The sequence below is a fragment of the Alligator sinensis genome, unplaced genomic scaffold (genome assembly GCF_000455745.1).
Source record: "Alligator sinensis unplaced genomic scaffold, ASM45574v1 scaffold413_1, whole genome shotgun sequence".
Taxonomy (NCBI): Eukaryota; Metazoa; Chordata; order Crocodylia; family Alligatoridae; genus Alligator; species Alligator sinensis.
Genome location: NW_005842308.1, coordinates 431,366 through 560,896, shown reverse-complemented (window position 1 = coordinate 560,896; position 129,531 = coordinate 431,366). Strand labels below are relative to the sequence as shown.

Genomic DNA, 129,531 nt, shown 5'->3' with positions numbered 1-129,531 from the left:
CTGCTAAGCACAGTAATGGAGAATGAAGGCCTTAATTTATACCACATGGAGACATGACTCTCATCTTATTATTTGGAATGAAATTCCCCACTATTTTTATGAAGCTGTGTGGTGCCAGAGGAATGGAAAAGGGCCAATGTGGTTCCCATTTTCAAAAAAGGGAGGAAGGAGGACCCAGGAAACTATAGGCCAGTTAGTCTTACCTCGATCCTGGGTAAGCGTTTTGAGAGAATTATCATAATGCATGCCTATGAGGGGCCAGCAGGGGAGATTATGCTTAGGGGCAACAAACATGGGTTTGTTTACATTTCTGAAAGTTTTACATTTGATCTTTTGCAGATAGTTTTCCCATTGACACTTCTCTTTGATGTTTCAACTGCTTTATTTTGGCTTCTACCACAGAAGTCCTAAAAAGGCTACGTGTAAACACAAATACATGTATAATAGTAAAGACTAGATAAAATTACAAGTAAATTAATTCTGGTGAAAAACATTTTTCTCTTTAACAAATGTCAACTTTTCAGAGGAAAAAAACATGAAAAATAAAACATTTCTCCTGAAAACCAAAACTTTTAAATTTGGACATCCCCAAACAGAATTTTGATCTGCATGCCTGTACCCCCAGCAGATACCTGGCATCCTTGACTACAAGACACTTATGGCAATAATGACCTAAGGAGATACCATTCTCCATACAGAGCTTTTTAATCTCAGTTCTGCTTTCTGTGGGCATGTCTATGCAAGATACTTTACTGAGCAGCAGAGCTAAATACTGCACCTTAAGCATTCATGTCTACAGTGCAGAATCTTACTGAGTACAGTAATTGGCTCTAATCATGAGTAAACTTGCTACAGTAAAAGCTCTGATATCTGGCATCCCCTGGGAATGGGGGATGCTGGATAATAAAATATGCCAGTTAATTGAGCGGCCTGGGCCGTCGCTTCTCTGCCCATGTCTGGGGCATCCCTCCGCCCCTCCCTCCACATCACTGCCCCTCCCACGGGCCCCATGGGCCCCATGGGACAGGGAGGTGGACCCCACACAGCCCTGTGCAGCCTGTTATGCCCCTGGACCATGGGGGCTCAGCAGTGCAGACTGCTTTGCCCTGGGCCGTGGGGGCCTGGAGAAACCAGAAGTGCCACAGTGGGCACTTCTGGTTTCACTTTTCCTTACAAACTGGCATACCAGTTAACAGAGCATGCCAGCTTGTAAGGTGCTGATTACCAGAGAGTTTACTGTGCTTGCAAATGCAAGTAGCAAATTTACCTGTGACTGTGTAATAGCACACGTGTAGATGCCTAACTGGGAGCAAATGTGCTCTCGGTCAGCCAGGCAGCAGGGGGTAGGAGATTGCTCCCTGCCCCTGAGAGCTTCCTGCTGCTGTGGTGGGCTCTGCCACTGAAGCCCAGACAGGGGCTATGTCCCCCTGCCCTGGCAGCAGGGAGCTCCCAGGCCCCATTCCACAATTGTAAGGCCAGGCCTGAGACATCCTCATCTCCCAGCACAAATCCTGTGGTCATGGGGCCGTGGCTGGGAGATCCTTATCTCCCTCCCAGCAAAAGCTCCATGGTTGTGGACTTGGGCCCTGAGATAAGGATCTCCCAGCCCCAGCCCCATGATTGCAGAGTGGAGACTGGGATCTCCATGGTGTTGTGGCAGGGAGACATTGTCCCCACCCGGGCTCCAGTTGCTGAGCCCACCACAGCAGCAGGCAACTCCTTGGGGCAGGGAGCAATATCCCAAGCTCCACCAGGACAAAGCATCTCCTGGCCCCTGGGATAGCACTCAGGGGATGCTTAGAGCTGCCCTTGGTTGATGCAGGGGCTGGGTGTAGGGCCTCATGGAACAGGAGCAGTCTGCTGCTAGGAGCAGAAAATCTGCTCCTGTGTACATGCATGTGTAGACATATGCCCAGGAGAGTTTACTCTTGAGAAGTTTACTTGACAATAAACTGCTTTCAGATTATTTGCATGTGTAGACACGCCCTGTGGGATTTATTTTTCTCTGTATTCTACTGATTGTGAAAGCAGCCCTGGGGCGCATCAGGCTTTGCTCATTTTTCAGGAGAAAAAAAAAACAATTCAATGTAATGGGCAATTCTAAGAGGGTGACAAACTACAGGACCAGAACTGTTTCAGGCTTCATGAACTTCTACAGAAGCCATATGTTGTTTCATTACTATCACTGTCCTTGAAGGTCTTATTTACAGTTGGCTTCTTCATTAAGTCACATAAAGAAACTCTGCCAAAATTAGATGAAATACTGGAAGTTTATTACCCTATTTACAATTTGTAATTAGAAGTAAGTAACCTCTTTTAACCTTAAAATTATGTTTAGATAGTATAATCCACATAAAATTTTGCCATCTACCACAAATGTAATGACTGTACTATATGTGGTTTTCATAGGAAAATGATAAGGTATTACCTTGAAATGGACTGTCCTGGTTTGTGACTCATTTAACCAGACATCACATTGTGCATTGCAAAATTATACCGAAGCCAGTAAATTTTAAAAGGATGTGGTTACAGAACAGATAAGATAAAACACTAAAAAAAAGACCTATAAAAAATAAAAATCAGATCAAAGGCAAGACATCATTTCATTAATGCTAAAAAAATAGACTGACATTAAGTGGTCTGTGTCTTAGAGCCACTGTTTAGCTCTTGTCCAGGAAATAAAATTCACTGGGAATAAGGAGAATACTTAAGAAAAAGGAAGTAACAAGGCTAGCTGTGGTGAATTGTGTATAATAAACCTCTCAAACTGCCTTTCCATGACCCTTTCTAAGTGTAATAATTAGGGGCATTTATACACATACTTTTGTCTGCTTCAACACTCCAGAAATCCAGCACATCAGAGCAGACTCAATTAATATAGTCTGTGGAGCACGTGAGCTGATGCACCCAGCACTGTGTTGCACACATTTGTATAAATGGAGAAATGCATGTTAGCACTAAGAAAATGGTGGTGGCGCACTTTTGAACTACAACACCTGCAATGTGTTTTAGTTCTAAAGCGCACTGCCACCATTTTCTCAGTGCTGATGTGCATTTCACCATTTTAAAAAATGTATGTGATGTAGCGCCAAGTACTTATAAAAGCTCCTGGTGTTGCATTGCATGCATGTGTACAAATGCCCTAGAGGACCAGTTCTCCTGCCCTGGCCAATTCCACTGGTGAAATGAACTTTTCTTCCCTGATAGGTAAAAATGGTGACAGCCTAATTGTGTTGGAAGTGAAATCTAAATATTAAAGTTTGATTCTGACATTAGATACCTTAAAAGATTCAGTGGGCACATGTACGCTAGGGCTGTGCAAAATATCATTGTTCCGCTTTGACTTCCATTTCGACATTTTGATGGAACAGTGTCTCGTTTCAGGTTTCATTTAATTTCAAAAGCACTGTTCCATTTCATTTCATTGAAACTCTTTCACTGTTTTGATGCTGTTTTGACATTTTGCCTATAGGCTGCAGCCAGCACTGGGAAGATTCATAGATTCAAAGAAGAAGGGTCAGAAGGGACCTTGTAGATCATCAAGTCTGACCCCCTGCCCTGGGCAGGAGAGAAAACTAGGCTCAAATGACCCCAGCTAGGTAGACATCGAGCCTCCTCTTAAAGACCCCCACGGTAGAAGCCATCACCACTTCCCTTGGAAGTTGGTTCCAGATCCTAGTCGCCCTGACTGTGAAGTGGTGCCTTCGGATGTCTAATCTAAACCTACTCTCTAACAATTTGTGGCCGTTATTCCTTGTTATCCCGGGGGGCACTAGGGGAAACAGGTTCTCTCCCAAACCCTGCTGGTCCTCCCTGGTGAGTTTATAGACAGCCACCAGTCCCCCCCTCAGCTTCTCTTGCGAAGGCTGAACAGGTCCAGGTCCCTTAGCCTCTCTTCGTAGAGTCTGCCCTGCTGTCCCCAGATCATGTGGGTGGCCCTCCTCTGGATGCTCTTAATTCTGTCCACATCCCTCCTGAAGTGCAGCGCCCAGAACTGAACACAGTATTCTAGCTGCAGCCTGACCAGTGTCATATAGAGGGGGAGGATCACCTCCTTTGCCCTGCTTGTGATGCATCTGTGGATGCACGACAAGGCACGGTTACTCCTACTGACCGTGACCTCGCATTGTTGGCCCATCTTCATCTTGGAGTCAATAATGACTCCAAGAACTCTTTCTGCAACTGTGCTCTCAGGAAGGGAGTTTCCCAGCTTATAAGTGTGCTGCTGGTTCCCACTGCCCAAGTGCAGCACCCTGCTTTTGTCAGTATTGAAACCCATCCTATTTTCGTTAGCCCACCCTGTAACCTGTCCAGGTCCTGCTGTAATCTGTTCTTCCCTACTAGGGTGCCCACCTCACCCCAAATCTTGGTATCATCAGCAAATTTAAATGGGCTGCTTTTTACCCCGTCATCCAAGTCACTAATAAAGAAATTGAACAGTGTGGGGCCAAGGACCGAGCCCTGGGGGACTCCACTGCCCAATTCCCTACAGGTCAAAAAAGACCCATCCACCACTACCCTCTGAGTACCACCCTTAAGCCAATTTGCAATCCATCCGACTGTGTAGGCATCAATGCCACAGTCACAGAGTTTTTTTTATGAGAATGGGGTGGGAGACAGTGTCAAAGGCCTTCCTGAAGTCCAGAAAGACTACATCCACCACGATACCTGCGTCCAATGCTTTTGTGACCTGATCGTAGAAGGCAATCAGGTTGGTCTGACAGGACCTGCTCCTAATGAAACTGTGCTGGTTGCCCTTGAGCATCATCTCTGCTGCTGGCTCATCACAGTTGTGCTCCTTGATGATCTTCTCAAAGAGTTTCCCCAGGATTGAAGTAAGACTAATGGGCCTATAGTTGCCCGGGTCCTCCCTCTTCCCTTTTTTGAAGATGGGGACCACGTTTGCTTTCTTCCAGTCATCTGGCACCTGGCCAGAGCACCATGAGTGCTAGTAAAGCCGTGCCATGGGCCCTGCAATAACCCCTGCCAATTTCCTTAACACCCTGGGGTGGAGAGCATCTGGACCTGCTGATCTGAACATGTCCAGCCCCTCCAGAAGCTCTGTAACCCAGTCCTCCCTGACCTTAGGCCTGGCGGCATTTCTCCCAAGTCCATCTGGAATCCTGGTCGGGGAGTCCCGGTCCCTGCACAGGAAAATGGAGGCAAAGAATTTGTTAAAGACGTCTGCCTTCTCCTCTGGTGCAACCACCGGATTGCCAATCATATCCTGCAGGGGCCCCACATTACCTTCTTCATTCTCCCTATATATTTAAAAAAGGACTTTTTATTATCTTTGATCCTTGACACTAGCTCTAGGTCCGTATCTGCCTTAGCTTTTCTAACAGATCAGTACTGCCGCTGGCCCCAGCCAGCAGCACCAGCCTCCTGTCATGCAACAGGCAGGTTCAGGGCCCACACCCCCAGGAGCAGTCCAGAACAGCTCCCACAACCCTCCTGGGGGTGCGGGCAAGCCCCCAATCTGCCTGCTGGATGACAGGAGGCTGGTGCTGCTGGCTGGGGCCAGCAGCAGCACTGACCTTCCTGACATGAGCTGCATCCAGCTGGCAGCACCAGCCTCCTGTCATCTGGCGGGCAGATTGGGGGCATGCTTGCATTCCTGGGAGGACTGTAGGGGATGTGCCAGACTGCTCCTAGGGGTGTGGGCCCCCAATCTGCCCCCCGGATGACAGGAGGCTGGGGCTGCCACTGGCCCCAGCTGGCAGCACCAGCCTCCTATCATCTGGCAGGCAGATTGGGGGCCTGCACCCCTGGAAGCAGTCCAGCACAGCTCCTGCAGTCCTCCCAGGGGTGCAAGTGAGGCCCTGATTTGGCTTCCAGAGGACAGGAGGCTGGTGCTTCCAGCAGGGGTCAGCAGCAGCACCGATCTTCCCGGTGTGGGCTGCATCCAGATGGCAGCACCAGCCCCCTGTCATTAGGGCCCTGCACCCTCCTTGGGTTGATTCAGGGGTGGGTCCCCACATGAGCTGATTTGCTACAGGCCCTGCACCTCCTCAGATCATCTCCAGTGTGGGGTCCAGGGAAAATCAGCTCCCAGTGGCTTGCTGCCCCATGGAATGGAGAGTAATGCCAGGACTGCGCTCTGCCTCCCTCCACTGGGCTCAACTCCCAGTGGCTCACAGCACTGTGGAACTGAGGCCAGTGTGGGGAATTGAAGAGCAGTGCTGGGGCTGTGCTCTGCCTTCCTCCAATGGGCTCAGCTCCCAGTGGTTCGCAGCCACATGGAGCTCAGCCTGGTGGCGAGAGGCAGAGTGCAGCACTGGCTCTGCCTGCCTCCTGCCATCAGGCTGGGCTCCATAGGGATGGCAGAGCCAATTGGAGTGCAGCCTGGCAGCAGGAGGTGGACAGAGCTGGCGCTGCACTCCCTCCAATCAGCTTTGCCAGCCCCATGGAGTGCATCCTGGCAGTGAAATGCGGGGAGAGCAAGGGCTGCACTCCCTGCTGGGCTGAGCCACATGGGGCTGTGGAGCCACCGAGAGCACAGCCTTGGCTCTCCTGTGCCTCCCACCATCTGTCTGCTTCAAAATTCAAAACATTTTGAAACTTTCAAAATGTTTCAATTGGCCACATTTCATTTCAAGGCTGTTTTGAAGCCCTTCACTTCATTTTGATTTCACTGTTTTCATGTTGAAATGAAACAGGCAGTGAAGTTTCACACAGTCCTAATCTACACATGCACCAGACTACACAGTTGTTACTTAAGCAAATACTAAATGACTGTGCAGTAACCAGCATTACTGGACAGTCCCGATGCCACGTAGGTCATTTTGCATGTTACTGTGCAGTAGCAACAAGTTACTGTGCAATATTTTGTTGTTACTGAGCAGTAGAGTTGGCATCACTGTTCATGCCCACTGATGCTATGTCACCATAGCAAAAAGCTACAGCAATGTAGCTCGACACTACGGCTACATAGCATCTCGTATAGACATGCGTAGTGGGCACATCTATATGTGAAAATGCTCCTGGGTGAATTACTCTTGAGTAAACCCACCCTGGGCAGGCATCTACACATTTGGGAACACATTTGCTGCTCCTGACACCAATCTACTTCCACCCCTTTCAGCCATGCACCAGCCCCCTGCAACACCCAAGGGGAGCTCTAGGCTCCCCCTGGGTGTTAGCCTAGGGGCTAGCAGGGAGCACAAGGGCAGGAGACAGCTGTCTCCTGGTGTGGGCTGGGAGATCGCTTCCTGCTCTTGGGAGCTATCTGCTGCTGTGGCAGACTCTGGTGGTGGATGTCCCTCCTCCCCAGCACCAGGGAGCTCCTGGCCCCAATTCCAAAACCCTTGCCCAACTAGGGGCTCACTGCTAGATGCTCCACTGACAGATCAGGACAGGGGACTGGGACCTGCCCCTCCCCTGCAGCTCTTCCAAGCCCTCATCCCCTGATCAGGGAGCCAGGGTGGGAAGTTCCCTGTTGCTGGGACAGGAGGTCATGTTCCCTGCCTGAGCTTCACCAGCAGAGCCTGCCTTGGCAGCCGGCAGCTCCTGAGGGCAGGGAGCAATCTCCTAGCTCCCACCAGGAGACAGCTATCCCTGGTCCATGCTCCTGGCCAGCCCCTGGCTAGCACTCAGGGGGAGCCTATCAGTGCACCAGATCACAGTTCTCTTGATCCTGAATTTCTCTTGATATTCAGGAAAAGTTGTGATCTGAAAACTTCTGGCTGCTTTGGAAATCCCTGCTTTGAAATGCAAGCTGCTAATATCCTCCTATACTCTGTGGGTCCATCTACACATGTATATGATCTGAGATCAGTTTACTTGCAAGTAAACTGCTTGTGAGTAAATGCTCCAGGCAGGTATCTACATGTGCAGGGACATAGGAAGAGATCTGCTGCTTTTAGCAGCAAACAGCTGCCACTTTCTGTGGCCCTGCAGTGGGCTCCTGCCACCTCTGGGGGGAGCTCAAGGCTCTGGCTGCAGCTGCTAGCAGCTGGCAGCCATCTTGAAAAGCCAGCCCCACTCTCTGCTTCCTGGCCAGCCACTTCCCTGGTCAGAAGCAGTGTGCACAGCACGGGGGCAGCACTCACCACCTTCTCTTCTCACCACCTGTGGTGAGTCAGTAGGGGGCACTTCTGTGCTGAGTAACCCATCACACTGAGCCCGACCAAAACCTATCTTTGGATGCCTTCCCAGGGGCACCAACTTCTGGTCACCCCCCCTTCCTGGAGCATACCCGCAAGTGTGGGATAACTGCTGCCACCACCCAGAGCTAATATTTGTTCAGGCTTTGTGCCCCCCAGGGAACACAGACCTTGTAGATCTCGAAGGTGCTTAACCCATCATGAGATTCTGTGCTGCTTCCTTTAGCATTCACAGTAGCATCACTTAGTCAGCTGAGTGGAGGGGACTAAAAGGCATACCTAATCCCTCTCAAGCAAATCCAGCAAGGCTTGGTATAAGGAACAGCTTTATTGCTTGGAGACGGTAGGGATGGGGAGGGGGTACAAGTCAGAGAAGTATCATAAGAAAATCATAAAGCAAACAGAAATGGCTTGGTAGCCTTTTGAGACATTTCTAGATCACTTCATCCTACGTTATTAGCTAAAATTCAGGTAAGTTACTCACAAGTATCATCCAGAGGCTGATTGAGCTTCCTCTAGAGGGAGGCACATCTTTTTGTGTGAATGAGTTCCAAGATGTCTCCTGCCTCTCCTCAAAGAGGAGGGACCCTTAAATAACCTTTCTGACCTCATTCCTTGGACTTAATCATAAACTAGTATCCTCAGACCACGGCTGATGCTGGTTGGTCAGTTAAAAAAACATCAGTACCCTCAGGTGAGAGTTTAGGGTTACACAGGACAGAGGAGGAACAGGGTGCCCCCCCCCCCCCCTTCCTCAGGAATTTACAACCCTGTTACCTAGGAGACCAGGTGCATCCAGCAGCCAGAGTTTGTACCTGGAGTGGGGGACATTTGGGCTGAAGCCCTACATCAGTAAGACCAGGCAGAGAAGTTTATTCCTCCGCACCACCTCTGCCTTCCCATGCCATGGCTGCTCCAGCTTCTTCCCTGACAGCAATGACCAGTGACCCAGGATCCTGCTGGCCACAGTACTGGCCCTGCTGGCCCACCATGCTGACTTCCTGCTGCAACCAACTGTCCAGCCACACCACACCATCCCATGGGTGCTGTCACTGCACTGCCTGAACCCTGTCCAGATGGTCATACTCTGGCAGGGATGCTGACAATGGACTACTAGATGCCACTGCTGGGGTCAGCCTCATCCTCCTCAGCCTACAGCCCTGCCACCTCTGGGGCCAGCCAGGACTGGTGGCTTCATATTGCCCAGCACACCTGGGACAATAAGCAGTGGCTGGAGCAGGGTTGGGCAAAATATGAGCACACCTGGGACAATAAGCAGTGGCTGGAGCAGGGTTGGGCAAAATATGAGCACACCTGGGACAATATGCAGTGGCTGGAGCAGGGTTGGGCAAAATATGAGCACACCTGGGACAATAAGCAGTGGCTGGAGCAGGGTTGGGCAAAATATGGCCTACAGGCTGGATCTGACCCACCAGGCAATTTTGTCTGGCCTGTAGGTGTCCACCAACTAAGTGTACCCTTCTCAGCCTACACCTCACTCCCACCCTGGTATATGGAAGGGCCTGCCCAGCCAGCATGCAGCTTCTGGGAAGGGCTGCTGCTGCCACTGCTGCAGCCACTGGTGGCCTTCTTGGCTTCTCTGGTGTTCTGCTCACTCCAGGCATCAGGTAGGGAAGTGATGGAGGATGTGGGGGGGAGGAGCTGTGGCTGGGTGGGACTACAGATCATGGGTCTGGGATTAGTGGGAGCATGGAGCTTGGGTAGGCATAGGTAGGGTGGTGGAGTGCGGGGGTATGGGGGGCTGTGAGGGTGTGTAGTTGTGTTTGGGGACAATAGGGAATGTTGTGGGGATGTATATATGGGGGATTCTGGGGAGGAGTGGGGGCCCCCCCCACACACACTCCCCTACATGGCACATGGCCCCTGCTGCTGACAGCAGCAACAGCAGCAGGCAGTGGGCACTTGGGGTGCTCATGGCCTGTGCAGGCGCTGCCACCCAGTGGTGCATGGCTCCAGAAAGTGCTGCATGTGGTGGTAAGGAGCACAGCCCAGTCAGCCTACTTCTATCATATTGGGCTCTGTTCAACACACATGCAGCTCACAGCACCATTTGCCACTGAGGGAAGCCCTGCACAATGGAGCTGGCTGCCTTTGCTTCTCCCTGTCATGCAGGTCCCTGGGACTTCACTGAAAGTGGAGGGGAGCCATGGGGGGGAGTGTATGGGAGGGTCCCCACACGCTCCCCCCCCCAAACTCTCCCCCATATATATACCCCGCAACATACCCTAATGTCCTCACACACCCACGCCCCCTCACAGGCCCCTCACACCTACCACACCCACTATACACATACACCAACCCCAAATGCCCCCACACCCTCCACACACAATATACTAGAGTAAGACTTTATTTTTGAGCTATTATGAGATCACCTCTATACAGTATGCAAAAACAAATTAGGACAAAAATATTTTTTGTAATAAAATTAAAATATGTTAGGGTAGGTGTTGGACTTTTAGCATATGAGCTTTTTATGGTTCCAATATGGCAACCCTCCCCTCCCAAAAGGAGTACTTCCAAGGGGCAAGGGAGGAACTTCCAGTGGTAAAGATCAGGGGCATTTGGTGACCGGGGGTGGGTCTACCCTTGTGGTTCTTGACAGCTCACCAAAACTCTTTAAGTGGCCCTCCAGCCAAAATAATTGCCTTCCCCTGGGCTGGATGCATTTTCAATGACCCAAGCCACATTCCGGAACCTCCTGGAGCAGTTCCACCTGCACCTGGAGTGGCAGGACACCAACATGAGGCCACTGGCCCACCCCCCGTGGACACCTAGCTGGTTCTCACCCTGTTCAAGCTGGCCACGCCCACCAGCCTCTGATCTATGGGCTATCTCTTTGGTGCGGGAAAGGCCACTTCCAGAGAGACCATCCTGGTAGTATGTGGTGTCCTCCAGGATGTCTAGGGCACACGATACATGCATGAACCCCTGGTGGTGGTGGTGGGGTTCCATGACCTGGGATTCCTCCAGTGTATTGGGGCCCTAGATGAAACCCACATCCCTGCCACCTGACAGCCCCACAGTGGCCACCCCTAATACAGCTGGAGGAACTTTCACTCTGTTGTGCTCCAAGCTGTCGTTGACCACTGCGGTGAGTTCACCAATGTCAGTGCTGGCTGGACAGGCAGTGCCCATGATGCCCACATTTTGCAACTCCACGCTGCCAGCCCTGGTGCAGAGTGGCCGCTTTGTGCCGGAGGTGCTGGACCTGCAGCTGGGCACTATGGTGGTCCTGCTTCTCCTCATCAAAGACCCTGCCTAACCCCTCCTGCCCTGGCTCATGTGGCCCCACACTGGCCATTTGGACCCCTGCCAGGCCCACTTTAAACAGTGCCTGGGCCAGACCCATGCCATGGTGGAGTACACCTTTGGCAGCCTCAAGGGATGCTAGTGCACTTTCACTGCCCACCTTGAGTTTGTCGAGGACAACATCCTCCAGGACATCCTCACAGCTTTCATGATGCATAATATCTGTGAAGCCTGGGGGGAGTTGTTTTGCAAGACCTGGGGGGGATGAGACATGACAGATGGAGGACACCTGGCAGTGGGAGTACCACCTACAGTGGCAGCAACAGTGATTGGCCCCCTGTGCTGCGGGGCCAGGTGAGTCACTCCCCTCCCCCTTTTCCAGGGGCCAGGGGACCAGGCGTGAGAGGCACTGGCTGACCACCTCCTCTAGCAGTCCCCACTGTAGCCTACCTGGACAGCTGCCCATGGACCACCCCCTCCCAATCCCACTACCAGCACCATTCTCACTGCAGACATTTCTGAGAACAAAGTTTTTATTCCCCTCACATCAAACCTCCACTCCTCCCTCCCTCCCCAACAAACAGAACCCACTCTCCCCATACAACAGAGCCCCTCTTCCACCCACCCCACCCAAAAACAATTAAACACACTCTTCCCCTTGCAGACTATTTACAGTGTGGTTTGTGTGCCATCCCAGGTGGGGGACTGTGGGGTGGGAGCACCTGGGGGTCAGAACCTGGGGACAGGAAGCCAGCACCTTGGCTGTTCCCTCACAGTGCATACGCCATGGTGATACTGGCAGAAGGAAGCCTTGCCCAGGGACAACAGCAGCCAGTGGTCCCCCAGGATGGGCATCTTCCCCTCTGGCAGATGGTGTCCAGGGCCAGGGCCAGGGCCAGGGCCAGGGCCAGGGTGTGGAGAGCCCTGCCCCCATTCAGAGCTTACCACATGGCTGGGGCTGGCATGGCTGTTGGCTCTACTCAGTCCCGGCTGGAGGCTTGAGGCTCCGTGCAGACTCTTCACACAGCGGGCGCAGCATGCAGGCACCTGGGCAGCGCCCACCCCCAACCCCCCAGCCCCCGGCTGGCCAGGGGTGACATGGTTGGTCACACCTCAAGGCTGAGGATGAGGCTGTGGAGCTGTTAGGGAAGGTGCTGGCCCTAACTCCCCAAGCTGCCAGTGGAAGCTGTGGCCGGGTTGCTAGGCAGGATGGGCTGCTATCACCCCAAGGGGCTGTCACCCAGCGACACACCACTGCGGGTTCAAGGCCAGGGAGACTGGGCCAGGCCAGCTCAGGAAGGCTGCCTATGCTGCTGTACACAGCACAGCTGTGGCCTGGGTCCCAGGGCAAAAATATCTGTCAGCTACTGCATAAAGGGCATAAAGAGCATGGTCTTGTGGGCACTTCCCAACCAATAATCAAAGTCAGTGATAGTGACCTATTGTGCCCACAAGGCCTTGACCTTTATGTGGCAGGGCTGTCATGTGGTCTTGGCCCCACTGCAGGCATCTCTGGCTCTGCACCTGCGTGGAGCCAGGGTGAGCAGCAGGGCTGTGCCCAGGAAAGGGCGGGGCGGGGGCTGGTACAGGGGCTCTTGGCTGTTGGAAGCAGTGCTAAACCTCCACCCAGGCCATGGTGGGCCTGCTGCTGTCTGGTGAGTAGTTGCCAGGGTGCAGGCAGGGCTAGGGTCATTGGCTAGGCAGCGGCTGGTCCTCTCTCCTCCCCTTCTTGAAGATGAGCACAACATTGAACCTCTTCCAGTCTTCAGGAACCTCCCCCGAGTGCCATTAATTTTTAGAAGAGTTTTGCCAGAGGTCCCTTGATGACTTCAGCCAGCTCCTTCCGCACTCTTGGATGAAGTTCATCTGGTCCTGCTGACTTTTAAATGTCTAACTTTTCTAACTGATCATGCACCAGCTCAATGTCTACAGTAGGAAGGCAGTCATTCCCACCGTGCCCATTCTGAACCTTATCTAGTATGTTTTTCCCCTTAGTTCCATGAAATACCAAAGCAAAGTAGTCATTCAGGAGTTCAGTTTTCTCCTGAGTGTTGGTAACTTCCTGAGTGTCCTGAGTTGTTAAGCAATGGCCCCACACTTCCATTTGTTTTTCTCCTGTTTTGGACATACATAAAGAAGGACTTCTTATTGTCCTTGATTTCTGTTGCTAGTTTAAATTCAGTCACTGCCTTAGCCTTTTTAATCTGCTCCCTACAGATGAGGGCCATTGTTGTATAGTCCTCCTTGGGGATGGACTATACAACATCCCCAAGGATGTTGTATAGTCATACAAGCTTCCATTGTATGACTATACAATGGAAGTCCATTGTATAGGAGTATGACTCCATTGTCATACATTGTATGACAATGGAGTCATACAAGCTTCCATTGTTTGTATGCCTCTTTCTTTTTTTCCCCTATTAAGCAAAGAGGACTTACCAGCCCTTCTGCTCCCTTTCCTCTATGTTGAATGGACTTCTTTTGTGCTTCAAGGATCGTGTCCTTAAGGGTGACATGGCTGCCTGAGGATGAGGTTGTGAAACTGTTAGGGTAGGTGCTGGCCACAACTCGCCAGGCTGCTGGTGGAGGCAGTGGCTGGGGTGCTAGGAAGATGGGCTGCTGGCACCCCAAGGGACCCTCACCCAGCAACACATCACTGTGGGTGCCAGGCCAGGGCTAGAGCTTGGGAAGGCAGACCATGCGACTATACATAGCACAGCTGTGGCCTGGGTCCCAGGGCATGAGGATCTCTATCAGCCAATACATAAAGAACATGGTCTTGTGGGCATTCCCTAACCAATGACTGTGGTTGGTGATGGTGAGCCATTGTGCCTGCAAGGCACTGCCACACTGACCAGTCATGCCTGCATTCATGCATCCAGCCTGACAGCCCCCCTGGTGAATAGTTGTTCACCAAGCCCTTGATGTATTCCTCTGATATAGTGGTAAGCTGCTACCAAGTCCCCTTTCAGCCTTTTCTTTTTTAGGCTGAAGAGACCAAGTCCCTCAGCCTTTCCTTGCATGGCTTGCCTTGTAAGCCTCTGATCATACTGGTGGCAACATGGGTGTTGAAGCATCCACCCTGCGCAAACTGGCACTGCACCTCTCCTTCACTCCACAGTGGCAGGAGTTCACAAGTCTCCTCTATGGACCAGTTGGGGCCCTGGGTGGCAGGCACTGGCATCGGCAATGACAAGACCATTTGGGCTCCTGTGCCAGCTCTTGAGGCCTCTTCATGGCTGTCCATGTGCTGTGTGGCCTGAGCAACTGCCTGCAATGTCCAGCACAGCGACACAGCATGGGACTGGCAGCTGTGCAGCAAGGCAATGCCCTACAGCACCTGCAGGCTCTGGGAAGGCTGCTGGGGGTGGGCTGTGGGCAGATGGAATTGGATCCAGTGGCCAGGAGCTGTCTGAAGCTGGACTTGGGTACTGGCAGGCTTGGCAGAAGCCTGGAGCAGCCTGCAGGCCTGAATGGCATGGGCCTTGCAGCTGCACGACACTGCAGTGCCAGGCAGTGGCACCAGGGTGCAGGCAGGGTGGTGCAGCTAGCCTGCAGCCTGTGCTGGGGTACACAGGGGCCTGGAGTGGCCTCAGGCTTCCCACATGTGCCCAGGGCTCAAACTGTCTCCAGGTTTTTAAGGGACTGAGGCTGAGGGAGGCATAGAGGTGACCCAGCCCTGGGCCACCTCTATGGGAGTTGCAGGAGGGACTCCCAGACAGGAGCCCTGGGGCTAGCCTCAGGCTGGTCTCCTAGTGGTGGAGCTGACCAGGAGCAAACTTGCTCCTTGGTGGTGTCTACATGAGTGTTACTGCACAGTCAGTACTCATGAGTAAATTTGCTACTTGCATTTGCAGGTAGCAATTTACTCACTAGTATCATCATTTACTGCACAGTAAGTGTGTACATATGTAGACACATGTGCTTACTGTGCAGTAAACTATACTACTGCACAGTAAAGCATCTTGTATAGATGTGTCCTGTAACTTCAACTTCCACCTGAATATTTTTTTTTCCCTCCAGGTATAAAATAAGCTTTTATATAGCCATGCTCCAGTCACATGTTAGCATTTTCTTCTTAATAGAAGCAGCACTTAGATTCCATTTATGCTTGCCTGGAGGTTCTGCCGTAACAACATTTTCTATTTACAGATGGGATTTTTTATCATTTCATTTTAACAAGTAACCATGGACATTATTTTCAGCTTATCTTTCCTACAAGAAATGAGTGAGCCAAACCTGATGCATAGCTTTGTCGGTTGTGTGTGTAACATGTATGTAATCTACAAACCTTTCCCTGTACAGGCCACATTTAAATGAGGTGATGAATGTCTTCTGAGTACTCTTAATGAAAGGACTCTGGCTAGAAATTCTATTTACTTTTAGTTTACCAATTCTGTATGGTGTATTCTCTGACTGTCCTTATTTCATGTCATTTCAGATTATGGACTCCCTTTCAAAAATTCTCATCCCTGTTAGTTAAAAATGGAGGCAGCCTGTGTGTTGGAAGTAAAATCTAAATACTACAGTTTGATTCTGACATTGGATACCTTAAAAGACTCTAATGATGACAGCTAAACATTGCTCACCCTGTACAAGCGACTTATATTTATCACAACATCTCTTCCTTTTTTGGGTGAAGAAGAATTAGTAAATCTTGGTGAGACAAAGCAACTTCCCAATTTAGAAACATGAAATACCTTTTAAATAAGTCAAGTGTGTTCCTTGTTATTTGGAAAGAAGACTGAACTCTGTATGAAGCCTCACATCCGCTCAGGCTGGCAGACAGCAGTGGCCTTATTTTTAAAGGTTATGACGCAAAGGGTTTCTTGTTGACCAGTCTGTCTGAGATTGTAGGCAGAATACAGTGTACTCCATGTGATTACATTAACATCTGCATTTCTGGATTTTTAGAAGTAGTCAGAAAGTGAAGTATTACATATGAATGCATTGAACCTATGATTACCTGCTTATTCCTAAACTTCTGTTAAAATCAGTGTAGCCAGCCAACATATAGTAATGCATTTCCAATAGAGACAGACTTGTTACATTTTTTCTACAGCTTCCAAAAACATGAAATGTGTATTAAATATAAGAGACTAAACAAAGATAATGACAGAAATTATACCAGTCACCTTGTACCTGGGCTGGATACATGGTTATCCTCTCTGTGACCTGAATGCATCTCCCCTCCACCTGACCCCTGCTCCCTGCAAGTTGTTTTTCTTAGGCTACACATCTTTTTCCAGTAGCATAACTAGGAGTAGGGGGGGAACTGAGGCAGCAGTCTCAGTTGTTGATTTAGTAGGGGACAAAAAAATAACAGCTGTCACCTTTGCTGGCCAGCTGGGCTGCTGTTGCCCTGTGCGCTGCTGGTGCCCAGGGCACAGAGCTGCCTTGTTACACCTCTGCCTTTCTTTCTCTTAGGATAAAAGCACATGATTCACTCTCATAGGGCATGCACTGGGGTTCAGGACCTTAACTATCCCCTTGGTTATTCAGTGCTTCGCATTGGGTTCCCAAGAACATTGAGATACCCCAGGGGACTAACTGAGTTTAGGTCACGCAGTTCTTCTCTTTGGGACTCTGTGGGCACCCCTACACATCACCATACGGCAATGTTCTACAGTGCTTTAGTACTTCCTTTTGGAAGTACTAAAGCATGGTGCAAAATGAGCAGTTACTGCCCTATGCACATGATGCACGGGTAAATTTCACCACTATGTCTTAATAGCAGTGCGCTATACCCGAGGAGTGCACCACTATGGAGATGTAGCTGGTGATCATGTGTAGACACACGTGATTGCTACATTATTATCGCGCACTGTACGGCTACATAGCATGTCACTACATCCCTGTAAGGTGACATGTAGATGTGCCCTGTGACCAGTGGTGAATAAAGTGGTCAGACAGCCTCATAAACCAAACTTTTATTTTTAACAGTAGAAATAAAGCATGCTACAGAATGTGGAGTTTAGAACAGACTACTAAGGTCTATTGTGCCTAAAACTTTACCATCCAGAAATGTTTGGTTAGGCAGAACTAGTTTTTTCAGACAACTCACATAGTTTTGAATTTTAACTATAGAGCTACTTGGGACCAACTGCATCATGCCTGCAGAGAGACTGACTTTCTCATCAAGTCTAAAGGCCTTCTTACATGTTGCACTTTACACTTCTCAAATGTTGATCAATGTTAGTGTTAGTTCAAGTATACAGTAGGTACACTTTCAGGCCAAAAACATTCTCTGACTAGCCCCAAGGTGCACAGCTGTGACTTGCCACTAGAGGTCTGGTGATTGGGGGCTTGTAAGTTGTTCACAAACAACAGAAGTGTCGGGGGAGAGGAAACTACATCCTGAGATGCTGGAAGACTGCAACTTGGGTTACTTATCTCTGGGGAGTGGCCGGATATTCATTGAACATGAGCAAGGTAACATGAATCAGAGATAAACCTGCTCTGAAGTGCTGTAATTTTAAGACACCTAAAGGGTGCTTAAAACTATTTTACACCTCTTAATGTGTGAACAGTCCAAGGGTTAAGAGCTCCCTAAGCTGCCTAAAATTAATATGTAACAAAGCCCTGACTTTCTTTTTTTCTCACTGTTCAGCCTCCTTGGCCAGGTGTTATGGGCAGTTAGCTATTCCATGCAGAGTCAATGACACTTCCATTGTCCTCTAAAAACTCTCATTCACTCACTCACTGAAGGGAATCCTTTCTCAAGCCATTTATTTGTCTTCCTACTTATTTCCCAATAACACTGTTGATTTCACTCTGTATAGCCCTGCAGTAACATGCCAGTGACCAGATCATAATAGTCATAAAAAATTGCAGGGCAGGTCCATGTTTATTACATATGGTATCGCTATGAGATCAAACCTTTACCAAAAATGATAGCTGTCGCACTGCCAACAATTGGCAATAAGAATATTTGATTTGATTAAAATAGTGATGCCATTTGGGGAGGGGAATGTAACAGTCCATTTTCTGGGCCAGTTTCACTGAATTTAGAATACAGCTGTGAAAAGATGCATACAATGGGGTGATTTTTTTTCCCCTTCACAAATGACATAAATAGATTTCCTAGGTGTGCTATGAAACATGGGCCTTGTGAAGCCAGTTGAGCATTCATGATATACATGAAGTGATACATATCCAACTGTTTACAATTAGACTTTGTATTAGGCCACATCCCAAATGTCCTTATTCTTATACTTTGAGGCAAAAGCCTGTCCTATCTCTCTTGTGTCCTCATGTGATGGTCATAACTGCAAAACTGTAGGTGCTCTGGAGGTAGCCCTATAGCAAAAGACTTAGAATCTGAAAACAGCCACAAGGGTACCCTTCCCTCTCCAAGCAGCCTCACCCCTACACTGTTTATTTGGAGCAGGAATACATAAACAGGGGACACATCTACATGTGTGCTTTAAGGTGCAGTAGCCTAATTTGCTACAGCAAAAACTGTGCTAATATGCTAATGTACAGTAAAATTAGGCTGCTGTGCAGTAAACATCACTAAAAAAGTGTACACTTTTGCTACTGTGCATTAGGGCAGCCTAATACACATTTAGTTAGTACCTCACATTAGAGGTACTAAACTTAATGTGCAGTAGCAAAAGCACATTAATGAACATGTAGACACACTCATGGCGTATTTATTCGAGAGTGGCTGCTCCAAGGAGCACCAGGTATGTCCTAGAGACATACTCCATATTGCTGTTATCCTCAGGAACATTAACAACTTCAAAAGAGATGGGTAGGGGCAGAAAACAGATAGGTCCCTGGTTCGCCCTGCCTTTCCCCTGCCCACTTTGGCTGAATTTGGCAGAGAGAGCCTGCTCCAACCACTGGGGGATGACACAAGAGGAAGACTGCCTTTTAAACAGAGGTGATGGGATTTCTTTTTTGCCCTGTGGCAATTTCAATGAAAAAAAATATTTTAGTCAAACATGCCTATGTTAATTGCCAACTTTTTGGTGGAAAATATAATATCCTCAAGACAGAGAATATCTGCCTGTGTATATCCCTGTGTATTTGCCCATGGCACATAGACTAATTTTAGTTGTGACCTCTATTACTGCCATTACAGTAATGTCTGCTAAGAGACAGCTAGTATGGCATTTGCAACTCTGTGTTGTCATAGCCCTTTAAAAAGCTACTACACATTTTATATACTCTGAAGAACACTAGTATAGATTTTGCCTAACAGCATGTTTAGTGGGATACTTTAATCAGTCTTGCTTTCTTCTTTAGCTAGATAATGAACCAGAATTAGAGAGAGAACCTAGAGAGAAAAACATCTGAGTTAAATATAATGAAGAAAAGACATAACGTGAACATGAAAAATAAATATTATGGTGAAATCTTGCCCCAAATGGATACTGGAAAGCAAAGTCCAAAAGTGTCCATGTAAAAGTTCACTCATGTTTCTGTTTGCAGTAGGTAACAGCAACAAGGCAAATTATGGCTGTGTTTGCCAGATCTTCAGGTACATTTTTAAAATCTATAATCACTAATTCTTTGTGAGTATAGAAATCTTCTGTTTGGAGCTTGGGCTTCATCACATTGCCTAGTTCTTTCAAAGCTCACACTCCAGAAGGGCATAAGTACTAAGGACCTCTAGTGATTTTATGCTACACTTTTTTTTCCTTCAGTGTAGGTGACTAGAATGGATATTCAGATATTACCATAGGTATTTCTATCTCTATTCTATTATGTCTGCTCATAAGAAAGGCTCTGTAAACATGGAGGGAGTGGTTGGGGATAATGTGTTATTAGGTGAAATTTATAACAGTGATTCTATTTCCTATTATTATTTCTTAATTCTCCAGTATAATATCTTCTACACTGACCCATGCAAAAAAAATTTAGTATTACGTCCACAGAGGAAAATATATCAACAGCATAACTAGAGAGGGTCAGAAACCTCCCAATAAAATAGAAAATTCCAGTTCACTGAATCAGAAATGTGCTCAGTTTTAATGGACTGTGAATATGTCTACACATGCATTTGATCTGGGAGCAGTTTAGTCATGAATAAACACTCCTGGGCAAATGTATACATGTGTAGGATATTGGGAACAGATTTGCTGCTCATGGCAGCAATCTTCTCCTGCCCCTGCTGGCCCTGCACCGGCTCCCTGCAGCAGCCAGGGTGAGCTCTAGGCTGCCCCTGGGTATTAAACAAGGGCTGGCAGGGAGTACAGGGCCTGGACACAGCTGTCTCCTGGTGGGGGCTAGGACATTGCTCCCTGCCCCCAGGGGACTGCCTGCCTCTTGGGCAGGGTCAAAGTCCTCCTGCCCTGGAAGCAAGGAGCTCCTGGTCCTCAGTCCCATCCCGCTGCCCCATCCACCAGTGGGGCAGCTAACACTAAGGCCCCTGGTGGGTGGGGAGCCTCACTGCTAGCTGTCCCATTGGTAAATGGGGCAGGGGGCTGGGACATGCCCCTCCCCTGCAGCTTTTTCCAATCCCCATGCCTCAATCACCTGACTGGGGCATGGAGATGGGACCTGCCTCTGACTGGGGCAGTTCTCAGCCCCAACTCTATGTTCATGGGGTGGGGGCTGGACAGACTGTTCCCTGCCCAGCTCTGCAATCATGGAGCTGGGAGGGAAACATGCTGGAGAGCCTATTCCCTACCCAGATCTGTAATTCATAGATTCATAGATGCTAGGGTCAGAAGGGACCTCAACAGATCATCAAATCCAACCCCCTGCCTAGACAGGAAAGAGTCTGGGGTCAGATGACCCCAGTCAGATGCCTATTCAGCCTTCTCTTAAAGATCCCAAGGTAGGGGAGAGCACCACCTCCCTTAGAAGCCCATTCCAAATTTTGGCCACTCTTACTATTTTTCCTGATATCTAGCCTAAATGTGCTCTCTGTCAGTTTATGATCATTGTTCCTTATTACCCCAAGAGGTGCCCTGGTAAACAGAGCATCTCCGATCCCTTGCTGTGTCCCCCTAATGAATTTGTAGGTGGCCACAAGATCACCTCTCAGCCTTCTCTTGCAGAAGCTGAAAAGGTCCAGGTCCCTCAGTCTCTCCTCATAGGGCTTGTCCTGTAAGCCCCTGACCACATGAGTGGCTCTCCTCTGGACTGTCTCGAGCCTATCAACATCCTTCTTGAAGTACAGCACCCAAACTGGATGCAGTACTCCAACTGCGGTCTGACCAATGCCACATAGAGGGGAAGTATCACCTCCTTGGTTCTATTTCTCATGTATCTGCTGATGCACGATAAAGCACAGTTAGCTTTGCTGATGATTTCATCACACTGATGACTCATGTTCATTTTGGAGTCCACTATGACTCCAAGATCCCTTTCTGCTTCTGTGCTGCTGAGAGGGTCACTTCCCAGCCAGTAAATGTGCTGGATATTTTTGTGCCTTTCTTTGTTGTACTGCATCCTATTGTGTACTGCCCACTTTTCTAACCTGTCCAGGTCTGCCTGCAATTATTCCCTACCATCTGGAGTGAGCACTTCACCCCACAATTTAGTATCGTCCACAAACTTGGACAGAGTACACTTTACACCCACATCCAATCACTGATAAAGGTATTGAAGAATACAGGTGCAAGAACCGAATTCTGAGGAACCCCACTACCCACATCCTTCCAGGTCGATACCAACCCATCTACTACCACTCTCTGGGTGCAACCACTAAGCCTATTTGCCACCCACCAGATCATGTAAACATCTATTTCACAGCCTCTTAACTTATTTATGAGAATGGGATACGATACCATGTCGAAGGCCTTGCTAAAATCTAAGAAAAAGACATCCACCTCTACTCCTCCATCTAAGCATCTAAGCTTTTTGTGACCCTGTCATAAAATGAAATCAGATTGGTCAGGCATGATCTATGTGCTATGAATCCATGCTGGTTTTTCTGCTGTATTATTTTTCCCACTGGACTCCCACAGATATGATCCTTCATAATCTTTTCAAAGACCTTTCCAAGGATGGAGGTGAGACGGACTGGCCTATAATTATTTGGATCCTCCTTCCTCTCCTTCTTGAAAATAGAGACCACATTGACCCTTTTCCAGTCCTCTGGGACCTGACCTGGCCCCCACGGGCCCTAAACCAGCCGTGTCAGTGGTTCTGCTATGACACTGACCAATTCCTTCAGTACTCTTGGATGAAGCTTATCCAGGCCTGCTGACTTAAACACATCCAGGCCATCCAAGTGACTCTGCACAAAGTCAGTGTTGACAGTTGGTGGGCTGGTGTGCCTCTGATGCCCGTCTAAGAGCCCATTGGGAGACTTATCTTGACCCCTGTTCCAGAACACTGAGGCAAAAAAATAACTGAATAGCTCAGCCTTGTCCCTGCTGTCTGTCACTACTTGCTCCTTCTTGTTTAGTAGGGGTCCTATGCTGCCCTGCGCCTTCCTCTTACTCCCTACATACTTAAAAAAAGACTTTTTGTTATCTTTAATTTGTGTTGCTAGCCTCAGCTCTGTAGTTGCTTTTGCCTTTCTAACTGCCTCCCTGCAAGTGTGGGCCAAGTAGGTATACTCCTCCTTCATAGTTTCATAGTTGGTAGGGTCGGAAGGGACCTGAGCAGATCATCAAGTCCGACCTCCTGCCATGGGCAGGAAAGAATGCTGGGGTCAAACGACCCCAGCAAGGTGTCTATCTAGCCTCCTTTTAAAAACCCTCAGGGTAGGAGTGAGCACCACTTCCCTTGGAAGTTGGTTCCAGTCCTAGCTGCCCTGACAGTGAAGTAGTGCTTCCTGGTATCTAGCCTGAATCTACTCTCCGTCAACTCACGGCCATTATTCCTTGTTACTCCCAGTAGTGCTCGGGGGAACAGGGACTTTCCCATTGCCTGCTGGTCCCCCTTGGCCAGTTTATAGACGGCCACCAGATCCCCTCTCAGCCTTCTCTTGTGGAGGCTGAACAGGTTCAGGTCTCGTAGCCTCTGCTCATAGGGCCTGCCCTGCTGCCCCCCTGATCGTGTGAGTGGCCCTCCTCTGGACCCTCTCAATGTTGTCCAAATCCCTCCTGAAGTGTGGCGCCCAGAACTGGACACAGTACTCCAACTACAGCCTGACATGTGTTGCATACAGGGGGAGGATCACCTCCTTGGACCTGCTCATGATACATCTGTGGATGCAAAGTGTGGTTAGCCTTCCTGACTGCATTCCCGCATTGTCGACCCATGTTCATCTTGGAATCTATAATGACTCCAAGATACTTTTCTGCCTCTGTGCTGACAAGAAGGGAGTTCCCCAGCCTGTAGGTATGCTGCTGGTTCTTTCTCCCTAGGTGCAGTACCCTGCACTTGTCAGTATTGAATCCCATCTTAATCTCATCTACCCACCCCTGTAATCTGTCCAGATCCAATTGCAGCCTGTCCCTCCCTTCTAGTGTGCCCATTTCTCCTCACATCTTCGTGTCATCTGTGAATTTAACAAGGTGCTTTTCACCCCCTCGTCCAAGTCACCGATGAAGATGTTGAACAATGTGGGCCCAAGGACCGAGCCTTGGGGGACCCCACTGCCCACTTCCCTCCAGGTCAAAAATGATCCATCCACTACCACTCTCTGGGTGTGGCCCTCCAGCCAATTGGCGACCCATCTGACTGTGTAGGCATAAACACCACAATCTTCTAACTTTTTAATTTGAATGGGGTGAGAGACAGTGTCGAAGGCCTTCCTAAAGTCCAGAAAGACTATGTCCACCGCGACACCTTGGTAGCTTCCTCCTGCTTCCACCACCTGCATGCCTTCTTTTTTGTCCTTAGGCTCCCCTGGATTTCCCTGTTTAGCCAAGGAAGTGTTTTGGCTATTTTTCCCCTTTTTCCCTTGTACTGGGATAGTCTCCCTGTGTGCCCAAAGGATTGCCTCCTTTAGGAACGGCCACCCTTCCTGGACTCCCATCTCGTCAATACTTCTATCCTGCAGTGCATCATTGACTACACTCCTGATCACACTGAATTTAACCTTCCTAAAGTCAAGCACTTCTACCCTACTAGTTATCTTACCCACCCTACACTGGATGGTGAATTCGATTGATTGGTGGTCACTGTCCCCAATGTGAACACAAATCTGCAGCTCCCCTACCAGGTCCTCCCCTGTTGCCAACACCAAGTCCAGTTAGGCATTTCCCCTAGTGGGACCGTATACCTCCTACATTAGGTGAAGGTCCTGCACGCAGGTTAAGAACCTATGTGAACAGTTGGATTTGGCTGACTGCTCCTCCCAGCAGATGTCAGGGTAGTTTAGGTCCCTCATGACAACCATGTCCCTAGACTGTACGGCCTCTGAGAGCTGCCTCAAGAATTCCAAGTCTAGCTTTTTCTCTTGCCATGGTGGTCTGTAGCAGACCCCCACCACCAAGTTCCTTTCCCCTAGACTTCCATGTATCCTAACCCACAATGCCTCAAATTTTTCCTCCTCTGATCCCATCTTGATTAGGGTGGATGTATAGTGCTTCTTTACATAGAGAGCAATCATGGAACTGGGCAGGGAACAGGCTCTTCAGCCCACACCAGTGCGACCTCCTAACCCCCACTCCACTATCATGGAGCAGGGGCTGGGAGATCCAATTCTGGGGCTTGGGCTGGGAGATAAGGATCCCCCAGTACTTGCCCTGCAATCATAGAGCTGGTGCTGGGAGATAAGGATCAAGAAGCCCTGTGACTGTGGAGTGGGGGCTGGGAGCTCCCTGCTGCCGGGGAAGGAGAACGATGGCAGTCCCAGGGGCAGGGGCAATCTCCCACCCTCTGCTGCCAGGTGACTGGGAGCACATTTGCTCCCAATCAGGGGTCTACACATACACTGCTGCGCAGTTACTAAAATTGGGTAAATTTGCTACTTACATTTTCAGGTAGCAAATTTACTTATGATTAGAGCCAATTACTGTGCAGGAAGTGTCTGCACGTGTAGACCCAGAAGCTTACTGTGCAATATAGTTATCTCTACTGCAGAGTAAAGGGCGCTGTGTAGATTCACCTTGTATCAACTTGGGCTGTTAGGGATTCCAAGCTTCTTGGATCTACAATTGTGGAACACCTGACTGTGAAAACTATTCTGGGGCTGGGGACACCAGACCTCCATGGTTTGTGCATCTAGGGCACCCCTTCCATGCCAAGAAGGTCACCACAATCACCATGTACTTTAGGATCCCTGTTGTGGGAGCTCTAGCTCTAACTGAGGATTGACTCTGCAGCTTGGGAGTTGGAGGCTCTGGGAGCTTTGCCACAAACCAGAGCTCCCAGGTCTTAGGGAAATGGGATTGGAAGGGATATAATAGAATAACAACTCCATCCTTCTGCAGTCATAGTTTCATGGTTGGAAGGGACCTGAGCAGATCATCATGCCCGACCCCCTGCTGTGGCAGGAAAAAATACTGGGGTCAAATGACCCCGGCCAGGTTATCATCCAGCCTCCTTTTAAAACCCCCCAGGGTAAGAGCCAGCAACACTTCTCTTGGAAGTTGGTTCCAGATCCTATCTACCCTGACAGTGAAGTGGCGCCTCCTGATGTCTAGTCTGAATCTACCCTCTGCCGGCTTGTCACTGTTATTTCTTGTCACTCCTTGGAGTGCTCAGGGGAACAGGGACTCTCCCAAAGCCTGCTGGTCCCCCCTGACTAGTTTGTAAATGGCTACTAGATCCCCCCTCAGCCTTCTCTTGTGGAGGCTGAACAGATTCAGGTCCCCTTAGCCTCTTCTTGTAGGGCCTGCCCTGCTGCCCCCTGATCATGCGGGTGGCCCTCCTCTGGATCCTCTCCATGCTGTCCACATCCCTCCTGAAGTGCAGCACCCAGAACTGGACACAGTACTCCAACTGTGGCCTAACCAGTGTCGCATAGAAAGGGAGGATCACCTCCTTGGACCTGCTTGAGATGCATCTGTGGATGCATGACAAGGTATGGTTGGTCTTCCTGACCACATCCTCACACTGTAAGCCCATGTTCATATTGGATTCAATAATGACTCCAAGATCCTTTTCTGCCTCTGCACTGACAAGAAAGGAGTTCCCCAGCATGTAGGTATGCTGTTGGTTCTTCCTCCCCAGGTGTAGTACCCTGCACTCGTCAGTGTTGAAACCCATCCTTTTCTCTTCCACCCACCCCTGTAACCTGTCCAGATCTGATTCCAGCCTATTCCTTTCTTCTAACGTGCCCACTTCTCCCCACATCTTAGTGTCATCTGCAAATCTGAACAGTCATAGTCAACCTCTTCATATCATCTCTTTCATAAACCAATTAATATCCATCTTAGGAGTAATTAGGTTTTAGCCCAAACTGCTCCTACTGGAAGGCCCCAAGGGTTAGAAACCTTATCCTAATTCATAGCCTAAAGGAATTAAGGTCCAGTTTTTACCTATTTATTCTTCAATAAAGTCATTTAGCTTAATTATTTCTCTTCCTGTTCTCTCACTTGTGTATTTATAGACAACAATTGTATCCTCTTTCAGCCTTTCTTTTTTTGGTGTAATAAGCTAAGCTGTTTCAATCTTCTCTTGAATGACAGGATTTCCATTCCCCTGATCATCCCAATAGCTCTCTCTCTACCTGTTCCAGTGTGAATTAAACTTTCTTGAAAAACTAGGGAAGTGATTCTTCCACTCTACTTGGCATTGGTGAGACCGCAGTGGAGTATTGTGTCCAGCACTGGGTGCTGCACTTCAACAAGGATGTGATAAAGCTCAAGAGAGTCCAAAGAAGGGCCACCCATACGATCAGAGACTTGCACAGCAAACCATACAAGGAAAGGCTGAGGGACCTGGGACTCTTCAACCTGAAAAAGAGAAGGCTGAGAGGGGACTTGATAGTGGCTTATTGCTATATCAGGGGTGTACATCAAGGGCTCAATGAACAACTGTTCACCAGGGCGCCCTTGGAGATAGCCAGGAGTAATGGCCATAAACTCAGGGAAGACCATTTCAGATTCAACATTAGGAAAAACTTCTTCACAGCCAGGGTGCCCAAACTGTGGAATAGGCTCCCTCTCGAGGTGGTGCAATCGCCTACCCTGGAAATCTTCAAGAGGAGACTTGACAATCATCTTGCTGGGGTCATCTGACCCCAGTTGTCTTTCCTGCTTGGTGCAGGGGGCTGGACCTGATGATCTTCCAAGATCCCTTCCAGCCTTGCAATCTGTGAATGAATCTATGAAAATGGATGCCCAAACTTGTATGTGGTATTCTAGATGAAGTTTCATCAGTGTCTTGTACAACATATTAATACTTCCCTTCCTTAGCTGGAAATACTTTATTTGGGGGTCATACTTGTAGCTCAATCTGTGACATGTTTCAACATGTCCCTGCCCTCTGTTATTTCCAGCTGATGAGCTTCTACCATACAGCAGAAAATCTGGCCAGTAAACCAGGATCCTGGAAATGATAGGGGTTCTCAGGCCTTCTTAATGATCTCAAGATGGGCTCTTAGAGTCCGCGTCTGTGGGATAGCACATCATGACAAGGACTCTGGGGTTTGCAGCTCCAGGGTTTCCAAATTCCCAAATGCCTGGTTCTCCAGGCTTCCAGACTTCATCAGTGAAACTGACACAAATGTTTAATTTATTAGTGAGCAACTGCTATGGTCCAGGACAACATCTTTCATTTTGCTGCTTGCAGAACATTTTTAGGAGTGTTTTTAGTTCAAGATAAATTTCTAAACATCTAACTTGATTCAATTTGAACTTACACAAATTTTTGAATGATCAATTTTTTTTCAGAAATTGGAAACAAGGGTTTTTTCAGCCTCTATGTAGGGTGGCACCATTTCAATGCTAAGAGGGAGACTGCTAATCTCTGCCAGTCTGACATAAACTAAATCAAAGTCTACCAGCCATGCAATACATCCAGGTGCCACAAATTCTCAAATATCTTACTTTCTGATAACAGTAGAAAGGTCTAGGAATATTTCCCATATATGATGGTGAAGCCTAGACACAAAATGGATTTGGGGGAATATAAGCAAGGACATCAATGAATTTAAAAGGGTTTCCATTTCAATAATGTCTATAATATCTTTCTACTATTTCCATCTATCTTATATTAAAAGTCTGGTATGTGAATTTATGTTCATATATACTACCTGTCAGACAAGGAAATACTGGCCAACAAAGGGAAGCAAACTATATGGAATTGGTCATGGACAGAATTGGAGATATTGGCCATAGAAACATTTTACTAGGCTGGCCAAAAGAGAACTTCACATTCAGCAGGGAATAAACTTTCATTGGCTAAGAAGTCTAATAGGACTTTTCCATCTGTAATGCCACTGATTCTTTGATTCACAGCTGCAAAAATAATAAATACAGACACGTGTTTTTGTGCCTGCATTCCAAACCTGTGCAAAGAGGGATGGTTCAGTCCTTGCCAAAAATGAACCTATGAAAATGATTCCACATATAAAAGGATCAGCCTCCTTTCTTTGATTAAAATTTAATTCATTACTGTGATCTCTGTCACTTAGTGGGTGTGTCTACATGTACATTATATCCGTGAGCAGTTTACTCATCAGTAAACTACTCATGAGTAAATGCCCCCAAGAAGGAGTCTGCAAGTGCAGGGAAGGGGGAGCAGATTCCTTGCTAAAGGCAGCAAACTGCTCCCAGTTCTGGGGACCTGCAATGGGCCCCTGCTGTCATCAGGGGGAGCTCAAGGCTCCCCCTGGGTGCTAGCCCAGGGGCTAGCAGGAAGCACCAGGCCAGGAGACAGCTGTCTTTTGGCTGGGGTGAGGATATTGCACCCCATCCTGGGGACTGCCTGCCACCAGAGTGGAGACAGTGTTCCTGTGCCCCAGCAGCAGGGCAGCAGACTTTCAAAGAGCTTCAGGGGAGGGGCAGGTCCTAGCTCACTGCCTCAATCCACTGGTGGGGCAGCTAGCAGCTAGCTTGCTGCTAGCTGCCCCACCTATGAATCAGGGCAGGGGACTGGGACCTACCTCACCCCTTCAGGTTTTTCCAAGCCCCATTCCTCAATCAACTGATGAGGTACAGGACTGGGACCTGCCCCTAACTGAGACAGTTCCCAGCCCCCACTCCCTGAATGTGGGGTGGAGGCTGGGGAGTTTGTTCCCTGCTTAGCTCTATGAGCATTGACTTGGTTGGGGAGCAGGCTGGGGAAGCTCTTCAGCCTCTTCCCCACCCACAATCATGGAACTGGGCAGGGAATAGACTGGTGCTAGCAGACTGGGTACCCAGACCAGCCCCCACCAGCAGAGAGTTCCCAGTGCCAGCTCCATGATCATGGGGCTGGCTCTGGGAGAGGCATTATGCTGTTTGACTTCAGAGTTCATAGAATCTTAGGAACATAGGAAAGTAAGGATGGAAGAGACCTCACAAAGTGATCTTGTCCAGCCACCTGCTCAAGGCAAGATCATCAATGAATACATCATCCCAGCCAAGTGTCTGTCTGAGATGCACTGTTTAACTTCCAAGGATGAAGATTCCACAACTTCTCTAGGCAGCCTGACCACAACCTTGTCTAGGTTCAACAACCTTCATAATCCAGAAGTTCCTCCTAATATCCAATCTATTTTTTCCCAGTGCAGCTTGAAGCTATTGCTCCTACTCCTATGCCCTAAAACCACATTTAAAAGCCATCTCCATCCTTTCCATAACGACCTTACAATATCTGAAGGTTTTTGAAGTTTTCTAGGTGCTTAGAGATCTCTCTCTGGACATGGCCAGAACTATTTCATGTTGAGTAGCTCGATTCCTGTTTCCTAACTTGGCCTAACTAAATTCATCAATGATCATATAAGTCCCTGAGGGGTCAGCTGTGTTACACCTCACAGTAGGTTTCAGCTCCTTACACAACACTGCTCTGGACATTTTCTTTTGAAGAAAAGAAACTGGAAGAGAAATTGGTGGTGGTGGTGGTCTAATTTTATATATTAAGCTTATGGTTAGCACAACTGGCCAGGAGGTATGAAGAGTGACCTTAGCCAATGAAACCTATAGCCTAGCAGCTAGAGCACTTTCTGGAAAGTAGGGAGATAAGGATTTGAATCTCTCCTGGCTGAGGACAGTCTAGACCCATGCCTCCCATTTCTGCGGGAACATCTTAATCAGTGGGCTCTGGCATAAAAGGTGAACATTACCACAATGCTTACTCTAAGAAGAAAGTTCCAAACACTGGAACCAAAATGGAAAGAGTCATCTCTTTGCAGCCCTAATGCATGCACCTAAACTCCAGAAGAGGCTGGGGGTTCAGGCACACCTCTGTGCTTAGCACTTCCTGTTGGTCAACTCAAGGTGGCTTCCTACTGAACACAGTTTTGGGGGTTTTCTGATCTCCCTTCTTTAAATAAGTTAACTAACTCTCCACAGGAATTCTATATGGTTCTCAGTTTCTAAGACTGAGGGTTCTGATTTCTTTTTAGATGATCAGGATCCTAAGTGTTAAGCAGGCACCTAAATCTTTTATTAGATTTATGGGCATTTACTAGGTGTCATACTCACCCTGTGCTCCAGGCTGAATCCACAGGGCTGCTTGTGGGATGGATCCTGCCTTGGCTGTGGGGCAGATATGGCTTGGGTGGCAGATGGTCTGACACATGTCATGGAGTGGTGGAGGTGGGAACAGTGATCTGGTACAGCGGGGAGGTGGATCCAGCCCAGGGCATCAGTAGCGGTGCTATAGGGCAAATACCCAGAGGCCAAGCAGTGATTTGCTGGACCAGTGACAATAAGCCAAGTGACTGTTGGGTGAGTAGGGCTGTGGTAGCACAGTGCTTGTGCTTGCTCCTGCTCCCAAGGGTCATGTACAGTACTGCCTGGGGGGGCCTGAGTTCTGTCAAACCATGTCCTTTGGATTTGCCCCAATTTCCCTATGCTAAATCCAGTGGCTCTTCAGGCCAAACTCAGCCCACAAGCCAGGTTTGATCTCTCTGCTTAATTGGATTTAGTGTGGGTTCCTTTTGGGGAGCCTGGCAACCCTTAAGACTTCCAAGGCATTCAAGCTACTTGTCACAGAGCTGGGAGACTGGAGGTCTTGGGGCAAGCTTCCAGGGTCTGCCTCTGTGGGGCAGCTCAACTGCATTTGAACTGCAACATGTGAAGTTTTTGTACTATTGTCTTTACCTTACTTTAATGAACACATGTAGAGGCATCATGTTGGTAATTAAGGTGTCTTGCTACAGCTCCAGAGGTGTGAGTGTGACCCTTACTGCAGACTCATGCTGAAGGCCATTCCTAGTTAATCCAACTATAACAGTGTGGGTACCCAGTCTGCTAGCCCCATCACCCTTTGTGTTCTATTGGCTAGAGAAACAGGGGTGTCTTAAACATGATAGTAAAATGGGCCACTTGGCTTGAGAGGAACACTGACCATTTTTAAATGGTCAATTTAATTTTTGTTAATGTTTAAAAATTCCATTTTACACTAAATTTACTCCATCTGGCTGAAATATATTCCAGATTCTGAGTTGATCTCACTGTTGGCATACTCAGCTGATGAAAAAGCTGTCAAACTTTTCATTAAGAAAATAAAAGGGAATTGGATTAGCAATTAGAGGACTATTTGGCCAAAAATCAATCCAGACAGGACTCAGATAATTCTTAGAGAACAGAGCATATAAGCAGAAAGAATGGTGGAATGCATACATAAAATGTGATTACCCACTTAATAAAGAGTATTTGTCACAACCATCCTGGGATCTGAATTGTCTTCCATTTTATTTTAATCTAAAGATCTCTACATATTTTGCTTTTTGTTTGCTTCTTCATTTGTGTGTGGTACTACCCTAGTAATCATCATCAGAGGTACTCAGACTAATTTACATGAAAGAAGACTGTTGGTGGAAGGTGAGGGAAAGTGTCTTAGATTTGAATTGTTTCTTCCTTTGGTTTATGAATAACTGGATTTGGTGATGACTTGGCCATAACCTAAGATGTATCCCTTTTCCCCGAGTTTTTTTTTTCTGCATGGGTGTGCAAGAGGGAAGATCTGAGGTGAGGGACAAACATCTGAATTACATTTGGTAATTCAGATTGAATTACATCTTTTGGTTTAATCATTTTTTTGGCTTGTTTGCTTGTGTTCATTTGTCAGTTGTGCTTGTACCAAATGATCAATAATGGCCTCAAATCTGAATTAATAGCAAATGATAAATCTATGTCAAAACTATGCAAATGATGCTGTAATAGCAAACAGATTATATTGTTGTGTTATTAATTCAAGAAAGGGTTCAGATAGAGCTTTTCTTGTATTTGGTACCAGTAAAAAGAGCTGGATTAGGGAAAAGATAGCTATAAACTGATCATTCCTACATCTGAGTTCCTCTGTGAATATTACCTATGGTAATACACACAGATAAAATAATCATGCTAATAATAATCTCTTCTGGCATCTTCAGTATTACTAAAAAGGCAGATGCTCCATAAGAAAGTAAAATACTAATTAACTGTGATCATTAAATGGTATTATAGAACAAAACATTTCTTTATGATTATAGCTATCATGACCAGTGTATACAACAAGCCTGAGGACTGATGGCCTTTATAATCTGCAGTGTTATGAATTCCTTTGTAAAGGTTACTTTTGTTTAATAAGATAGATATCCATAATGTGAAGTTTTAGCTCTGTGTTATTTAGTGAATACCAGATAAAGTAAACAGAAAAGAAATATTTAAATGTATTATAATCTTTGGAATGAATGATCTTGCCTACAAAGGAATCAGTATAACAAAATGTAAAACATACCACTGATTTTGCATCATTACTGAACTGGGTCCTTGGTATCTTAGCCTGACATGTTTTTGTGACTCTCTGTGCCTTAAGAAGTCATTCTTTTCTTCCTTATTTAGAATCTGTCATATTTACTTTTCTGCTGAGGTAGAGTTGAAGGTCTATGCATAATTTAATTAATATTTCATAGAATCATAGAGAAATAGTGATGGAAGAGACCTCCAGAGGTCATCTAGTCCTACCTGAGGCAGGATCATCCCTACTTAAACCATCCCATACAAACCATAACCTGAACTCTACATTTAACTCCTTTAAAATGATATAACAATATTTTTTTAATAAAAAAGTGATATCTTTTGCAACAAAAATCCTTGATGCAACAAAAAAGCTTGAAAAATTGTTTTCCTTCTACTTCATTAAGATTTCCTGGTGTGAAAAAATGAATTAAACACAATCTGAAGAAGAAACATTTTGAGTCAATAGGGACTATTGATTTAAGCACTAGTGATCCGAGCAGAGGGGACAGAAGGCAGGTCTTTTTCTTTCCTGTTGTAATTTTCTTATGGAATCATGTGCATGAGTCAGTTCTACTAGCCATTACAAACAAGGGTGTCTGGAAATAACTGCACAAGACAGCATGGGTGGACCTAAAATTTCAAAAAGAGGGGTGCAGATGGCATGGTGAATCACCAAATACACAACAATTTTTTAGCCAGTTAAAGAGAAACTAGAAGCATTACTAATATGCTAGGGCCCTAGTACTATACTATTTAGTTTACGTTCAAAACAAAAACAAATCAAATTTTATTGGAATGTAACTAATTTGCTAGATTAAATATTAAGTTTAAAAACACATGAGAAACTAGACAAAATAGTCAAAATCATCAAAAAATATTGTTATTCAAATTTGTAAACCAAAATCTAGTTTTCTTGGTGCCTTGGCAGTGCCTCCAAAATGGACCCTTCACCATCAGTCATTTCTAAACCTGAGTGAATATTACTATAATATTAGTACGTTAGTTAAGGTTCTTATATAACTATTCAATTTCATGGCTGTGAAATAGAAGAGAGACACTAATAGGAATGATTAACAGAGCAAAATTGCAGAAAAAAGGATAAATTGAATAGTGGAGTATCAAGACCATTAAAAAGGAGTGGGTCATTAACACCTGTGGAATGAAGAGTAGGGCTGTCAGTTAATCGCAGTTAGTTTACATGATTAACGCAAAAACAAATTAACGCATTAATTTTTTAATGAACATTTATTGCAAACACCATGCTGCCACTGGCCTTAACTCTGTGATACTGGTGGGGACCCATGTGCAGAGCCCTGACCCCAGCCTGCCCCACACCTGCTTTGAACTCAGCCTGGCAGAGCAGACCAGCTCTGGACCAGCCAGAACTCGTGCACACAGCCCTGACCCCGACCCACTCTGTGCCTGAAGTAGACTGCCTGACCATTGAGCAGCAGCAGTGGCAGCAGCCAGGCAGAAGCTGCTTCTCAGCACAGGGGAAAAATGGCCCCTCCCTCTTACCGCTGCCAGGCCCTTGTTGCTGCAGCCACTTGGAGCCCAAGCCTGGGCTACTTTGAGGCTCCTCTCTGCCACTGTCATTGCTGCCTCCAGCAGGGCAGCAGTGGCAGTGCAGAGGGGCCACAGGGTAGCCAGGTGCAGGCTTCAAGCAGCTGCACCAGGAAGGGACCAGCAGTGGTAAAGGGGAGAGGCAGCCTTTCCCTCGTGCCAAGCAAAAACTTCTGCCCAGCTACTGACACTGCTGCTCAGCATGGGTGGGTGAGTCTGGAGCAGGCACAGGGTGACTGGGTTCAGGACTGTTCAAATGGGTTCTGCCTGGTCTGCTCTGGCCAGCTTGAATTCAAAGTGGGCACAAGGCAGGCTGGGATTGGGGTGGGGCTGTGTGCCATTAGTGGTGGTGGGGAGGATCTGTAGGGTGCACAAGCTCCGAGCTGTTGGGTGAGGGGGAGGAGGATGCTGACTTGTTTAACTGTGTGATCAAAATTGCAATTAATTGCAACAATTTTTTTAAATCTTACAATGAATTGCAATTTTAAAAAATAGTTTGTTAAGCCCTAATGAAGAGACATTAGCAGGAAACAGGTAGATTATAATGAGACATGCAGTCAGTTGACTCAGTGCTGCCTGAATAGAAATGCCACTACCCCTCCCAAGTAGTTGATTTAAAAGTTTGGGTGGAGCAGAAATCAAAGAAGACAGGGTGCAACTGTACCACTGAATACCCCCAGATGTGCCCCTGCAAGACAGTGACCCTGCAAATTGATGCATGAAGGGAAACCTCTGTGGATACACACAAATACATGGGATTCAAAAGAACTCTTTATGGGTACTGGTACCTAAATATCTTGGCTGGACTGTTACCTAAATATCTAATGACATCAGTAAGAATGGTAACTTTACTATTCCTGAAGAAATCAGGGTTCTTTTTTATTTAGGAAGCTAAAAATGGACATTGGGGCCAATATTCTGGCTCTCACCCTGGTAAATACTGACATTTGATATCTCCATGCCTAGAACAGAGCTTACCTATCTCATGTGGTCATTGCATGCCTTAATTCATCTAAATTAACAGATTCAGGAGTGGCATCAGTTATTATGATGTAACTGTTGTGTTTGCATGATCCTGTAGAGATTCAAGTTAGCTAAATTGGTAAAACTTAAATCATGAATGAAACACAGTTAAGGTTGCAACAGTTTTGCTATACTTGTATCACAGCAGGCACATACAGACACAGCAGTTACATCATAATAGTTTATACTGGTGTCATTTGCCAGTGATATCCTTGTTACTTCTTTCAAAGGTCCATTCACTTCTGTTTCAATTTAATCTGTGCAGTTTAGATTAACCTGCAAAGGCTAAATCAATTCAGCCTCAAGCTTTTTGACCGTCTGTACTTAGCCAGAATGTTACATCCTCCATGACAAAACTGAATCAATTCAGGAAGACCAAATGACTTATCATATGTGTAAAAACCTGCCTGTCATCAGTGATCATTACTAGGTTGACAAAAGATATATATGGACTGTTTTAGGATTTGATACAAAGCTGGTCAGCTGGAGAATTTTAACTGACTTCAAGATGCTTTGAACATATTGCTCAGGAGAGTGGTGCAATTAAAGTCCTACACACCAAGTTTAGAATAGACTATGGATACTAACGCAGCAATAGAAATATGTGTTTCCTTCCCTGAAGGCATGTAGTTGCTTTAAGATTATCATAGAATCATAAAGAAATATTTTAAGTCTTATCATGAAAGGTTTGTTGAAGAAATTAAGAGAAACACAATTCAGCCCAATTTCTTTAATGAGTATTTGTTTCAAAACAGAAGTATAAAAGCATGCCCAATATTTCCTTTGAAACCTTGGTTCTGCAGAATTAAGGCACTTTGAAGAAAAGGATTTTCTTACCCAAAATTTTGGCTTTCTGACATTTGATAAAAAACTTACAAAAGGCAAATGACTTACAAAACCAGAGTTATAAAAATGACATAATTTACATATAAAACCACATTAGTACCAAACATTAGCAAAGCGTGTTTTGATATGAAAGCTTTTTTACCAAACCCCAATTTTTATAATACCTGTTTCTATGCAGAGGTAATTCTTTGCATTCATTTTTTGTATCCCTTATACTTTAAAAATTAATGGACACAACTTTGTTAAAGGGATAACATTTTTATTGATCTTAAGCTATATGTTTGGTAGAAGATTCCAATAGCAAGAATTTTTTTTAATATATAAATAGATTTAAAATTTAATCAGCAAAACTCCAGATACATTTTAGGAAGCTCATTTGTAATTTTTGAAATTATTTTGCATACCTCTGCCAGCCAGATTATCAGGAAACATTTGGATATGTGATGCAGAACAAAAAGATACATTTAGTATATGGTATAAATGTTAATTTAGAAAAGGTAATGTTGTTGGTGTTATTATAACATTCAAAACATGACAAAAGTTGACATATCAAAATGCATATGATATTACTGAACCCAAAGTGCTAGGCTTACATATCTTACATTTCCCCACATTATTAGCATTCTAAAAATCACCTAAACTGTATATTCCTAGAAATGATCTAATTACATTAATATTTCCCTTTTATAAGAAATAATAAAAAATTACATTCTGAGTTGTTCCCTGCTCATTTTGGGCCCACTCTTGCAAACAATTACTGCCAAGCATGAGATAAATTTCCATGTTAACTTCAGTGAAACTAGGTTTTCATCCTTTATAATGCTGACCACCAAGAGTAGCGTCATTCAATTTAATAGACTACTTACGTCAGTGGGTGCTATGCCCAGTAGTGAGGCAAGCCCTTTACATGGGCTCATGATTCAGTTTATACTAGATTAGAAAATGACATTGTTTCTTTGTGTTTTGCTTTTTTGTTAAACAACTTCGCTTCCTCTCGTATATCAGGCTCTTCATGTGTAGTTTTGTGGACTGTGTCTTGGAAAGCTTCTAAGGGCGAACTAGCCTTGTTCTCCTCCTCGTTGATCCCCCTGCTTAAAATAGGAAAAATTAATTTACAATATTGTGATAGTCAATAATATTTAGGTATAAGACTGTTGACCTGGTCTAAAACATGTCTTGCTCTGATGGAAATGAGTTTGTCTGGATTTAGCTTTGGATTTCACAGATCTCTCTTGATTTTATAAAACCCTGGATTCAAATACCTCCAGCTCTAGAAATATTTGAAGTCTGATCCTGATTCTGTAGAATCCTGAAACACTTACAGTTTTTATAACTTATTTCAGCCAAGTTCGCACTGATTATAAATGTCATAGTATTTCAAACCGGATGCAATCCAAGTGATACACTAATATATTAGTTACCCCAGTTAAGGATAATCATATTGCATAAGCCTACTGGAGTTCTCATTGGAAAACAGTGGGATTTGCAAAACAGTTATTCCCTCACTATTTTGATATATCTACTACTGATACAGATATATGAGATAATTTTTCTTGCTTTTCAGATCCTGGTCAGTGGAAAGAACTGACATTTGGGAAAATATAAATATCTTTTTACCTATCAACTAATCAGAACTAGCATGTTAATAGTGAGAAACAGTGAACACCAGCAATGCTGTTATTACTGAATTAACATTCAGAGTGGAACTATCCTTTAATTCCCTGTCCTCAATAAATACAATATATAATGGTGTTTAAATACAGTATATAATATTTAGGAGTTGCTTTTCATGTGTTGTTAAAAAAAAATTCTATAACACTTTATATTAACATTACCATATAGAAAGAATGGTTAATGTTCTTTCCACTGGTATGTATTCAAGAATGATTATTTTTTTAAAGACATGATGAGGAAAAGTATTTGACAAACATTAAAATGATTCAGTGTTTGCTTTTCTGTACCTTGTGTCCTTCTGGTGCCTGATACTCTCCTTACTGGTGTTTCTATAAATGAAATAATCCAATCAGAAGGTATTTGTACAAGCATTTGAATTAATAAACATATTTGAAATTCATAGCTAACTTGAAAAAGTCAGCATTTTGGTAGCTCTTAATACATTCAGGATTACCTTAAATTACCTTGCTGACTTTGATGACCTAAAATGTAAAAGCTTATGCTCAAATAAACAATTACAAAGCATTTTGATTTCATTTATTCTATATACCATAACAAAGAACAATAATTTTGCCTTAAAATTTTTGTTTTAAAAAATAAAGAACAATCCTTAACCTGGATCACAATGGACTGTGTACTTCATGGACTTTATTTTCCAAGAAAGATAGCAAATTGATAATTTACTGAATTCAGAAGAGAAATGTAAGGTCTAGTTGTCATTCTTGAAGCTGAACCATCACTGAGATGCCAGTTCCAACTCTTATACAGTCACATATTATACATTGGGAAAGATGAATTACAGCAATGTGATGTTAGGGCCCCATTCTACAGGATATACGTTTTCATTCCCGGAATTCCCTTCTTTCAGGAGTGTGGTTTAGAATAATGATACAATAAATATAGAAGAGCTGTCTTTCATAAGAGAGACATGACTGTGTTCCAGAATACACATATATATAAATATTGGAACTTATATATATAAATTACAAAGTATTTTCTAAGGTGGGTGACCACCCCCATTCTGTGATACAGAGCAGTGAACTGTCAAACATTTGGAAGTTGGGGAAATGGGGGACAAACTTCATTTGGCATGCTTAGAGAAATGTGTTTCCTATATTTCAATCTTCCTTATATCCATTAATGTTAATAGGACTACACTGGACATTTAAGGAAGAACAAAATATCCAAGACAAGATTAACTAAGCAAATTTTGCCTTAAAAATCCATTCCAGATAAGAGCTGTGTTTACTAACACCTACCACTAACTAGCTTTCTGTTTTCCTTTGTTTACTTTCATATTTTGATCTTGCAAGTCTTTTCACAGTGAACAGCAAGCTTCATAAATGTTTACATACAGCCCCCCCCACTTCTGTTTCCACAAGATCACACCTAAGGTTAGGTGTTGGTTGTCTACACAGCACTGTAGAAATCCTCCAAGTCCTACTTTTTTCAAGTGAGGCAAAAAATGAGTGCACTTGAACATGCAATTCTCACCATGCTAATGCAGCTTCCTTTTACAGACATGACCTCTCAGCTGAGATTGTTCAGCTTCCCATGAAATGGAGTTAGAGCTGTTTTCAGGTATGTTACTACTGAGCATCCCTCACCCGTATAAGATCAGAATTCCTTGCATCACCTTTCTATTCATCATTGAATTTATATGTAGGCACATGCTCCCATCTTTCTTGTACAGGAATAGCTCTTGAGTTAATTTTTAGTAAAACAATCATATATACGTGCCTTATATACAGATGAATTATACATGCTATGTACACAAAGTCCTGGTACATCATGTCAAATAGGGCTGTGCGAAATGACTGTTTCAATTCAGTTTTAGTTTCGGCCGTTTCAGAGGACAGCATTTCATTTCAGTGATTTGGATCACTGTCCAATTTCATTTCGGCTGAATCTCCTCCAAATCTGTTTCGAACAGGCTGCAAGGGAAGCTTTGCACAGCCTTACCTACCCAGCCAAGTGGGGCTTGAGGCTGGAGGCTGCAGGGCCCCAGGGGGGAGCACGACGGGACGGTGGGTGGCTCATCTGGGGGTGGGAGAGGGCTGCTGCCCTCCATGCAGGCAAGGAGGCCCCTATGAAGATCTCTGATCCCTGTCATACCGGGTTGCGGGGCAGGGAAGCAGCGCAGAGCAGCGAGCAAATCTGCTGGTCCCTGCTGTATGACTCGATTCCTCAGGGAGCAGAGATCCATACCAGGGGTTTGCTCGCCACAGCTGCCCGCTCCGGTGATGTGGGGTTGTATGGGGCTGGCAGCGGCAGTGGCAGCAAGGAGACCCTGGTGCAGATCTCTGGTCCCTGTAGAGCCAGGTTGCATGACAGGGCAGTGCTGGTCCCTGCCACATGACCTGGCTCCACAGGAAGCAGAGGTCTGGGGCTACACAGGGCATGCAGTGGCGGGGAGAAATGTCAAACCTGGAATACTATAAATATGTCTTAAATGATGTTTCTGACATTTATACAATCAATTTAGTTAACATAACAAAAAAGCCTATTTGCAACAAATCAAATTTCTTGGTATTGAAAATAGACTAGAGAAAACTTCATTCACAAGCAGTTTTGGATTTATTGGAAATTGATCAGCAAAGGAATAAACAGAGTTTGGTAAATTACCTTGAATTGTTCGAATTACCCCCTGCCCCCATCCCTCCCCTCAAAAAAACCCACTACTTTGATTTTTAATTGCAGTAGATACTGTGAGAAAAGTAACTAGAAAGAGTAAAACTCATCCCAGTCAAAACCCTGGAATAAATCTGGCTTCCAAGAATTTCACTGCCTACCTCAGTAGGTCTCAATGTTTTCCATATTGGCATCCTACTGCCGCTTCCTTCCCAATTAGCAAGATGAGAAGAGCTGACTGATACAAACCTGCTGCCACCTGCTTATGATTTCCCAGGGGTTGTGTACCCCACACTGAGAATATCAGGTATAATGAATCAACAGTAAAAAAAAATGAAATAAACCAAAATCACAGAAAACTTACGTGGTCTCCTCGTTGTGCTACTTACTTAACAGGTAGTTCTTATTATGAACATTCTCTCAGCAATGCCACCTAAACTTGCCGATAGACATTTTAAACTTGCATACTACATGTGATAAATAATGTATTTAATTTTTGATCGTCAAAATAAGCTTTGACATTATTCTCTTCTACGTGTGGATGAACATATCCTTTTTTAAAAGGACAGAAGTCTTCCTGTCAAAATGCAGATGGGGAACTAAATATCTTCTGTCATGGATGCTATAAAACCCCACCTGAAATGATCACTGGAGATGAAGAAAATCTCAGTGCCATTGAATTTTGAGATAAACTAACCTTCCAGATGAACTGTCTTGATTTCTCTCTCGATAATCTGTGGTTCTCCCTCAATTACTTTAGTAACCTTGGTGTACTCTGTTCCAGCTATGATAAGCATTAAAAACAAATGAGTTAAATCTGGGATTGCATTTTTCCATGTTCAAGGGTCCCCAACTTGAAACATTTAGTCCAGGAGTGTTGTGGTGAACAGGATGCCAAGTTGTGTCATCTGGCCCTGGCAAGTTTTGCAGCCTTGACACAGAGAATTCACTTTCTCTAGGTCTGCAAGCCATTTATTGCATCTTGAGTTAGGGCTTGGTTTCAGCAAAGACTGCCAATTGTAGCTACTGGCACTGTGAATTTTGTATGAATTACAGCCCATTTGAGACTGTCCTGTTGCTTTAAAAAATGGGAAATACATATATTTGTAACTGGACTCATTGTTAAGTCCTTAAGAAAATTTTCCACTGCAAAGCAGAATTGATGCAGTCAGAGGGAGTGGAGAGGGATCACTATCCTTATTATAGCAGTCATAATGCAGCATGTATATCTGCTCCTTTTGACTACAGGTACTCTTAAGGTGTTGGGGTGACAGCCAAAGATAGAGGCCTAGATAAATAATGGCAAAGTAGAGAAGACTAATGAAAAGAAACAATCCATAGAAAGATATCTACTTATCTGATTCATTCTGTAAAGCAAGATGCTTCTACTAACCACCTTACAATAGCAAGGAGAAGAAAAGAATTCAAGATACTGTGTTGTATTTCCCAATTTAATAAAAATAATGTATCATTTTTCTATAAATCAACTGCAAATTCTATCATTATAAATCAATTGGATTCAACTGAACATTTAGAGAAATGCTAGATTCTGCAAAGATCAGAATCATATTAGTTCATGCCAAGATCAGAATCCACTAATTCACACAAGCAGAATTTGGACCCATTTGAACAAATCCTGCTTTCCTTATTTTTGTGACCTGACTGAAACCAGTGAATTTTATTCTAGCACTTTTATATTTTTCTCCAATGCTTCTGGTAATTTTTTATTTTAAAATAGTTTCAACAGAATCTAGTGCTGGTAAAAAGTTTGAGCGACGCAGCTGTGGAAACTCTACCTTTAGAGCATGCATACCATATACACCAATGGTGGGAATTCCCCCACACTGCCCTAGTCATGGCACCTTACATCCTGAGCTAGAGGTACCACAGTTATGGACACAATTGTCATTCCTTTTTCATGACCTGTGCTCTGAGATTTTCAGTTAGGTTAAAGTGGACCAGTCAACATCAACTCTGATGGCTTTATTTTATAAAGAAGCTATAAGCTGAATCCTGCAGCCTTTACAAAATCATTATTTATGAGAAGCTGTAATCTATCCCCTATTGCATTTTGTCTGCGAGTGCAGCAGAATTTGGTCAGTGAATATGTGGTTGGCTATGACTTACTTCTAAATGTGTCACTTAGGAAAAAGTGAAAACCATAAAAAAACAGACCTGGCTAATCTAAATCAGAGATTCTACCATGTGCCAAGAGAAACATCCAAGTATTATTTGGATTTTATGATTCAGGTTTATATTAGGTTCTACTAGAATGCTTGAATTCTTTTTGTCTTTCATCTTGCTGTTATAGGCAGTTCTAATCTATGCAACAAGCAGAAGACATTCCGTATCTTTAGATAAAGATTAGGTTCATTTGCACAAATTTTCTACTTCTTTTTTTTCTAAATCTACTGGTTATTTATTGACAAAACAGTTAGACTTAAGAGACAGAAAGAGAGAAAACCATTCCTTGGAATACTGTATTCAAAGAGAATTAACGTTAATGCTTTGATCCACATTACCTGTAAGTATTTAAAGAGCGATGCTAAACATGCCTTTGTTTGTTAACTTGAGAGCAATGAATATTCATTTCTGGAGAACTGCAAAATATATTGAATTTAGCCTAATGAAATACTTTGCACTATATAAGTGTTTCTCAGAATTGAAAATTTGCTGGAAAAAGTACCACAGATAATGGAATAAATCTTCATTGCTCCCCTTGGTTTGAATTACGTAACCTTTTAAAGACTGAAAAAAGACAAATTTTTGTTGATATGTTCATGATCAAGACCATATTGTAAGTAATTGTTTAAACTTTGGCATTTTATCTCTCAGGATGACTTTTTCTTTTTTTGCCTTCTATAGCTTTAACATCAAATTAGATCAGTCTTTAAAATGTTTAGAGATCAATATATCTGAGAGAAGTTTCAATTTCCATAACCTGTTACAAAGAGGTTAGTTGTCATACACTCACTAACCTCCCTGTAGAAGTCTTTTGATTTCTTCGTCTTCAAGTAAATGACCATCACCTTCAATGAATTTTGTCACCTTGGTAACCTCTGATAGGATACATGTTCATGGCATAAAATTGATTTATATACAATGCTGACAATTCTGTTACAGTGCATTAATGATCAAACTCATAACAAAATCCATCTATTACAATGATAAGTGCCATACAAAACACCTAAATTGCATTGCATGCCAAGCACATTTTTATGCATATTAGAGATAAGCAATTCTCAACTTACGGTGCAAAGTCCATTTAATTATAATGGGCCAAACCAGATCTGAACAGTCCTCAGTCTGGAAGCGTTTGATCCCCGTATCTGTATTTTTTGCAGAAGCCCTCCTTTTGTATGCTCTTTTGTTAAAATCATAAACTTTATGGTATTCAGGGACTGACTACTTGAATAGGTCTCACTGAACCTATGTTTCTCTTTGCTAGAAAGATACTAACCTTCTTCAAGTAATCTCTTCAAGTTTTCATCGGTATCAGATCCACCGCCTGTAGTAATTTGGGTAATTACAGGGCCTGTAACAAAGTAGTGTATGTTAACGTGTTGCTCCTATGAAATGCTTAGTATGTTTTTTCAACAGCACCCTTATGTTAAAAAATTGTAATGAAACATGATTCTGAAATACAGCTTTCAGATACAGGAGAAGATGCCAATTAGCAAGATATAAGTGTAGTCCAGTGAAGTCAATGGGAAGGCACACATGCTCAAGGTTAGACATTTCCTTATTTATCAGGACCAAAGATCTGAAATTCCATATGTCATTTCAATATAGATACTATTTCTGTATGAGAATAGTATAGGTGCTATTATTTATTGATAATACACTAAATGGCCCAATACAGTAATTCTTAACTGGACTATTCACTAAAGAAAGAATTTCAGGATGAGGACCTTGTCATTTGAGAAACCACAAAATGGTGTATACCCTCTGGATGGTGTTAGCACTGTTACAACTGACTAGCTCTACTTCGCAGGATCAGTCCTTTAAATCAATATGCACCTATATTCAGAAACCTTTAGGACAAAAATTGAGACAAAGCTATAATCAAGTAAAACAAGAAGTGTAATTTTCAAGAGTCCTAAGTGAGTTTGGACTTTCAATAAGACTTATGATACTAAGTGCCAAAATCCCATTCCAATAATGGTGCTAGTGGGTGTATCTACATGTGCATTCATGTGCTTTAGTTAACGTGCATTAAATCTAATACCTCCATTGCAAGGTGCTAGGAAAACACACATCAGCCCATCTTGATGTGCATTAACTAAAGAGCATGGGGAGCTTATACATGTGCAGTGAGGCTGCTCTGACACGCTGTAATTACAGCACGGAGCAGACTCAATTAATCGCAGTAATTACCACACTCCAGCAGACTCCAGTGTCATATGTATCAATGTCCCTAATAAGATTTAGTTAAAGTGTCCCCACCACCATTTTTCAGCACAGGGACACTGATTCACATGTATGCCCTGGGCACTTTAATTAGAGTGGTTCCAGATTAGATATGCCCTAAGAGCCTAGGTCACTGGACTGCTTTGGATCATTGAATGCTTTCACTCTTAATTTGTGTTAAACTTTATGACATTACTTACTAACATTCTTAACTTTTTCTGATTTTGTTTAGGAGATGTTGACACTTTTCAAATTTTATTTCAGAACAAATTTTGACAATTTATCTTTTGCATACCAGAAAAGGGAGTTTTTACATTTCCCCCCACATGGGTCTTTTTAGCTTGAGGGAAAAAATCCTTAAAAGAAAATAAAATCTGTAACCTGGCATAATTAGTTAAATGTTTGTAAAACATTAACCCTTCAGATGACCAGTGTTAAGGACTTAAATTTGCCTTCCTGTAAAGGGTATACAAGCCCAAATGAGACTTAAGTGGAGACTTGAACAATCTTCATTCATACACTGTATCTGACACAGTCTGACAGTTTACCTTGAATAATTCTTTCTTCTGTCACCTCTTTTTCAGTCACCTCTACAGGTCGTCCCTCAATGATCTTTGTATATTTTTTTATAATTGGCTCTAAAGAGATTTTCCAAATTAAAAACATTAATAAAAAAGGTAACTAACAAGTGAAGCACATCATATTGAAGATCCCCCCTTTCTTATTAGCAAATACGTGAGGATAGTTCATGGCCTTGGGACTTTGGAAATCTAGTTTTAATTTCTGGCTCTGCCAACATACTGTTGCATGATCTAAGAAAGTCCTTTGACCTCTTTGTGCCTCTGTTTCCTCATCTACCCTTTGCTTAGTCTTGTTGATTTAAATTTTAAACTCTTCTGGGAAGGAACTGTTTGTACACACCTAGCTGTTGGCGTTTTCATGATACAAAATTAATAGTAAGAACAGTTCTACATAGTCTACCTCTATTCTTGGATCCAAAACAACAGCTAAGCTTTCACCAAAATACAGGAATGATCACATATACATTTTTGGTTGAGGTCCATCTTTGGTATAAACTCCCAGAGCAGTGGGAGAAAATTCTGGTCTCTCTGTCCAAGCACTCTGTCTTTCTGTATATAACTGTCTACCATGCTTTAGCTTGCAAACTAACAGTTATTAAAGAACTGTAACAGAAACAGATGGCATGCCAGCATGTGAAGTGCTAAACCTATTTCACTGGATACAATTATGGGACATGGCTAGGGAATAGTTAGTGAACATAGGAATAGATGTTTCCTAAATCATATGCTAAAATCAAATGGAATATCTCAATCTCAAAAAAAGAAATTCCCCCCTCCCCCCCAAACCAAACCAAACCAAACCAAACCAAACCAAACCAGATGGCCCTTCCTCATTGGATTAAAACCTAAATTGGAATTGTAAAGCTTTCTGAAGATTTCTAGCTAGTATACTCTAGGCAATGAAAATGTAATCACCTCCATGAATTACTTTAGTTATTGTCTCTCCTCCCCTGATCACCTGGATTTCTGGTTGTTCAATTCCGGTGAATGTTGGCTCTATAAAATATTATTTGAAAAAAAAATCAACCTGTTACAAATATGTCTGGATGTAAACAGTACATGGAAATATGTATTATTCTCAAAAGAGTTGAGATGAGAATGGCATTAACCTCTCCACTCCCTAGAATTTATCATTTTATTTAAATTATTATAATAGTGGTGTAGATTTATATGTGGAAATAACACTAAGAATTAATTCATAGGAGTAACTATGCAATCCTGCATTTTCTCTTATATACTATTTAGTAGGGCTGTGCAAAGCTTCAATTACTGATTCGATCTAGCAGAGATACAGCCATTTCTGGCGGCCAAATCTCCAAATCTGAATCGAATCAGGAGACCCTTTAATCTCTCTAAATTGAATTGCAACCCTCCGAATCAATTTGGAGAGATTCAGAAAGATTCGATGATTCGAACATAGACACAGCTTTAAATGTTTTTTCTACATCCCTCAAGGTACCAGGCAGCTTGTGAAAGCTGACATGCTGGGGTGGATGGACAGTCACAAGGGAGCATGGGGAGGGGGTCCCCAGTGCACTTGGAAGTGGGCCCAGAAGTGGACTAGAAGCACTTCTGGTCCACTTCTGGGTCTGCTGGGGAGCACACAGGGGAGCACACTCCGCCCCCCCCAGGCTCAGTGACTGGTGTCTCCTGGATCTGGAAGGGCACCTGAAGTCCCCCTGTGGCCAATTGTCAAGCTGAGAGGGGGTGCAGAGGGCTCCCCCGTGCTCTTGGCAGTAGACCTGGAAGTAGTCCGGAAGTACTTTTGGTCTATTTCTGGGTCCACTGCCGAGCGCACTGGGGACACCCTTGCACTCCCGTGGAACGCTCTGTCTGCCCAGAATCTTGGTGATCATGAGCCATGCTTGGTACCTCAACTTATATAGAAAAAACATTTAAAACTGTCTATGGCTGAATCACTGATTCTCTGAATCAACATAACATCTTCAGATTCGGATTCAGCTGAATCAAATCGGGGCAGTGATCCAAATCAACGAATCGAATCACTGTCCCCAATTCAGGCCAAATCTGAAATCAAATTGAATACAGCCTGTTTCATACACCCCTACTATTTAGCAACCAGTAAGCGCTATTTTTTTCTAATGGGTATCTGCTTCCTGTTCTATACCTGAATGGTAAACATTTATTAACTACTCTGTATCCATTATGGCAAAAACATCCCCTTAGGTTCTGCAGGTAAAAGGAAGCCTTCCCAGATGTTAGCAGGGAAATCTCTTCTTTGGAGCATTATCTTCACTCTTTTGAACATTATGGGCATGTCTACACATGCAGTTAAGGCAAATGAATAAACTATTGTACTGTTCATGCCAGAGTTTATTGTCCTGGGTGCCTTGTTTGCAGTTGTGCTCGGGCCCACTGCACTTTGAGCTGGGTCAGAGCAGCCCTAGCTGGAAGGGGACCCTGGGGTCAGCCTGCCAGCCTGGGGCTGCTCTGACTCAGCTTAATGTGCTGGAGAGAGGCTGGCTGGGGCATAAGCGGCCTATAGTGTGGGGCTAGCCAACACACAGCCCCCACACTGAAACACTCTCATGCTCCAGCCATGCCCATGAGCATCTACACATGTGTTGTGGCAGAGTAAATAACTCTGCCTTAGCATAGTACTTGTGTCTGGCAGTACTATTCTATGTCAGAGTTAATTAGTTCACTCCAACCTAATAGCTCATATGCAGAAGCTGATGTTTTACTGTAGAGCTAATTAGTCAACTTTGCAGTAAATGTCTTGTGGGCATGTGCCTTAGCAGTGCTAAGCCTGCTAACAGCTCTTTCAGGGTTTAATGATGGGTTAGGGCTGAAAGAGACTCCTGATCTTCAGGTGACTGATTCCTATTACCCCTTTAGCAAAAGCAGAAAATAGTAAACTTTCATTTTGACTTAACTATGAATATATTTTTAGTAGACAGTGATGCACAGGAGTTTTTGTTCTGCTTTTAGATCTAAATAATTCACCACCATTGTTCAGCCACAATGTAGAGCACATTGGCATGTCACAAAATGTATAGTTCTGATAATAAATCCTACCTTGAATAACTTTTCGAACTGTTGAACCACCAACTACTTTCGTGATTTTCCTACCGGGTATTTCTGACAAACACATGTAAGCATTTTAGTACCACAACAAAAATAAGTCATATTTAGTTGCTCCTGTTCTAAATGTAAAGACTTCCCTGAATTCTAATTGAGAAGATGTCAAATAATATAAAAAAAAGAGAGAGTTGATCTCAGTACTGGATAACATTTACTAATGGTAAGTTTTAAGTAGTGCTAAATTATATTTTTTCACCTTTGATCCACTTTAGTTCTGTGTTAGACTGGCATAACAGAAATGTGGAAAATAAGGATAAAGCAGTACTTTTCTGCCTTGTCCAGGAAGATTAGCCAATGGCACCATCTCAAGTGACTTGGAAGAATAATTATCTTCTTACTATTGCTTCATGATCTGTCCTGGTCTTCCTGGCATAACTGGTAGAAGTAACATTTCTTTAGCCTCAAGAGGCGTTTTGGAAGGGTTTTTTTATGGGCTGGAAAAGAGACTACTGTTTCTGGGAAGCCAAGAAGAGCCCAAATTGGCTTTATGGGGTTTGCTCCTGAGTCATCAGTGGTGAGACTGGGCAGAGTCAGAACCCAGGCAATCAGAAAGCTTTCCCTGGATTGTAGTCAAAGGAAGGATTACCAGTTTTGGCAGCTAAAGGAGTGATTAGTCAATGCTCACAATTTTGTACACTTATTTCATTTCTCTTTGGTGAATGACATTGATCTATATATGCAACAATACCAACTCACATTCTGGTCTGCATTAACTACACAACAAGCAAGATCATGAGCAAGATCATGTCTCTAATATTGTGATGAAGCTCTCTCAGGAACAATGAATAATAACCATGATACAAACTTTATACATTTATAACGCAAGTTATAAGGTCCCTGTCTGATACCTGATAAAGTGCAGAACAGTTCATTTTGAAGTGATATAAACAAAACACACAACACCAAAAAAGGAGGTTATCTTTTTCCAAAAGCAAAATAATTACAAATACCATTTTTTAAATTAAATTAAGATGGTAAGAGGCCACTTGGGAAGAATAGTTTTAAGAAAACTTTTTGGTAAAAAAAAATTGCCAGCTTTTGTTGTGTTTTTATTATTGCTTTGAAGCAAAACCCTGCAATCTGGGTTTGTCCTCTGCCAACATTCAGCCTAGTACATCAATGTATTTCAGAACAAAAAGGGGCCACTTTTACCTTCTTTTCTGATTATTGGCTGGACGTTGCTTTCAATCACTTTAATCTCTGAAAATATAGGCAATGGAATGTGAAGCACATACACACATAACAGCATCCAAACAAGGTTATTGTTGAATGATACCCAACTTTCAGATTGGGTCTGCTATAAAGAATTGGGTACAATCAAAGTAAATGATGTAAAAGTATAATTTAGAGAAATAGATTATGAAGCCTTTCAAATCCAGTGAGTAGTCATACATGTCACACAAGTGGTATCTGTTTAACAAATAATTTGACTAAATATAATATTAGATTGTATTGTTTATATTGCATCAACCATGTACTAGGTGTAATGGCTATATTTTTGGGCTACACTAGTATGTCATTTACTTTCATTGCCAGTTGCATGCCAACAGAAGGTAAATAAAAGATAATCAGAGACTCACTCATGCAATTTTGAAATTCTGTTCTGGAGGGAGCACATGCGATAGGCAGAGGAGAAAACACCAACCTTGAGTCACACCATTTAAAAAACTGAACTTAAAATGTCAGCCTATCCATTCTGAATTGTCTAAAGGAAAGTACAACATTTTCCATTTCTAACTAGAGTCTTAGACCTCCAAAGCCTAATTCTGATTCAGTTATTAAATGTAACCCCTGAATAAAATGGCAAGGAGGTGGTAAATAAGATTTCCTCCTTTATGTCTTTTTGCTTCACAGGGATCATCCATAATGACTATTTCTTGATACTGACTCAGTCACAAGCCCCTTAGTTACATAGAGGAGGTGGGTGCCGAGTCCTCTCTCACTTCGTAATATCAGAAGAGCTAGTAATGTAGAGAGAACAGTACCACATAGGCTGATGTGGTATGCTGAAACTTCTGTGAATCTGTGCTGCCCTCAACACTGTTATTGGCTGTTATTGAAACAGAGCCTTTTCCCCTACCACTTTAACCCATGATCTTTAAACTGCTTCCTTCAACAATTCATCAGTGTCAGAAGCAGCCCAGTAATAAAATGGTGTAACACTTAAACAATTTACTTAGAGAGATTGTGGAGTCTCTAGTCTTGGACTATTTTAAGTTCCAGATAGATAAAGACTTGTCTAGTATGGTTTAGTCCAGGATGACCCTGCCTCAAGTAGGGGGTTGGATTAGATCATCTCTTGTAGTCCTTTCCAGTCCTATTTTTCTGGGATTCCACATAAACCTTTTACTTAGTGATATTGTCCATTGCTGGCTTGTCATATTTTTGTATAGGTGACTTTATTTTTAATTGCAAATGTAATCCTTTTCAGGGTTTATTTTTTAAAAGACATATCAGCAAGTATATCTGGAAATAATGAGTGAACTTACTGTAAAATGTCAGTGGAATCTCCTTGAAGGTGCTGCCCTGAATAAACTGCAAAACAAAAGAATTTATTCTAGTACATATGTAAAGACTTCAAAAATAAGCTGTACATTCATCTTTTCTGCTCTATGCTTCATAAGTGCCAGATTCAAAGCCCACTGAAAGCAAAGACAAGACATGCACAGGATGAGCACATAAATGGGCATTGGTTCAGGCCCTATGCTACCTATCATTCTGGTAGTCTGTTATTCTCACATTGAAGATATAAGGTTATGAAAGTTTCCAGCTATTGGGTGCATCATGGCAGTGCAAATCACAAGGGACATCTGCATAATATACACAAGAGTAGACATGAGTATATCCTGAAAAAACACTTTACAGTATAATAAGGCTCTATTGATCTGTGTTAGCCAATGAATAAGAAGCCTCAGAGTTTATTTATTCTGGTTTTCCAGCTGTATCTCCTTCAGTCCCACATTTGGGGCTGAGTGCATGGTGACATAGCAACTTTATTATGCAAGGATTCTTTCATAAAGAAGACCTCTCAAGGAATGAGATTTCTGCCACTTAGTGATGTGCAATAAGAATAAGGTCCAGATCTGGTCCAAAGTATATCAGAGAGTTCAGTGTTCAAATGTACTGTAACCACAGTCACTTGGAGAGAGATTTGGTCACTCTAGTATATTAAAATGTATTTCCAGACAGTACATGTAATGGCTTATTTAATTAATTTATGGACAGCGGACCTTTATTTTAGGACAACCAGAGGATTCTCTGCCATATTAAAATATTGTTCACTAGAGACAGTTTCAGGTGGAGACCCCCTTTTTGTGTAATGTAGATGTTTGTATGCATACTAGGAAAATCAAAAACAATCAAAGCATTGTTTAGCAAGTACCTTAACTTGAATGTACTTAATCAGCTTATTGAGGATTGTGAGCAGTTGATTATTTCCAACTGGTACATCTGCAAAAGGGAGTACAAGTATTTGTAGAAACGGAAAGAAATGCAAATAACTTCAGTTCACTAACTGGCATGAACTGTATATTTCTGAACTGAAGGTATCTCTTATGCTTAGTAGACAACAATATTTGGATTTATAATTGAATGACACTCTGACACAATATTCATTCCATTAATAAAATATGTTTTTTTCTATATAAATGACAATGAAAGCAATTTAGTGTTTGTAAGATTAATAATGCCTGGAAGAAGTAGCATTAATGTATATTGGGCACAAGCAACCATAACTACTTCCTTTGGTCATCATTCTCAATGACCAGAAGGGGTTGTGATTATAACAGACACTGATAATATTGAGTCCAAATCTTTTCTTCCACTTCTGTTTGTCTCTTGCTCTCATCACACATAATTGGTTGGGATAATAATTTGGACCATCCTATATTTTTCTTTTGGTTGGAGATGTTTTTGCAGTTTAAAAAGATATCGCTGTATCAGATGAAAGTCATCTGTAATATTAATAATAAGACAAAGTTTCCTTTTTTCTACTTTGCATAAAGGAGGTGACTTTATGAAAAAAATCAACAAACATAGGGCACATCTATATGTGATGCTCCATTGGTTTAGCAATGCACTACAGCAACGTAGCATCAACAGGTGTCTACACGTGACCAGCAGCTACATTGCTGTAGCTGTGCACTCCCCCATTATAGCTTGTTTGTTTGTTATAGCACCATTGTTTTTTTATGACTCGGTCTGAAGGTGCAGATAGTGGTGTGTTACCAAAGTAGATGCATTAGTTTATTTTCAGGGAGTTAAGCAGGGTGAAATAGACTCATACTTGGGCACCTAAGAAAGCTTCTGTGCCTAATAGGTGGAAGAGAATCTGGACCCATGATGTGAATTTTTTCCCCTTATGATACTCACCTGCTGGATACAAGAGCTTATCTACAACATGAATGACACCATTAGTTGTCATGAGATCAGATTCCTTTGACTTCAGGTCATTCACCAGAAGCGTGTCATTTACCTAAGAAACAATAATGAGAGAACACAAGATAGTGAACCTGTATATTTCCAAGAAATGCATTTTATCATTCTAGCAGTTGCATATTCTTCAAGTAGAGATGTCTTTCTGTAGTGCACATTCAATTCATGGTCATGACATGCCAAATCTTTATTACAAGGTGTATCAGGAGAATTTGTTTAACCAAACTTACTGTTTTCAAGTACAGTTTACTGCCTTGGATAGTTTTGAGGATGTTTGTCACTCCAGGTTCAAAACCACTGCCAATGAAAATTCCTTGTGTCAGGTGATAAAGAATAATGTTCCTGAGAGCATTTTTGTCCCCTATATAAAAAAAAACCCAAAAAACAACAACATTAAATAATGTTATTTAGTTGATTTTTTAAGATATCATGGGATAAGCCTCATTTCACCTATTTTTTAGGCAGTCACAAGAGATGAGATTTTTGTATTTGGATATATTACTTCTGCTGACAAAAAGATGATAGAGAGAAAATGAACCAAACATATGAAAGGAGTTAGTCACATCATTTAGTGAACTACTGGTTCATACTCAGATAGTATAGTGATAATAGTGGTATAAAAACATATAGAATAAAATAACTTTCAGCATTAGTCACTTGCTTCTAAACATTATGCCTCTGAATGCTCCAGTCTGTTCTATTCCAATGTAAATCCCACAAACAACAAGTGTAATGCAGCATCAAGCTTATTATGAATAGAATAAGATTGCTTTTAAACAGCCTGCAATATTAAATTTTCACAAGCTAAACTATTTGAAAAAGTAAAATATCATCAATTCTGTATATCAGAGGTTCCCAACTTTTTACTTATTAAGTACCTCCTTCCAGATTTACCACCTTCACACATCTACCAGCATACATTTTCTATTTTAACCCCTTAAAAGCCAATTATTATTAAAATGAAAATTAAATCTGCCATTACACACTTTATCCTGCATACCATCCAGAAATGTCTTGTATACTCCCAGCTGTACATGTATCATGGTTTGGGAACCCCTGCTGCATATGAATTGTCAGAGTGAAAAAAGTGATTCTGTATGTAAACTCTCTCCAAAAGTCCAGAGTTCTTAAAATGATTAGCAATGAAACAGCTAATGATCTGATGGCCACCTACAAGTTTATCAGGGGTGACCACCAGCATCTGGGGGAACGTTTGTTCACCAGAGCGCCCCAAGGGATGACGAGGTCGAATGGTCACAAACTACTTCAAGATCGTTTCAGGCTGGACATAAGGAAGAACTTCTTTACTGTCCGAGCCCCCAAGGTCTGGAACAGCCTGCCACCGGAGGTGGTTCAAGCGCCTTCATTGAACACCTTCAAGATGAAACTGGATGCTTATCTTGCTGGGATCCTATGACCCCAGCTGACTTCCTGCCCTTTGGGCGGGGGGCTGGACTCGATGATCTTCCGAGGTCCCTTCCAGCCCTGATGATGTCTATGAAATTGACATCTAACCTATCATAATCACTCACTGTGATAGCACCTCACAGACATGAATAATGACAATTTACACCTCTATCTATACACTATTCTGCTCCCATTAAAGTTATGACAAACTTTTCATTGTGTTCGAGAAATATGCCAATAAAGTTAGTTGTGCTTGGTTGCAACCTAGAGTTGGTGGGGGTGGGTAAGCTAATTACAGTTCAGGGATAATGTTGATATTTTGGAATCTGATTTCATTTTATTATGAAAAGAACATCAACATTTTCTACGCTCCCAGTTCAACACCTCAGGTGAACTAATTTAGTTCTGACCAGCCATTTTTTTCCTGATTTAACCTCCCTGAATGTTTCTACAGATCTGCACTTAGGCTAGGTACAGACATTCAAAAAGCCAAAGGTAGAATCAGTCCAATTTATGTGATTTTCTGCAAGCAGCATAGCTTAGATGCTAGTTAACCTAACCTTAGTTAAGTCTATCTAAATGTAAGGTCTGTATTTGCCCTTATATTCAAATCCTTCTCTATTGAATTCAGTGGGGGTTTGTGCCATTCATTCAATGGGTCCAGGATTTCAGCCCTGCTAATTACATTTGTAGTTCTGTTCTGCTACTTACTGATTAATATTTCCTTTTCCTCATTAGTCAGCCCTCTAAAGGCATCATTGGTTGGGACAAACAGAGTCCATTCTCCAGGCAGTGTAAGAAGGTCTTCTAAATCTGCAGCTTTCACCAGACTGAGAAATGTGCTAATCAGAGAAAAAACACATGTTCTGTTATATCTCAGTTCCCATAGATTTCTTCACAAAATACATTTGGAAAGAAACTTATGGAGCATACAAGTCTGTTTTCTTAGGAAAGAAAACATTTCTAGTACTTTCCCTTGTGATTAGGTCAAGTGATTTCAAGGAAGAGGGAGAATGGAGGAAGAGGAGATGCAAAATTAAAATTTACTGTGCAGCTAATTAGGCAATTCTGCAGTAAACATCTCATGTAGACACACCCAATGAGTAGTACCTTACTCCACAAATAGTCCTATTGAAAACATTTTGGCCAAAACCCTTCTAGGGCCTTGCTGTTCCCTCTAGATTTACCACTAGTTGAATGGAAGGGGCCAAGTAAGGCCATGAAAACAGACCTGCAGTGCCAGGGCCCCTCTTTGTCCTGGAGAATTTCCAAGTGGGAAATGTAATGTTGTTCTGGGCTCCTATTGCCACACAAATGTTATAAAAAAACTGGACTGGTGCTCAGAGTGAGACTTTATAACAATACTATAACAATTTCCTATGTCTCTGCTATGGCTGATTAGAAAATAGAGGCAGTGGGGAAGAGGGGCAGCAAGGGAACACCTTCCCTTCCCCTGCCCCCTATTTTTGTCAAAAACATGACTTTTTCTAACCAGGCCTAGTCTACATAGACAGTCTCCACAGAGATTTCTATGCTGTCAAAAGACTGCCTTACCTAAAGCGTTTATCATTCTTTAGTGTTTCATGCAGTGATTTTTCTGCTGGTTTGATGATCTCTCTGAAAAGGTGAATAATACCATTCCTTCCTTCTTTACTTCCTCTCACCATACATGAATTTTCAATACATACAGCCTGATTAAAAGAGAAAAAGAAAAGTGACCCAACAGCAGAGCTCTGATAATGACAAGCTATTTGGAAGAAATGAGACCTCATTTGCAACCCCTATCATTTAAAAACATAATTTATCCAGCTCCTCCTTTGCAAATTTTCTATTTTTTAAAGATCAGTAACAGGTATTGTGCAAAAAGAAGCCATTACATAGGTGTAAAATAAATATGTAAATATTTCCCATGCTGATTACTGGCTTCACTTGAAAAGTGTTGTTAGTTGTTTTTAAACTAAGACTTTGAACTCTTTATTATGAGTCAAATCTTGAAGCCTTTACTTTGCTTTCCATTGAGTTTCTATTCAGGCAAAGTTCCATTTACATAAAGTTTATAATACAGCAAAATAAAAATAAAAAACCCAAACCCTCTCATGTACAGTGGTGTAAAGGCTTATCATTTGACTTTTAATAGTGAGCATAACTATAACACCAATATCATTATCCATTCAACTGAGCTTACACTCTGTGTAAGGGTTTGGTTTCATTTTATTTGTCAGAGATAGGATATTTATGTCCTCCTTTACTTACTGTGCGGTACACAAAGACTCTGAGCAATTTTCCTCCCAAGGTCTCCAATTCCTGTCCATTGTAGAGCTCATTGAGGCCAATTTTCACTTTCAAAACATGGTTCTGCAGGATCAGTTTCAGAAGACGTTGATCCATCCTCAAGGTATCATCTATTAAATTTAAAACACAATATATAAATGATTCTTGCATTCAGGTACATTTATTGCACAGATTATAGTAATTTATTCAAAATTCTTGGATTTGTTTTGCAACTTAGATTTCTGTAAATTTAGGCCAACTATTCAGCAAGTGTAAATCAGTAATTTATACCCTTCTGTGATTAAAAATTGTCTCTGAAAAAGCTACTAACCTATTGGTGGAAATTATTGGGAAACTAATACATAGGTGTATTTCATTGTTTGGATTGGTTAGTGAAGTGTCTGTTGCAACTTTTGAGGTAAGTATTTGCCATCTGTAATTTACTCTATGCTTGGATGTCCAAAATCACATGATGTTGCTTCTGTTCTGTGTTTGGGTGTTTGCCAACACAGAAGAGTTTTCAGGATGACCATATGACTGCTACCATTTCAAATCATCAGATACCTATTGTATATATTACATTGGTCATATTAGCAAATGTGTGGGGTTCTGAAGAGTATATTGACAGTAAATAAGAAAGGTTGAAAATATAAATCATGTGAATTGGGGGTTCTTTAGACAAATAGTCACTAATATATTGTTACATTCACTCATTTCTGTTAAACATTGATGTATATTTTGCATTTTATTTTAGGTCAAATATTTCCAATGACCAAACAAGTATCGATATCATTGGCATAAGAAAACTGTGTAGACTTAAGATCAGGCCTTTTATGATTTCTCTTTAGTATAATGAATTTCACTGAACATGTGTATCGAAAAGGACAAAACTTCTCTCATTCTAAATGTCATCATTTCATTGGGTCATAAAATAAACACAAGGGAAAAAAATTCCTCTAGAAAGCCATGATGTCAGCAAATATGATTTTAACATATTTTGATACTATGTAAGAGAGAGAGCTGACTCTTTTCTAATATTACATACCAGAGAAAGCACCATTCAGAGGAGCCAACAGGGTGTATTGACCCTCTGGTCTTAGAGAAGAAGCCAATCCAAGCTGTGCCATCAGGTCTGTGAAGGTGGTCTGCTGGGCACCTCCAAGCTCAATGACTTGCTTAGCTGCAAATCATAAAAGGAAAAGAAAGTCAGTCGTAGCTTGCATGGGTATAGGGATGTTGAATAAGTCCCAAGGAAATACACAGGTAAGTCCACTCAACAACCCAGCCAGTGTAGATATCTGAAAATGCCATCTAGTAAAAAAATATTCTGGTACATATACAATTTTATAGCTGTCACTCACCAGAATCAGGAATCAGCACTTTATCAATGAGGTGAATGACACCATTACTTGTCACAATATCTTTGTTCTTTACCATCTTGATTCCATTTACAGTCAAGCTTTCACCATCACATCCCACTTCCACTGTATTTCCTTCCAAGGTCTCATAGACTGCTCCACCCATGATGGCTTCAGAGCACTGGAGAGTATTTAAAATATGGAACTTGATGAGAGCTGAGGGGGGAAAAATAAAACATTTATGTACAGGTGCTTAATGGTAACAGGGTTACATAAAACAGTTTAATGGATTGTGACTAAATTGGTGTTGTTGCAAACTAACCTTGAATAATCTTCTTTATTTTTCATCAGTTCCTACAATACCTAACAGGTTTGTTGTAATACCTCCTTAGTTGGGACTAGATGACCTCTTGAGGTCCCTTCCAACCCTAGTTTTCTATGATTCTATGAAATTGCACTAACTACTAAACCACTGGCTAGACTTTACAGAGAACTGTTTCCAACATTACTCTTGAAGCTGGCCCAATGGGCAGCCAGAAGAGAAAGTTATGTAGGGCCAGGAGGTAGCAAATTAGAAGAGTGGTTCATTGAGATGGATACTGAGGAGGCAGTCTTAACTTCTAGCCTGGGCTCCTGTTCCCTATCAGGCAGGAATAGTTTCAGTGTTATTTGCCCATTTTCTCTAATGAATATTAAATGCAAGGTAAAGTGGGGGAGCCCTCAATTATACCTTTCCCATGGTTTTGTGTTTACAGTACTTGTCACTAAAGTAAGTAGTGCAGGTTCAAACCTCCTCTGGGTGAGCTGTAACTAGAACCTGACTCATCTTTCACCTAGAGACATTCCCTAATTACTAGGTTAAAAGATTCATAGATTCATAGATGTTAGGGTCGGAAGGGACCTCAATAGATCATCGAGTTCGACCCCCTGCATAAGCAGGAAAGAGTACTGGATCTAGATGAGTGCTGGGTTTAGATGACCCCAGCTAGATGCTCATCTAACCTCCTCTTGAAGACCCCCAGGGTAGGGGAGAGCACCACCTCCCTTGGGAGCCCGTTCCAGACCTTGGCCACTCGAACTGTGAAGAAGTTCTTCCTAATGTCCAATCTAAATCTGCTCTCTGCTAGCTTGTGGCCATTATTTCTTGTAACCCCCAGGGGCGCCTTGGTGAATAAATACTCAGATGACAGAACACTGTCCTCTTTTTCCTCCATCACACTTCCAGCAAGTACACATGTAGGGTGATCCTCTTGCACCACAAGTACAAATAGAAACCAAACTACAGGTTAGGGTCCAAAATTGTAGTTGCACAGTTACACAAATATTGTTAGCTGTGTGAAGTTGAAACAGGATTTAGCCTTAAAAATGTCCTGTGTATTACTAAAAAAAAAAAAATTGGGGGTAATCCCCCACATTTTTGGAAACACATTTTATAACTGCAAAAAGAAGCTTAAGAAAAGACATAAGCAAAAAAATGCTCTTTGCAGTTAACCTAGAAAAGCACCTTAAATAGTCATGATGATACATACAGAAACTGCAGTTGCAGAGGTTTCCATAGATTATTTCCAGACATCCTGCTTTTACACTTATTTTGAATCCCTTGGGACCTTTTCTGGTAATTTGAAGCAAGAGGGAAATACTCACTCTTGCACTAGTCAGTAACTGCCTTTTTTTAATGGGAAGGACAGATGCTAACTGCAATTCCAACAATAATGATTCTAATGGGACTTCCTTTTCCTTTTACGGAAAGTAAATTTTTATGAGGTACAAATGGATGTAGTCAATGTTCATTACTTTTAGATGCATAGTCTCCCATTTGATAGCTTGGTTGTTACAGAATTCTTATTCCTAGGTAGCACACAACTGTAGGTAAGTGTGTTAGAGAGTGCTATGATACCTTTGCAAGGCAATCTGATCAAGGACTGGGGTTTAGTGATGAGTAACATTTTAAAATAATACTATTACACTGTCTTCAGCTTATTTATGCAAATATGTGTTAGTAGAACAGGGAAACTGGTATTATCTCTATTGTTTGAAGTGCATTGCATAATTATCATTATATGATTCTTCCTCAGTAGTAAAATTGTATCAGATCCTACACTGGACCGAGTCAATATATTTCCACTAAAATCTACAAAGGTTACACCATATGTTGATTTGACCCACTATATTCTTGTTTCTCTAGTGGGGGCTGATGATTCAGTAGTCCTGCTACAAATATAATGTCCATTAAACCAATGTGAGTTCTGCCTCAGTGGCCACAACTACACATGCGCTTCACTGAGCATGTCTACACATGCACCTGACTGCACAGTCATTTAGTACATACTTTAGCAGTTAGCAAGTACTAAATAAATTCACAGTAACTCCCATTACTGCACAGTAACCACAATTATTGTGTAGTCCTGGAAGTGCATGGGTCATTTTCTGACCCTACTGTGCAGTAGCAATGCTCAATAGTGACGAGCTACATCACCACAGTGTCTTGTGTAGATGTGCTCACTGTTAAGTAGACTAATGACTGCAGAGTAAAGTGTCACTGTCTACGTGTGTGACAATATTAGATTGCAGTAAATTAATTTACACTGTTTGTGGTCTGTTTGTAGTACTGTTGGGGACAGTACTATCTTGTGCTGGAGTAATTTACTGTGATTAAACACGTGTGTAGACACTGACAGTGGGTATAAATTGCTCCTGGTCAGCCCACCAAGTTGGGGGCTAGACTGCAGCCACATGGCTCCACACTTTCTGCATCCTCATGCCCCAGCCAGCCCCTCTACCTCCCAATGCTGCCACCCGGAGCCCAGGGCTGATCCTTCCTGGCTCAAATTGATACTGTCCTGGGCCTGTGTGTAGACACTGAGTTTGGAAATAGTTTAGTCCAGCTCAAACTGCTTTATAGATTATTGCTTTGCATTAATTGAGCATGTAGTGAGCATAAGATCAAAATTAAAGCAGTGAGCATAAGATCAAAATTAAAGCTTATAGGGTAAAATCTTACCTTGGAGTAAGATAAGATCCTGAGTTTTAATGGGGAGATTCCCAAGTTAGTCAGGACATGTTTACCCCTCCCCCATCCCCAATTAATTTCAATTGGATTTAGGAATCTGCCTATTTTTGTTAATTGCTAAAGAGGTCAAATTGTCTTGACTGCACTTTTCCTATAATAAACAATAGCATAACCTTCAGTTCATTATTACTGACTCAGCACAAGACAGGTGCATAGCGCTTCACTTAACAAATTGCTACTGTTATTTCCAGTCAGACTTTAGCCCATAGATTGCATAGATCCTTATTATGGAAGACTTATTTATGGGATGAGTTTGGGTCAAAACCTAAGTCAGATGCCCCTTTGCAACTCTATCTGAACTATAAAACTGAGATCCTTTCCTATTAGAAACATATAAACAGTTATAATGTTCATACATTTTCAGTGATTCTGGAGGTTTTACAATTTCTTAGTTTCTAACTCCTGATCTGATTGTGTCTGAATTTCATATTTGAATTTTTCAGAAGCAAACAGATAAAATCATTGAAATACCTTCAGCAGCCACCTTGTCACCCATGATCCTTTCCAGGACTCCCCTTGGCAGTTTCTCAAAAGCTTCATTGGTAGGAGCAAAAAGTGTATAATGACCAGGTTTTCCAAGTGTATCCAAAACCCCTGATGCAATGGAAGCAGCCTAGAAAAGAAATTTGCTGCTTATTGAATCAGCGTGAAAACATATTCCCTGCCAGAGAACATAGCCTCTCACAATGCCCTTAACATAGAAAATTTAGACAAATCCTGTCTGTGTATACTCAAAGTTCCAGTGAAAACCCTGGGATTTGTGCATATGAATCTGCAGGTGAAATTTGACCCATAAAATTCTCTGTAAATGAGATCATGTTTTAGCGTTCTAGGATGTTTATCCAAATATTTTAGGTTGAAATTAATAACAATATGCTCCAGAAGACTGCAAAACTACAAAAACAAGTAAATGGTAAGAAATTTAAATCTCTAGAATGCCTGGGCTTAATGTTCCAACTTTTTCTGATGATTTAGCAGATGCTAAGAGAGATTTAGTTACCATTAACACTGAAGCAAATGTGCTGCAACTCTACTGACAGAGGTGGAGACCAATCAGTCCATATAATATGTTTAGATTCAGCCATCACAAAACACCCAACTGAAACTATAAATACAAATAATGTACATTGACTATAGTTTATAAAAAAAGGTATACAACTTGGTTGCCTGGAATAGAAAGGGACTGAACCCATTTACCAAGGAGATGCCTTTCAGTCCAGTGGTCCAATATGCTTGAAAATGTTGTTGAACAATTTATTAAAATGATCTTATTTTAATATTTCTGGACTTATTTTAAAACAAGAGCTACATTTTGCCTTGTATCTCCTCTTTGCCTTTCCAGAATGAATGTATAATTATATACTGTGTTAAGTATGTCACTAACAGGGATCCTGGGTTTCTCTGATTTAAAAAAATCCCCAATTTTCAGTTAAAAAAAAAGTAACCTCAAATCCACATTTTCCATGATTAAAATGAAGCACCACTTATAAATCAATGTATATATAGTTGTGTTTCATTTTAATCATGGAAAAATGTGGATTTGGGGTTCCTCTTTTTTTAACCAAAAATTGGGATTTTTTTTTTTAGATCAGAGAAAACCAGGATCCCTGGTCACTACTGCTAGTAAAGCAGGGAAGCAAGGATACACAGAAGGGCAGGTTCTTCCTATATCTTACCTCTTTGTTGTACAAAGAGGACCCTGCTGCTTCTAACTTTCCTCTTCTTCTATGGAAAAGAGAAGGAGGAGAAAGTAGAAAAGAAAGGAATAAAGAATCCCTCAGCTCCAGAAGAGGAAGAGAGGTCTGGGTAGATTCCCTAGTAGGCCAGTGCTGTGGCTCTGGCACATCACCTTCCCATATGTCTGTCAGCCTTTTGAGACCAGTAAGATCTGCTACGCTCTAATGCCAATTGGCATTGTCTTTATTGCATCCATGCTCGTCTGTAAATGTCATCTTATTCAAGTGGGGCTGGGTCCTGCAACTTTTCCTTGCATGGGCTAAATACCACAGTTCTTAAAGAATTAGGCACACAACATAATCTGCCTTACTGACATTACTTAAAAGATCCTCTGAAGTACAGGATTGAGCCCCTACTGGAAACATGTATTGTCCTTTCACATTGCATTATTTGGTGGACTAGTCCTTAATTTCTTTTATTTTCCTCACAGTCTATAACTACTTTCTTATATCTAAACATAAGAGAGAGAGACAGAGAATTACAATATCAAAGAAGTGGGGGGTTTTTTAGCATTTTTCCCCACTCACTCTAAGGGATGAGAGATCATCCTCAGCTTCCAGGTAATCTTGAATAGTATTTCCAACAGGGGTCAGGACACGGTCGATGACATGAACAACGCCATTTGTAGCAATCTGATTGCCATGGATGATCCTGGCACAGTTAACAGTAACAACCTATGTTTAAAGAATCAAGCAAGAAAATGTTAACACGCATTTGACAGTACACTTGGCATGTATCTCATATAATAGTCAAAGCAAGTATTAGACAGTGACAATGTATTTATTATGTTTTCCTTCACTTTTGAGTTAAGATGAAGGTGAATTTTAATACTTGAAATGTTGGAATTTTTTTTCCCTTGGAAAACACCTAGAAAACATCTAATAATAGATCTATATGTTCAGGTCACTTTGATCTCATCATCTAACTCCATTACCTAATCACAGTTATTTAGATTTATGTTCCATTCCCCTTAAATGGATAAAAAAAGTTTGTTTCTTTTGGCTTGTGATCTTCTAAGTGTTGATTTAACAGTTTCCATGAATCAAAGAGAACAAAAACACTAGCGACTTGACTATGGCCCTTCTAAAATGAAGATAATAGATACTCTCATGGCATTGAATATTTCTTTCACGTGCAGTCCTTGGAACAAAGGATTTGATCAAAATGTGTTTTGTGACACATGACACACATCTAAACAGAATATCTATCTGTTTAGATGTATTATTATAATAGTCTCTCTCAGTCACAGAAGGGTCCCTCTGTTTAAAGGAAAATTTGGAGTTTGCTTTCTTTTTCTAATAATAATTAGCCCATGTAACTTAACCCTTTCTTTAAAATTTAGCTTTCAGTGTATGAACGTGTCCTTTATAAATAGATTTTATTTTAACATTTGTAACATTAGAAGCATTACTAACATGTCCATAACTTTCCTGCCCAGGGCAGGGGCTCAGACTCGATGATCTACTGAGGTCCCTTCCAATCCAAACATCTATGAATCTATGTTGAGCACTAATCCCACCATGACCTTCTCTCTTCTTTACATAAAAAATATTAAAGTAAAGGGAAGTGAAAATATGAAATACTGTATAAAAGATACTTATGACAAACTTACCCCATTAGGGTAGTGGTTAATAAGCAGTTTCAGGTCATTGTACATAGATACAACAGTCATGCCATTCTTAAGATCCTTTGTCAACATACGCTTATTTAGCATATGGTGATGGAGAGCATTATACAGTTCAATATTTACGTTGTCAATCAAATTCTTATGAATTTCCTGAGGAAGAAGATTCAGTTAGACATATTAAGGACATTCTTCCAATCAACTAGATATATAGTTAATATATACTTATATATCTTTGTCAAAACATATGCTTTCAATATAGTTTTGAACATATATTTCTTCTGACTAGGCAAACATTTCAGTTCCTTTCTTACTAATCTTTGGCTAGCTAAAATATTCCCTAAATTGATTTGCTTAAGATCAAAGACAACAGGGCTCACCACCTAAATAAGTCGTATGAGATATTTGATCTGAATTAAATCAGTATTAGATTTTGTTATTATAGGAAAAGTTCCCCAGGGTCACCAACAAACAGAGCAATTACTATATTCCTTTGCTGGTATTTCTACTATTTTCAGTGCTGTTTTGAACACAATAATGATGCTCATGCTCAAACAGGTACTATTCACAAATGTTGAACGTTTCTACGATTTAAGGAAAAAATATCTGTAAATATGTAAAATATCTATGTCCTTCCAACACAGCTCTAAATACCAAATAGACAAAATGTGTTTAAATGTATAATCTCTATTAATATAGAACAGTCATAATGCCTTCTTATTTGGTGTACAGCTCCATGGTTAATTTTATGCTATCCTAAAATAAGGAATCATAAATATATAAATATGTAGTTACTGGCTCCAACAGGTTCCAAGCTTCATTGCTTGGTGCAAAGAATGTGAACGATCCTTTTCCTTCAATTTCTTCTCTCAGCTTTGACATATCGGAATATTGTTGTGTGGAGGTAGCTCCAACGATGCCCAGGGTACCATAAACATGATCAATAGGAGCAACTGAAATAAACAAGTGATTACTGTAAATTCTTCAATAATGGTGGCAAACTTTGAGAATCAAATCTACTGCCATGATTCCTACTGCATGATAAAATGTATGACATGGAACTCTTTCATCTAAAACTTTTTCAAGAAAGAATTACAAACTATTCAAATTAAGTTAAAATTGGCAATATACATTTAGGAATACATGAATAATTGACTTAAATTATTTGCTGAATGAAAAAAATGATGAAAACGAACTCCAGCCTCAGGCCAAATGTCCCATTCAAGTTGAAACATTTCCTTTTGGGGCATTTATTTGCTAAATGTACAAGGCTAAATTTGCAAGCCCATATAAGGAAGAAACTGTAAATTATGCTTGTTGTCTCTCCTGTCGATACCCTTCTATGGTGGCTTGAACTTTTGCTGAGCCAGAGAGTGAGCAAAATGCTAACCTTGTTGTTCAGTCACTCACTTGAATTTGGACATCTGGATTACACTACCTGATCTAGTAAAGATGTATTTATACCAAATGGAAGAGTATCAACAGAGAATATAGTGAGAACCCTCATTACCTGCACCCCTTTCCCACCTGGCCTATAGCATGAGATGAGTAGCATGGGTTCATATCCCCTCCCAGAGAAAAGGGAATTGAATTTGTCTCTCTCACATCCTATTGAAAAAAGGAGGATAACAGCTCTCCCTCTAACTTTGTGAACCTAGATTCTTTTTTTTTAACTCCTAGATGAAACTGTTTAGTGAATTCAACTCAAACTTATGAATAATTTTAGGACTGCTGGAACCCATAGTTTTAAGTGAACTTGCTATTTGCTGAAAAAAACACCAGCTTAGCTCTAATTTCATTTCACAGAAAAGATAGCATGACAAATAACAGAGGGGTAGGAGTATTCCACTTCATGTTCTGAAAAAACGGAAAAGTTGCTTTTTATGGTTAGTGAGTTAAGTAGTCTTTTGTACCTCAAATGTTCCTCTAATGCTCACCCACCCCCTAATTCTGATGCCATTTCACATCCAGTCACTGGCTCCACATTCTCTCTCCCCTGCATAATTCTGCTTGGCTACTTGAAGCAGTGAAACAAGTGACACAGGACTCAAAATACCTAAGGAATGCTTAGACAGTTTCACCAGTTCCTGCCTCCTCACATGGTGGGACTGATACTTCTGATGCTAGGAAATCTGCCTACATGAGTAGATTAAAAAACTGTCAGGACTAACCATACAGATAGTCAGATGTTCAAAATTGAAGGGTTTTAAATGCATTTAAAAATGGCATCTAACTTGTCATTCTTCTATTTTGAGAGTTCAGTCTTAGATATTTGGGGGCTGTTTTCTCATGGTGCTGACAACATAGAGCTCCCATTGACATCAAATGAGGCTGTGGCACTCAGACAGCAAATCTGGTATATATAGCCTCGATATCTCATATATAGAGCTGATCAGATGAATCTAAGAACGTACCTGCTGGGCATCCTCTCATACCATCCATCCTCATGTAGCCAGGGCAACATTCATATAAGACAGTTCTATAAAACACAGAAAAAAAAAAAAACCTCAATGAAACATAGTAGAACAAAGGTTACACTCATTATAAACCCTTACCTAATTTTCTCTTTTTTTCCATGTTGTCTATTTCTACTCATTTTGTATTACTATATGTAATTGATCATCCAGTTTTAAGATTCAGTAGCCTATTTTCTGTTTATATCAGATTAGAGGCTACTAATTGCTGCAATATATTTCTTTACTAAGTATAAAACATTTAAAATTTGAAGCCTATCCAAATTGATTGTTTGGAATGCGTATAGAAAGCAAAATAGATTTTTTGAAAAGACACAAAAAGGGATTATGTGATTTGAATAACCAGTAAATAAAATAAGTTTGCTAGTAATAATTTCAGTGGCGTGGATAGGGTTGAAGAAAATCAAAGAGAAGGTCATAGTAATCAGGAGTGATTGGATTGTCAGTGTATGGACAAGACATGTAAACACAGCACACAGTGGGGTGGATGCAAAGGAAAAGGACTGGCATTTTAGCAAAAACCAAAAGTTGAGGACCAAACTTCTCAGAAATTAGTCATGAAGGTAGATGAAATCTTCCAGTGATAGGGTATAGAAACAGAGGGTGGAGTTAGGAACAGCTTTAGGAATGCTGACAGAAAGCAAGATGAGGAGATCTTAGAGACATTGAGGAAGACAGGGGAAGAAACATGTGAGGACAATTTAAAGAAAAAAGGCCAATGAAGGACAAAGAAGCCAATAAAGATTGAATGGCTGATTATGTCAAAACCAGTAGAGAGATCAAGAAGGATGGAGAAGACAAAGAAAATGCCATTAGTAACTAGTTGAAGCAGTCTCACTTAAGGGGAAAACTAGACTGGTACAATGAATGAAAGGCTGCATACACCCATTCAAATAATGTAGAAGAATTTTCCTAGCTTTGTTCTTCTGGTAGAGAAATGTACCCAGAGCCATGTGTACAGACATTCAAAGGAAGAAGGGAAAGCTTGCAGTGTCAACACTGTGCAGCCATGGAAGGTCCCTATGCACACATCTCAGTATACTTTGCAAGATTCCTTTGTCTGTCAAGCAACGGATGGCAGCAGTGCACATGACAGCCCTCACTGGCTGACTCATACCATGTGGATCAGGCTGTGTTTCCCTGCCATACAATGTGCGGGTTATGAAGAGGGCATGTCCTTCTTTCTGCTGCGGCAGCAGAGTCCTGCCAGAGACAAACTGTTCATCTCCTCTAAAGATAGAGGGGGAAGAAGGAGGATGGAAGACTGTTCTCTTCAGGGAGAAGCCATGGTATATACAAACATTTGCTCTCCCAGGAGAAACTCTTCTAGGAATAATTTAACCCTGGTTTTTCCCAGGTTGTTTTTCTCCTGGAGCAGCCATTTTAACTCTGGGAGAAAAAGCCTGAACAATTGTGCGCATGTAGTTTCTCCTGGGAGAGCAGGAACTTTGTACAAGGCCAAAGAAAGAGTTAACAGAGGGAAACAAAGCAACAGGAGTAAGAGTTTATGTATGAAGGGAAAAGAAAAGGAATTAGAAGTTAACTGAAAAACCTATACCAGCTGTCTTAGAAATGACTTATCTTTGAGTTTTTCTGATATCATATTGAAGCTTGAAAATAGACATCTTTAACCAAATTCAGTCCTATTGTAAGGAATCACAACCCCATTAAAGTCAGTGGAGTTATAGCAAAGTTGAGTTTGGTTGGTCCAGGATCAAGAATGCAAAAAATTATATCAGTATACTGAAGTCTAAGCAGTAGCTTAAATTTTCAGCCTCTTTCTTCAGTTAAGCTTTCAAAGTAGTTACTGCCCAAGTGCTGTGAATCACTGGAAATAACTTGCAATCAAAATGTTACATTATTTTGTTCTTAAAACATATGGGTTTTCTGGGATTAATTTGCACTCCTTTCATGCAGTTCTGGAGTTCTAGATAGTAAGTCATTGAAGGCTTTGATATACATACATGTGGTTTCAGTTTTGAGTCCCAGGTTTTCAGCTGAAAGCTCTCTAGAGGCAGCTTTGTGTGGTTTTGTTATTTTGGTAATGAATTAGAGCTGACAAAATATTCACCACAAATATGCTAAATTAAAAAGCTTACTCCAATTACTTGAAAGTTGAATTTGCAGAATTGTGGTATAAAGTCTATTTGAAGAGCCATAGAAATGAGATCAGACTGAAATAACATTACAGGCAGGGGTTTCAAGTGAGACTCTTAGCTACATAATCTCTTGCAAATTGACTGAGCTGATAAAGAACAAAGAGCTTTTAATTAGAACAAATGCCCTATGTCTTATTAGTTATTTTGTCCTATGAATGTAGGCTGTTTGACTTCCTTCTCTCTCTTTTTAACAGGATTTTAAAACATACAACTTTTTCTGCTAAGTTTTCTACATGCCTATTCTAAGTAAGCTTCAAAAGTTATTTGTACTGTTGGAATGATCTCATAGCTGTGATGGTCCAGGAAATACAAAAGAGGCAAGGATTCTTGTGAATGATATCTTTTATTGAACCCACTAAGTTCATCTCAACCAGCAAATCAGCCCGGTAAAAGTTAGCACTAACAAAAGGGATTTGTGCACTCTTAAAAAATAACCTCTCTTTCAATTAAGACAATTCGCTTTAAAAGATTCCCACTGGAAGGCAAGACAACTATATATATTGGACTACTATTTCACAACAAGTAAGTCTGAGACGGAAAACCTGGCATGTATAAAACTGAATTGTGACATTTGGCAAGGAGCAGTGTTTTACATTCTCCTCCTCCATGACAAGTAGCAATAGTGAACCTTGCTTCCCTTTAGCATGCCAAACCTTTGTCCTCCCTGCTCCTCCCCATCTGGTAAGTTTGTGCTCTCCAGGGTGCACTTGAACAAGTTTTTGGCCTTTGTACAGGCCACATAAGTGTGAGAGAAAGGCCGTTCACCCTTTCCTCCCCTACCCTGAATGCCTCTAGATTTTCATTTCATAGTGTATAGGTTGACATGGTGTATAAGTTGACCCCATTTTTCTGATCCAAAAAGTTAGGAATGTCATAAATCCCATGTTTAAGTCAACCTTACTTTTTGAATCAGAAATATGGAGTCAACTTTTACCAACCCCTGTGTGCCCTCACTACAGGCTGGGTACCCAGGGGATGGGCACATGCCACAGTGCTGCTCAAAGGGGAAGGGGCCAGGCTCTGTACTTGACTGGAGTGGCCTCATCCCTTGCAAGCAGTGCTGCCTGGGCTACACCAGTCGAGCACCAAGCCTGGCACCACTCACAGCGGATGGGGCCATGCCATTCAAATGCTGAGCCCAGCTTCATCCGCCTGCGAGCAGTGCTGCTGAGCACTAAGCCCCGCCCTGTCCCCTGCAAGCAGCACCAGGCTCAGAGCTCGGCTGGCACCGCTGGGCTCAGCACTCAGCAGCACCACTCACAGTGAAAGGGCCAGGCTTGGCACTTGGCTGTCATGGTCCCATCCCCTGCAAGTGGCACCAGGCTTGGCACTCGGCTGGTGCAGCCCAGGCAGTGCCACTTGCAGGGGATGAGGTTTGGCTTGGCACTGAGTAGCACCACTCACAGCAGATAAAAACAGGCTTGGTGCTTGGCTGGTGCATCCTCATCCCTTGCAAGTGGTGTTGCCTGGGCTGCACCAGCCAAGTGCCAAGCTTGGTGCTACTTGCAGGGGATGGTAATACAGTGTATAAGTCAAGGTTGAATTTTAAGATTTAAAAATTGGGCTTCAAAACTTTACTTATACACAAGTGAAATGCAGTAATCAGAAAGAAGCTGGGTCTTGTTCAGTCTCTACAGCAGAACAGCAATTAGCTGTTTCCCATGTATTTCCCAGCATATCATGAGAAAATGTACTTTTTTCTAGGCACGAAGTGTCCTAAAAGGAATCTGGTAAATGTACAGTGTATTTATGCTATCTCAGTTTGTTTCTGGTGATAGGAAAGAGAGGGTTGAGCTAGAGCCATATCACAAGAAATAACAGGTTTCCTCTTTTCACCATATTCAGCAGAGAAAAGATAGAGTCTGATGCAAATACAATGAATGTGAAGTAGAACATCAGCCAAAGAACATAATGGACAAAGAAAATGCTTTTCTGGCCAAGAACTACAATGCAAGTACCCTTGGCTTATCATACTGCTTTTAATATACAGCATGCTTCCTCTGAGGGACCTCTAGGAATTCAAATCTGGCCATCCAAAGCTATTATAACCTGTGGGGAGGGTAAACCTAATAGATCTTGTACCAAGTGGTTGTTAGAACCAGCAGCTTTTTTTTAAAATCACTGTTGGATATGATTGCTCAGTAGTCTTCATGTATGGAACATATGAAGATAGGTAGCTACTGCTGTCTTTGCAATAACATTACACTCCAAGTTGAAGTTTCATCAACATAACTCTACCAGTTCAGCACATAATGAGGTCTCACAGGACTGAATGAATACATGGATAGCTACGTAATAATGCCGAATTCTTAAGCAAAGAAAACCAGCTCGATGCCACTCCTGTCTTATACTTCTGGATAAGGGGTATTCCTAGGATAAAATGTTCATGGACAGGGCATTCTGGCAATGGTTATACCTGGACACCAGAGCAGGATCTTGGGGATTTGAAAACTGCAAATTGTCAACTGCAGAACAGCCTTAGGACACTTTTTTTTTGTAAATGATTCATTGTCTTTGCTTAATATTCACAAACACATCCATGGTCCAAATGGGACCCTTATTTCTAAAGGGCCTTCAGCTCAGGAGGTCATTTTGAAAAGGTGTTACTATAGTAGTAGATAGAAAGCCTATTTACCTGCTATCATTTCCTATCTCCTGAACATGTAATATGGCATTCTATTCTTTCCTGGTCATCTAACTGGCCATTTTGTGGTCATGTTCAGGGCATTTTTGGCACTTATGTGCCATGAGGAATTCCTGAACTCATGTAGACAGCTAAACAGTCACATACAGATGAGACAAAGAGTCTCCTTTTTTCCCCGTGAATAGCTGTGTGTGTCAGGTACTCATTTGGGAAGCTGGAGGTCCTCAGTCATGGGCCAACCTCACCCAGGATTGGTTTAAATTTGCGTCTTTCTGACTTCCTCACACAGCATGCTAACCACCATTCCACAGCTTCCACCCTGCGTTGCCTTTCATCCTGATTTCTCAACAACTGTGTTAGTGGCTCAGCTTCAAAAGGATCACCAGAGAGGTACTGAAAAGTAGCTGACCTCTGGGGTGGTGGTTAGTGTACTAGGCTAGGAAGCAAGAGGGTCCCAGATTCAAGCCCTCTCTGGATGAGAGGGGTCCATACCCTGGGTCTTCTGGTTTTTCAGGTAAGTGCCCCTGCCACAAAGCAACAGGAACAGAAGAGGTGCATACACACAGCCCCTCTTCATTGATGAGGCTAAGTTCCACAGATATGGGTTTTGATTTCCTCCATTTTCAGATGTCTAAGTCCACTATGCAGCTACAAGGAGCACATATATGTGCTGTGGAAGCTACTGTATGTGCTCAGTCTATGTGACTATGTAGCTGCATATACTTGTCCATGTGTACAGGGGCATGACTCCAAAAGTAAAATTCTCCTGGGAGTGTGTCAAAATACCCTGTAGATGACCAAGAAATGACCACTTAGATGATCAGAAAAAAACAGAATGCCACCCTTACTGTCTTAGTATTTAAGATCTGAAAACTGCTAACTTTGGAATTGCTAAAACTGAAGAAATATTGTTGTGAAGTCTGCAGTTTCATTTTAGATACACTATTGTACAAAATCTCCTACTAACAATGAAATTACTCTAAGTACCAGCTAATTTATACTAGATGCTCTGATGATGATGGACGATTACTTGCGATCGAGTAAGATTGTCTTCCAAGGACCTTAATAGTGAGTCAGGAGATATATGATTCCCATAAGGAAGATGCCTGTGTGTGACTTCTGTCAGCATGAGGTTGATGTCACACGCCAACAAAGGCACGGTCCTTGGCAGATAGGGATCTCAGTCCAAGGCATAGAATCCAAGACAATTGAAGACCCTTGATCTGCTGCAGCTTTCATCTGCCTTTACAGCCGCTGAAAAGGGGCTTACACTTTTCTTCTGCCTGGTCTGCCGTTGAGGTCTTCTTGGATTGCTCTTAGTCAGGAATCTCCCCCTTGACCTTGCCGCCAGGGGTGACCCTACCAGGAGCATGAAGCTCCCGACAGCTTTGCTCTCAGGATCATTGGAACATGCAAGCCTCTCCACCATTACGAGGTGGAGATCCCCAGAGAGGACTAGATGCTATACTGTAATCACAAATTACCAATACTTCTATAATTTAAACTTAATCTGAGTTACATTTTTTTCTCTTAGATACACTTTTTAGTCATCACTTAATCTAAAAATGCATGAAAAATTAAGAATTAAGAAGGTGTGATAGCTTTGTGCAAACTGATTTTTGGTGAGCCCGAAATATCCTCAAGGACTTTATTTAGAGTACTGTAAAATCTCTTTATTGCCTCAGAATATTTCTTTGATCACTTCATGATGTCCTTCGCCATAAAAAATAACTCATGTTACCACTGTGGCTTAGCAAAGTAATGAATACTGTCCATGTCATCTTAACACACTCAGTAGACTTTCATTGACAGGGTACTGCTAAAACATGACATTTATGAAGAAGTAAACTCACATGGGCAGGTCAGAATATGACCTTTGGAATATAAAGAAAGCCTTGAAAACTTCCAAAGAAGTTCAGCCTAAATCATTTGAAGGAAACATCTTTCTCCCTAATGTGTTTCCTGTGGGATGAGGTGTAATGCCAAAGAAGTCAGCAGTATGGCAAACGTTACATAAAAGGTGAATAAGTACTCTGGACCACTGACACAATATACTCTGAAGGAAAGAGTTAGTATTGCAATGCCACCTGGAGGAGAAAGACAGACTCCAATGGTGAAAGAACATTAAATAAACTAAAAAATTTGGTTTGTAGTCAGAGGGATGATCAAAGAAATTCAGTGGCATCAATTTGAGTCCTGGAAATTAATCTCCATTGTTTTCTGAGAATCTGAAATCTGAGGTATAACTAACTGAGTTAAGCACATTAAATGAAGCAGCAGATAGACCATGACCCAGATCATGATCCTTCTGCAGACTCACCTTGTCAAAATCTATGGGATTAATTATTATTAATGTATTTATACATTATAGGTTATAGCTATTATTATACATTTCTAGGAAACCTTCTGAAAATTTAAAGCAGTATCTCTGCCTGTTCAGTCAGATAACATAAGCCCATTTAGGAGCATAATAATATTGCTACTCATCTGAACCTCTTGGGGAATTATGAACAGTGAATTTTATCTCAGTTTACAACAGCAGAAAACCCAGGATGAAAGCCTGGCCTCACTGAAGTCAATGGGCATTATTCCAAGGGCTTTAGCGAGGCCAAGATTTCACACCTGGGTGAGGAACAGAAGTTAGACATAAAGCAATTAAAGTAATCAGAAACTGGTTTAAACCTGTAACAGAACAGAAGTTCAGTGCACACAACCCAATTTCAAAAGGGCTGAAACTGGTTTAAGATTAACCTGGTTGAATGTGGTATCAGACTTAACTTATTTGGATCAAAATGGTTTATGAAACTTTTGTCCCAGACCCCTTCCTGGTTCAAATTAAATCACAGTCCCCCAGCAGTCCAGCATGCTTTCTAGTCCTAAGCTGGGCTGTGCCGTCTGCTCCCACAGAAAAGGGTTGGGGAGTGGGAGGGAGAAGGCAGGGACTTCCCACTCCTGCTCCCACCTCCTAGCAAACCTCAGCTGGAGTCTGGGGCCAGGGAGGGGGATTAAACTTCCCTTCCCCTGAATACAGAGCTGCCCTGCCCTGCCCTGCCCTGCCCTACTAAAAACTTACTGCTGGCTGCGACTGTGGACTAGAAATCCCAGAGGCACCTGGAAGCAGGAAGAAGTGATGAGCAACCATACAGAGTCCTACTGTTGTGATTCTGGACTGCAAATCCCAGAGACCTCAGAAACAGCAGGAAAAGGAAGCAAACACACAACCCATGCTGTCTATATGCCAGAGAACCATGCTGTAGTGCCCTCCTAGCTTCTGGCCTGAGCCACTGCAGGTATGTGGCTGCATTTCCTGAATCAAAAGTGAATGTTTGTCCCTTTGCTTCTCTGTTTAATCTCTGCATCTTAGACTAAGATGCAAAGACTGAATCGATTCAGTCTTGGGCTTTTTGACTGTCTGTACTTAGCCCTGGTGTCTAAACTGATCTGAGAATCACTGGAATATTTGAAAGGCAAGATTATGTGTTGGAATTATATCTTCACTATTATATCAAAAGCATAACTGACCTCACAAAACCACATGACACTAAAAGATATTGAAAATATTTTCTCATAAAGAAGACCAGAGACCTCCTCCACCTCTTCCTCCTCTGTCTTTTCCCATAATTTCTTATAAGGGTCCATTCTAGAGTTCTGTCATGACACAGAATGTCTTCCAGGAATCTCAGAAATGCAAAACAGTCTCATGACCTTCCAACACTGACCAGCACCAGTAGCAACCATAGTATAAGTTTGCTTCATGTCTCCTCTGGACTATTGTAAATTCACAGATATAATTTTTATTTTTTTTAATTTTAAACCTGCTCTAATTTTAAATTTTGTTTGAACATGTAAAATTTTAGGAAAAATATTGAGAAAACAGTCATTTTCAAAACTAAAAATATAATCAGAATGTTTAATTTTGAAAATATTGAATAAAGTGTATTGACTTTTAAATGTCTTTGGCTGAAGAATTAGCCCCAGTCTTCTTTTTTTGGCAAAAAAAGAGGTTCATATGAAAAAAAAGTTGCCCAGACATAAGTCAAAAGGACATTAGTGACAATCATGTGCATTTACTGAAGTCCCTTTTGATCATTAATTATTTTTAACCGTATTCATGTATTCTGGTTCAAATGTAAAAACAGAGACCAACAAAGTATGTATCCTCCTTTTTAAAAATTGATTTTGAAACCTAACCGTGTAAATGAATGTTAAGATTTTGGTCACTTCCTGTTCAAATGCTCCACTATTATCCACTCATTGTAGTCTAGGAATAGAATTTTCCAAAAACCTCTAAGGGCATGACCAGATGAATGCACACATGCATTTCCCCAGGGATAAATAGCAGTGACACCTAGTTGTGCCACTACTACTTGTACATGTGGAACGTCCATGCATGCATGCTCTGGCATGTAGCAAGTTGCCCTGGGTGAGGTAGGGGAGGCTGGGGCCAGCACCTGGACTGGCCCCAGCAGCCTTACCTTGGGTCCTGGGGGCCTCCTAAGGCTCCAGCAGCAGTGATCTGGTGCATGGAGCGTGGCCAGCATCCACAGCATTGCTTTGGCTGGCCAGTCTCCAGTTTCAGGTGGTGTATGCTGCCTTCACATGCTCCACCCCAATTTTTTTAGGCACAGATTTTTTTGACACTAAGATCTCCCAGTGTCAAAAAAAGCCTCTGTGCTGCAAATTAGCAGCGTGGCAAATACCCTCATGTGTGCCTCATACTGCACATCCTTGCTTATCTGGGCACACCCTAAGGGTTTGTCTGCATGGGAATTATAGCTATACCAGCTTGACTATTCCAGGTCAATAAGTTTGGAGTAGATTTAGCCTATTTCAAACAAGACAGTCTTATTCTGAAATAAGAGGCAGTTAATAAGGAGCAACTATTTATTTTACCTTAATCTGAGCTAATGTATCTCAGTAGTAAATTAACTACTTACCTTAATCCAAATGAACTTTTTGTGTCCCTTATAAAGAAGTCCTAAATGATTTACTACATGAACCTCATCTTTAAAAAAAACTATTTGGACAATGATGAGAGTATCCCATGAGCTTTCAAGTAAAAGTAGGCTTTTAAGTGCCAAATCCAAGAAGATTTAGTCACCTACAAATTAGATGCCACAGCTCCTTAAGATTTAAGCATCTGGCTCTATAATGCAGTCCAGAACTAAAAAAAAGGCACCTAGGGTTGCGGAGAATAAGATGTTTCAGAAGGATGATGCAAAATGGCAAAAAAACTGAAGTGGGAGCTGCTTACAGTTAACCTATGTAAGGGTATGCACAGAAGTTACATTTAGATTGACCTAATTAGGGTTAGCTCAGGGGCAGGCAATTATTTCTGGTGGAGGACTGCTTAATGAGTTTTGTCAAGCTGTTGAGGGCTGCATGGGTAGTTCTACCCTTTGACAGTTCCCCCACCCCCTGGTTGCCATATTGGGACCAGAAGTCCTGCCCCCTAACCCCCAACCTTTGCTACCAGAATTCCCTTCCCTTTCCCCCCCAGAAATACTCCTTTGGGGGGCGAGGGGGTTGCCATCCTAGAACCAGAAAAAAAAAAGACCACACACCTACTAGAACATATTTTGATTTCATTACAAAAAATAATTGTCATGATTTGTGCTTGTGTTCTGCATATAGAAAGAGTTGCATAATAACTTTAAAATATAGTCATACCCTTTTATATTGCATGTTGGATGTGGCTGTGTGGGGGGGGCATACGGTATGTTGGGGGTGTGTGCATATGTGGGTGGGGGATGTCAGGGCAGGTTGTGGGTGTGTGAGGTTTGTGGGGTATGAGGACGCCCCCCATGGTGCACAGCCCCCGCTACTGATAGCAACGGGGGGGCGGGGGAGGCTCAGGGAGCTCCTGCCTGGTGCAGCACCTGTGGGCTGCAGCTCCAGTCAGCACTATGTGCAGGGCAAAGAGCACAGCCTGCCTGGCTGCCTCTATCATGGGGGCTCTGCACCGACTCCCTGCAGCTCCTACACTTGCATGGGAAATCTCCACAGTGGACTCTGCGAGGAAGCAGGGGGACAGGGCTCCCTCCATTCCCAGTTTGCAGACCTGCACATTGACGGGGGGAAGGAAGCCAGCTTCAGCACAGGGCTTCCCCCAGTGCACAGTCCCTGTGATAGAAGTGTCACAGGAGCCAGCTGGGAACTGCAGGTCTGCACTGGCCTCTGCTGTGTTCTGCAGTTCTGGCACTGAAGCTGGGAACCATACAGCGCTTCATGACATGGAGCTGGCCGGCCTGGCCAGGCACCTTCCAGCAGCACATAGTTCCCAGCTGCAACGCTGGAACTGCAGAATGCATCAAGAGCCTGTCCAGCCCCACGGTTCCCAGTTGGCTCCTGCTGCCCTTGGCCCTGACCCCTGGGGCCTTGCGCTCCTTCCTGCTGCCACTTACCCCCCCTCCCCACCCCTGTGCCTGCTGCCACTCCCCTTCCCCTGCTGCTTCCCTTTCTTCCATGCCTGCCACCACTGCTCCCCCTGGCCCACTGCTCCAGCACCACGTGGTTCCAGCTGCAGGGTCAGAACAACATGGTGCAGCAGGAACCAGCCTGCCCTAGCTGGCACCATGCAGTTGCCAGCTGGGAACTAAGTGATGCTGGCTGGGATGGGCTGACTCCTGCTGCACCAGTGATCCTCCTCCCTGCTCCTCCCGTTCTTACCTGAATTTCCTTCTTGGATGGAGGGAGGCAGTAACAGCCCAAGGGTCCCAGGCCAGAAGCCTCTGCTAGGACAGAAGCTTCTGGGTGGGGGGAGGGGGGCATTGTTGCTGCTGCCGCTGGCTCCTGCTGCCACTGGCTCCTGTCATCTTTGACAGGCAGTCAGGGGCAGATAAATATTACTTTTTAAATATTTTAGGTGCCTTGTGGGTTGGATAGAATGGCTTTGTGGGCTGGATCTGGCCCGCGGGCCATATTTTGCCTGCCCCTGCACTGGCTCAGTCTAAATGCCTAATTGTACAGGCATTCAGGAAGGTTACATTGGGCAAAAGTGGTGGACTCAATCTAAGTTAATTCACTTGGGAATGTGAGCTAACAGATTGGGAATGGGCTAGTCCAATCTCTTGAATGCCTATATGTGTTTGCAATACAGTCCCAGCGCTGGGAAAGCCCAGCTTCTCACTCCAGGGATGTGCTTTGCCCCCCTGTGCAGACTCAGTTATTTTTAGCCTCCCAAATCTGCCACCCACGGTCAGACAACCCACCCCAAGGACCCACCAACACACCCTGTGGACCTGCTAGTCCTCCCCACCCAATTATGCCAACCCTCCCCAGACCCACTAGCATCCCCCACCCTCCCAATCCCACCCTGAATTACTTACTGCAGTTTCTCCATACAGCTCCTGGGACTAGCAGATATCTGTGTAAACACCAACCCTAATCAACATTCACATAGCTTAAAATGAACCAGGTGAACAGACCAGGTGCAATGAAGACCTGTACACACCCTGAGGCTACAGACATTATATCTATTCCATGACAAACCATTTTATCTCAAGACAAAGTGCCGTCATTCAGATCCCCATGTAAATTGTCACAGATTAATTCTAAAAAGGTTCATGGGATGCAAAGTATTAACAGTTTATCTTGGCATTCAATCACAGGATAACCAGTGGCAGAATAAAATGCATTCAGCTATTCACTAAACCTGAACTAAGAAGTGATGCATGTACACACCAATCCTGTGAAATTTGTGTTCTGGGACAAACACAGGCACAACTTGTTCAGGAATAATATAATGTCTGTTCCTAGCCTAAGAAGTACTAAGTGCAGTGATGTGTCTGAATTTCCAGCCCTATTTGGGGCTTAAGCAGCTAAATATAGGCTACAAAGAAAATTCCTCTATCCACTTGGGATCCAGAGTCTTGAACATATTCCTGAGGGCAGGTCTTTACAAGTGTTCTTTGAAAGAACTGAGCAGGGCTTACTCTATTTTAAACCCGGCCTCTGTAGGGGTTGCCCCCTGACCCTTTCCCAATGTAATAGTTTAGTGGTGAGAGCACTTGTGCAGGAACTGGGAGACAGGTCCAAACTCGTATTCCACTTGTGGGGAATTGACATCCTTGCCTTTCATTGGCAAAGACAGGGCCACACCCAGCAGCCTACTATCCCTCCTGGGTGAAGTTGAGCCACAGTACAGAAAGGGATGCAAACGTTATGGGGCCAGAAGAACAGCAAACAAGGAATACCTCTGGAGCCTAGTGGGTAGGCAATTAGCTGAGAAGGAGGCAAACTGGATTTACTACCTACAACTAGGATTATTTCTGGATTCTACCCAATGACAGCGTAATGTAAAATAAATAAACAGCCCAAAGTTCAGGACCCAAGCTCTGAATACATCTACTGGATCAAGTGGCTCAGTGCACTTAGGCACCACTCAGCCTTGTTCCACTATCCAAAATGGGGCTTAGGCAAGAAGCAAGGCACCTAGCTTCTCAGCCTTGGCCAAAGCTGGGTAGAAGCAGAAGGTAACTACATGAGCCTGTGAAACTTTCATGTCAAGCAGGGAAGAACCAAATGAGTTTAACCACCTTTAGGGTTAGGGATCAGGCCTTAAGGCATTATCAAAATGAGTCTTAGACTCCTCATTCATGTAAGTACTTCTGAAAAATAGTATCTAGATGTAACTGAATGCTGGAAATGATTAATTGGCAAATACATGATTTAATGTTTTTTGCCATAATGGGAAAATACATTATCCAAATAGTAGTATTTCATTATTTAAAGCAAAGGTAAAATGCTGTGAAACTACTAATTGATCCATTTAGGTGACAGATAGTGACAAAGCACAGTCATTATTTAATTCTAAGAATAACTGTTCTGTCGGGTCTTCTAGTCAACATAGCAGCAGTGAGAAATGCAGGTCAGGAAGAGTTCTGGCTTAGTTCCTCATGTGAATGTATCTATGCCCCATAAATACTACATGGTCAGAGATGGATCATGTCCTGTTATCTTCACCAACCACAGGGTAGTGAGACAACTGATTTTACTTTGAAATCCTAAGGTCATATTTAAAACAAAAACTATAGAAACATATTTATCTATGAAGCAAAAAAAGATACCAACCTCAACAATGAAACTGCCCTAGTCCTACTTTCCTCCTATAGCATGTAGTGAAAGGCATGGTGGCAGCACACCACTAGAGCCAGGGAATACTGAATTCCATGTCTCCCTAACCCATCTTGCATATTAGCACTGGCCAGGTCACTTAACTTCAGTTTGAGGGTATGTTTACATTGCACAAAGAAGGTGCAGTTGTAATATATACCAGGATCCCTGTGTTTAATTCAGGGGTCTCAAACTCATTTGGTCCTGCAGGCTGAGTTTGGACTATTGGGCTCTTCACAGGCTGGATGACCCACCTCTGGATCTGGCCTGCAGGCCTTCTTGTTGCAGCTGTCAGAGCTTCTGTGTCAACACCAGCAGTCAAGAAGTTAAGCAGAGCAAGCCACTGCTGCTCAAACACCCTCATCACTATGACTACCAGAGTTGTGCTGAATCTGCACCTCTGGCAGCCAAGGTGATGGACTTAAACAGTGCCAGAGTTAACTCTGCTGCTGGCATAAACAGAGGTTCCTTTGCCACTGGCAGCTAAAACAAGAAGCCCCATGACCTGAATGACTCACCTCCATGAGGTGGATACAGCTTGTGGGCTGTACGTTAGATATTCCTGGTTTAATGGGATGAGCATCGGTAACAATATCAGTGAAGATGTGTCAGGGTGAGCTATAGTGAATGTTAACAACCATATACATACCCAGTGCCAGGGAGGACTAGTACTCTGATTTCTAGTACACACTAAATCCCACACAGTTGTGTCTATACAGCTTTAATTACTGATACTCCCTAGCATGAGCTCGTATATGCTACAATCACGTCTTGCTGTGTAGATCTAGCCTCTATTTCACCAGCTTTATTAACACCTACCTCTGAGTAGGTTGTTGAAATCAATTACTGGTTGTAAAGCAAGTTGCATTTCTTTGCTAAACACTGTCTTAACAGCTGCAGAATTTCTATTGCTGGCAGTGGGCATTTGTAATTTGAAGCAAACGTTTGGAGGCTTCTGTAAGACTATATTATTAAGCATGAAATGGTCATGAAACAGGAGTAGGTGTCACTTACGCTTTCTTGCCACAGATGGCTCCCTGGTACCAGTTTCTGCAAGTGCTAAAATACTTCTTTTTGGTTCCCATGACTTGCTGAAGAGCACAGACATTTGGCCTGGTGAGAGTAAAACAATTCAGATGAGAGAAAAGGACTTCATGTATATTTGAAAGAGAGTGACTGAAAATAGCTTCTAATACAATGTTTATGGAACAGGAGCAAAAAAAAAAAGAGAGAGAGAGAGAGAAACATCTGGTTCTAATTCCCAGGGCAGGTGTGATTTGAGACAGCCACAGTCCAAGCTCCTGAGGTGGCCCTGCAGGGTTCCTTGGAAAGACCACCCTTCCTTTAAGGGAAAGGCGATTGCTTCTTTATGCCAACTCAGACCCCTCTTTCTAATGAATTGAGCCTGTTAGCTGTGCCAAATCAACCTTTATTATGCATTACTTTTTTTTCCTGAAGTAAATTACCATCAACTTGGGACTGAGCTGTGAATACCTTCAAGCTCTTTTCATTAAAGGTTTCATCTTGTACACAGCTGTGTGGCTGTAGGTCATAGGGAGGAGGAATAGAAAGGTGACTTTTTTCTTTATTCAAGGGGGGGACCACAGCTTCTGTAATTAAATCAGCTGTTTTGATTGCCACTGTTTGGAATACTAAGCGCACCTAAATAAACAAGCTAAGAATTATGGGGGACCAAAGGGTAAATTGCCATATAACAAAGTCAGAAATTTCAAACAAGGTAACTTCTTTATAATACGGCAATGTACTACCCAAAGACTTTCTTAAAAGAACATTTGAAGGAGCAAAACTATTTTGCCATGAATGTGTATATTATTACAGTGTAGTAGTTTATCCATCTGAGTGCTAGAATATATCCTTTCAAGGAAGAGGAACACCTTGAACATTTTTTATTCTAAAAAATTCAGTTCATCTTGGAAAGAGGAAGAAGCTTTGTACAATTAAAAAAAGGATCAATTTCACCAACATGTCTGAAAACAGCTCTGTTTAAATATTTTCTCTCTCTCTGTCAGAGCAATTTTTTACTATTAAGCTACCTTCACTCTGAAGAATGATTTTGATTCACTGCCTTTGAATGCAATGCCATACAACATGCTTGTATTACTAAACTAGGAATAGAAGTTTTACCATGGGCTCTCACTGAGAGTTTACAAACCAGAAAAAAATGGGACATAGTCAAACTTTTTAGCAGGACAGAATTAAACAGAGAGAGAGAGAAAACAATGTTAGAGAGAAAATAGTGTTAGATGTACACCTATCCTGGTCAAAAGTCCATGTTAAACATATGTGATCACCTACTATATCTGTGATAAAAGTATAACAGCCTTTAATGATACAGAAGTACCTACATTTTATTTATCTCCAGGAGTATGTTTTTAACTTTCCAATAGTTCAGAAAGTCTATTTTTACAGTTTCCTTACAAATAGTTATTTGGATTATTTCATAATAAATGTATTTAAAAATTGAGATGTAGGCACAGTACACAAATCTCATTTTAGATGGATATGGGAGCAAATAAGTCCCCCTTTTAGAATGTTAAGGCATGTACTTACCCCTGTTCACGTGCCCTTATTCGACTGTGGGACAAAATCTTGTCATAGTGAGCAGAAGAGTCTGCTCCGTCAAAAGCAGATAACAGAAAAATGGAAAAGATGGATAAAAAAAGGATCTTCATCCTTAGTCCTCTATTGCTCCTGGAAAGCCTAAGGAGAGAACTGGCAAACAGCTTGGAAGAGCTTACAGTTTATATACATGCTAGAAGGCTGTGGGAGGAGAACAGTGTATCAACCTGAAACTTTGTACCACCCTCCTCAGAACAGTAACTTCAATCGGCTGCCAGATTCAACCAGCTAAATTAATACTGTGCATTAAACATGCCAAGCAAGTTATTTTTCCCCTGGTGTTGACTAATCTCTTCCTTATTACATAAAGAGTGGATGCTTTTCATTTTTCTAGTTGACATTTAAAAGTTAAAGAACTTCAGGCTCTAATTTATGACTTAACATTTATACTGAAGAAGCATCCAGAAGTTGAGATCAGGGTCCTGCTGTGCTAGCTGTTGTACTTCTGCCCAGAAGAACTCCCTTATTTTCCATGTAGCTTTTCCATGTCTGTGCATTTCCTGTTGTGACCTGAGTTCAGCCATTTTATTAATGAAATTGATTAATGTTACAATCAATACTTCTTCAAAAACACTAGCACCAGATAGTATGTCTCCTCAGAAAAACCCCTAATGTTAACATAATCATTGTGAATTAGTTATTAATTATTTAATGGCAATGTAATTGGCATATTATATATTCACAGCTCTTATAGACATTGGCCAAATAATCTTTACAACAATCCTCTGAAGCAGATAGAGAAGAGTAGTTCTGATTTTGCAAATGAAAGAACTAAGGCATAGTGGTAAAGGGACTTCCCCATGGCTACAAAATGAACCAGTGGCATACCGAAATACAGGGGTATATGTTGTAGCCGTGTTGGAATACAGACATTCCTGATCCCTACAGAAAACTTTCTTTAAATCATGCAGACATATTCATTTTAAAAAAATACATATATGTATATACATATATACATACACACATAATATATAATATTTTAAACAAATATGCATATGATGTTTTAATTATGAATCCATAAATATTTTCACATACTTATAAGACTGGATACATTAATGACCCTAATTTAAACCCTACATTTCTGCATTGAATGCTTTCTACTTAGAAGTCAAGCTTTGGTGTTAAACATGCCCAGGTGTGTAAGTGTATAACTGCAGGTGAGTCTGGTAAGCATTAAAATTGTTGGAATGACACTTAGACCCATCTTTCCTCTGGTTAACTACAGACTAGATACAACATGGGCAGAAATTATGGATGTTTCAGCACATATAGTTACATGGGGTGGGGGGCATACTTCAGGATTACTCAGTGGGGCTGCATTTTTAAAGTGTACTAGGCATCATGATTAAATGCTTTTCCATCTTTCCAATGGCACGTAAAATTAAAATAAAATCGAACAAACCCTGAAACAGTAAGGTCATGAAAGTGGAATTAAGTTTTTATTTACGTATTATGAGATGGCAGCTGTTCTTATTGCATGAAATAACCTTCCTCTATGAAATGGACCCTTGTGATACTTCTGAAGTTCATCTCCTAGGATAAGTATATCATGTAAAGAGGAAGCAGAAGGCATATTTCAGAAATCCTTCTGAGTCAAAGGGCTATGGGGCTTTCCTAGTTCCATCCTAGTAGCAAACTCCTCAGAGACACATCTACCAACAGGAATTAAAGAATAACAGTTTAAGATCCACCCAGTTGAACAACCCATTGAGAATTCAGATCCTATATTAAGCATTAAACCATAACAATACCAAAATAGTTTATTTTACCATTCCTGCATATAAAAAGGGCACTATATAATTAGCACTATATAGCCTTACACGCCAGCCACACTTTAGCATATAGCTCTAATATCAGAGAGTAAAATGAGAGCATGATGAAAAAATATAAATATTGAGTCATATAAATCAGTTTGAAATAAATTGGTTATGATTTGGAGTCTCAACTATTGAATATTGTTAATGTATTATGAGGATAAATAGTGGGAGTAAAGCCATAGGAATTAAATTTTTTTGGGAGGAAATCACACACTCCTGTGAAAACCTAAATGGTTAATCTTTCCACTGGACTAAGTGTGGAAAATTCAGTTTTATGTTTTGCACAGCTTCCTAGCTCTCTACAAAATCAAGAAATTCATCCAAATGATCACAGATACAGATATTGTCCTGCTTAATAATAGTGTTGTACCTAATTCTAGGAAAGAGTTACACTTGCACTTAACTTTAATCATGATAGTAATCCCATTGCAGAAAAGCCCTGTATATTTGCTTACAGTCACTCTTTCCTAACAAAGCACATCTCTGCAAGAAATATGAAGACAACTGCTTAGGAACATTATAGGGAGTTGTGGTTGGCATGTGTAGGCTGTTGCAAGGTTGGAGCCATTGTGATCCAACTAAGAGGATACTGCAAGAAAAAAAGATCACTGACCATAATCCTAGTATTCCTGGAAAGTTCAAATCATTGACCTAATAGAATATAGCAAGAGTTCAAAGGAAAGAATGATTACACAGAAACTACAGATGGTCATATGTGTTACAAGAAATGTCTGCAGTGGACAGGATAACTTTCCAACTAATTCAGGAAGTGATTCAGTCAATTGAAGGGAATTGGCCAGACGTATAAGTTAACAAACATACATTGGAAGAACAAAAAACATAATGAATCTAGAAAAGAGAAAAAACAATTAATCAGATAGCAACAACAACAACAAATACATGGATTTCATTAATCAAATTGCAGATAATTGACTATATGATATTATAAGAAATATTAGCACAAAGAAGCTTTCAGATCTCTATCACCCATGGAAATACCAAAATAACATGGGTTTTGTGTTTTTTTGTTTGGGGGGGGGTTGTGGGTTTTTTGCATGTGAAAGACTAAAATATTGTAGTGGTTAATTAAACACAGGGCTTATTCATCTGTATTTGTTGCTACTATATTTATTGTAATCTAGTTCTTAGTTATTTTGTAGTGTTATTACATGATTCACTTATTTATTTTGCATTCCAGAATATTATATTTCATATGAGGTTGAACATGTTATTATAATGTTCATTAAAAATAATATGATGGATGAAATTACATTTTTAGTGTGGGTAGCAAGGATTGCAAACTATTCAAAGTAAGTGGAATGCGTTAGAACAAATGGGGCAGATTCAATAATTCCTTATTCTAACAAAATGCAGGTAATAATTTTTGTCTTTAAAGAATGTGAGTGGCGCCAAGATAAAAGGTTAAATGCATCTTTCCCAGCTCTGACTATTTCTACTTGTATTTCTCTGGAGACCTCTAGTGGAGAAAGCCTAGTAATGGTTATTTTTCCCTGAAAAAAAATTTAATTTTCAAACTAAGTAATTTATTGGCTGAATAAAAAGTCTTTAACTGAAAACAATTTATTTTTACGCAGATGTAATTTTGCTGCATGACACAGGAAATCTTGAATTCAAATATTTAGGAGTCTGAATAAGCAACCTTATCTTGGCTTTATACTAGAACTGGCAGACCAGAATGACAAACATTATGATGTTTCCTACCTGCTGCTAATTCTATGCTCTCCTCAAAGATGTAGTCACATGAGAAAAGAGATAGAAGTTGTTAATGCTTTTCATTATTATCATCATTTGCCTCTCACTGGGTTTGGTAGTACACTAATTCCACCCATCTCTTCATGTCTTCTCACCACCTTTCTGCTGTAATTTCCTTTAAGGAGCCATCTCTTCTAATAATGCTGGTCTATCCCTCACTACTTCTCTTGGCTTCTTCTACTCATCCATAATACTCTCATCTTTCCTATAAAATCTACAGGTATTTACAGATTATTAAATATCATGCCATATATTAAACACATTCTCCTTTTCTTTTCATTTTATAAGTATTTCTTATTGTTTGTGTTTCATTTTTGTAAGCTTCTGAATGTATGGTAAGCATTTTGGAGAATTAAAAAAAGAAAATGGCAGGGATGGTGGGGGGTGAAGGTGAGGGGAGAAGGCCTGGGGCAAAGAAAGGCTATCTTACATAGCAGATATTTTGCCACTAACTCACTATCCTCAACAGAACTAGGAATTCACTGAAGTATCATACAACTTGTCCCCTGTTGGTACTGTTGCTTCTTAAAAAAGACATGTTGCCTATAAGGATGCTAATGGTCTTTGCAGGAGTGCTGCAAATAACCTCTTCCCCCCAAAACTAGGAAATTGAATTATTTCTGTCTTTTAACTTCACAGTCACTCTGCCTTTGGTTTACACTCTCAGGGAGGTTCATTATGAAGATGCAATCAGAGGAGAGTTTGTGAAATGCTTATTTATAGCAGACTCAATTTTGTGCAAGCAATGGTAAAACAGTACAAATGATACCTGCCTCTTTAAAAGTCTCTAATAGAAAGCTACCATAAAACTGATCAAACAAGGTATAAATAAACCATCCTAAATTGGTGGTAATTTGCATGCACCTCATCTTACACTGAATAGGTGAAAATAACTACACAGGTTTGTGGAATATACTACCATGAAAAGAGGGGATACTATGTATGTCAAGGTATATTGTCATGGAAAAGGAGGGATACCATGTATGGCAATCTGTGTTTAAACTAGATTTGGCCAATAGTCCATAGAGAAAAGTCTGAAAAGAGGAATTACTGGTATATAAGAAAGAAGATATAAAGCACACCGTGCAAAAAGTGCATTTTAATGGCACAACTAGAGTTGGGGGGATAAAGCTTTGCTTAATACTTTCAGTTTTGTATAAATAACTACTCATACAAAGGAGAAAGAGAAAAAGAGAGACTGACTCTACCACACAGTGGCTGAGGCACCCTGTTGGGATGTAAGAGACCTGGAATCAAGTCCCTCCTCTCTATCAAGCAGCAGAGGTCTCCTAATTCCCAGATAAGTACCTGAATTCCTGAGCTATTAGGTAAAAGGGTTGGGACATGACACTGTAGGGTTGGGAATCTAACTCCAGACAGGATTTATGGCTGAAAATCCCAAGTGGAGATGCATAACTCCCTTTTGATTAAAGTGTCTACTAACCGTTAATGAGACTTATGTTAGGTTTGTTCCCTTTCCTAGTGGCTAGTTTAGGTTGTCTCTGCTTAGGTGGCTGGCTTCTGTCAAGCCAAACCCTCATATGAATTGTATTTGGACTTTGGATGCCTACATAAGAATTGGATACGCCACTGGGCAACTGGCTCCTAAAAGCTAAGTACTGAAGCATCAATGCTCCTTTCTGGATACAGCTCTCAGTCAATGCAAATAAGTAATTACATTTCTCCATGTGGCATGCAGAGTTCCCTGGACATCAAAACTAGAGTTTTTTCACATGGTTCCTTCTGTTTGCTGTCCTTCTAGCTTCACAATTCTTGCATTCTTGGCTACCTACTCAACCAGCTTCAACATGAGGTGAAGAGGGTGCCTCCACCTAGACTAGTTTATATCCTGGTGATGACAATACCTCCCCAGAATTGGAAGGTGTGAGTTTCAATCTTATCAGGGTAAGGAGAGCCTAAGCTTCAAGTCTCCCACTTGCTAAACAAGTGCTCTCATCACTAGGTCACTGTGCGAAATGTGACACTGCCATAAGGACAATAGGTATACCTCCTCAGATCTAGACCTAGGAATTTTGAATCAGAAAGAAGTGAGGACACATGTGGGTTAGGGCTGTGTGAAATGGCACCATTCCATTTTGACTTGAGTTCTGACGTTTTGATGAAACAGCATTTTGTTTCGAATTTAATTTTGATTCGAAACTGCTGTTCCATTTCGCTTAGTTAAAACAGTGAGAGCCTCTCTCGTTCGGCAGGCAGATGGGGGCCCACAACCCTGGACAAATGTGTGGGCTGTGCCAGTCTTCCTGGGGCTGTGGCCCCCAATCTGCCTGCCAGATGAGGAAAGGAAGCCGGGTGCTGCCACCTAAGACCCGGGAGCTGGGGAAGGGAACTGAGCCCTATCACTCAGTTCCCCTCCCCAGTGCTATGATCAGGCTGAGGAAAGCAACTCAGCCCGGCTGAGCTGAGATCCCCTCCCCAGCTCTACCATCAGGCTGGGGAAAGTAACTCAGCCCAGCTGGGCTGAGTTCCCCTCCCCCAGCACTAAGATCGAGCTACAATTGGGCTGGGGAGAGAAACTCAGCTCAGCTGGGCTGAGTTGCTTTCCCCAGGCCCAGTTGCCTTCTCCAGCCCAATCATAGGGCTGGAGAGGGGAACTGAGCAATCAGGCTCAGCTCACTTCCCCAGCCCGATTGCAGTGCTGGGGAGGGGAACTGAGCCCGGGCTCATTTCTCTTCTCCTGCACTGTGATCGGCTTCCCGCAACCCAACTGTAAGAGGCAGGGAGAGCCACGGCTAGGCTCCCTGCCAGGCTGAGCCATATGGGGCTGTGGAGCCACTGGGAGTGCAGCCCTGGTTCTCCCCTGTCTCCCATCACCTGGCTGCTGGCTGCTTCAAAACTTAAAACATTTCAAAACTTTTGAAACATTTTGACTAGACTCATTTTGTTTTGAGGCTGTTTCAAAGCCCTTCGTTTGGATTTGATTTTGCTGTTTTGAACTTGAAATGAGTCAAAACAGTGTCAAATTGAAACAGCTGGTGAAATTTCGCACAGCCCTAATGGGGGCACAATCCTATGTCACTTTACATGCCTAAATACCAGATCTATAGCCATTTATGCTGCGGTCTTTGACACTTATGCAGTTTTGGATTCTCCCCTCACTAACTCCATGAGCAGCCAAGAGAGGAAGACTATGTGGGGAATGCAAGAGAATACAAATAAACCAGATGGTATGTAGTTCAGTAAGGAACAGGTTGTCTTGGTTTGGAGGGGGCCCTGGTTCTTTGCTTCCCGTGGGACAGAAACTTCCCCGCTGTTCTAAAATTCATCTCATTCAATAAATATCAAATGCTGGGTGCACTGGGGCAGTTTCACAGGGAGAATTGGGGGAAATACTAATTAATATCTAAGCTGAGGCCTGGTGGCTAGAACAACTGGAAAGCGGGGGAGGAAGGTGCAACTTCCTTTCCCCACCCCTGCTGAGGAGGGCTGAAAAATCAGGTCTCCCACTTCCTGGGAAAGTGCTCTAACCACTAGACAGTTGTGCCAAAACATGGGAAGGCTGCCCTCCTCCTCAGTCTCACACTCAAATTATAGTTTGTCATAGAATTTTGCCCAACTACAGTTTTGAGACTTACACAGCCTGAGCATACAGTACTGCATGGCCAGAGTGCAGCCTGGACTGAGTGCAGCCTAGAGCATGTTCATTTTCACACTAAAAGCTAAACTGCAAAATTTGTAAGTGCTCAAACTGGCCGTTATGCAGCTTGCGCATGTGCTGTTTAGATATGTGAAGTGAAAAAGGATTCGACCCCTAATGTGCAGCTCAGGTACCTATACGTGCATTCCATATTTCTTTCTTCTTGGCTGCCTCTGGGCTTTCTGAACTGCCCTTTGGAGGTGCCAGTGTCTCTCCAGTCTCTATAAAGAGCTCCCAGGCACTTAAAACCATTCCAAATTACATTGCATTTTGTTTCCTCATTTACTGTATCCTGTGTGTCTAAACCCAGTCAAACTGAATTGACCTCCTCGGGGAAGGCACCTACATTTTAGGATTCCCAACTTCTAAGTGGAGGAGATTGCAGAACCAGTTTGAATCTGGCCCCTAGGCACTTCTGAATATTTTACCCTATATTCTCATTTTGATAAAATAATTTTTTCTTAAGTTTTTCAGTATTCAAGAGGTGCATTTTAGAATTTTACAGACTATTCTCTAAGCATCATATATTAGTTGATTAAAGACTATAGCATTTTTACATTTTTCTATGTCTAAACCAAGAGATAAAGTATCCAATATTCCAATAAAGTATTCCTATTTTCAGAAACTAGTAGAAGTCTAGTAATGATACTGCTTTACTAAAATATGAGTTAATGTTCCTATTTACTCTGTAAGGTGTTTGTAATAAAGGTTGTCTCTTCTTGTTTTTGTAGAGTACATAGCTGCATATGCTTAAAAACAGCAGCATCTGCATTTTCCCCATGGGAAAGTAGATCTGCATTCACACAAACTATAATCTCATTGGAAACCCAGCACATGCAAATATGTATTTAAAGAAAAGACCCCCCCCACCCAAAAAAATCAAAAAACGATTGCAACACAGAGTACCCTGCCCCTTACCTCAAGCCTGACTTCCTCATTCAGCTGATTTACACTGAAAACTAAGCAGACACATATCAGCATCCTCACTACATGTTATTGTTGCTTCCTAGTCTAACAGCAGGTGATGCTCTTGCAATAGGCAAATGATTCTCTTCTTTCTCAAAGAATTATTGTATCCCTTGGTGAGTGAACCAGAGTCTGAGTGAGATTTATAACATTATTGAATTCTTTTGCCTTTATAGCACATTGTAAGTATCACTGTAACCAGGAGATAAAAGTTGATTGAACCAATCAATAAAAGTTAATAAGTGATTCAGTCAAGCAGCAATAGACTGTAGTGCACAGTTCTCAAGAACTGACAGGGGTATGAGTCAGAGATCCTAGTATTTTCTTCCATTGATATTTCAAATGTTGGTCTGATGTTAGAAAGTGTCTTAGGCAACCAAAAATGTATGTCCCTGTCCCCTGTAATTCATAGTCTAAACTGAAAAACCAGGAAAGGCAATATAAAAAATAATGCATTTTCCTACTGTAAAATTGTTTGTATTTTGTCTCTAATGCATCCTTGTTTATGTAACTCTTCCTGTTTGAGCTATGACTGATGAAAAGCAGAAAGGAAGTTTGTAGGTAGACTACCTTTCAAACACCCTTATCCAGTGCCAATGACTGTTACAAAAGGCTTCCGCTGATTTAAACAGACATCTTAATGGACAAATTAATATTGTATGTTTTTAGATCAGCCTTACAGCAATTTAAAGATGGTTAAAGATGTCAAGTCTTTAAATAGCTGGATTACCAACACCTGGGAGAGACATATAGGCTTGAAAATATTCTGCCACTATAGAACTGTACAGCCACTAGCTCCGCACTTCATAACAAAACTTAAATAAAAATAATATTTCACTTTTAGTGAGCTGGTTGAGATCTACATTATCACAGATCATCCTATTAGCTCTGGGGATGTCTTTAGCCCTCAGGCTCCAGTCTGTGAATCCCTCTCTTAGTGAAATAAAACATATATGTCTTTTGTGTACTCTTGTCTCTCTCCTCCATTAGGCTTATAGCAATTTGCATTTGTTCTGTGGTTTCAAGTAAATTTGCCTTTGAGTTCTATTTGTTCACTTTCTAATTTCCTCAAGCCTGTGAAAATCTCTGGGTCTGGTTCTCTGAAGGCTTTATCAGTACCTGAATATTTTACAACTTTCCCATATATTGTATTTTTAAGGAATCTAATAGAGTGGTCCCAGTTATGTATACTACATAAATTGGTCATTATGCTGCCAACTAATATTTGACATTATTGGCCTAAATCTGACGTAAAATTTATGACACACTGACAGTTTCTTGTCTCTTAGGCTACAGATGTTATACTTGTCCCTGAACAAAATGTGCCGGTGTTTCTCCCAAAATGGAAATATCCCAGAATTGGCAGCTATACACATTACCCTTCTAATCAAGGTTTAGTGAGTGGATGAGTACACTGCCACTTTTCTGCCATTGATTTAATAATGCAATCCCAGGGTTTCCAACCCCACCTCCATGCTGGGCTGGGCCAGGTCAGCAACCCCACTCCCAGTCCTCCCCTGCCCACAACAGCTCACCCTAAGTCCCTAAGTGGCTATGCCCCAGGGCCCAGCCCCATGTTGTCATCATCCGGTGATCCTGGCTCTGCCCCGGAGTCTCCAGGGAGACTGGCCTTGCACGGGCAGGGCATGCTCATCTTTCCAGATGGGATTGGACTGTGGGCAGGCTGGGAGTGGCTTCTGGGAATGGAGTGGGCAGAGCCGGGGCTGGGATCTTGGGACAGTGACAGTGCAAGGTCGGACCCAGGCCAGAGCTGTGATCTGCTCCTGACATGCTCCTACCTACAGAACCTGTGCTCATCTCAGGGTCATACAGGTAGCAGATCATGGCTTTACCATGAGCACAGCCTTGTACTGTCACTTTCTCAAGATCCAGGCCCCGGCTGCATTCATCCCACTCCCAGAAGCCACTCCTCATCTGCCCATGGCCCCATCCCATCCATCTGGTCAAATGCACCTGTGTGAGTCCCAGGCTGCTCTCCATGGAGAACCCAACAACCTACTTCATCCAGCACCCCTGGCAGTGGTGCAGGGTAGAGGAGTTAGGGTGCCTGGGCAGTGGGGCTGGGTCCAGCAGTGGTGGTAATACTAGAAGTGGCAGCTGGAAGGAGTCGCTGCTGCTGGGGTTGCCAGAAAGTGGAGTGTGGCTGCTGCTCTACCCTAGCCCCACTGTGTAGCTAGGGGTGGTGGGACTGGCTTATGCACCATGGCCTGGGCTATCCCCTCTACCTGTGCTGGGCAGGGCTGAAAGATCCACTGCGGGATGGATAAAATCCCTTGGTGGGCGAATTCTGACCCATGGGCCACATTTTGCCCATCTGTTCTAACCATTTTTCTAATTTAGATAATATTTTGATAGTAATGTCTGTTTTAGAAGCCCCTGCAGGAGTGGCATATAAGATAAATTACAGATTGCAAAGACTGAAGTTCATTATAAAAACAGGTTATGTTCACTGCAATAAGAACTAAAAAGTAAGACAACACAATTATCAGCAATAATATATATCACTCAAATTAATGAGTTGTACAAGCCCATTTTAGCACTCAAAACAAAATGCAGATTAAAAATATATGAGTTTTCAAAAGTTTTTAGTAACCACTATTCCTACTAAAGCCAATGGGAGACAAAGATGTTCAGCAGATTTAAAACAAGGTGTTTGGACTAGATGTGACATCCTGAGGTCCTTTCCAACCCTAACTTTATATGATTCTACAATTCTATGATTCTATGCAACATGGGCGACTGGTGCCACCTTAGTTGGGAGGAGCATGTGCCGTTCATACCAACCGGGGAGAGGGGGTCCCCCCACGGCTGATCACATCAACCAGGAAGCAGCTGTGGTGCTTCCAGAAGTGGTCACAGTGCTCCCACTTCCCAGCTGGCGCTCGCAGGAGGGGCACCAGCGCTGCCACCTGGCCCCACTGCCCATCGCCAGAATGGGGAGTACGGCCTGATAGGGGGTGCACCAGTGCTCTCAGGGGATGCACGTGTACCCCTGTCCACTGCTTATGCATTGCCACTGCTGTGTGATGTTCTAGCTCCCATTGAAGTCCATGGGCTTATCACTCCATTCACTGGATTCTAGAGAAAATCTAACCTGGCGGATTAGACTCCTGTGGGTATTGAAAAAAGAAATATAAAACATTGGTTCAAATGTTTGATCCTGAAGAATGTCACTCCTAGAAGCAGTTTCATAAGAAGGAGCTATGGGTGCTCAGCACTCCTGAAAATCAGACCATCTTTGCTTTGCTTGGGTGCCTTAACATGAATTTACATTCCTACTTAGATCCATAGACCCTACCTGCTAAAGGGATTTGCTGGTAAGGACCTAATATCCATATGGAACTTCATAATATCAGTGGGCCTCTGCATAGGTCTGGTCCCACTTTTGTTCAAGTACAGTGAAAAGGAGAGCAATAATTTCTTTCAATAGCCATGATAAACAAACTGCTTTTTATCCCTGCTTCTTCAAGCAACAATATAGACTATCTTTAAAGAGGCCAAGAGTCCACTGAAGAAGCCAGCTCTTTGTATTTCATGTAATAGAATTTCAGGAAGACACCTGCATTACTTTCTCACACAGCATGCACACTTACATTTGATCTGCAATGTATTCACCTAAATGAAATTCTGTATCCACAAACCAAATATATTTTCAATTATTCCTGGGACTTGTGACTTTTCAGAGACAAAGGAAACATCTTTTGTAACTTTTGCCATGTTTTATTACAAAATCATGACTTTTGCCTTCTTTTCCACCCCATTAGTAGGTTTCACCTAGTATAATTTACTGTGACAAACCAGTAGACATAATTATAGCTATAGTCACATTTCTTCACAAATTGGTATGTTACAGCAAAATGTGGTTTAGATTTTTTTCTTGGAGGAGGGGTGTGCGCGGGTAGGCAGATTAAATATATTAGAGTTGCCTTTTGGAGGCAAAATGAAATCTTTGTGCAGTGTCAGGAGCACAATTGCTATTTCAGTAGTTGATTGGGTTACCATAGTAATGCAACCCTGCAGCTTTTGAGACTTTATTTAGCTTAATAACTGTTTTTTTTTTATTTTATTCAAAATCAAATATAATGAAAATGAGAGAGAGAATTTCTTCCCGTAGCTGCAACAAACAATCAACAATCCAAGGAAGTTTTATCATGGCCTATTTAAGGTCCTGGAAGTTTAGAAGATGTTTAACCTTATATTTACGAAAAAACAAGCAAACCACTAAGGGTCCAAAGCTGATCTTTTGAAAGTGAACCAAGCTGTAGCAACAGATTCTCATGTTAAAAGGCCATGCCATTAAGGCTAGATGCATATATTCAAAAAGCCTGAGGCAGAATCGATCTAAGTTATGTGGTTTTCTATAAAGCAGCATACTTTAGATCAGTAGTGAACACAACCCACATTTTCCCTTGGGGAGTGGAGAGGGGAGGCGGTGGGGTGGGGGCAAACCTTAGACTGAGTTCCACCATTTTAAAACCAATCTATTTGTGCCAAACTTCTCTTGTTACCAGAATAGACTGGTTTCCAATCACTTATACCAGTAAAAGTGTAATGTCTGTACTTGCCCTTAAAGTCCCACCCCCTTTATGTGATTTCCAGGGATCCTGGTTTTCTCTGATTTAAAAAAATTCCCCAATTTTCAGTTAAGAAAAAGTAACCCCAAATTGACAATGTTCCATTATTAAAATGAAATACCACTGTATATACATCTATATATTATTGGTTTTTCGTTTTAATCATGGAAAAATGTGGATTTGGGTTGTTTTTTTTAACCAAAAATTGGGGATTTTTTTAAATCAGAGAAAACCAGGATCCCTGGTGATTTCCAAGATGCAAAGGGAATGAACTGTTCCTTCAAAAATGCAGTTAAAGTTGCTCCAAGTGCAGACATTACTCAAGTCTTGAAGTATCAGATCTTCACTTGTGGAGAAGATGTGTTAGTAGGAGTTAAATTATGACCTTTAGTTTTTCAAATGAGCATTGTGAACTGACTACAAATACACACAAAATCATGCGTGTGTTATTAGCCATAAATGACACTCATAAATGTCCAATTAGATTCCTGTATATAGTATCATTCTGGGTACAGAGGCAGTAGTATGATTGACACAATACTGTTCTAAGTCTTCTGACTTCAAACAGTAGTTTCCTAATTTCTCTTTCCAGCTCCTATTTTTTCATGATAGGTGCATAGTCACAATAGCTATATATGTGTGTTGTTAGATTCTTTCCTTTTTCTAAAGGGGGTTAGTTTTCTGTGGAGTAGATATTTTTTTCTTTCCCAAGCATGCACCAAAATCAAAACCAATTTGTTAGAATTATGTTATATACTTACAATTTTCATAGTATGGACGCTGCAATTGGAGCACTGAAAATATACTACAGATGGTACCAATCTGGTGGGTCCTTAAGGAAATATAAATACTCCTGAATATGCTGAATTTTAATCTAATTATTTCTAATAAAGTATAATGCCAACTGCTTCTCTCAATAAACAGATTATGACTGTATCACTCAAATGCTGTTCAGATGGATGTGGTGCATTTTTTCAATGCAGCCCAGTTAGCCTGCTTTGAAGAAATGTCCTTGGGTGATCCTAGTGGCTGATTCCTTTTCCACAGCTAATACAAAATTAGAGACAGTATCAAACATAACTGATGTTAGGGTCAGCATTAACGTTAATGGCCCAGTTCTGTGAAGGGAACATTTCCTAGTAGCCAACAAAAATACTGCAGATTGGTTTTAAGAATAACCTTAAATGTTGCAAATAGTAGGAAAAAATCTCCAAAGTACTCAGATTCTATTGTTTTTCAGTGAGCCTTAGGCTTCTAAGTCTCTTTTTAAAATGGAACTGAACTCATGAACAGCTGAGAGGCTGAACAGATGCAGTAGGTCACACCTCCCCACACGCTTTCCCCTTTGCCATTGAGAGCTCCAGCCTTGGCCACCAGATACATGTGCAGTGAGCTCATTACTGCATATACACTGCTGCAGCACCCCTCCCTTTTCATCATTCTGAATCCTCTCCTGGAGAAGGGCAAGGTTGCTATTCCAGGATCTTGGATGGTAGGAAATACTCAGGATAAGGATCTCCATTTTTCTGGACTCTAAATGGAACTAGCCTTAAAGGTAAGCTGCTAAAGGAATCTTTTTCAGACCATAGAAAAGCTAGGGGCAGTAGCTATCAGGAAACTGGCAAACCCAACTGTTATCAGTGAATTGCGAACCATTCAGGCATGGAAAAATCTGCTGCTGGTGTTGCTGTGCCTAAGGTGTATAACCATAAAAAGATACAATTGTCATGTGTTATACAGCTTGCCAGTGCCCAGGAGGTTATTGATGGTTTTGCATTCAGGGAGTTACTGTTTTGGAGCAACTGATGGAACATAAGTCTCATTGTTTGGCAGCCCACCAGATCCTGGAGTTCATAAACTTGTTATTTATCTTATATATTTGTTTGACTTATATGCCACCCTCCCCCCAAAAGGCTCATCATGCCAATAAAATAAAAAACATAAAATAGTAAATGATCATCCACCAAGCAATACTGCAAAACGTAATCCCACCATCTAAGAGACTGCCCAAATAAGAAGGCCTTATAATGCTTCTGGAAGATGTCAGGTTCTGGCCGGTCTCAAGCAGGAGGGAGTTCCAGAGCTGTGAAGTAACTGTCAAGAACAATGTCCCATGTATAGTCACTGAATGAACTAGGTGCACAGATGGTATTTACAGGCAGTTGCTTGCAGCAGACCTTAGGGATCAAGATGGAATAAAAGGGAGGAGGTTGTCCTGTAAGGGATGCATCTGGAAATAGGAGGGATTTTTTTCCACCATAAAGTAGACCCTCTAGAGCACCATGAGAGATTGATAAGATTAAAGTAGAGGGTTAGGGGTCTGGAAAAGTGCACAAGGCTAGAGTTTTCCAATGCCTTTACATTTCTTAATGAGAAAAGGGAAAATTTCCAGAACTGCTTGCAGAAGGAGATCAAGGGCACAATCGTCCTCACTCTGGTGTACATTCAGTATGAAACTGAAAACTAGGAAAAGGTACCTGCCCAGGATTTTGATGGCCTGCTGCATTCTGCCTAACATAGCTGAAAGCAGGGGAACAGCCCCAGGTCAGGATTGCATAGCCATTAGCCAACAAAGAGCAAGTAGTAGAACTGTTCAAGCACTGAGAGCTTACTTTGAGGAAAGTGAATAAATGTGCCTATAGCTTACTGGGGATTGATGGTGGGGTAACCTCAGAATAGCAACAAATTTGCATGGACAGAAAATTCTGTGTGGTCTAAAGGTTATTGGCAGTCGGGGCTGTGTGTGCTTTCTTTTCCACTTCATATTTTGTATGCCTGGTCTTACTGGCTGACTTGAGGAGGAAGGCCTTGGGGAGCCACATGCTCATATGAATGTCTTCACCTTTTCTTATTGTCTTTACAAACATGATTTGTATTTCCAAGTGTTTGCCTGCATCTTGTATGTGCTGTGTGGGTGGCCCCTTAAATTATTTGCAAAGCAGATGTGCTTGACCTGCCTGCTGAGCACGCAATGGCCTACTGCACAGGAATCTCATTCATCAGTTAACTGTTTCGTTTGCTGGATGAAAACCACAGATAAATATTTTATTTGAGAACAAATGGAAAACCAAATGGGGGCGGGATTCAATACTTGAGTTTAAACAATGCAAAACAACAAGGGTCAGATACAAACGGAGGATGAGAAAGAGCCAAGTATATAGAAGTGTAGGAAAAAATATTAGTGAAAACTAATCAGGCTCTCTAAATTATTGTTGCACAAGTCTCAGAAGCGTGGAGGAGAGAATTTCCTTTAGAGTGGTAGGGCATTAGGCAAATAGTCTACAGGCTTGCCTTCCAGGAGAGACTGTTCTCTTTGTTATCCATGGAGAAGCTGTGGTTTGGGGGTCCTGCTTCTCATGCACTGCCATTGGCAGAATAAGGTATTTTCAAACTCTTCCAGGCATGATCTGCCCATACCTTAAATGGCAATTATGTAGCTGCGTAACTGCTGTATTTGGCAGTTACCCACAATTTGCTTTCTACAAAGCTATACTTGCTCTCCATTTATCTACTGGGCAAACTGCATTCAGATTACGTAGACCCAAGTAATCTATGTCATCTGAATGCCATTGGGAGTACTGAGTAAATCTTGAAACCTTAGTCATGGGAAAAATGCAACTAATGGGAGACAAGAAAGAGGATCCCCCTACTTCTTAGCCCAAGGGTTAGTATACTTGTTCAAAGAGGAAGATACCCAGGTTTTCGGTGCACAGAAGCCTGAAGGATATTTGAACCTACATCTCCTGGTTTCCAGTAAAGTGCTTCACCATCAGTGGATGGGTTAAGCATCATGTACAACACTGTCTACCTCCACTTGAAATTTATGATTAATTATGTAGGCCCAGAACTTACACATGAGCTAAATTTTAAAAGGATGTGGAATCCAGGGGATTTTAAAAGGACTGTTCTTTTTTTTTTTTTAAAGCTAAGCACAGGCCTAAGTCTTTTGCTGGACCAGGGGCATCTGTGTTATACAAGGTACACAAGAATGGAATGCTGCAAATAGATGGTAAGCATCTATTGCATCACAAATTTAAAAAAAAATAATAATGATTATGGATAGCAAGTATTAATAAAGCAACTGTGCCTGTGAATAGGGTCCCATTTTAAAGAAGATTGTAGTTTCGTGAGAGTTTTGAACAATAAATCAGACTTTTCCATGCAAATTTGAGAAGGATTTATTCCCCCCTCCTCCCCCAATTGTGTTCTAAAGCAGGGATTGAAAAATACATTCATTTTGTTATTCTGCAGCTGTTATTTTTCAGCTGATGACCACATGCTGGCCCGTGCAATTACTTCTGCTACTTGTGTGGCTCACTGCAGCTTTTTCAGCATGGGGAGCTTCAGTGTTTGTTTCCTTTGTACAGCTTAGAACTTAAATGTAACTGCGTTAGTAGAGATCAGACAGTGAAGAACAATCCTTACAATTGTTACTGATAGGTTAACAATTATACACATGATATGTTCACAATTTAGATCACAAAATTTCCCTTACAGCTAATTTTTTTTATAGCCTGGATGTGTTATAGGCAAAGAAAGACATCTGTGACAGTTAAAATAAGCACGAGTTCCCCCAAATGATGCAAATCACACCCTTGCAGCAGTGCATCCCATGGCGTAAACATTTTGTACTTGTTATTGTAGATGTAGGGTTGTAACTCTACAGTTAAAGCTGTGCTAAGATTACTTCTCAAAGCATCGTTTGTGGCTTAATGATTGTACTGGATGATTTAATTCCTTTCCTATGTCTTTAACTCTTGAAGAGACAGCTGATGTTATCAAACAGACCTTTATAGAGCAAACATTTAAAAACACTCTTTTTTCAGAATTTTAGCTCTTTTCCTCCAACACATCTTTGGGTGCGTTAAAACAAATGCAGACATTTATTTCCCCAGGAACAAGTAGTAGCAGCATACATTGTCCTTGGGGAGCGTCTGTGCCATGCATGCTCTCGTGCATGGCAGGTTACCGCAAATGGGGTCAACAACTGTGCCAGCCCCAGCAGCCTTACCAGGAGTTCTGGAAGCCCCCTGGGGCTGCAGTGATGGTAGAGACCAGGTTGACCACCAGAGTGTTGCTCCAGCTGACCAGGCTCCAGTTTTTGGCAGAACATGCTGCCATTACGTGCACCTCCCTGCTTTTTTGGGGGTATTGTCTTTTTTTGATGCCAGGATCTCCTATGGTCAAGAAAACTGCCTGCACTGTAAAGTAGCAGCACAGGGAATTAGCAGTATGTGGTGCTGCATATGGGTCTGTGGCACCACATACTGCACGTCCACACTTGTCCGGACGCAGCCTCTGTGTTCAAGGTAAAAATACAATAGAGTTCTCCCTTCACTCAGTGCTTCATCTTTACAATCAGACCTTGCACATTCTCTTAGATTTACAGACCCTAGATATGCATGTCTCATTTACTAGGTTTTAATAGGTCAGAGGCTTCTTAGAACATTCTTGCCGGAGCTTCCCAAGATGGGTACAAAGCACTTATATTGAGCTATATGATGTGTCACCTTAAGAGCCCTCTAAGGGTGAAATTACCATTACTCCTAGACCATACCACATCTGTAGAGTGTTAAGTAGTGTTAGAGCAGTCACACATTAGGGTTAATACCATTCCTTGTCTGCACAAGAAGCCTGACTTCTGACTTACCAATAGAGGACTAGTAAACAGGGGTGCAGCTAGGAGGCAGGACAGGTAGGCTCTGTCTCTGCTCAGTGAAAGGGGGTGCATCTTGGGGCTGCAAATTGTATATTATCTCCACAGAGAAGAGTGAAGTTACACAGGCTAGGCAGAATGGTTCAGAATTAACCCTTGCCTGCAGTGGTGTGACTCAGACACTTAGGTCACATTACAGATGCAGCCATGAGCAGTTTGTGGTGCCATAAACCACATGTATTGCATGTTAAACCATGCACGGCACTGCTGATTTGCAGTGTGGGGACAAAATGCTACTGGGTTTTCACTGTATTAACCCCCCACCCTGCCCTCCCAGCAAAAATAGCACGCACCAGGACAGATGTGGAAACGTGGGAGTAGGCAATCCAGGGCTGGATGAGTCTCAGTAATCCTTTCATGACATCTTAAATCCAGGCTCTGGGTAAGCCACAAACCTCCTGAGACACCAGGTCAGGCTGGCACATGGATGCCTGCATTCCCCGCAGAAGGGAATCTCCAACCACCACCAACCATTGCTTCCTCTCAGAGGCAGAGCTCTCAATCCTTCCAACCTTGGGGATGCCTAGCCTGACCTCTTCCACCAATGGAAGATACTTCTACTCCATTGCTAGGGCTGCATATCTGTTTCCTAGGCAAGCGGCTGCAGGTAGAGCTGGAAGACTTCTGCTTGCTGCCAGAAGTCACAAGCTTCCACCTTCCTGGGAGTCCAAGTCGTCTTCTTCATCTAGTACTGCCTCTGGCAGTCCTTCCTCCACAATCCTAGAGGTCTCTTCCAGCATAGAATTGATGAACTCCGTGGTGGGGGATGCTTTGAAGCCTTGCCACCTCCTCCTATAGTACTTTTGCGTGCTTCCTGAGGGACAGCACTGGGAGGCCCTGCTCATGCTGAAGGCATTCTCCAGCCTGGATGTTCCTAGAAGGACCTATGAAGCTGCAGTCTCCGCAGCACCAAACCAGGACATTGTGGAAGTCTCGACTGTGAGCTGTCCTGCCTGGACAGGCACCTCACAGGTGCAAGCAGAGGAAGAGCTGGCTGTGGCAGTGGCTCTGTCATTGCAACATCCTCCAGGCATTTCTGTGGGTCTGTTAATCTGCTGCCTCTCTTTCCAAGCAGACCTTCCCTAGCAAACCTCCTTGTAAGTTGGCCTGTTTGTTGGTCCTGAAAGGTTCCCTTTTTCCTACTAACCTGCTTCCTCTTACCAAGCTCCAGTGAAAGAAGGTGAGAGAGAGTTTCCAAGCAGATACCCTAGGGAGCTCCCCCTCACTCTGGACTCTGGTTAAACAAGGGGGTTAAGTATTCAAGGCTGGCAGGCAGTGCAGTTACAGAAGATGCTCTGTTTTGAAACATCTACATCTGATCCCTCATGCAATGAGAGTTCAGATTTTCACCCAGTTGGCCATTTTGAAGCTGTTTGCAGCTGTGCACTTGTTCTTGGTCACAGCTATAAACTGTTTTCTGTGGCCAGATCAGGCAAAAATTGTCACTTCTGTCTGCACCCTCTGCTCCTTATACTAAATATATGGACTTTTAATTAAAGAAACAACCTATCTTAAAGGCTCCCCTCAAAGGGGCGTGGCGGGGTGGGGCGGGGAAAGGAGGCAGCAAACTGACTGGCACACTGCCCTGTTTGCTCCCCTTGGTCACTCACTCCCTGGTTGCTCCAGGAGTCTCTTTTTATAACCTCCTGGGCCTGGACTAGCTCCGCCTACTTGTTAGGGCTTTTGTCAGACACAGGAGCAATCATACCACTCAGCTGCTCAAAGCAGATGCCCAGACACCCAGCCCACCAAACAAATGCTCAGGATAATGAGCCACAAAGTCACTTGAGTCTCTTAGCATTGCCTGAATAGAAAAATCATTGCCTTTCCCAGGGAATTGGGTTTAAAGTTTGGGTGGAGCAAAAGTCAAAGCGGTGTGTAACTAAACCCTCCTCAATCCATTTAGTTCTGCTAAATGCCTCAATAGTTTTCCACATCATGGCATTAGCATGTAGTACTAATATTTTTTAAAGAAAATTGAGATCAACAATTTATTCTGACAAAAAATTCACATCAGCATTAGAAGTTTAGGAAAGATTTATTTTTTCCAATTAACAGAAAGTAGCACTTGTATATTTAGGGGGTGCTCCAGCATCTCTCTGAATTAGTGGAAATCCCTGATCTTCTATTCACTTCACTTTGAGCTGCATTGTCCCTATATATTCTTGACTAAACAAATTTGTTTGCATAAAATATGCTACACTAAACACTTCGACATACATATTTCTACAGTGTGTGTGTGGATTTCAGTCACCATGTTATTTTTCAGAATCATCTCTGCCTACTGCATAGGCATGGTGCCAAAAGATAGATAATATAATCTTTATCAAAATCTGCAATGCCTGTTGGTGCAGATATGACAGGAGAGTTTAAATCATTGTAGTAAACAGATGTGGGAAAACAGGTTGAAGTATGCTTTAAGTCATCAAACTACAATGTACAAAAAACTTGCTTCTAATCATTCATGGAAGTGTCACTATTATAAAAGGTACTTAAAAAAACCTCCATAGTATTATACCTTTAACTTGTGCCTTATAGATAAGTAAGATGTTGATTTGTGCCCTGAAGAGGTTACATTCTGTAAAGTTTGCTACACAAGAACAGAAAAGTATTTAGTTATTTTTTTAATTGCCCAATTTTACTCATCTTAAGATTCACAGCTCCCATGCTAGAAGCCACAAGTGCTCAAAACCTCTTAAAAACATACTCTCTACTTAAGTACATACATTTAGAGTTAGAAAAATAAGGCTCCCACATCTGATCATTTTGACTCCAATTCTATTTGACATGAACATACAACTTCTGTTTAAGTCAATGACAGCAGCACATGACATCAGAGGGCAATGTTTGTCCTACTGTATTAGTTCCAGGTGAATACAAGGCTGTTAATCTAAATTCAGTACAAGGTTGGCATTTTCTTGCTATATACTACTCAAGCAAAATATAATTTGAGGAACAATCAGGAAATGTTCATCCTTCCATTTGCAGTTAACACTTGGAGTTGACAGAATGAAGAGCAAAGATGGGTTAACACAAACTCTACGGATATTTTTGGAATTGTGCTATTGATTTTGTGGAATTGCCCTGTAAACTGTATTTCCCTTCTACTCCTGCACCATCTGGGGGATTGTGGAGAGCACCACCTTGATAACTAACAGAAATACATATCATCCTCATTTGCAAATTGCCTTTCTGAGCAAAATCATACTCCATTACCTTATGGTAAAATCCTCCAACATAAAGACTACCAGTACGACAATTACTAACCTTCCCACTCACTCAAAAATTAGATGACTCACCAGTGAGGCACAAGCTGAGTAGTTACACATGCCTGCTGAGAACTTATAACAGGGGCTCCAGCATGTTTGGCTCCTGCAATACCAAGGGTGGGAAATTCTCTGAAATATATTAAAGCTCCCAGGCCAGCTGATGGTATCTATTCAATACAACTGCTTCTGTCATATCTTCCACAGAACAGCTAATCAAACAAACCACCAGGATCAGCCACCAAAACTCAGCTCTTGCTATTGGGACCTTATACCTGTGGTATTTGGAAGTAAGTATTACTTCCAAATTGAAGTAATTGGAAAATACCTCATGATCTCAAAGGGAGCCCAAAAGTGGGGACAGAGGATGGGAATGGCCTTCTGAAATGGCAGGGAAAGAAATGATTTCTCTCTGCTGGTATGCTGAGTAGAGACAGGGTGATAAAGACTTGTGTTATTTCTGATTTCCCTTAGCAATCGTGATACTATCAACATGTGAAGAGAGGCATTCTCACCTGCAGAGAAAATCTCTAAATTAATCTCTAACTCAAAAAAGAAATGAAGAAACAGCAAAGAGAAGATAAAAATGTACCAGGTATGATTTAATTCACCCCCAGGGAGAATGAGCACAAAGTTGTGGAGGGATGGCTACCTGGAATATTCCCAAAGGAGTGTAGAGAAGTTTGTGCACATCAAAGGTACACAGTATAGGCAAATAGGTGGGTAAGGTATCCTCTCTTTCAAAATATCAGTTTCTAACCTGCAAACTACACAGAACACATTATATTAGGATCACCATTTCAACCAACCTAATTACAGGACCTTTCTACAATATTCATTTTGATAGGAGATTGACATCTACCTCTTTCCTCTGAACATAGTTGTCCTCCATGTTCTCACTCTGGTTGTCATAGATATAATTCTAAATACAGCAGGCACTTATCATATGGGGCACCAACAAAGCCATAACTGGTCAGGTTTGCATCTTGGGTGTGTGGAAATAAGTTTAACCAGGTTTCTTACTTGACTAAGAGGAAAGACAAAGAGAGAGAAAGAGAAGAGAAAAAGATGCTGATACTATGCGTTTCAAAATGTTCTAAGATAAGGAAAAACCTTCATGCCTTGTTTTGTCTTAATATATTAATCTCTGTGTGCAGATGTTAACCTCCTCCTTTCCGGGAACCAGAAACTGATAGCTGTTCCCAAAACGCAATGTGTTTGCTGAATAAGCAAACTGCCTCTGTGTGACAAACGAATGATCAACTTCTTCCTGTTTCTTCAAGGTTGCTCTGTCTGAACCATGCATCTTTTCTCACCGTCTAAAGTATAAATATGCTGGTAAACTTATAGAGTTCAGAGTTCCTTTGAGAACCCTCCTTGTGATCACTTGTATAGCTCTAAATAAACCAAGATGGCTCTGTCAATTTTGATACAACCACAACGCAAAGTTTGATTTCTTCCACAGGTGGCAGTAGTTCATGGGGCAGCAGTGGCTGGGATGGCAGTAGCAATGGCGGCTATTTTATGCACCCACCCTCTGAAGTCAGTGCCCAGGGCTGGTGTCCCACTCTTTCTCCCACACCCTCTCCAGCATAGTTACACTATGTAGCACTAAGGATAAGAAGTCTCCACCCTAATAGCAACACCACCTATCCTTCAGTTTTCCAAAAATAGAGTACACTGACGTTCTGTAGCCATACACCGGGTGCATCTACACATGCTATTAAGCTGATGCAATAAACTCCAGTGCAGTTTGTGCTGGAGTCAGCTGCTCCAGCATCTGCACATGCAGTTGGGACAGCAGCAGTCTGAGCTATGGCAGAGCATCCCTGGGCTTGCAGGGGCCCTGGGGCATCAGCCCCTGGCTTCAGATGGCAGCATCAGGTGACATCAGGGCTGGCTGGGGCAAGAGTGTGCTACAGTGTGGGGCTAGGCAGCAGGCAGCCCCCATACTTTAGCACCCTTATTCCCTAATCAGCCCCTGTCACCATCTACATGTGCATTTTGGCAGAGTAATTTATTCTCTGACAGGACTATCCTATGGCAGAGTTAATTAATTTACTGAACCCTAATACTGGCACAAGTGTGATGCTTTACTGCAGAGTTAATTAGTCAACTCCACAGTAAAGCACATGTATATGTAGCCCAGGTAACTTGGGTATATACTCTCCTTCTCCAATTGAATGGAATTGTTAGCTGTCAGGTGTGCTGTGGGGTGGGAACTGCAGACCGCTCAGTTTCCCTCCATCCCTATAGAACCAGGCCAGGACAGTCAGGGGACTTAACACCTTTATTTACATTAACTTATCACAAGGGAAAGGAACATGGATATAAACATATGTACAATGTGTATATATATATTTATATTTATAAGATATCTAAACCAGTAACACAAACAATACCCTCTGGGTAAATGACATAAAACCTTATACCAGTGCTCTAGATACAGGTAAGTCACAGGTAAGTATCTGATCTGAAACAGATAAACCCCAAAGATAAACTCAATCCCGAGGGGAACCCCCAATGCCCTTAGGCTTTTCCCAAGCCCTACAAAGAAGATGGTAACTTTAGGGGGGGGCCTCTCAGTGGAACTGTCCCTTTCAGGAGCCCTTAACTAACAGAGGAGGAACTCCCCTCCCCTGTGGGAATCCGCTTTTCCCTGAAACTCATGGCTCCCAGGCCTGGAGGGTGGCCCTTGTCCTCTGTGCCAAGCTGCTCTCTCACCTTCAGTGGGCTTTCGGGGTGTCGCTGTTCCCTGAAACAGAGCTCCGCTATGTAGGGCTTCTGGGGCCTCTGGCTTGGCCCTGTCTGCTGGCTCAGTATCGCAATCACTGTTTGGTTCTCTGGACTCAAACTTTTGAGTCTAATTCAAGTAGTGAATTAGAAATAACTGCTATAAAAGTATCTGGTAGCATGGTAAAGATAGCAGGCTGTCTTGTAGAGGACTCAGTGAAGCTGTGGAAGGAGGAATATCAGCAAATTAGGTAGTGGGGAGAATTATGAAGGAGGGGGTCTGTTCCTGCATGCAATGTCCCTCAGGTGTGACCCAGTACAGTGACCGGGTATAGCCTGGGTGTACCCAGGGTATATACTCCCCTTTCTGATTGAAAGTGATTAGCAGCGGGCAGGGGTGCTGTAGGACAGAACTGCAAGCTGAGCGCAGTCTCCCCATTCCCTATAGAGCCAGGTCAGGACAATATTAAACTATATACACATTTATTAATATTTACAGGGATTCTTAAAAGATAACTGTTAATATAAAACTGATACACATATTTATATATAATACAGGACTAATGACCTTGTTTCTCTACAATGGATGACCATGACCAGGGTTCACATAAGTTACAAGTAGCAGGTAAGTAATGGTGAGGGGTCCTAGCAGGACCTCAATATGACCTTACATTCTAATGTTAGTTTTCTTACTGATATGGGAGAACACAATTCACAGGGCACAATATCACAAAATATAAAATACAATTAAAAAACTATAAGGCACAATATCACAAATTATAAGGCATATAAGCATAGAAGTAAGCTTAAACTATAAAAAGAGTCCCCTAGGCCCCACCACATTCCTGGGGCCTGGATTACGCTCTAGTGACCCACGAGGGAAGACCCTATTGCCCCTTGGGCCTCACTCCAAACCCCCTAGGAAGCTCACAAACTCAGAAGGGACCCTCCCCGGTCCCTCTCTCCAGGAGCCCCTTTTTAGCCAAGAAGGACTTCCCCTCCCCTGTGGGAACCCTATTCCTCAGCAACTCATGAATCCAATGCCCAGGTGGGAGGTCCTCATCCCCTCAGGTGAGTGGCTTCTTGTTTGGAGAAGCCTCCAGAACCTCTGGCTCCTCCTGGGCTGCTTCCCATTCAGTGCCTTGAGCACTGTCATGTGTTCTTGGGGGGCTTTGGCTTTTCCCCAGTGTTGGAAGCCCAGACCACCTTGCACTGCTCTGGGGCTGGGTCCGTTCTCAGACCCTCTGTGCAGCATCTCCTCCACCGGGTTTCCCGCCACATGCCAGGAGATGGAATCCCGAGCCACTGTGGATGGCTCCTGGAGTCTTGCTGGCTTTGTGCACCGGGAGCCCTGGCTGCATGCCAGGCGTGTAGACCCAAGCCTCTTGGTCCCAGGATCTGGCCCCATCCTCCACACTGCACAATGACTGGGGCAGAAGCCATCCGCTGCTTCTGTCTGGCAAGAGGCATCCACAGGGACTCTTCAGGGTAGCAGCATGAGCCCGCTGGGCAGCTCTTCCCCAGCTCTTCTTTGCCCTGCTCTCTCCTCCATCCCTCGATGTGTCTCTCGTGTGCTGGGCATGCTGCTCCTTTTATTCTCTCTGGGAGTTCCACCCTGAAAGTCTGCTGGACCTGAGAAGCACAGTTCACAATCAGGTCCGGATTCTTGGGCAGGCTCCTCTCTGTCCCTTCCTGATTGGTGGAAATGCTCCACCAATCACATTGGAGATTTCTCGAGCCCAACGAGCTGGACTCTGTTGGTGCGTCCACCACACGGGCCTAGATTTTTCTACTTCCCCTGTAGAAAAGAAAGCTGTGGTTCTGTTATAAAGGGTCCAAGGACTAGGGATTCCTAGACTGGGCTGAGACCCAAAGCTGGGTATCGTTCCTCAATGCTTGGGGTCTGACATTGAACTTTCTTGCCCCTAAAGTAACCCTCTCTATCATCTAGGTTGATAGAAGACAAGTAGGACTGCCATAAAGGATCAGGCTGTAGGGTAATGCTATGGATTCTGATGGGCCTTTTGATGGTATTCATATTAGAGAGAAATTCTCTATTCTGAGACTGTGGGACTAAACCAAGGAAATCTTTTATGGGGAAGAAAACAGGAATAACGGGAAAATACAACTGTAGATTAGATGTGCAAATCAAGAACAAAATATTTTCTGTTTTACTAAGGCTGGGAGTAATTCAGTGAAGTCCTTTCCACTTGCTGGAATGAATCTCTCACCTCATCCCCCTCCAACTAAGTCCCACTGCTCCCACCAAATCCCACTTATGCTTTTCATCAACAGAGAGCAGTAGCCTGAGTATCTCTTAGAGGCTTACCTGGAAGTACTACCACCTAAACCAGTTCAGAGATTCAGGATTATAAAGGTATCTAGAAGGCTTGTGCATTGTGTCCAATTAGAAAGTATTCTATCTGAATCATCTCTTGCCACAAGACCCCTGTTGGGAGGAGGAAGGCAGGAACTAAAAACACATGGGACCTAGGTTACTTGGAAACCACCTCTTCCTCTGAAAGGTAATTTTCTTTTTCCATCCTTGAGTTTTTCTAGAAGCCCTCTCTTCTTCCCCTTCCAAGTTCTTTATAGTGTCTTTCCATGTGTTACTAGTGGAATTGTGGGTAGGTGGCTTACTCAAATGAAACTGTCACTAATGTCAATTCTCTCATGAAAGGGACTAGAGCCCTTTCTCTCTAGAGGTTCTGGCTGTCAGGCATATGGATTAAAAAGTAACTGGAGAGCTATTTGCATTCAGGATACCAGCAATCAAAAGGGTTAATGTCTTACTTAGTCTTTAGCCTTGAGAACATCTGAATAACCAGCCTATTGTATCTACCAAGAGGAGGAACCTATTTCTGCTACAATACCCATGCAATTTCTGACAAATAGGGCATGCTCTATGTAGCCTTCCAAGAATCTCCTACAGAAAAACTGGGCTAAAACGATATCAGTATAAGCTACAGTGGGTAACATGCCACGTGTCTGCCTTTTGATAGCAGAATACTACAGGCTCCCATGCCACCTAGTGGCAAGGTACTGTATTCACCCCTACTGCAATAGATACCTTGGGAGAGTTGCTCATCTCTTTTCAGGACACTGATGTAATTTACCTATTGGTATATGACACTAATGAAACTTAAATTGGTTTAACATTTTATATGTCTAAGCTGTAAGTCACCTATGGCTTCATCATCTGTTCCTAATTGTCTTTTAGAGATTACCTCTCAGTACAAGTCATTGTGATAGAGCCCTTAGAGCCACAGAAGCAAGCAGAAAGGCAATAGAGGCAGTGACATACTCTATGGTCCACTTACACCTTCAGGTGTGCACTTTAGCTCCAAAACCCTCTCTGGTGTCTACTCTTTAACCACTGAGAACAAGCTGAGAAGTACCAGGGGCCAACTCCTTGGCCTAAGATACCTCAGCTCCAAATCTCTCACTCAGGCCTCAACAGCTCTTAGTGGAGGATATTTTGTCATCTTAAGAATTATACCCTTATCTTGGGCTATTCTAGAAATATTACAAATCCCATCCTCTGCAGAAGGAGCCCAGCTGTGCAGTCAAATGCTCTGGAATCATACTGACTACCAACAGTAAGTTATAAGAAATAGTAAGAGTGTTTATTATAAAACAAGAAAAATAATTAGACTCAGTAACTGTACGCTCAGTACAGACAGAGATACAAAAAACACATAGAAAACTATGGGCACTTGTACATGTGATGGGGGTTTAGTCCTCAGGGTTTTATTCTGTACCTCCTAAATTGAAACAATGAGGCATAGAATAAAACACAGACGACTAAACCATTTCAATTTTTCTATCACATTGTGGTGAGGGACCAGATCCTTTTTTTTGTCAGAGCTGGAGCCAGTGCCCTCTGCACCATCCCTGCCACCTTCTCCAGCCACCAGCACACCCAGCCACCCTCCTGCCACCTCCCCATGCTGCCCCAGGGGCAAGCCATTCCATTCCTGGGCTGTCCCACCTTGTAGGAAGGTGGAGGGACAGTGCATGGAGCGCTAGAAGCCCCAGACTTGGGGAAGAATTGGGCAGGCTCCACGAAAAAAAAAAAAAAGGATTTGGCTCCTTGGAGCTTCTGTGGAGCCTGCAGCCAGGGGGCAAGCTGCCTGTGGGCTGAGTGCCCCTGAGCTGTGCGGGTCCCCATTTTTTCCCCCTGCAGCAGCAGCCCACAGAGCCATCCAGACAGGCTGCTTGTGGGCCAGGTGCTGCCCCAGCTTGGAGGCAACTCCTGGCTCGATCCAACTCTTCCCTGACCTGGGGCAGCAGCCTGCCTGCAAGCAGCTCGCCTGGGTGGCCCTAGGGAGTGATGCTGCCATAGAGGGAAGGATCAGGGGCCCCTGTAGCTCAGGGGCTGCTCATCCTGCTGGCAACTCATCCCCCAACCACAGGCAGGCTCCATCAAAAAGGATTGGGCCCCTCTCTGCTTCTGTCTTCAAGTGGTGCCTGCCTTCAAGAGGCAGAAGTGGTGAGAAGCACAATCTTTTTTGTGGCATAGCCTGGCCACCTCTTCCACAGCCAGGGGTTGAGCTGCCAGAGGGCCAAACAGACCCTGACCTGTGGGGGGCCCAAGTTCTTCCCTCCACAGCAGCAGCATCCCCTGGGGCCACCCAAATGGGCTACTAGCAGACTGGGTGCTGCTCAAGCTCAGAGGCTAGATCCAAGTCTTCCCTAACCCTGAGCTAGGGCAGCACCTGGTCTGCTAGCAGCCCACCTGGGCAGCCCCGGGAAGCACCACCACTGTGGAGGGAAGGACCAGGGCCCCCTGTAGCTCAGGGGCTACTTAGCCCACCCCTTGCCCACAGGCAGGCTCTGCCAAGAAAAAAAAAAAAGGATCTGACCTCTCACTGCTTCTGCCTTCATCAGGAGCCTCCTAAAGGCAGAAGTGATGAGGGGCCCAACCCTTTTTTTCTGCAGAGCCTGCCTGTCTTTCCCACAGCCAGAAGGCAAATTGATAGCTGCATCATTGCAATTTCCTAAGTTTCAAACTAAACTACATTCAGATGTAGTTTAGTTTGTAATGATACAAAGTCATTTAAAATCCTCAAAAGTCTTGCACACATACACTGTGACGCCATTACATCACACAAAGTGAAATTTTCATCGTGGGTACGTTAATGGCATCACATGCTTTAGGGTACAAGCACCCCACAAAAACAGGGAGGAGCTAGAGGAGGCACCCAATCCCCCCTTTCAGACCATGCTGTGGGAGCAACACCCAGGAACTTTTTAAATCCTCAGACCAGGGAAGAATTCCACTGCGCTTCTCCTCCACGGTTTGTGGAACATCCTATCTCTGCCCTGCCTATTCCACCTCCACCACCCACAGGGAGCTGAGCTCTTGCGCAGTGGTGTGGCAGTGGTAGTAGGTGGGTTGGTCCTCTCTGCTAATTCCCCCCAGGTGTTCCTTGCCAGCCTAAGCAATTTATCTGACTGTAAATTCAAACTAATAAAACAAAAGTTCTGCCCAATATATGAAATGCTTCTCTGCGTGTGGTTTTGCTGAGACCAAAGTTCCATATTACTCTAAAACAGAAACCCATTTATCTGTACAATAAGGGGCACCTCTTCCTGCTTTCTACCTAAAGCCCACTTCAACAAGTGTTATTACTGCAGATGCTAGTGCTACATTCTCCTCTCTTTTTCTGGAGTGGTTCACTTTCACAGGAGACTCCCTTGGCCTATCCTGATCCCAAACCTTAGCTAAATTACAACAAATCTGATTGTAATTCAGCAGAATTTTATACTGTAAGTAGTGCGTCAATGATATTTCAAACAATCTCTCATTGTCACTTCATAAAACATTAAAGTAAATTATTTTTGGAATGAACTGCAAGCATGAGTCTAAAGCTAAAATTAGCATAGTTGGGAAAAATGCTCCAAAACCAGCTTATCATCTGGATGTTTAAACTCTTCACATCTTAAAGGATTTGTTTTTTCTGGCAACTAATCTAAAGTGTATATTTACTGGCAGATATGGATACACTGTTAAAGAAAGGATACTTGGAATTCATATACACAAGTACAGTAAAAGCTTTGTTATCTGGCACAAGTGGGGCAAGAGGGTGTGCTGGTTATATAAAAATTCTAGTTACCTGAGGGCAGAGGGTTTTCAGCTGGATATGGAGGGAGGTGACAGGGGCACGTGGAGCGTGGCAGTGCAGGGGGGGGGGTGGCAGCGGTGGCCTTTCCCCACCACGTGCGAGCTGGGAAATTCGGGCCGTTCGGAAATTGCATTTAATAGAGTGTTATTTAAATGCTGGTTAACACAGCTTTTACTGTATTTGCCCTGGAAAAAGTTAAGCAAATTCTCTTTAGCTTCTCAAGAAATAGTAACGTATCATGCAATCTCTGAGTGAGCATGATCCTAAATATTCAATATTCAAATCAGAGCAGTCTTTTCTTGATTAGTTTTTATTGGACACTACAGACCATGAAAGATTCACAAAAATAATTTTGAATAATTAATTAATACAATCTCATTACAGGAAAATTGTGAACAAAGGTGGGGAAGAGAAATAACTAAATTATACAGTATGAAGTACCCAAACCCACATTTAAGATTGCATGGAAATTAGCGAAAGCTTTATCCAGACTCAAGAATTTATGTTTTGGAAATCATTTTATCTAAGGTGTCTTTTTCCAGGATTGGCTTCACTTTGTTATTTGTATAGCAAACAGCCTTTAACTACACTTTCTTTGCTTTCAATTTCTAGGATGCCCTATGTCCAATACAACTTTTCTAAACCGTGCTTGACACAATGAGGTTATCACTACATTTTAACTGGCATGCCAGTCATGTGAAGGATTCTGGCAACCCATTTGTCCATCTGCCTGTAGTTGCATGTTGATACTGAACTCACATTGAGATTGATGCCAAATCCATACCCTTCAATGCTGCAGTGCATCTTGCTATACCAGAATTCTCCATGAGGTGGGAAGAAAAAAAGGAACAGGACTGGGAAAGGAATCACACTTGTATCAAAAACTGGCTGTGGCAACTCAAACTAATGGGTCTTTATGAAGGATGAAACAGTGCAAAACATCTGTGATGTCAATAATGTTCAGATATGCATAGTGGAGTTACAGTGGGGCCTGCAGATGGTTCTAGCTAACACAGTGCAAGCTGTGTTTCTGTTTAAATGGTTACCTTAAATGGCCCTGTTCCATAGGAGGAACTACTAGAATCATATAAAAATGGTTAATAAAAAGATAGCAGCTCCTTTTTACTGTTACTAATTCCTATATTTTCTAACTAACTTGCCCTATTGGTAAAAATTCTATCAAAATCTCCAGGATTCAATCATAAAGGTCTGATTAAAAAGTAGTCTCTAGTACATCTCAGGAGGTGTAGAGAGAGTCATCCAGAATTTCTGGAAATTCAAATAGAGACTATTTCATAATTATGGCCTTACTCCAAGTGTTCCATGAGTATTTTGTGCTACTTAAGGAAGCATTGTTTCAGTGTCTGTTGCCTGCATTGTCTTGGAAAACAAAGTGTTAATCATTATGATGAAAACAGAACCTTTAATTAGAAAATATAGTCATATGATCCTTGACATTTTGTACAGCCTGATTCAGAAGAGGTATGTTCGATCTGTTTAAGTCTACCATTTTCCAAAAGAAAGTTGTTTCCTATCTAACAAAACTTTGGTTTAGCTCTTATGACAAACAAGATTTCTAGCTTTTAATAAAGCCAAGAGGTTTAGGGAATGAAAAATATAATTGAATTGAGGATGTGAAGCTAAAAGAATATCTTTGGCTGATCTTTCAGAAGGGAAAATTAGTAAAACTTTCCAGTCCTCTTTTCACCCACACCAATATTTTAATTCCTCTAACCCAGGCAAATGAGCTGTGTGATGGGAAAACTAATAGAACCCTAATGTAAACATACATCCATTTCTACCGTCAGACCCAGACCCGGTGTGTCTACACATTCACAAATGGACTAAATTGACAGTGCATTAAGTTAGTACCCAAACAGCGCTACTGCCCATTAGTGCAGATGAACAGCTTTTTGTGATGCTACTGTGAATTAGTTTAAATCTACTTCACATTAGCACAGGTTTTCCCTGCCATGCTAATGCGCAGTAGAATTAGGATGCTGTGCTCGAAGCAACTTGTTTAGATGCACTCAGTGACTCCTACCCTCAAAACAAAATAGGGATGAGGACTTCACAATGAGAAATTGCTTACACTTGCACTTAATTTTATAGAAGATGTGCCATTGATTTCAATACATAATTTTGATTTCAGAGTCAGGCTAACTTCTTCAAAGATTCTGACTTGAAAATCATTTAACTCCTAGCAGGATTTAAAGTCAGAGGGCATGTCTACACATGAAAATAATGCTATATGGGTTTACTGCACAGTAAACCACCGTGCGGCTGCCCTTCCCACAGAGACCTGTCCAGCCATTGCCCTACTCAAGCTGGCCAAGACAGCCTGCCAGCACAAGCAAGCCTGCCACACTATATTATGTTGGCCACCACTTCAGCATGGGCAAGGCAACTTCTGGGGAAGGTGACTTCCCAGATGTGCTGGGGCATACCATGCTCTGGGTCTATGAGCCCCTGTAACTGGTGGTGGGATTTCATGCCCTGTGCTTCCCCCAGTGCATTTGGGGCCTTGAATGGATCACTGTCACCTGCTCATCCTATGGTGAAACCCCCTACTACAGCCTGCACGGCTTTCATTCAGTTGTGGTGCAGGCCATCATTGACCACCACAGCCCCTTCACCAAGGTGAACAGTGGCTGGGCTGGCAGTGCCCACGATGCCCCTGTTTTCTCGAACTCTACCCTGCCAGCCCTGGTGGAGAATGGTCACTTTGCACCAGGGGTTTCATACCTCCAGCTGGACGAAATGGCAGTCCTGCCCCTCCTCATCAGGTACCCCACCGTGGCTCATGTGGCCCTACACCAGCCAGCTAGACCCCTACCAAGTACATTTCAATTGATGCCTGGGCCAGACCCACCTACTAGTGGAGTGCACCTTCAATTGCCTGAAGAAATGCTGATGCACCCTTGCTTCCAGCTCGAGGTCATGGAGACCAACATCCCCTGAGTCACTGTTGCAACCTGTGTGATGCATAACACCTATGATGCTTGGGGGGAGCTGTTCTGTGAGGCTTGGGTGGAGGAGGCACAGCAGGCACAGGACACCCAGCACTGGATGCACCAGCTGTGGCAGCAGTGACAGACAGACCCCCCCACCACTGAGACCCCAGCAGTGGGGGCCAGAGCACCAGGTGCTCCTGCACCCCCCACTGTAGCCCACCTGACAGTTAGATCATGCTAAGAGCACTTAAAACTTGAATGATCACATGTTCAGGCTCATTAACAAGTGCTAAGTGCCCTTTAGGCATTTTATACCTATACCACTTCCTGTTACAATTATCTTTGAGCTATGCTACCTAGCTTGGATTAAGTTCTCAGTGTTCTCCTAAAATAAAACCACCAATCTGCAGTTGTCCCATATCCCAGGAAGCAGTGCTCCCAGGTGAATTAGCTATTATACAGGACTCTCCAGCCCTGGAGTGACTGCTGGAAACAGCTGGGCAATATGTGGGTGAGGATGGAGTAAGTAGGGAGGGAGAGAAAATAGGCGAAGTGGATAAGGGAACCAAGGGGAAGAAAGCATAGGGAAAGGGTAAGGAGGGGTGCAGAATTGGAGAGAAAAGAGGGAAAAAATAGGGAGCAGTGGGTAGGTAGGTGGAGAGTTGCTGCCCTCTCTGTCTTCCAATTGCTTCCTTGCAAATCAATTGCTTCCTCTGCCTCCCATCAGCCCCTCCATGCCTGGATCACAGTCTTGCTACCTTAATCAGCCTGAGAGTGGCTGAATCAGCCTGAATTCAGATGCAAATTTGGCCTGAATCAGGGATAATGATTCAATTAATTGATTCAGTTCAGTTCACTGTCCCAATTATATTCAGCTGAATCCGAATCTGAAGATTCGATGTTGATTCAGAGAATCAGCAATTTGGCCAGAGACACAGCTTTAAATGTTTTTTTTCTACACACCTCAAGGTACCAGATGCGGTTCGTAAATGCTGCAATGGTAGGGCAGATGGAGCATCCCACCAGAGCAGTAGGGGATGGGGCCCCGCATGCTCAGTGGTGAAACTTCTGGTCCACTTCCAGGTCCACCAATGAGTGCACTGGGGAGCCTCTCATTCCCCCCTGGCTTGGTGATCAGCTGCAGGGGGACCCTGGGTGCCCCCCCACACCCAGGAGGCACTAGTCACTAAGCCAGGGGGTCATGGGGGTGGGCCCCCGGCATGTTCCCCAATGGACCCGGAAGTGGACCGGAAGCGGTTTTGGTCCACTTCTGGGTCCTCTACCAAGCATGCTGGGAACCCCCCCATGCTTCTGTAGGATGCTCCATCCACCCCACCATCTCAGCATTTATGAGCCACCTGGTACATTGAGGTATGTAGGAAAAAACATTTAAAGCTGTCTCTATGTCTGAATCATTGAATCTTTCCAAATCTCTCTGAATCAATTCAGAGGGTTCCTGCTCTCAGGCTTAGTGGGGTGGCAAGGCAGCAATCTGATGGGGAACCATCAGCAATCTGAAGCAATCAGGCAGCAATCTGAAGGGGAAAATTGAGGGTGGGAGGGGGGATCCAGGGGTGGAGAGTGGATCTGAGGGCTAGCAGGTCAAATTGAAGGCCAGAGAGGGCAATCCAAGAGACATGCTTCCCCTCCCCCCAGCCTATCCTGTGGCTACAGGGCAAGAAGGGCAGGCGTAGAGCAGATTTGCAGCTCCTACCACATCTCTACCCACCAGCCCTTTAGTAGCAGGTCTCAGCAGAGCACATTAGAGAGGGTATTAACACTGAAAATGTGACCAATCACTAGCACTAGTTAATAGGGCTGTGCAAAACGGCACAGTTCTGTTTCGACTTGGCTTTTGAGGTTTGAGTGGAACAGTGTTTTGATTCGAATTTCTTTTTGAGTCAAAACAGCTGTTCCATTTTACTTCATTGAAACAGTGAGGCTGTTTCAACACTGTTTTGACGTTTCACCCGACCATCCCGCTGGGGAAAGGAATTTAGCCCAGCTGGTCAAACTCAGCCCAACTTTCAAAATGTTTCAGCTAGCCTCATTTTGTTTCGAGGCTGTTTTGAAGCCCTCCGTTTTGATTTGACTTTGTTGTTTCAAGTTCAAAATGAGTTGAAACAATGTCGAACCAAAACAGCCGGTGAAATTTCGCACAGTTGTAGTAGTTAACCTCAACACAAACTAATTTTCCTTAGAATTAGCACTTGTTAATTCTAATGTGTAATCTCACCCTCAGTTTGGATTAAATGATGGCACTTCAGGGACTTTACTGGAGCAAGGCCATTTAATATCAGCTGGCCAACTGAGTTATTTTGTGATTCTCAGATGTTTTGCACCTTCTTGGTTCAGGCCAGCCAGGATTAATAATGAAGACTGAAATTTTCAAAAGTACTTAGGTTCTAGGTAAGTACCACAGGCCTCCTTAAAAAACCTACTCACTGGCTGCATATACATAAGATGCTGACTGTACAGTCATTTAGTACTTGTATACACAAGTACAAGTATAGTATAGTACTAAGTATAGTACTTAGTATACACAAGTACTAAATGACTGCAGTAACTGGAGTTACTGTGCAGTAGCATCCTCAAATGGCGTTCTGGTGACACTGACTGCACAGTAGCTTATTACTGTGTAGTAGCTCATTACTACTGTGCAGTAACATCATGTCATGCTTTGTGTCATGTGACACTACTATGCAGTAGTAACAACTACTGTATATTTGTAATGAGCTACTGCACAGTCAGCATCTCATATAGGTGTGGCCACTGTCACCTAAGTTTGTGCCCTTGTATGTGCAAAGTTGTTCTACTGCTTATTTTATCCAAAAGTAAAAGCGTTGCTTGGACTCTAGCCATGTCAAGAGGATCAGGCCCTGTTGACAAGAGAGACATTTTCCCACCTAGTCTATGGAGTGGTGGGGAATGTTCTCTATAAGGATGCCTATACATGAGCAGCGAGGTAATTATAGCATATCAGAGCAGACTCAATTAATCACGTCTGCTGGAGCATGGTAATTACCACGCTCCTGTACACTCCAGCATCTCATGTATCAGCGTCCCCATGCTAAAAAATGGGGCTTGGGGCATTTTAACTAAAGCTCATTCAATGAGCTTTAGTTAATGCACTCCTGCTGCCATTTATCAGTGCGGGGATGCTGATATAAGAGATGCTTTGGGCACTTTAATTACAGTGGCTCTCAGAGCTGCTTTAATTAAATTGCCCCCCCGCCACACACATGCACACTGTCCCAGAGCACATGTATAAATGTCCTAGGAGAATAAGCTTTGGTTAGAAAACCTACCTGAGCTGTAGGAGACCTGCAAATTCCTAGTATGCCTCAGAGGCTTGAAGCTTTGTCTTATACATCCATGGGGAATGCTATAATCACCAAGCTATTAGATATTCTGATGCACATCTTTCTTAGGTTCTCCTGTTGCAGACATTTTACTTTGATCAAATATATATTTATTTAGTACAGAAAGATGCTAATTCTATATTCTAGTAGTTAGGACTTTCAGCTGTGATGTGGAAGAGCTACATCTAAGTCCCCGTGGCAATAAGTATTTATTTAAGTGAAGTGAAATACCTCACAGAAGAGGTCAGGAGACTTATTCTCACCTTGCCAAATCCCAGGAATTTTCTGGTTAAGGCATTCTCATAGGACAGGCACATTCAGGTTTCTGCTTCAAGTCAGGCTGAGCAGGAATTTGACTGGAGTGCTTTTCCCCATTTTCTAGTTCTCTTCTGACTAGTTTAAGCAGCTTCTTAGCCTTTGACCTTAAGTCACTCAACCTTTCTGTGGTGCTTGGACACAGAACTTGAAGCTGAGCAGAAGAAAGCCTGGGAGTTTGACATCACAATACCTATATAGGCAGTCCTCAACTTAGAATGTTTTGAGTTACAATGTTTTGCACTTACAATGTTTCTAAATTGACACCCTGTTTCAACTTTACAATGCCAGTTTCGACTTTACAATGCTCAGTCTGATGCGATGCCATACAAGCGAATAAGTTTGCTGCGTTGTCCTTCTCCCTGGAGAACATCTGTCCAAATTTCCTTGGATACATTCTTTAAGAAAGCAGCCAAGACTCCAGAAAAACCTGCAGACAAGACTCTTGAGAAGATTCCAGCCAAGAACCCTTCAAAAAGTCCAACCAAGAGCCCTTCAAAAAGTCCAGCAAAGTCACCTCAAAGAAGTCCTTCCAAATCAATATGATTGCTACTTATTATATAAATACATTAATGTAGCTATATTACTCATCTATAATTGATCAAGTGCAAAATTCTGGGATATTTTTGGTGAAAATAGGGTATTGGGCCTTGGTTCAGGAACCAACCCCCCATTTATAACATTGTTTCTTATGAGAAAATTGGTTCCGTGTTACAACATTTTGACTTAAGATGTGGTTTTCAGGAACCAGTTGTGTCGTAAGTGTGAGGACTGCCTGTATACCTTTTATCTATCATCAAGGCATTTCAATTTCCATAATTTATTCAACTAACACAACTATAATATGGTACAATATAATAAAGAATATATTCATTTCTTCTCTGCTGCACCCTTTTTCATATGAAATCTTGGTATGATGTAATAAATTATTTGGATACCAAAAATATATTTTAGTTTTTTATTTAGAAAAATATTCAACCGGATGTCCTAAACAAACGAATGTAGCTTACTGAACATGACACAACGATCATAAGATCATAACTACTGAACAAAATATGAGCAAGAGCAAAGATTACACTAATAAAATAAAATATATTTGTGTTCTCACATATATTCTCTGTTCCCAGGAACTATAAAGGGCTAAATCATATCTGCAAAACAGCTGAAAACATTTCAAAGCCAGTACTCATTAAAAAAAAAATCTTCAGTCTTGGAATTAAAGTAATGGTAAAAATAGTTTGCACTTGAAGGGGTTAACAAAACAAGTAGGATCTGGTAGCATATGTTGAAGCATCTGGGAAAATCTTACAGTTCTTGTCATTTAATTTCATTTTACCTTCCCTCATAGACTGTTTTGTTTGAAATGTCTTTGGAAGAATATGCATGAATGTGAAATACAGTGGAAGAGGTAAAAAATAAAACAGGACCCAGATTACCTATGAAAGTGGTGAGAAATGACTCTCAAGCCCTGTCATTGTTAAAAAACAGATGGCACTTTCTCTACCTGTAGGAGTGCCAGGCCCAGTGTCATAGCCAACTGCATTTTGAGGTAAATGATACTCTGCCTGCCTAAATTCCCTCTGTACTTTCAGTTGGATACAGTGTTGTGCGCTTCCAGTTTTAAATCCTCAAAGGCTTTTAAGGCATTTTACCATAATGGGTGGCCTTCTGCTTCCCTGTGGTTGTCTAAAAAGTAATTTTATAAGCGTTTTTTTGAGTCATCTGCATGTTATTTTTGGCATCTGAATGAAGGTAAGTATTCTATTCCTGGATGTATAGCTACACCTCCTATGTAGCTATAAGTACATATCGGGGCACATCTCCTGGAAACAAAATGAAAGAACCTCACATTTTAGCCCCAATAGCTGATTGATTCTGGTACTAACCTGGAAATCTGAAGACACAGATCCCCTTTTCATAGGAGATTTCAAACTGCATCCTTTAACTTTCCAGCATAGCATGCTATCCATCAGGCCACGTGTCCCTCTCCAGCACTTCTTTTGATGCTGCGATACTGCCTCTTTTGTTAACAGGGTTGTTGTAAAACATGGATGGAGGGCAGTGTAGATGTTTCTGCCTCACTAAGCTAAGAACTGAGGACCCCTTCCTTTCCAGACCAGCATCCCACTAGAGCCACACATCCTCTAGCATGCTCTTTTTTTATGATCTGGCCCCACAAATACCCCCTGTGGCTTCTCAAAGGTCCTGCTTCCAGATGAGTGCTGGGGAAGGGTTCAGTTAATGCTAAATATGTGGCGTGATGGTTGGGGTGATATGTTGAGAAGTCAGAGATGCAAGTTTAACCCTTTGCTTATTGAAAGGAGCCAGATCTCTGGCTTCCTAAATGAGTTCCCGAGTTATTGGTGCTAAAACATGGGAGGGCCCACCTCTGTCTAACCTCTGCTATCGGAGGGCCCACCCGTACTCTGGTAGTCATGGGTTTTGGACCTCCTACATCTTTGGGCCTTAGACCATGGTATGTGACCACAGAGGGGGCATGAACATAGCTAGATATGTATGTGGCCAGTGCATAGACTAATGCACATGTTAATTCTATTTGTATAGTGCACATACCCAGGTACACATCTACATTGCTGGAAAACAGAATAGCTACCCAAGAGCAAGTGCCAAAAATGCACTAAAAAGACTAAAAAATTGCTGCTTAGATAACCATCAGAAAACAGAATGTCACCCTTTGGGTGCCTATAGACATGCTCCAATGCATTCAAACTAGAATGCATCAGAATAGACTCGATTAATTTGCTTACTGGGAGCACTGAGTTCTAATTAGAATGCTCGAGCATGCTTCACCATCACATGCATTAAGTGTCCCATGTTTCAAAATGGCCACAGGAGGACTTTAACTAAAACTTTTCAAATGAGCTTTAGTTGAAGCATGCCCATGGCCACTTTGAAATGCAGGATGCTTAATACACATGACGGTGAGGCTTTTTAATAAGTGCAGCTCTCCAAGAACTGATCTAATTAAAATGCCCCCCTTCACCTCCAAGCATGTGTATAGGGCTCCCTCTGTGTTCAGATTTCACTTGATAAAAAGACTTAGCCCTATAATGACCTGTACATGAATCACGCTATGATAAGGTTAGCAGAGGGTGGTGTGTGGACTTTTTGTGTTTCCATAAATAGCAGTCAAAGTCCATTGTTTGCATTGTACAGATCCATCTGTGCAAGTGAGATTCCCTCTAACTAGCTGCTACTGACAGTGAATATGAGATGAATATGAAAAAATGCAGGTCCTGACTGACTGGAATTTTGAATAGGTTAGTAGTCAGTGGGCTGGGAACTGTTTCAAAAGGGATGTGTGAAAAATGACTGGACTTCGTGGAAGTGAAGAGAGAAGGTGAAAGAAAATAATAAGGTGAAAGAAAGGTAAAAGGTGGCAGAATGGACAGCTTCCCTTAAGACCCTAGAACACTAATTTGAAAGATCCCTAGAATTGACAAAGGGGGCCAAAGCAAGTCATGCAACATGGGCTCCCATATAGAGTGCAAATGTTCAGAGACACAAAATGAAGTGAGAACCAAAGCCATGAGCACACATGCATGCCAAAATTCAAATAGCATATTACATAAAATACTGAATGTGCCCACATGAATGCTCAAACACAATCACATGTTAACTGCCACTCTACTAAATTAATAGAGTCTCCACATCAACATGGTGCCTAGGGCCTCCAAAAGTCCTTAAGGTGCCATGCCCTGCGTGGGAATAAGAGACTGAAAAACTAAGGAGAAAGAAGGGATGACCTCTACCTAGAAAGGAGCTAATTATTAGCAAGAGATCTACAACAGAAAAAAAAATGAGTACAAGAGAAGATTAAAAAAAAACAAACACAGGAAGTCTCAAATATATATACATGTTTGATACATGTATGATATATATCTATATATTTGGTGATTAAAGTAACTGCCAGGGACCTTCAATAAAATGATGTCATGGGGTCCCCAACACAGCTCTAGCTAAAAATTTGGACCACTTAACTTGAACGTCTTGATCACTTCTGTTCAGCAATCTGGTCCTGCCAGGGCAGCAGTAGTATCTTAAATTTATTTAATGTCTTTTGTTTATAAAACTATCAAAATGCCCCACTTTCTTACACAATGGAAAGGGAACAAAATAAGTGTGGAAAGTGTCAGGTCATGGTATAGAAAATCATTTCCATTCTCTCCAGAGATGGTAGATCAAAAAAACAAAACAAAGGTTCGATTACGAATTGGTAGTAATGAGAAAGTACCAAATTAGATTCTATTACTCCCTTCCTGTAGAAAATTAATGTAACCCTTCTGCTGGGTACCAGTCAGCAGCAAAAAGGGCCAGATTCACATTTTGGGGTACCTCATAAATGATACAATGGTACATATCTGAGCTGTACATTTCAAGCCTCCGCCCAGAAATTTGGGAACACTAAATTTGCTGAGACATCCTGTATAAACATAAAACTCCTGCCCTCCAGCCCGACAGAGTCCACCCAGCCTCCCCCACCAGCACCAGGACCAGCACTAGGAGGGGAAGGGGTCAGGACCATGCGGCCAGTAACTGCCAGGACCCATTCCTGGTCAGTTTGCTCTAGGGATTAACACCCCCATGGTATTATCCCACTCAAGGCCTGTGTGACTAAAACTGCCAGCGCTCCATTCCTGATCAGGTTGCTCCAGGGATCAACACCCCCACTGAAGAAATAAATGGAGAAAGAGGGAGGAAATGGGGGTCTCAAACTCCAAAAATAACTTTCTTTCTCTGTAGCTGAGGTTTACCCATCACATAGCTTTTGCTTGCCTCTCCAGTGAAAAGTGGGGGAGATCCCCACTATAGGGAGCAGGTTTTCTGGCTCATAATTCAGCTGTGCAGCTCTCAGCAGAAAAAGAGAGAAAAACCTTAGTTGAGTTGTTCTTATATACCTGGTGTGACATCACCAAAGCCTTGTCCAATTAGGGAGTGCCATGCTCCATCCTCTCTGTTACTCAAACTGCCTGGAGGATCTTCTGCTTCCTCTGGCCACTGAGACCAGAAGGTTTTACATATTTTATCCAGATACAGGCCCAAGCACATAGCCAGAACAACAGGAGCCATCTTGCCCACATAAAACATACACACGCACACAACCAAAAGCATACACTTTGCCATACACAACCCAAGTGTGTGTGTAAGTGTTACATTAATTTCTGAGAAAGACTATGGATTGTAATACTCTTGTCTCCATTTTGCATAAACAGCTTTCCTTCTCTTATTATATCAGAGTTTTCAGGTTAATACTATTTCTGCAACAGACTCTCTTTCATTGCTTATATATCCTGACTGTACCAGATAAAGCTTGGCTCAATCCACATACATATGGTTCTCTCTTCATCAGCTTCAGGGTGAAAGCATGTGGGAATACTTCTGTTTTCATAGGCTATTTGTGTACTGGAAAGAAAGAAAAAATAATAATAAACGAAAGAACCCTTCCCAAAAGATAAAAGATGAAATCTTTTCCCAAAATAATGTTACTTAGTAAAAATGCCTGAGCAATGTCTGTGTTTGTGGGAAATCACACCAAACCTCATGACTAATGTTTTTCATCTGAATTTTCTAAAGTCTGGAGCCTGTTTTGACTGAGTTGTGAAACTTAAGTGATCCAGTGAGTAGTGAGACTTCTATATATCTCCCACAAGGAGGAGAAGAGCTAATTCTTCTCTACATACTTCAAAAGTCAATAGAATTACAGTGCTGGAACAAGCCTTAAAGGCCATCTGGTCCAACCCACTGAATGAATGCACAAATGCTGTTCCTAAACCAGTGTAACCCAGTAGGTATTCCAAGAGGTACCCCCTCTCCAATTGAAGGGATCAAAGCAGGTGCACCAGCACTGTGGGAGGTATAGGGACTCTCCTCCCCCTATAAAGCAGAGCCAGACCACCACTGGGGACTTAATCATGTACGTTTTAGTGAGGGAATAATACTGGGAACATAACCAGTATAAACCAGGGGGTATAGGGGACACTACAATGCCCCAAGGGGGCAGGATTCAACAAAGGTTAGACACTTACAATCAGAGACATATTCATTCAGTTAATAAAAGACAGGGTTAACCAAAATGTAAAACACAAACAGCAGAGCAAACAATACTGGTTGGTATTACTGGAAATACAAAAGGCACAAAATTCTAGTTACAAGGAATATAGGACCTAGCTACCTGGAGGAGGAAAACATGATGGCCCCTTTCCACTGCAAGAGGAATTTTTCTTTGTTAGCTCACTCACCCCAACTTGCTATAGCTGGGACTGGAACTCAGCGCTCCCACATAGCAGGCAGAAACTCCAGGCTCCTGGTCCAAGCACTGCTCCCCCACCACTCACCTGCTTCTGCTGCTGGAGTCTCCAGGATGCCCCTCCTTCCTCTAGCTTCAGCTGCCTGCCCTGCCCCAGGTGTGGGGCAGAACAGCCTGCAGTGATAAGGGACCCTGTAGCCAGGGGTATTGGGAGCCCACTGCACAGTGTAGGAGGGTGGGGCTTTTATCGCATAGCATGGTAGCATCAGCATGGTGCAGTGAGGGGCCATGTGGTGTGACGGCAGAAGGACTGCATGAGATGGCTAGAAGAAGAGGGACACATGTTGCAGGGGTGCTGGTGTGGTGCAGCTGTAGCAGAAAGCCCCCTTTTCCTCTTGCCTGCATTTGCTCTCCCCTTCTTGGATATGGTTCTCTTCTTCTACCTTTTCTTCCTTCCCCTTTCTTTCAGTATAAGATAAGGAATTGTGTTTTAAAGTTTGTATGTGGGTATTTTGTATCTCCCCTTGTATTTTGGTATTTTTATCTATTTGTGCGCCATGGCATTACTCTTGTAGCTTATATTTTATACTCCTCACCTTTTAACTAAATGTGTTTAGTTTCAGAAGTAAGTTATACATTGTAACAATGTTAACAAGGGCAGGAATCAAACTGCCGCTTTCCTGTATTAGGCTGGCCCCTGAAAGAGCGAGCGAATCAGTGACTGAATGCGTAACACAGTAGCAGGCAGCAATTAACACCTAGGAAAACTGCAGATCAACCAAGGGAAGAAATCAATAGGAGACAATGTTTCAACCAGGAATTCTCTAAACTTTACTGTTCAAGGGCTAGAAGCCTTGGTCTGAGTTAATCAACGCCGGGGACCAACTTTTGGGCTGAATATCTCCAAATCGACTGCTCCCAGAGCCCTATTCAAAATTCATCATCGGACTCCCAAACCTGCACGTACATGCGGACAACCCCTGGGGCTGCCAGATGCCATCCAGTAGCCACCGAGGGGGAAGTCCCACAAGGGTCAACAACCTTTGGATTGGGCAAACCTGAAAACTGGGGAGTCACCAAAATCTGCCAAGGATAGATAAAAAGCAGTGAAAAGTGACCCTCAGGGGCACCCTCTTCATCTCCAACTTGACCAGCACCCGACCTGTCCAGCCAGAAGGACCAGCTAGAGACCCTCTTCTGGAGGATAACATCACGCTGAAAGAAGCCTCGACTGGCCATTGACGGCAGACTCCAGCGCCCGTGGGATAGGTATACCTGACTCTTGTAGCTCGCTACTGTGCGTGACCAGCCCCAAATTTTATGATTTGACTTCATTACAGAGTTTCAATCCGCCTAATAAACTAGAATTTTAAGGATCCCGAGTTGGACATTTGTAGCCAACATAGCAGTGTAGCAAAACCCCCAGTTTCTTTCTCTCTTTCTAAATGCATTTCCTCCCCTTCCCCAATCATTTCTAACTTTTTCTCTCCCTCTCTTTTCCCTATAGATAAGTATAAGTAAGCTAAGATGTAGGATAAGCTTTAAACATTTTTATTTTGGTAGCAAGTTTTTGTTTTTGGATATCCACTGTTGTATATTATATTATTACGTTTGTATTGATTTTACTGTTGTATATTGTATAATTTTCATTTTCGTACTGATTTTTTATTGTTTCATATGACTAGTGTATGGTTTAGGCCTGTGTTTGTAAGTGAACCAAAGTTATGTCAAGTTTTCCTTTTATATGTCAAGTCTCCATCTTCTGTCCTGTGCCTGGGCATCCCATATTGCAACTGTATGAGTCACATACACCTCCCATGTAAATTGGCTCCCCGATGAATGAGAGTGATTGGGAATGACTGAAATACAATGGTAGCAGGCCTCTACTGAATGGCCTGTAATGACTGGGCCATCACCTTGCATTGATTCACCCAGGAACCATGGACCTCACCCAGGAACAGAAACAAGATCAACATTTGAAAGACAAAGGACCCTGCAAAACCAGCAACTCTCACCATTACAGACACCAAAAACTGCACATCCCTGCATGAAGCACACATGCTCAGTATGCCAGGGGCTGACCCTTGCCTGGGCATGCCTCCTGTCACTACGGTCACACAAGCTCTGCCCCTATAAAAAGGGGCAGTGAAGACAGACCCAGTGGGA

The 129,531-nt window shown here is 42.6% G+C and overlaps 1 protein-coding gene across 11 annotated transcripts; it reads right to left on the bottom strand.

Moving 5' to 3' along the window:
- Window positions 1-36,350: 36,350 nt before the first annotated feature.
- Window positions 36,351-84,027, bottom strand: POSTN (periostin). 11 transcript variants are annotated; one of them, XM_025209791.1, is made up of 25 exons: window positions 83,746-84,024; window positions 82,189-82,287; window positions 67,198-67,262; window positions 65,579-65,736; window positions 64,772-64,936; window positions 63,687-63,833; window positions 61,894-62,035; window positions 58,356-58,568; window positions 58,040-58,174; window positions 56,977-57,125; window positions 56,278-56,414; window positions 55,435-55,565; window positions 53,547-53,677; window positions 53,254-53,356; window positions 52,265-52,332; window positions 51,372-51,417; window positions 50,035-50,082; window positions 48,817-48,879; window positions 46,693-46,773; window positions 45,745-45,834; window positions 44,247-44,321; window positions 43,765-43,845; window positions 41,484-41,570; window positions 38,443-38,484; window positions 36,351-37,569 (listed from the first exon to the last, which is right to left on the bottom strand). In XM_025209791.1, exons 1-25 carry the CDS (start codon window positions 83,865-83,867, stop codon window positions 37,529-37,531), a joined length of 2,619 nt encoding a protein of 872 aa, XP_025065576.1. In that variant the 5' UTR covers window positions 83,868-84,024; the 3' UTR covers window positions 36,351-37,528. The 11 variants fall into 11 exon arrangements, with proteins under 11 accessions (XP_025065576.1, XP_006028436.1, XP_006028437.1 ...); XM_006028374.2 differs by having other exon boundaries at window positions 36,351-37,572; window positions 83,746-84,023; XM_006028375.2 differs by lacking the exon at window positions 50,035-50,082 and having other exon boundaries at window positions 36,351-37,572; window positions 83,746-84,022.
- Window positions 84,028-129,531: the final 45,504 nt, after the last annotated feature.

Coding starts and splice junctions, on each gene's coding strand:
- POSTN (XM_006028374.2), bottom strand. CDS start 83,867: ATGAAGATCCTTTTTTTATCCATCTTTTCCATTTTTCTGTTATCTGCT. Junction 55,566..56,277: donor AAGAATGATAAACGCTTTAG/GTAAGGCAGTCT, acceptor TTCTCTGATTAG/CACATTTCTCAGTCTGGTGA. Junction 45,835..46,692: donor AACTAAAGTAATTCATGGAG/GTGATTACATTT, acceptor AAATCTCTTTAG/AGCCAATTATAAAAAAATAT.